Source organism: Lottia gigantea (genome assembly GCF_000327385.1).
Source record: "Lottia gigantea unplaced genomic scaffold LOTGIsca_33, whole genome shotgun sequence".
In the NCBI taxonomy this organism is placed as follows: domain Eukaryota; kingdom Metazoa; phylum Mollusca; class Gastropoda; family Lottiidae; genus Lottia; species Lottia gigantea.
In genome coordinates, this window is record NW_008709110.1 from 2,288,224 (window position 1) to 2,432,402 (window position 144,179).

The 144,179-nt window shown below is 31.0% G+C and overlaps 14 protein-coding genes across 14 annotated transcripts in view; 6 read left to right on the forward strand and 8 right to left on the reverse strand.

Annotated features, from left to right (window-relative positions):
- The window catches only part of LOTGIDRAFT_232956 (hypothetical protein), a gene marked incomplete at both ends in the record, with an annotated part of 17,614 nt that extends 2,849 nt beyond the window's left edge, over positions 1-14,765 (reverse strand). Inside the window, 20 exons of the mRNA XM_009058315.1 lie at positions 1-175; positions 760-909; positions 1,248-2,550; positions 2,608-4,823; positions 5,033-5,227; positions 5,548-5,748; positions 5,870-5,943; positions 6,286-6,481; positions 6,765-6,862; positions 6,973-7,087; positions 7,327-7,412; positions 7,713-7,855; positions 8,254-8,429; positions 9,165-9,295; positions 9,767-9,908; positions 10,047-10,114; positions 10,415-10,657; positions 10,811-11,059; positions 11,286-14,028; positions 14,223-14,765. The exon at positions 1-175 is cut by the window's left edge and continues 17 nt beyond it. Of these exons, the coding sequence (XP_009056563.1) occupies positions 1-175; positions 760-909; positions 1,248-2,550; positions 2,608-4,823; positions 5,033-5,227; positions 5,548-5,748; positions 5,870-5,943; positions 6,286-6,481; positions 6,765-6,862; positions 6,973-7,087; positions 7,327-7,412; positions 7,713-7,855; positions 8,254-8,429; positions 9,165-9,295; positions 9,767-9,908; positions 10,047-10,114; positions 10,415-10,657; positions 10,811-11,059; positions 11,286-14,028; positions 14,223-14,765 (9,247 nt within the window). The remainder of the gene's footprint in view (positions 176-759; positions 910-1,247; positions 2,551-2,607; positions 4,824-5,032; positions 5,228-5,547; positions 5,749-5,869; positions 5,944-6,285; positions 6,482-6,764; positions 6,863-6,972; positions 7,088-7,326; positions 7,413-7,712; positions 7,856-8,253; positions 8,430-9,164; positions 9,296-9,766; positions 9,909-10,046; positions 10,115-10,414; positions 10,658-10,810; positions 11,060-11,285; positions 14,029-14,222) is intronic.
- Positions 14,766-15,993: 1,228 nt separating this feature from the next.
- LOTGIDRAFT_162356 (hypothetical protein) lies at positions 15,994-20,681 on the forward strand (the record flags this gene model as incomplete). Its single annotated transcript, XM_009058316.1, has 5 exons — positions 15,994-16,011; positions 19,234-19,303; positions 19,525-19,723; positions 20,031-20,146; positions 20,530-20,681. The coding sequence occupies 5 exons, from the start codon at positions 15,994-15,996 to the stop codon at positions 20,679-20,681; spliced, it is 555 nt and encodes a 184-aa protein (XP_009056564.1).
- A 7,287-nt stretch (positions 20,682-27,968) lies between these two features.
- On the forward strand, positions 27,969-30,482 carry LOTGIDRAFT_162357 (hypothetical protein; the record flags this gene model as incomplete). Its single annotated transcript, XM_009058317.1, has 5 exons — positions 27,969-28,080; positions 28,472-28,533; positions 28,678-28,816; positions 28,962-29,123; positions 30,244-30,482. The coding sequence occupies 5 exons, from the start codon at positions 27,969-27,971 to the stop codon at positions 30,480-30,482; spliced, it is 714 nt and encodes a 237-aa protein (XP_009056565.1).
- Positions 30,483-40,502: 10,020 nt separating this feature from the next.
- On the forward strand, positions 40,503-55,429 carry LOTGIDRAFT_120179 (hypothetical protein; the record flags this gene model as incomplete). Its single annotated transcript, XM_009058318.1, has 3 exons — positions 40,503-40,737; positions 54,063-54,250; positions 55,100-55,429. The coding sequence occupies 3 exons, from the start codon at positions 40,503-40,505 to the stop codon at positions 55,427-55,429; spliced, it is 753 nt and encodes a 250-aa protein (XP_009056566.1).
- A 4,178-nt stretch (positions 55,430-59,607) lies between these two features.
- On the reverse strand, positions 59,608-61,831 carry LOTGIDRAFT_232957 (hypothetical protein; the record flags this gene model as incomplete). Its single annotated transcript, XM_009058319.1, has 3 exons — positions 59,608-60,404; positions 60,555-60,740; positions 61,753-61,831. 3 exons carry the CDS (start codon positions 61,826-61,828, stop codon positions 60,172-60,174), a joined length of 495 nt encoding a protein of 164 aa, XP_009056567.1. The 3' UTR covers positions 59,608-60,171.
- Positions 61,832-64,924: 3,093 nt separating this feature from the next.
- LOTGIDRAFT_232958 (hypothetical protein) lies at positions 64,925-71,396 on the reverse strand (the record flags this gene model as incomplete). Its single annotated transcript, XM_009058320.1, has 16 exons — positions 64,925-65,014; positions 65,146-65,670; positions 65,935-66,141; positions 66,912-66,967; positions 67,158-67,305; positions 67,628-67,766; positions 68,061-68,168; positions 68,391-68,485; positions 68,645-68,732; positions 69,123-69,249; positions 69,560-69,764; positions 69,952-70,023; positions 70,140-70,289; positions 70,520-70,625; positions 70,759-70,823; positions 71,271-71,396. 16 exons carry the CDS (start codon positions 71,394-71,396, stop codon positions 64,925-64,927), a joined length of 2,307 nt encoding a protein of 768 aa, XP_009056568.1.
- Positions 71,397-72,968: 1,572 nt separating this feature from the next.
- On the forward strand, positions 72,969-75,843 carry LOTGIDRAFT_120154 (hypothetical protein; the record flags this gene model as incomplete). Its single annotated transcript, XM_009058321.1, has 9 exons — positions 72,969-73,199; positions 73,393-73,481; positions 73,599-73,689; positions 73,884-74,016; positions 74,244-74,336; positions 74,635-74,753; positions 74,978-75,081; positions 75,369-75,500; positions 75,693-75,843. The coding sequence occupies 9 exons, from the start codon at positions 72,969-72,971 to the stop codon at positions 75,841-75,843; spliced, it is 1,143 nt and encodes a 380-aa protein (XP_009056569.1).
- Positions 75,844-76,686: 843 nt separating this feature from the next.
- Positions 76,687-79,988, forward strand: LOTGIDRAFT_216532 (hypothetical protein). The gene is made up of 4 exons (XM_009058322.1): positions 76,687-76,825; positions 77,502-77,554; positions 77,743-77,846; positions 78,072-79,988. Exons 1-4 carry the CDS (start codon positions 76,750-76,752, stop codon positions 78,163-78,165), a joined length of 327 nt encoding a protein of 108 aa, XP_009056570.1. The 5' UTR covers positions 76,687-76,749; the 3' UTR covers positions 78,166-79,988.
- Positions 79,989-81,153: 1,165 nt separating this feature from the next.
- Positions 81,154-93,083, reverse strand: LOTGIDRAFT_162365 (hypothetical protein; the record flags this gene model as incomplete). Its single annotated transcript, XM_009058323.1, has 9 exons — positions 81,154-81,333; positions 81,537-81,632; positions 83,683-83,743; positions 84,127-84,251; positions 91,128-91,226; positions 91,579-91,664; positions 91,899-91,993; positions 92,227-92,374; positions 93,017-93,083. 9 exons carry the CDS (start codon positions 93,081-93,083, stop codon positions 81,154-81,156), a joined length of 957 nt encoding a protein of 318 aa, XP_009056571.1.
- A 4,607-nt stretch (positions 93,084-97,690) lies between these two features.
- On the reverse strand, positions 97,691-98,933 carry LOTGIDRAFT_232962 (hypothetical protein; the record flags this gene model as incomplete). Its single annotated transcript, XM_009058324.1, has 2 exons — positions 97,691-98,548; positions 98,866-98,933. The coding sequence occupies 2 exons, from the start codon at positions 98,931-98,933 to the stop codon at positions 98,035-98,037; spliced, it is 582 nt and encodes a 193-aa protein (XP_009056572.1). The 3' UTR covers positions 97,691-98,034.
- Positions 98,934-100,531: 1,598 nt separating this feature from the next.
- Positions 100,532-102,454, reverse strand: LOTGIDRAFT_232963 (hypothetical protein). Its single transcript, XM_009058325.1, has 3 exons — positions 102,300-102,454; positions 101,638-101,797; positions 100,532-101,185 (listed from the first exon to the last, which is right to left on the reverse strand). The coding sequence occupies exons 2-3, from the start codon at positions 101,769-101,771 to the stop codon at positions 100,675-100,677; spliced, it is 645 nt and encodes a 214-aa protein (XP_009056573.1). The 5' UTR covers positions 101,772-101,797; positions 102,300-102,454; the 3' UTR covers positions 100,532-100,674.
- Positions 102,455-104,561: 2,107 nt separating this feature from the next.
- Positions 104,562-105,877, reverse strand: LOTGIDRAFT_120388 (hypothetical protein; the record flags this gene model as incomplete). The annotated part of the gene is made up of 3 exons (XM_009058326.1): positions 104,562-104,662; positions 105,302-105,389; positions 105,650-105,877. Coding segments are annotated over 3 exons (417 nt in total), but the record flags the coding sequence as incomplete, so codon positions are not given.
- Positions 105,878-106,669: 792 nt separating this feature from the next.
- On the forward strand, positions 106,670-107,775 carry LOTGIDRAFT_162368 (hypothetical protein; the record flags this gene model as incomplete). Its single annotated transcript, XM_009058327.1, has 3 exons — positions 106,670-106,754; positions 107,212-107,352; positions 107,591-107,775. The coding sequence occupies 3 exons, from the start codon at positions 106,670-106,672 to the stop codon at positions 107,773-107,775; spliced, it is 411 nt and encodes a 136-aa protein (XP_009056575.1).
- Positions 107,776-116,601: 8,826 nt separating this feature from the next.
- Positions 116,602-116,808, reverse strand: LOTGIDRAFT_120337 (hypothetical protein; the record flags this gene model as incomplete). Its single annotated transcript, XM_009058328.1, has 1 exon — positions 116,602-116,808. A coding segment is annotated over one exon (207 nt), but the record flags the coding sequence as incomplete, so codon positions are not given.
- Positions 116,809-144,179: the final 27,371 nt, after the last annotated feature.

Sequence of the window (144,179 nt, forward strand, 5' to 3'; positions counted from 1 at the left end):
GACGATGTTGTTTTTCAAGTCTATGTTTTACCAACCATAGTTTAACAGCTTTTTGTAAAACAATAGCAGAATTATGACGTTGATGTAACCAATAACGTATGTTATTCTGCAAGTTACAAACTAAGCTACGTAATGTTAAAAATTGTCTTCTCTCTTTTCTTGCTCTGAACTTTCGCTATAATTAGAATGATTTAAATATTTGCAACATAAATGCCAAAAGTAAGTAGCCTACAAAGGGTGATTTTCAAATTGGTTTCAGTGTTGGAGAACTCTACACACCATGTAAGGTGTACTCACACTGTTGTCAACACTAGGTGTCTATGAACAGTGTTTATAGCCCAAAACACCAGCTGAGTCAGCACTAGATATCAACACCAACACCGCCAGACATCAATAGATGTTATTACAAACTTTGAAATCACTCAAAGCCAATGTATGAAGTTTAGTTGTCATTGTTTTTGATCAGACCCTGGATATTATTGTTAAATTTACATTCATCTACTATTTCATTCTCAACTGAATTGGAAGATCAAAACATTTCTTTAAGCCAATTCAAGTTTCATTATCTTGTACAAAAACTGTAATCGCTACATCATCCTCGTGTGCTAAACTAGAAATATTCAGGCTACTGGTAAATCAAGGACAATAACTCAACCAACCCTAATGAAAAAAACCTTATTCACAGCATTACCAATTTCACCAAAATCAAGCAAATAAGATCAGGTTTCTATACAGTATAGATATGAAGTATTGTTTTACCTGTATATAGATAATAGAAGGTAGATATTGTTGTGCTCGTTTTAATATTATATGTTTAAGATATAATCTCTGTATAACTATAGCTGATAGATGATATTTAACATTAACACTAAACTTCACCACAAAATCTCTTCTTTTCTCTACTTCAGCCTATAAATATAACCAAATCATTGAGGTAACAAATAATCTAATAAAAGGTAGAAGCTTACAATCGAAATAGAATAGTATTGAAAAATAATATAAAGCCTTGAAGCATATTTGGGCTCTATAATGAAAACACCAAAATGATACAATTGCGTCTCTTGGTGAAAGTTTTTCTGGCTTGTTGGGACATGAAACATCAACCCCTATGAGAATGGCAGACATGTTAGAAGGCATAAAAAGAATGATCTACATTACAAAACAACTGAAAGTTTCAAGAACTGGAATTGTCATCATGGAATTTGTATTATTTGGTAGATTTACTTGAAAAAATTTTAAAAAGTTACCTTCTCTTTAAGATGTATGATATGATTTCTATATGCTGACTGTATGGTACAAGCTGCTCTGTGTTGAACTAATAAATTATGGTATTGTTTCCTAATTAAATATGTTCTTATTCTTGCTTGTATAACAGTAACACAATTTATAGTCTCTTTATAAACTTTTCTTTGATGATATGATCGCACAACACTTTGAATTTTAATTGCAGCTTCATGCTTTCTTTCAGTCTTTAACCGAACACATTTTCTGAATGTATTTTGAATGAGGAGAGCAGACTTGTGTCTCTTCTGAATAGCACATCTGAGTCTTTTTACCAATAAATATGTTCTGACATTTCTTTGGATTGTAACAATAGCACTAAGAATTTGATGGGAATGTTTCTGAGATAAATATCTTCTAACACATGATTGCACACAAATAATTTTTCGTCTGTTTTCACAATATGTCTGTCTCTGTCTCACACATCGATACCAAGATTGAATTTTAATGGCAGCAGATAACTGTTGTATTGTTTGTATTAATCGACACGAACGATACCATTTCTGAATTTGGAGGACAGCTAGTTTCTTTTGAAGATATTCAGCTCTAGTTTGCATAGTCAATCTATTTGACCTATAAATGTTTTGCAAAACAATGGCTGCCGCTTTCAATTTCAGGAAATGAAGTCTGGCAAGGTATCCTCTTACATTTGACTGTATCAGAATACATTTCAGGTTTTCATCTTTGATTTTCTTACGTGTTAAAAAACCTCTAACCATAGCCTGAATAGTAATTATAGCACCATAAGTCATTAAATATCTTTTGCGTGCTTTCTTAGCTTTTAATGCAGCTCTCCATCTATTCTGAATAATCACAACAGAGTAATAGATATTTTGATAAAGTTTTCTAGTTTTGTATGCTCTGTATACACTTTGGATACAAATGGCAGATGCTTGTTTTTTTCTGTACTGTTTCTGTAACAAATAAGTTCTAACACTAGCTTGAATCTTGACAGCAGCCATGTTTTGTTTCTTCATCTTGTTGTCATGGTATTGTCTCCAAAATTGTTGTATTAACGAAGCAGATTTCTCTTTCTTAGACTGTATTTCCACTGCAAGTTTTTTCTCCCTATAATTTCTATAATACATCTGAATTGTTGAAGCAGCTTTTCGTTGTGTCTTGAACAGTTGAATAGCTAGTATGGTTCTCCACCAGGACTGTATAGTTATAGCAGAAGATCTTTGCTGTACATAACATTGTCTGATTATCTTTGCTTTATACACAGATTGTAAACATACTGCAGCCTTCCGTGTTTGAAGAAACTCACTTCTGCAATTTTTTGCCAGAGAATTATTTTTAAATGTTTTTTGACAAGCAATAGCTGACCTCTTTATTCTCCAGAATTGTTGATAGGCCATATACCCTCTCCATGCTGATTGTATTTTCACTGCTGCATTCATTTTGTGTGAATAAGATTTACGAGCTACATATCCTCTGTATACAGATTGAATCTTTAAAATGGCTGCTTTCTTACAAGCTAAATTGGACATTTCTTGTTTCATTTCTATGTTTCTTCTAATTAGTCTTTGGAGATTTACTATGGCCTTTTTGTCATGACAGTACTTTCTGTAAGAACTGATACATCTCCACCATGTTTGAATTCTTATGATTGTTATCAATGTTCTTTGGTAAATCATTCTTTGTTGGTAACCATGGTAGCAAGACTGGAGTCTAATGGCTGCTTTTTTCATACATACAAATGATAGTCGCTGACATTTAGCAATTCTGTTATTTCTATAAATTCTTTGAATCTGGCAAACAACTGATTTTAGTCGCTGATATTCATGTTGATTGGTCCATCTTCGAAAGACAGTTTGAATTGTGATTGCTGCTTTTCTTTGTTTTAAATATGATCTTCTTATAACATATCCTCTAAATACCGTCTGGATAACAAGAGTACAATGTTTCTGATGAAGATAATGATTTCTGGTGGTTTTTGTTATTTGACTGCTCTTATATAATCTTTGAAGGAAAATGACAGTAGAATGGACTTTCTGAAACGATTTCCGTGCCATGTATCCACGGAATGCTGACTGGATCATAGTTGCTGAACTTTTTCTCAGGTGTGTGCTTCTCTTCTCCATGTAAAGTCTAAAACATTTCTGTATCAGAATGGCTGAAGATTTCTGCTTCTGAAAATGACCTTGACATTGTTTGGTTATTCTACTGTTTCTATAGCAAGTCTGCAGAGTCCTGGTTGCCTGGCAAATTTTTTGAAATCTTTGCTTTGCTATATAAGTTCTGTATGTAGCCTGAATTTTAGTAGCAGAAGTATTCATCTTGTGAAGTTGTTTCCGTGTGATATGACCTCTATAATAAGACTGTAGTTTGACACAAGATGTTTTCTTTAATTGAAATTCTGATTGAACTTGTTTCATGAGTTGGAAGGCTCGGATTCTGACTTGAATGACCTCGATAGCTTTCTTCATTCTTACAAAGTCTTTTCTACATCTCACCATTTTAACATAGCTTTGAATCTTTACAGCTGACAGTTTTTGTTTTCGGAAAGTTTTTACTGCCATATAGGTTTTAAAAGCTGTCTGTATTGAAATGACTGCAGTGTTATATGTTTCATATTCTTTCACTCTCGACATCTTCACAGCACGGTACCTTCGCTGGATAAGTACTGCTGCTTGTCGTTTAGTTTGAAAGGTGTTAACTGCTATGTGTCGTCTGATCAAACTTTGAATCTTTACTACAGCACATTTCATGCTGTTGAAATTTCTTTGTTGTGAAAAGAATCTCCACTGGCTTTGTATCTTAACTGCAGCATTTCTCTGAATTTTTACTTCTTCCTGTGTGCGTTTCTGTTGTAAATAGGATCTGAAATGATGGGACAAAACTATGGCGGCAGCTTTCTGTCGCAAAAACTTGTTGCTAGCTATTTTCATTTTTAATAAAGATTGTAATTTAATTGCTGCTTGGTTCTGTATATGTATATGTTTTCTACACAAGAAACCTCGTACAATAGCTTGTATTTTTGTAGCAGCATCATTCTGTTTCTGTAAAGTTAGTTTTTGCTGCTCAGAATACCAATGTTGTAATAAAATACAAGCCTCCTCTTCCTTTTGTTTTTCAGCTTTCATCAAACACTCATATTTATATTTTCGGTAATATCTTTGAATAAAGATGGCTGCATATTTCATTGCAAGGAATTTAGTTTGTTTTCTATGACGACGATAGTTGGCTTGTATTTTAATGATGTATTGAAGTTGACGGTGATAGACAAGTCTTTGAAGAAAACCTCGGACATATTTCTGAATAATAACAGCTGACCTGACTGTTACTCCTTCCTTCTCTTTTAAAAAACATTTGATCTTTCTTTGGATAGTGATACACGATGATTTTATGGACAGAAATCTCTGCCTATATTCAAGAGTTTGTTTATAACCATGGTAAAATGACTGAATAGTTTTGACTGCTTTCTGTTGTCTCTGTATCTGTTTACGAACCATATAACCTCTAAATAAAGATTGTACTTTAACAGCAGCTGTCTTCATACGCAGATATCTTTTACGTTGAACATTACTCTGAAGAGCTCTCTGGAAAAATAAGAAAAATATTCATGAACATTTCATTTGCTGTAATCATTGATGATAGATGAAACAGACATGAAAATCAAAATTATGAATTTATGAAGTCGTCGGCCAATTTCTTGTCTTATCTTGTGAAGCATTGTTGCAACTGACTCTCCTGAATATCCCTATTTGAAAATATGTAGCCACAATCTACAATATTATCTAGAACTAACCTGTATGGTATGTGCTGCCTTTGACATCTTATAATTCAATTTCAACTTTCTTAATATAGCTGTTCTTTTCCTTGCTTTATACCCTCTCCATAATGCTTGTAACTTAATAGCCGTACATGTCTGTATCTCCTCAAGTCTTCTATTTCTATATTCTCTATAAGCAATCTGGATCACTCTAGCTGCATTATTCAATTTCTTAAAAAAGAACATCAGAGAATCGTGACTAAGGAGCAAAAAGTTGTCATTTTTCTTACATGAAAGAGTTGTTGTTACAGTCTGTTGAAATCTCCCACCCATCCATAAACAAAAGCTCAAGACACCTAAGAGATTCATCACAACTTGAAAACAAGATCACCCCTGTTTTGTTCACTTTTGGCAACATTAATAACAGGTAAGGCATAAATCTGTCATCTTTTAGTCTAAATGACATTGAAAAAATATAAATGATTTAATAATTCAGGGCACAGCTTAAGATGGAATGGCAGACCTGTTGAAAATTCCACTTGTTCGATTACCTGTTGATGTTGAACAGCATGTCGTAGCCAGTATTTTCTCCACGCTATCTGTATAACTCTAGCAGCTCTTGACTCAGCACGTATATCTAATAATCTACCACATAAATGTGAAACATAAGTCATCACAATCTTCTCATCTGGTATGGTATTAGACATATCAGCTGCTTTTAACATGAGAGGTATACCACCTAATCCAGATACCTAGTAATAGATAAACACATAATATTCACGAAATAACCTTGACCTTCTGGAACACCTAATGTTCCCCAACGCTGATCATTTTCTGATTTGAAAGTTTGTGATGTTTTATTTACAAACCTACCTTTTCATATAATAATTTGAAATTTTCTCTTTCACTAATCAGCAACTGTTCAAACATTTCTGGATTTTCCAAATCTGTAATACAATTTTGAAAAATTCATAATTTCAATGGGTATATCATTTATATATATTTAAAATCATTCAGGGATGCTGGTCAGTCTTGTTGTCCCATGACAATATAGTTTATTGATGAATCACATTAAAGTTGTGAGTTCTGACAGTCTGGTGACATTCAATTGGGGAGCACTGAAAATCAAAGATCAGGGGGCACAAATTATCTTTGGGACCATTTTCTCAATAAATCATAAGATTCTTTTATTCTTTTGAATTTTAAGAAAAAATTATCCCTGAAATGAATTTTTGTTGTAAATCCAGATGCCCCAAACGACTTGTCTATAAATATAACGAGAATATTACCAGATTGAGGTGTTTGACTCCAATCAAAACTAGCATCCTCATCAAATTCTTCCTCTTCTTTTTTCTCCATTGCTTCCATATAAGAAGCAGTAGTTTGGGTGTTAATAAGATTAGCTGGTAATAAGGCAGGATAATAATGATGTATTAAATAACATAACGCTCTACCATCAGAGAATGATACAGTAAAATTCTCAACCTACAATAATACAATGACAGCCAATTCATCAGATATTAAATAGCTTTAACAATAGGCCTTTATTTTGTAGCACATAAACATTCTGCAACTAATAATTACATGTATCTATGACAACTCAATAAAAGATGTACAGGTTTTTTAAACTCAGTTGCAGAATGACATAAGGTTTTGTTTAAAGTGATTTCATTGTGTCTTTAATGTCTTTTGAACTCAACCCTAGTTAAAATTAAATTTCTTGAACTTAAAAGATTCTTGATTTTAAGAACTGCCTGTCAAATCTTACCTTTATACCATAATGTAAACAAACTAATCTACACCATTTTAATAATAATGTTAGTCTTTCATTCTTTAATACATCAGTTTCACCTGAATCTCTTCTAGCTACAAAATATATTTTATGAATGGATTAAAAAATACAATAGGCAATACTACAATCTCAAATACAATTTCAAGGGGGCAAAATGCGTCCTAATACAATTCAGAAAGATCACCTTGATTATCAGCTGATGATTTGAGTAATTTCTGCATGCTAACTTTAACACGTAATGTTTTTTCTAAAATAACTATTTCAGCTTTCAGTTGCTCAATATCAATTAAAACATCCACCTACAAAAAAAAAGTAATTCTAATTCAGCTTATGTCAAATAAAAAATTTCACCCAATAGAGCTTTGGTTTCCAACATTTAGTATTAGTTACCCTTTAAGAATATATGTCAACACCTCAAACGATTCTGTGAAGCTCATATTAGACAATTTGTTATATGTATTGTTGTAGGAGTAATTGAAACTCCAGGGTGTTGGTATCAGACAGGCCAAACACATTAACACTAAATTAGTATACCTACCTGAAAATGGAATATAATGTGCCACAATAAATTCAATGTTTTTTCTCTATGACCATCTACAATATCTCTGGCATTTAATTTCATATCTGAAACAATTCATAGAAGATAATTACTATTACAATTCAGCATTATCAGAGATGGAATAAAAAAAAAATCCAGTTTATTAGGCAAAAATGAGAGTGGAGTTTTACATCCTACTTTTCTAAAACTGATCAAGCTAATGAAGAATGGCAATGTCATGCAGTGTGCATTGAGGGAAATTTTCCCAGGACAGTGGCATAAGCCTAATCTTTTTTGAAAATTTGACTATTGGACAGTTTTTTAACATGTAGTCTGTTGCACTCAAGGTCTTGGTCGTCATGGGCCTTTTATTTAATCCACGTTACCTAGTTGAGAAACGTCTAATCCTCTTTCAGCTAGAACTTTAAACACCACTTCTACATTATGTATTTTCTGTAATCTACTGATGGCTGGTGATCGTAATGATGACATTAATGTCCAGTTATTAGTTAAATATTCCATTACACGCCTAGAATAGAACATTATTATCTCCTTTTGTTATAAACTTCGTCTTGAAATAAGTTCTGTATACTATCTTATGTACATGTTTCTTTTCGACTAGATTTCATTTTGTAATTTTTTGTTTAGTGATTACAAAGACAGGGCGTGCATGGTTTACAATGAAAGAGATTTTCCCAGATTTATTGGATTTAGTATTTTATATTCAGAATTAAACAGTAGTTTATTACAGTACTTCAAAAAGCATCATTTACTTGAGAGAAAAAATTGTAAAATAGACAATTTGAAAAAAGACAAAAGTATAGATTGAACTTCTGAAATAGGATAAAAACATGAAAAAAATGACATATGCATCTTGCCAAATTTGAGATAAACTGTTATACACTCTGATTGAAATTTTCAACCTACGTTAATCTCAAGCCGTCGCGTAAATCTACACCTAAAGCTGATACTGCATAATCAAACTCATCTAATGGTGTTTGTATATGACTAACTATATAGCCTAGATAGCCTAAATGTTTAGTTATATCTCCTTCTCCGGACAGGAAATCTCTAGAAAACTGTACCAATAGATTCTTACTAGCCTGTAAACATACAAAATAATTACATACCAGTAAAAAATACACAATTTTCCCATTATAAATCTTGAAAACATTTACTCAGTATCAGAATTAGCTGCTTTGCACATCTATTTGCTTAGCATCTATCTTTTTTTTTTACTCACACAGTAATCTATTGTTGGTTTCTGCACATTATCTTAATATAAAGTTAAATAGTCATCTTTAAGCACAAATTTCTGACATCTCTCATCACTTTATACAGATTCCACAGATTAATACAAACCTTTATATCAGCATTCTTACAGATTAATACAAACCTTTATATCAGCATTCTTACAGATTTATACAAACCTTTATATCAGCATTCTTACAGATTAATACAAACCTTTATATCAGCATTCTTACAGATTAATACAAACCTTTATATCAGCATTCTTACAGAATAATACAAACCTTTATATCAGCATTCTTACAGATTAATACAAACCTTTATATCAGCATTCTTACAGAATAATACAAACCTTTATATCAGCATTCTTACAGATTAATACAAACCTTTATATCAGCATTCTTACAGAATAATACAAACCTTTATATCAGCATTCTTACAGACTAATACAAACCTTTATATCAGCATTCTTACAGACTAATACAAACCTTTATATCAGCATTCTTACAGACTAATACAAACCTTTATATCAGCATTCTTACAGAATAATACAAACCTTTATATCAGCATTCTTACAGAATAATACAAACCTTTATATCAGCATTCTTACAGAATAAACAAGGATCATGATCTATAAGACGAGATTGTTTAGCTTTATCTAAGAAATATACCAGTAATAAAAACTTCTTTAGTGTATGAGATGAGGAAGCTTCAGCATAACCTGAAATAGAAACAACCATAATTAATATTATTAGGAGTTGAGGGATAAATTTATCTACATATTTGCTTATCATTTTTACCAACAATGTCATTTAATAATTAGACGCTGATCTCAATTGTCTTCTTGGTGTGTAGACGCAATTGATCATGTGATAAACTGAGTACAATGACAAAGTCATTCAGGCGTGATTAATTGTGTTTACACACCAATAATGCTATCAACTCTTAACTTTACATTTAGATACTTCTATTAATACAATTTCAACTACAGTTTATTTAAAAATAAACGCCACTTTACGTAACTGGTTCATTGAAGTCATAAAAAAATTTAAATATATAGTAATAACACTGTACATCTAATTTCTATTCTGAAAAGCTTATAAATAAATATTTTACAGTTCATGTCCTATTATTGAACATTAAACACACACAATGCATTATTTTATCTGTATATTGTACAGTAATCACCTACCATCTCTGTATAAATGAGGAACTGAAGCATGTGCATATTCTGCTGCTATATCAGGATTACTGAGTAAACGATACAATATAAATCTTGATAAACCAATCACATCATTATTAGATTGTAATAATATCATTTCACCAAAAATTGTCTACAATAAAAACATAATAATACTTTACAGTTCTATACATTATTTTTCCTATAGATTATGGATCATGGATCTACCTTCAACCAAATTCTTTAACACAATTTTGTGTTTAATAATTTTAAAAGATCTTACAAAACCTACCTCCAGACCAATTCTTAACCACAGTGGATTATAACATAGTAACATATCTAATATACTCTGTTTAATTCCTGAAAAACAATTCAAATTATTTCAAATGACTTAGTTGTTGATTGATAGTTTCTGAACTAAGTTGATTAGGTCGTGATTCTTTTATTGGTTGGCAGGTAAAATCTGGAGAATGAGTCTTCTTTCCTAATTATTAGTCCAGTCAACTCAGCTGTAAATGGGTATGGATAATTCGGAAAGACCAATGCAAAGACTTAAAAAGTTTGGCAAAGGCCCAGCTGGTTGAAAGGCTCCTCGTGAACCTTAGTTGTTACCCTCATAATAAATAGTTGTTTATTACTTTCAATAAAAAAATAACTTACCTAGATCAGCATGTAGCATTCTATCTTTTCTAACAGCAAGTCTTCTACTTTCTACCTCTATTTCAACTTTTCGTATAACATGTATGACTGATTCCGATTGGTACAACTGACATGAAGCTCGCCTCAATCTATTCATTCTACGTCTAGCAGTATACGCTCTAATTGATAAAACTTCTTTAGTTGGTGCTAACCTGGTATTACCACTTCCCTTCATACCATCAACAAATATAGACCCAGCATCAACTAGAGAAAGTGGAGAAAATATGTCTTATGTACATCAAACAAACAGATAAAAATAAGAGTTATTACCTCAAATATCAAAGATTGTATTATACCATAGAAATAGGCTCATAGTTCATTATTAGCATTATCTTTATATCATTTATGAAAGGTTACCTTTTGTCTTTTCCACATTATTATTATATTCTTCAGGTGGTGTCAATATAAAATTTAACCAATGTGAAAATCCACGTTCTTGTTTTTCAAGCCATCTTTCATCATAGTACATATTTCTAGCAGCAAAGGGCATGGGATGTTTGGGTACTGCTGTTTTGGGTTTCTTAATCAACATTAACTTAGTCTGAGACAATCCTTTCACTGGTCCTCTTGGCTTTTTAGTACTTGAAGGTACACTAGTAGAGAGGGCTGAAATAAATCAAGGTTTAAATGATTATCCTTGGACTTAATACAGAAAGTCCTTATCCATATCACTTCAATTTGGAGACACATCTGATGAGATCCTCAAGACAAGGACTCAAACAGCCCATTGTCCTAAAGGGTTGAACATTCATTTTCAATATATCATTTTCCAATGCATTGGATGCATGTTGACACAGTTTCAACCAAAGGCAAAATCAATTATTTTACTCACATTTTTTGATAACTGGTGCTGTAGATGTCTTTGGTTGTTTGGTTGTTGATTTATCTAAATTGGTTGATGATTTTAAATTCTCTCTAGGCGTGTTTCTATTATTGGTAGATCTTGTTAAACTGGCTACTGGTTCAAATTTCTTCTCAGCTGACATTTTAGAAACAACAGGGTTGACAGAACGTCGACGATCAGTGGTAGCTTTACTAACAGTGTCTAATCTTTCTCTAGAAGTTGAAGGAGCTAAAGATTGACGTCGTGATGGAGGTGGTTTACTCACAGTACCTGAGTTGAAGGGTTTAGTCTTTTTTACTGATGTAGGAACTGGAGGTTTAGTTTTAGTTTTACTACTAGTTGGTGATAATGTGACACTAAAAACATCAGGTGTTATAGACCTATTACCAGTACTGTTGTTTATATTGAACTCTTTTTTACCTCCACTACTGCTTCCTGATGGCTTGCGTTCTCTTACTGACTGTCTACTGCTTCCACTCCTTGAAGGCTTTTTGGGAGAAACAACTTTTTGAGAAGACTTCTGTCTTTCTGATGATTTCAATGATCGAACACTTGTTTCACTCTCTATTGAAATATCTGAAATATCTTTGGATAGATCCTCTAAACTCTTTAAGGACATTGTGGATTCATTTGGGATTGACAACTGGTCAACAACTGGTGGAATGTTTTCTTGATTTTCAATCTTTTCATTTATGCTATCTGGTTTTTCTTTTTCCTCAGAGACTGGCTCCAACACATCATCTAAAGGTGGGAAGAGTCGTTTTGGACTAACTGAAGAGAGATCAACAAATTTTGGAGATGCAACTAAATGAGTTGATCTTCTGGACATATCAGGATTAGGAGATGTTGGTAGTTTACTTGGAGAACCAAGAAGAACTGGAGAAACTGGTGCTTGGGTGAATAATGATTTGGTAGGATCCTCAACTTTCAGCAGACTAGGACTTTTCTTCATTTCTATCACCATACATGTATCATTGTTCTCTCCATTCGACTCTCTACCAGTTGGTGTACATTCAAATACATTATTATCAAGAACTCTCTGAGTTGCATGAAGAAGGGCATCAGAGGGCCGTTGTTTGGTAACTGTTAATGTTGTTCTTCTAGTGGATATTTCACTAGGACTGGAAGGAAGAACTGATGGGGAACCAAATTCGTCAATAAAAGGTGATGTTCTCTGAGGAGTAATTGTACTCTCTCTATCCTCAAATAGGTTTTTACCGATCACTTTCCCATGAACTTGAGATGGTTTGTCTTTAGTAACAGTTCTTGCTAATGGTGAGGTATCTTTTTTAGGGGAATTTGAGTCAAAAAGACGCTTGCCATGAGTTCTCTTTGTATCCTGCAAGTTTGGAGAAGGTTTATCTTTAGTAACAGTACCAGTAAATATCTGATATACTTGCTGTGTTTCAGTTTGTATTGTTACTTCTTCTACAACTTCTTTAGTTCTGGTCATAGCTACAGAGTCAAAAGTGATCACTTCTTCTTTTTCTTCTCTAGATTTACCCTGTTTAGATACAGGGGTCTGACCAACTTTATTCGACCCTAACAATTTTCTTCTCTTTGGTTTATCCTCTTTATTAATACTTTCTGTTTTTTTACAACTTTTCGTCAATTCTTCCTTCTTGACAGAGGCTCTGTTCTTCTTTAAAGATACCAAGAAAGTTGTTCTCCTTGGACTTTGATAATCAACCTGTTTTTTAACTATTTTCTCTGTTTTCTTCACTTGCTTCTGTTTTAGAAATGTTGTCCTTCTGTCTTCTGCACCTTTACCAACTGTAGGATTGGACAAGTTGACCACTGGTGCTTTACTGGATGAAATTTTCTGAATACATTTCTTTTGGGTATGTGACAGTAACTTGTCAAAAGATTGTTCATGGAGACTTGTTTGGACATTCTTCAGTTGTTCAACAATCAAGTTGTGAGGAATGGCATCTTGTAAAACTTTAGATGGACTGGGGACTTCACCTTTCAAGCTACTGTCTCCATGAGAATTGTTCATATCTTCTAGAAAGGAGTTTGGACTAACCGTCTGATTTTCATGGATACAGGCAAACACTGGATGCTGCTTAATAGGCACCTTGACACTATCTGGATTCAGAGAATCGTTTAAAAATGTCTCTGGTGACAGGAATTTTTTCTCTGTGCTTTTAATTATTTCTGGTGCTGATTTTGTTTTTGGACACTTCAGAGGGGAATTTTCCTTATTTTCATTCTCTGTACTTTTATTTCTTGATGAATTTCTGGAGTTTTGACCCTTTCTATTTTTAGGTGTATCTATTAATGTATCTTTATCAGAGAGTCTGCTGCTCTTATCCTCTAATTCTGCGATTCTTTTACTGATTACACTGGTATCATCTACATCTCTTAAAGCTGAGAACTGAGTATCAGAATAACATGAATCAGCAACTACACAAGATCCATCAACCTCAGATGTTTTCAATATTGGACTGAATGTTGGTGAACAGCCTAGTTCTGGTACTCTATCACCATTATTAGTATAACCAATAGATGATACTGATATAGCAGTAGATTCTAATGGAGGTGGGGTATTTTCACCAGAATGTTTATCAAGTAATTCATATTTCTCACCAACTACTGGGTGTTGTTTAACATTACTCAGCCTTGGTTTCTCGGCATCCAGTGGACTATAATTATCTCTAATACAAGCCAGGCCTGGGGTACTTATTATAGAAAATGGCTTCTTTACTTTAATACCCAACAATCCTTTCTTCTGAAAGAAAAAGTGCAAATTATCAGAATCATTTTTTTCTTTACACAAATTTCGAAAAGCTACCATATAAAATTGCATTAAGCTTGAAATTAGAAATGGGTTTTGATCTTGTAAAAGATATCATAGCATGCTTTAAAGATTAAAGAATTACAATCTAACAGTTCATGTAAGCTTATATACCAACTAATACCTACACCACGTTTTGTTACTTTTTTCTGTTTAATTTCTTCTGCATTACCAAATACATAGGCTTGAAGTCTGTAGACACCATCTACTTTAAATAATACCATTTCTCTACAGCTGCTAGCTTCATCAGGTGCCCAGGTTATCGATAGTGTCTTATAATCATCAGGGTCCACAGTAAATTTGGTTGAATCAATGGAGAAATTCTTCTTATAGGGAAATCTTTCAACTATCACTTCTTGTTCATATTCATGTGGATTACGCACAATCAATATTCTAGACTTAGCTTTACCCACTTTTATATTACCAAATCCTATTCTAGGAGCACTGGTAAAGTGGGTCAATATCAAGGTTTCAACTTCTTCATCACTTTTACGTCTGGCAGCACCAGATGAACGTCTTTTCTTTTTTTCAAGAGCAATTTCTAATTTGGTAGGTGGAGGGGTTTCAAACCATGATCTTCTCATCTTTTTCTTTTGTGATGGTGTTCCCATCCCATCACCATTTAGTATTGATGTTGACAGGGAATCATTTAATTCTTCATTGGTTGTCATCTTCAAAATCTATGATCTTTCTACATAACAATCTGAAACAAGCAACATAATTGTTAGAAAGGCCTTAAAAAAGCGGCTAATATGTGATTTATGATCTTGTATCCTCCAACTTAATTCCTCTTAAAAAAAATCATCTCTATCTTATAAATGAATGAGCACAAAGTCTTCAGGGAACTACACCTAGGTTATCTATTTAATATGCTACTTGTTATATAACATTGGCAAATACTTAAACTACAGGTATATATAGTGAGATGAAATTTACCCATGCAGTCGAGTACTACATAACTTTCACCAAGGCCGTTTGTGTCAGTAATTTGTCAGCACTTAGTACAAGATTTATAGTCAAGTAAAACTTTACTCAATCTATAAAGAGATCAGACAGTGATTGTTACTATAGGACAGGCTTTCGCACTCATTCGGCAGAGATTCACTGGTGTTCAAGGTTTGAAATAATTAGAAATACTACCTTGCCTAGACAGTCACAGAGAGTAACAGTGGGTAACATGGCAAGGATAGAAGTAAAAGTCAAGTATAGATGTAAACTGTAGGTGTAGAGTATTTGACTATTTTTTTGTCTAAACATTGACCTCAGTCAAAACAAATTTCGATTTCAAAGCGATGAGTACTCCTGTTAACAAGAAATAGACTAGATTCTATCATTATTAGTGATCAGTAAATATTGAAGATGATAATATTATATTCTTAATCTTATCCTCTTACATGCAGTCATAGGCTACACATAAAAAATTTACTTTACATTTTACATGCGAGACATTAGATCTAAATCTCACATATATCATCAAAAAAATATATATATTACCTAAGAAATAACTAGTCAATCTAGCTAAATAAGCAGCGATATTTCATATGCAATAGATCATCATATTTGTGCAAATATTACCAAAAACGCCACAAAGCTCGAGGTAGACTTCCAATCTTCACGCAGTGGCATCCATCTTTTCGAATTTCGTACTTCTCCAAAAATTGACCAATAAAGATAAAGCTTACAATTAAATGAACCAATCAAAAGCAATTTCTTTAAATGGATTATTTTGTCACATGACACTTATCACATGATCGGGAAAATGGCTGATGCGAAAGTAATATTATGGTAACAAAACAAGATATGAAACAATTGAATAAATCTAGCCTTGAGGCTTTTGATTAAATTGATATGATTCCATTTTAATATATTGGTATTTGGAAATAAGGCTAAGAGATAAAGATGATGAACATGATGCCGGTAAGTGTACAAAGATAAAATATTTCAACTTAAACAAAAAATGGCACAACCAAAGGAAAGCCCGAAAGGCAAAAAAACAAAAGAGAAGAGAAAGTTATTAACTTATTTATAAGCCAATCAAGGGCCTAATCCACGTAATGCAAGATAAATACACCACTCTCCCAGCCACTACAGTAAGGCCTAATTGTAGGTAGCAGCAGTAAAGTAAGCAATATATTTAGAATTAGGCTTTGCAGGAGGATCCCATTAACTTTTTCAGTATTATACAGTAACCTATTTTCATGCATATAAAGATTCAACACCGACGTTCTTCAAAGTTAAAAAGATCTTTTTTTTTACGTCTTAGATGTTTCTTCAGATATTCTATTATATAATTAGAATTGGTTTGTTTCGATTGTCTTTATGAATCCCTCACTTTGACCCATATTTCATTAGTAACCAACTCAACAACTGCGGCAAAATGCGTCACCTATTTTCGTGTACAGTGTTTGATCTATAAATAAGTCTAGAAAAACATGTTGTATGGATACCCTTCTTCTCTTATTATTTATTTTTAATATCAATTCATTATAATTAATGACAATTCCTTCAAGGAGCCGTGATTTAAAAATAAATAGTGACTGACAAAATAAGATACGTAGCGTGATTTATTGCTATAAGTCATTGAAACAACATAAGAATATGGCTCACATTGTGTTCTATAGAATTTTTCTGCTGACAAAGATTCCGCTAGTTGATCACGTGACTTCATTCGTGGGACTACATTCTAGGAGACAACACTTGGAATTTCAATTACAGCTAAGGATTATAAGGAAATTCGTCTGATAAAAAATTGTGACGTTCGGTAATAACTGAAATCTGCCATTTTGTATTTGTCAAAGTAAACATTAATACATTTCCGGGGGTGCACGTAATTAGGTTACTTGACTGTACTAGCTATTTAGCCAGTAAAAGGGTTCCAGGTAGCCTCATTTACCTAATATTCCTCTTGTTATCACACATGTAATAAAACTTGTGTCATCAATGGTGCCTCAGGCTTTTAAAGTTTTTTAAACTGGATTTAGCTTAGTCAGATTTCCTTTCATCAGATGACAAAGTAAAGTAGCTCTAGTAAGTTGAGTTAACCTTTGTCATTACTGTTGATAGGTCAACTCTTTTTCAGCAGTAGTAAAGTAAAGTGGTAGATTAAATGTTATATTGTTATATGAAAAACCCCAAATTAAAATTTTTTATTCAAGAAATACCTCCAAAAATACCGTTTCTTTATCTGTAAGTGAATATGTCAAGAGCAGAATTTCACAAATAGGTATAAATGAAATTCCTTTGTGCAAAAATCTTAAACATTGCAATCAATCTAGATTTTGGCCATGGTATGACATTTTTCCATAAGCTGATATAGATTTTAAAGTGGAAAACCATAAATCTACAATAACTTTACTGTTTTCTTTATCGACTCAAAAGAGATCTAAATTTATATTAGCCAGATATTAAATCAAGCAAATACTAATCATGAAAATTTGTGTTCAATTTTATTTATTTTTCATTTAAAAGAATGCTCAGAAAAGAAATAAACAAAATGTTTGCCACTAAATTATAATCAAGTTGAACTTTTAGCAACTCAAATGTGATATAGATAAGTATTTCTGGTCATATTTCTTTAGATTATGTTGGCAAGAAAACCATGTTTGTTTAATAGATGACTGAAAAATTAAATTTGATTGTGAACAATTGTATTTCCTAACAACAGTCTATTGATAGACTTTTAGTGAAATTATTAAGTGAAAAAATCAAACTTTTTTTTGCAAAAAAACTAACTTCATACATCTTACAGTATTTTATAAACATCTAATTATATCACATTGTTAATGACTAAGATATAATACAGGTACAGGATGGACACCAATGATTTTATTGTTTATTTTTATAGTTTAAAAGTGTAAAAATTGTAAGTAAAGTTAAGTATAGGATAAAAAATAAATGTCAAGTAAACAATTAATATAAGATAAATACTTATCAACTTCCCTAAACATTTGAAGAATTAAAGATGAGATACCCTTAGTTTGTGAACATCTGGAGATCTATCCTGTCAAAAACTGTCAGATTATATGATGTTTAAATTATTGTTCAATACCTTCTTTGAATATGTGATATCACATGTAAACGTGATAGTAATCTTATATATTCTCATGGTGTTTATATATTATCATTTGTCCATCAAATATCAATCAAACATAAGTCAACTGCAATTGAGGCATCCAACATAACTTCATCTGTTACTGAATTTAGGAAACCAAAAAAATATCAGTTAATTCTGCTCAAAACCTCACATACTGATATAATAATTCAAATAATGTAACTTAGGTTATCCAGTCACTAAAAGAACCTAGCAGGATAGGTTTTAATTTGCTTTGATGTCAAAATGATTTTATATTTTTCAGAACAGTATTTAACCTTGAGAACCTTAAGGCAACATTTCTTGAAAGTTACAATATTTTTCCTTGTGATATTTAAATGTGGTGTCTCATTTCTTCACTTTTTCTACATTTTATAAAATAACAATGTATTTTTTTTCAAACTTATATTGTGTCAGTATATGTTTATAAATGTTTCAAGCCTGTTCAACATGTTCACACTGAAGTGTTTTATTTGTCTTGGGTTATCAATCTGTTGATGGTGTATGAACAAGGCTGTGAACAAATACACAGAGAAGGTGAATCAAGTAAAACTCATTCCTTAAAGTGATTATCCCTGATAGATTTTATGTCAATAATTTTAGTTTTCACATACCGGTATAGGGATATTAATATTCTAAAAAGAGCGAACAAATTTTTTTTTATTATGTCAGCTCCAAAAATTGCCTCCAAAACAGATATCGACTGAGCGTTAATTGAAAATAACACTTTACACTTTAAGGGCATTAAGAAGACATTTTCTAAGTGATAATTGTGTATAACAGACATCTAATTAGTGACTTTCATTGAAATCTGGTATGTCACCTTTAAAACTAAACTTGCTAAGTATTATAGTCTGTTTAATATTTTAGTATTTTATAGTTATGTAATGCGTGAACATATGGACATATATTTGACAGAGTTGTATAAATTAGAAAGTTAAAACATAATCTGTGAAAGGTGAGAAATATTTGAATAATTGCCAACTTTTTAGACTTGTTTATGGTGACACTCATTTTTTATTAATTAATTTTTTTAAATTTTTTTTTAGATGTTCTTTGTGCTGAAAACAAAGTTAAAAAATTTTCTGTTTGAAAATTTGAATATACAAGATATACAGGGTAAATTTCTCTCTTGTATTATTATTACAAATTTGGTTTGTTAATACATTCCTGATAATTTCAGGCTGTCTTGGAATTATTTTACATATATTTCCCATAGTTTTGAAGCAATCAGAGAAAAAAGGCAAATCTGGATTTTTTTTCTGCAAGTGACTGCACTTGCCATCCATGATCAGACAAATTTGTCATGTTTCTCATGTTCTTTTCTTTTTGTTTTGCAGGTTTAATTATTGCTTGTTTGTGTGTATTTCTCGTGACAGCCCTATATGAGGCATTAAAACTCATTCAGTTGTATTTTCAACTTCGTGTGAGGCAAGATCCTTTAACTTATGCTAAAACAGACAATTCAACAAGTGATAGAAGTGTTTTGTTGACTCCTTTTCTGATACCAGTGAATATTCAACAGATTAGAAAACAAAGGTTAGTATTATGACTCATGGTAGCTAGAAAATGGTACCCAGATGTGTGTATGACAGTGGCTATGCAGTGTACCATCTCCTCTGTGCATTTTCAAAATAGGCTTTTTTGCATTAACGAAACTGATGTATGTTCATCAGGTATAAGGGAAATTTGCACACAAAAGAAAATGATTTATTTGATTCAAAGAGCTGAAAGATAGGGAATAGAACTGCATTGTCGTATCATATCATTTGCTTTGTAATTTTATTTGGGGATATGTTCAATTTAAAAAAACAACAATCCTGAACACAATTTTTGCATATTTCAGGTTAAAATTTCATTTCTATGGTTGTCTAAGTCACATGGTAAATTTATCTCTAGCTTATTTTATTATGTTAGCAGTTATGACCTATAATGTATGGTTAGGTTTATCTGTCTTAATAGGTAAATATTGTTCACGTTCTTTACTGTTCCATATTGAGTCATTGATAAGTGTTCAGGGCATCAAAAAATGCTTTAATCTGATAAAGATACTTTGTTTCACACTAAGTAGTATAAAATTTATATCTAACAAGGAATGAAATACTTCACATTTGGTATGTAAGAGACACCAGGAAATTAATGCTGTACTGGTATATTGTTATTCTGGGGCATTTAAACCACAGTCAAGTATACCCAAAATCTTAATGCTATTGTGGTGAGACTTGTTATTTGTTTAGCATTCCTTTATGATGCTTATAATTTCTCAAATATAAATAGATTATGTAAGGTCTTTATGTCTTCAAATATAGCATTTTTCATTGAAATTTCTTTTGTGAATGTTGTAGGTGCTGCAACAGGCTACCATGTATTTGGGGCTGTTGGTGTTCAAGTCACTAGTAAATTTACAAAGGTAGCAGCAATTAAAAGACTGAATAATGAGGATACAAACATTTCAACACAAGCTACTGATCCAGTGCCTGATAATTGCCATATATAAGTTTTGTGCTATGGAGAGTTTGATTTGCGCAGTCACAAAATACCTCTGACATCTCTTGAGTTATATGGAAACGACCTCTCTAGAGTTATTGGAACTAATCTTTCAGATTTTTTGATAATGATTCAGTGATTCGTTAAGTGACATTTTGTATTTATTTGATGATTCAGTTGTCGTGTTTTTGGCTATATTTTTAATGTGATTTTATCATAATATACAGGTACTATGGAATACCATAATTATTTGATTTTATATAGACTTGATTTTATTCCCACAACAATGCTTTGAATTGTGCTTTTTAGAATTGTTGATAGTATGATTTATTGTAATTGTTACGGTATTTAGGGTAAACAACTGTCTAGTCTGTTGAATATTGTTGATATTTATGTCTGTTTATGTATTTAGTTCATATCATTTATTTACAGATTTCTTAAGCATATGCAAAGGAAAATTTATTAAATTTAAGAAAACATTATGAAGTAATATTGCTTATGTTGTGTTTGCAATAGTAATCTCATCAAGTCCTTATTATAGGAACCACAGACGTTGGTGAATGTTGATGATGATTCAATCATTATTTAAGTAAATGTAAGTAATTGATGATGATTCAATTATGATTATTAAAGTGCATATAAGTCAATAATGATGAATCAATTATGATTATTAAAGTACATGTAAGTGAATGATTATGATTCAATGATTATAAAAGTGCATGTAATTTAATGATGATGATTCAATGATTATAAAAGTGCATGTTATTGGATGAATATGATTCAATGATTATTAAAGTACATGTAAGTCAATGGTGATGGTTCAATGATTATTAAATTGAATAATGATGATTCACGTGCTGAGTATGTGTAATTGATTCAAAGATGATTATTGAATTTCATGTAGTTGAATGATGATGATTCTATGATGATTGAATACTATTCATTATTGTTGTTGATCCATCAAGATTGCCCAAAATCAGTCTATATATCCCTTAACACATTAACAGAAGCTGATGCTACGATGCTACAACCAATGTAAATGTTACAAGGGCTCGATTGACATTGCATGTCCTTGATGGACTCAGTTTATAGTTTTGGTTTGTTAAAGGTCTTTTCTAAAAAATTTTAAGGAATATTATTGTTGTTATTTATGTTATGTTATATGGATTAAGGGCTGCTATATATTTGTATAAAATGTATTTGAATAAATACTGTAAATATAACATCTTTATTAGATTTCTCTAAAACATTATCTTATATGATATAAGATACTTTAAAATATTCCTGTCAAACAATATGGAATTAATCAGTATACATTTCTGTCAGGACTAGAGCTTTACATTTTATTTTTTATCTAATATTCATCCATCTTAAAAACATATGCAAAAATCTGGAAACTTTTCAAATCAAGGATCGAATGATAAAATTTCTTCATATTTACATGAGAACAATATTACATAAATTAAATGATATACTACAGATAATCATGGTAACAATATATAAACTAAATGATATACTACAGGTAATCATGGTAACAATATATAAACTAAATGATATACTACAGATAATCATGGTAACAATATATAAACTAAATGATATACTACAGGTAATCACGGTAACAATATATAAACTAAATGATATACTACAGGTAATCATGGTAACAATATATAAACTAAATGATATACTACAGGTAATCATGGTAACAATATATAAACTAAATGCTATATTACAGACAACATGGTAACAATGTATAAACTGAATGACTTACTACAGACATCATGGTAACATGGTAACAATATATAAACTAAATGATTTACTACAGACATCATAGTAGCAATATATAAACTAAATGCTATATTACAGACAACATGGTAACAATGTATAAACTGAATGACTTACTACAGACATCATGGTAACATGGTAACAATATATAAACTAAATGACATACTACAGACATTATGGTAACAACATATAAACTAAATGATATACTACAGACATCATGGTAAAATGGTAACAATATATAAACCAAAATGACATACTACAGACATCATGGTAACAACATATATACTAAATGATTTACTACAGACATCATAGTAACAACATATATACTAAATGATATACTACAGACATCATAGTAACAATATATAAACTAAATGATATACTACAGACATCATGGTAACAATATATAAACTAAATGATATACAACAGACATCATGGTAACAATATATAAACTAAATGATATACTACAGACATCATGGTAACAACATATAAACTAAATGATATACTACAGACATAATGGTAAAATGGTAACAATATATAAACTAAATGATTTACTATAGACATCATGGTTACATGGTAACAATATGTAAACTAAATTACTTACTATAGACATCATGGTTACATAGTAACAATAATAGAAACTAAATTACTTACTACAGACATCATGGTAACAATATATAAACTAAATGATATACTACAGACATCATGGTAACAATATATAAACTAAATGATATACTACAGGTAATCATGGTAACAATATATAAACTAAATGATATGCTACAGACATCATAGTAGCAATATATAAACTAAATGCTATATTACAGACAACATGGTAACAATGTATAAACTGAATGGCTTACTACAGACATCATGGTAACATGGTAACAATATATAAACTAAATGACATACTACAGACATCATGGTAACAACATATAAACTAAATGACATACTACAGACATCATGGTAAAATGGTAACAATATATAAACTAAATGACATACTACAGACATCATGGTAACAACATATAAACTAAATGATTTACTACAGACAACATGGTAACAATATATAAACTAAATGATATACAACAGACATCATGGTAACAATATATAAACTAAATGATATACTACAGACATCATGGTAACAACATATAAACTAAATGATATACTGCAGACATAATGGTAAAATGGTAACAATATATAAACTAAATGATTTACTATAGACATCATGGTTACATGGTAACAATATATAAACTAAATTACTTACTATAGACATCATGGATACATAGTAACAATAATATAAACTAAATTACTTACTACAGACATCATGGTAACAATATATAAACTAAATGATATACTACCGACATCATGGTAACAATATATAAACTAAATGATTTACTACAGACATCATGGTAACAATATATAAACTAAATGATATACTACAGACATCATGGTAACAATATATAAACTAAATGATATACTACCGACATCATAGTAACACGGTAACAATATATAAACTAAATGATTTACTACAGACAACATGTTTACATAGTAACAATATATAAACTAAATGATATACTACAGACATCATGGTAACAATGTATAAACTAAATGATATACTACAGACATCATGGTAACAATATATAAACTAAATGACTTACTACAGACATCATGTTTACATGGTAAAATTTATAAACTAAATGACTTACTACAGACATCATGGTAACATGGTAACAATATATAAACTAAATGATATACTACAGACAACATGTTGATATGGTAACAATATATAAACTAAATGAATTACTACAGACATCATGTTTACATAGTAACAATATATAAAGTAAATGAATTACTACAGATATCATGTTTACATAGTAACAGTATGTAAACTAAATGATTTACTACAGATATAATGTTTACATGGTTACAATGTATAAACTAAATAATTCACTACAGACACATGTTTACATAGTAACTATAGATAAACTAAAGAATTGACCACAGACACAATCATGTTTACATAGTAACTATAAATAAACTAAAGAATTTACCACAGACAAATGTTTATATGGTAACAATATATAAACTAAATGATATACTACAGACATCATGTTGACATTTAAACCCATTGATTTACTTATTGTTTTTAAGGCATCAATTTTTAACTAAAAGATTTACTACATATATCAAGTTTTAAAAAATAATTCACTGGAAAGCAGAATTGAAACATCTTTCAGTCCTGTTAGGAATTGATCCGGTGGAATATCATATCTCATGCAAGGGACAATAGAAACTTAGTCGAACTTATAAGAAATTGTAATTATCATTCCGGCAATTTCGCTTATCAGTCCGTGTGAAACCAGTAATTTTACAAGTGACTCCAGAATGCATAATCAGATATAATAGTCTAGCTCATTGGTCGTCGATTGAATTTACCACTCTTGTAGATACGAGTTGCATTCCTTTGCCAGAAAACTTCTCTTCCTCGAGAATGTTTTGGATTTATAAATATTTAATAATAATGAATAATATAATAGAGTTTACGTTGTTTAACTCAACACTATCAGATGCAAGTTATTTCCGAGCGATGTGTTTTGTCCTACATTTTGTTCAGACCTAGCCAGTTTATAAACATCATAATTTCCAGTATTATTTATATTTTTTCAATAAAAAAAACCAAAAAAACCAACAGCAAATGAGTCCTTGTGGGTTTATAAGTCAGGTAAAATATTTTCCTTTGAGTTTTTATGGTATTTAGAACCCTTTCCCTCGGAAAATTCCTTTAGATGCGGGATTTTAAGTATCACTAAAACCCTCAGCCATGTTTTATCCTAAAGATAAAAACCCGAGTGTTTTATCCTCTAAATCAACTCAATGATTAATTTTACATCTAAACAGTACCTCGAAATTACACTCTTTAACTGCAGCATGTGGCCTTGGTTTCAATTATTCAGAAGCAGTCTAAGAGATAAAGATAAACAATTGAAACCAGAAACTCTACAAATATTATTGTGATCTATGACGTCATAATTCAACTATTGTTTCCCCAACTTCAACAGATGGTTGAGTATTATTGAGCCTACCCTACTAACGTAAGTTCTTTTATTTTTAAGGTTGGAAGGGCGAACGTGAAGGAGATCACTATAATTAACGGTGCGTATTGATTTTATTAACTCCTTTAACCATTAAATATTAACGCTTGATTTATTGATTGTATTTCTAGATCGAGTGTTAAGAATTCTTCTGTTGTATTTCACAATTTAAAGTTTGGTATCATTGGATTTGTCCAGAAACCTTAAATATGGCTCAAAGATTGAGAACATTAATACAAGAACGTAAGTTAATGATATTAATATTAAGACTACAATAATTAATCAATGATATTTAGGATATATCATAGGTCTTATCATATCATCTTCATATGGAAATGTTGACGTATATTACCGTTGCTCCTGTACGTCCGTCCGTCCACATTTATTGTAGACACGACAGACACTTTGTATGCATGTATATATGGATGAGATCTGGAGTGCTCTTAACCTAGTCAAATTTGTCCTGCAGACACCATTGGCAAGGGCAACAGTCTTTAACAAATATTGATGAAACTTTGTATGCCCCATGTATGTTATATGTATTTCAGTAAATAAAGACATTGGTATCATTTCTGGCAGCTACCAGTGGGCGTATGTTATCTTGCTTGGCAAGCTAATATTTAAGAGGAGTGGATCATATTAATACATTATTCCTAGGAAGATGTGTTAATTTCAAATGCCAAGTCATCAATCCATAATTTTCTATACATCTGACAACATTCTTTTGCAGTGAATTAGAAATTTTAAATTGAATATTTAGAAAATTTACAAATCACAGTAGTCGAATAGAGGACACATTTTCACTTTCACTCATTCCAGGTGAAAATCAATCATCCGGCGGATTATTGGGATATTTGGCAAAGAGAAGAGGGCGAAAAGCTTTAAAACGTCAAGTCGATCAAGGTATATATTATATTTTAGGTGATTGTGCATTTTTCAATGTATGAAATTACATAGAAAATATTAAGCCTATATGAAAACGATTGGATGTGATATACAATAAAAGACACAAATAACAACGGCACGCAGAATTCTTTGCATTCATTCTGCACTAAACTTAAGATTCAAGACGTTCGTGACGTAATATTTCAGAAATGGTCAACAGACTTTGTGAAACAGAAACTATGTTAGATGAACTCCAAGCTGAATTAAAATATATCCGTGAACATCGTCAAGAACAAGAAGGTGAGATTTTTCATACCGAAGTTTTCTAAAACATGAAATTCAGAATAATTACAAGAGAAAGAACTTTCAGAAACAAACTTTCATGAAATCGCACAAGCTGTGTGTGTCTGTGTCAATCCGGGACCATCTGTAACACATACCATCATCTAGATAACACATGTATGCATCAGATAGTCATGTTGACAACCCATGAATGCCTCCACATAATACCATGAAAGATCCTGTCTATTAGCTCTATTATAAAATGAAATGAATGGAATTTTACGTCCTTTAATTTGCACCATGTGGGCTAATGATGACATGTTCTATTATAGCTTCAACATCAAAACTAAAGAATGAAATTGAAAGTCTCTATTCGAAAAGAATAAGAGTAGAAGATGACTTGGAATTACTTCAAGGTTAGAATATATTTTAATTTTGTTATTATGCTATGATCATCATTATTATGCTAATAAATATAGCTATTCATACCTATTTGCTAATATTTAAGGTTGACATTTTCAAATGGTTATCTGGATTGGATTCCTGAATAGTAACTATAACGGATTTTCCAAAAACGTCCTCGTCTAACAAAAAAATCTTAAATGAATCTATGATCTTATATTTTGGCTTCTTTTTAAAGATTCTTTAAAGTTATCTAATGAAGAAAACCTTGATCTAAAAGAAGGCGAGAGGAGGAGTAATAATAAAATTGAAGAAATGTATAACCAATTAAAACTGAGTCAGGAGAGTCTAGAATTTATGACCGGATCTTTAAAAACATCCGACGGTTGGTATAATTTCATATGCATAGAGGGTTACATCAATATCAAATTCAAAATAGAATCCACTATATTTGAGTTTACATAAACTGTGATGGGATCAGGTCGACTAGCGCAACAAATCATCGCAATCGACTTGAGCAAAACAATAACAACTGCCCTCATCTGGATGTTCAGAAAATAGAGTAAAACATGACCAACAAAAAGGTTGCCACTATTGGTGACAACTGAGATATATGTGCGCTAATGCCAGTGATTGATCCGGTTCTACCAGATTACGCAAGTTACCGACACTGCTGAAAATCTAAACAGTGCAGGTTGATCTGGGACCCTCCGAACCCCCCGTCGTCCTTTCTCCGAATAGACTTCCAGTGAGTGTGTGCCCGCGCACATAAAACATTAATAGATGCATTATCTTTGATGTTTTCGTAACTAGAGCGTGTAGAAAATCTTGAATCAAAGCTAAAGAAATATGAGGAAAAGATGAACCATCTGCAAGGGGTGAAAGAGTATCTTGCTAAAAATAGTGCAGAGAAGGAGCATAAAATGGAACGGATGAAAGAATTATACAAAAAGGATAGAGATGCTTTTGAAAGTAAGTGGAACGATAAAAAAACGAAACGCATGCAGGTAAGAGCTTATACGGACTATACCTTATTGAAAATGGAATAGAAGTAGAAACAGCACTTTCAATGATCATAATGAAACTTTGTGTTCAATAAAATGCCAACCATTAAATCTTATGGCCGCAACCATTGAACACAAAGATTAGTTTGTGATTCTCTTATATCTGTATATCCCCCAAAAATTATACATATATTGAACATGTCTGGATACTTTACAGCATATCAAAGATTGGTGGCTCAGTGGTGTCGTGTCGTGTCACAATCTATAAGCTATAGTTGTACGCCCCCGAGCGGGAACATCTTTAAACTGTTACAGAGCATTTTTTTTATATCAGTTTTTTTTTCAATGCCTTATTTCAGAAGTACATGAGTTTAATTTACAAAAATTCGATCAGCTACAGAAGAAATATGAAAACGTTTTAGTAAGTTGATGAATTTTGATCTCAGTCTAGTTTCAGAGCTGAAGGAGCTCATTTGTCGCCACCCAAAACCCAATGTTTTGTTCGTTGACAATTTAATTTAAATTATTGTATTTTGATCATATAAAAATCAGTTGTCAATTACAGCGTCACCTATGGGAAAAGTGTCATAAATGTAGAAGTTGTGGAACCAATATCCCATATACCAATGTTAATGAATTCTCTAAACCAGAGGAAATTTCACTCAAAATGTTAAAATTACGCCAAGATAATAAATTTTCAACGGGTATGTATATAGAAAAGATATATTAGTTCTTACAGTTTTATCCATCTAAAACTATATATTTATATTCTACATCTAAAAAGTTTGAACTACACAAAATATTTACTTTTAAAAATCAAATTTAAACAAAACGCTTCTGTCATTGTAGATGGAATATCAATCACTAATGAACCAAAAATAACCGTATTAAATACAACATTTACAATGATAGAAAATGAACTGTATAGATATAAAATAATGAATGATCTATTAGAAGATAAAATAACAGAATATGAACCCGAATATTCAAGATCCACAGATACAGTGAAAGGTAAGGAAAGTGATCATGGAAGTTGTGAAATTTGAGGTATTTTAAGTAAATATCCCCGGGATTTTATATATAATATCTAAATTCTCCCGGATTTTATATAACATATCCCTGGAATATAAAATCCCACTAGAATAGGGAGAGTAATATAAAATCCCTCTAGAACAGGGAGAGTGATATAAAATCCCACTAGAACATGGGGGGTATACCACTAGATGTTTAAAAGGACACACTCCGGTAATTCATTTGCCATCTGTTTGCATGTTAAAATAATGTCAAAATTCAACCTTCTATAACTTTTTTCAGAAATCTCGTTGAAAACTTTCCAATATGTCACATGAAAGCCTGACCAATGCTTCGTTTCTGGACAAAAATTCAATATATCATGACCATCTTGAACTAGCCAAGCTGAAAGTAGACCACTATTTCATCAACATCCGCTTGACTGTCAATGCACACAAAACGACTATTTTTAGAATTATTCTTCCGCATGATTATCTCTCATCATCTCACAAAATCTGAAAGAAAATGCAATTTTCAGACGTCAAATATCAAATCTAGACAAAAGGTAGTGGACCACAGCCATATACACCCACCACGGCATGCGGAAGGTAAATATTCAAGATTTTGGGGCAAGGGCAATAACTCTGCTTCTAACGATCGAAAATAGCTCAAATTCGAACTTGATCTTCGTTTTATGAATATGTATACACATAACGAATTTCATTTGATTCTATCAAAAAATCTAGCTTTTCGAACGTTTACAAGCAAATGTTGACGGACGGACGGACAGGGGTGCCGACAATATACGTCCACATAGAGAGATGTGGGCGTATAACAATTAGTCAAAAATAGGCATGCAAAACCCCCAAGAGGGAGAGAGAAAGAGGATTTCTAAACATAGCACGGGCTACTTAGCATAAAATTGATTACTGATGAACGAATGTCAGCTTTTTTTCCAGAAAAGTTATCTTCCTCTTTTAATAAAAATTTCTCGCCAGATAAGTTGAAGTACCAACTGAAACTGATCATTAGCGTATTTAATTAAATCTACACAACTGAAGCTCTTTCTGTCTTCATGCCCTGGTTCTGCAGGTACACATTTTGTTTTGTTTCATTTCAGTGGAATCGGATTATTCAAGTTTTTCTGATGAATCCTTTCAAGAAGAGACCCCGAACATGAACATAATATCAGATGATTCTATTGGACAACCCACAACCCTGAATAGTTCTCTAGATGTTTATCAAAGAGTTTCTAGTATATATGAAGAAACATCTGAAAGCTCTGATATTAGTTATGGAGAACTTTTAGATGGTGCTATCAATGATCTCAGTAAAATATTCCAACGTACAGCTCAATAAATAATGTCAACATTGATCCAAATTTCATAGTAAAATATATTCTCATTTTACTTTTTTTGCTAAATTATACATTTACTTCTAACTGCGTTTGTATATTTAAAATAGTAGGTAACTTTGGTCTTTTTCTTTTCAACAATACAACAGTTGCTTCCCTTGTAAAACCAGAACCAATAACAGTAATTTGGTCAAATGTTCTGTATCTGATGATATTGAAGCGCACTTATAAAAGGTTGATGTACATAGCTAATAATGTTTGGTAGGTATAGTCGTGGAAGGGATGACATAAAATAAGATTACAACCTCTTTACCACATTTTTCTCATCCTCCAATTAAATAGATTCTATAAAAGCACATGCTCAGATTACTAGGACTGTAATGATTTTTCAGAAAAGAACTTTTCCACTTCAGTGTATCATCCATTGATGTCCGTAATATCTACCTTAACTAGCAAATGCAAAATACAGATGTAATTATCAACAGAATAGATATGAAGCGGTCAGAATGTCAAAAGACTCTCTGTGCTGTCCAAACGTAACTTGTTGTCTAAACGGTGTGAAAATCCGCAAAATATTCACCACCGAAACCAAAGCGTAAAACGACTCCCAAGACAAGAAGAAAGGAACAGGAAGTCATTAAAATAATTGATAAAAGGGTAAATAACCGGACGACATGGTCCAGAAACAACACTATCTCATAAACAATGAATTAGAAACGGGATAGGGGACATATTGGCTAATAAACTACATAGTGTGATGCAGCATGAAGTCAAGATAAGAGATAGATCCACAACCCGTGAGGTATACACAGTTAATGGACAGGAACTAGATAATGTTCGACATGCTTCTTTAAGCCAACGATAAAATCACACCACTTTTTATACATTAAACACAAAAAACCTTCATTATAAAAGCATTCCAGAAGGCCTATTCTTGTCCATTTAGACGTCTTCATATTTCCTTTGGCTTTGATTGATGGCCTCAGTTTCACTTTTAGCACTGCTCTTCATTAAAAGAGACAAGAAACGGTGCTCGCATCCGGCTATGTTTATCTTTGGTGGTTTTTATAAAGCAAACCAGATTACTCGAGACGTTTTGTTTGTGTAGAGATGTTATCTTTACGTTTATCACTAAAATTATAGGCATGAAGTATTAGCAATAGACATAACGATAAACGTAGTAGGAAATTAAAACTAAAACAAGAATGAAATATTGGCCCTTCGCCGACTCCTGTATTTTTATGCTCTATGGCACTATCTCATTGTCCCCAATGGCGTATAATGTTTTCTGTCTACCTCTAAATTAATACTATGATATTAAGCATAAAGTGTTGAGTACTTGGTATAGATGCACTTCTTTCTAAAGATCAATAGAGTCAACTGGGAAGGTCTTTACAGAGTGGCAGAAACTCAACCTTCCAAAAATGAACAGCCACTTTAATCAAACGCCCAATAGAATGAAGAACCAGCCAATGGTCATCGAAGGACATGCATGTTATTGTTGGTCCACATAGATTAGCGAATTGAATTGATTTTAAATGACAATTTTTCCAATATTTATGAAGGAAAACTTTAATCGGGAACATTTTATTCACGAATATTGCGGAGAAGCCGACATTTCCGTTTTCCAACAACTATGAGCATTAATATCATAAATGTTAAAAATGTTTTATTTTCATTTCCTTCATATTTCAAATAAATATTTCTTTTCGCCTGAACAACCATCATACAAAAATGTTTTTAATAGAAATCAGATGTTTTAGACATCTAATAAATATTGTTTCTTTAGTTCTCTTAGTGGGCTTTACATAGATCAACAAGTTCCTTACAAAACTTTACCATTCCACAATTGAATTAAAAATAACGGAAAAAGAAAATTCTTATTTTGACATATACAAATAATAAAAACGTTTCGAATTCTTGCGCAAAGGAAGCAAGCGCTTAGGTCATTCTCAATTCAAATTCTCTAATCCCTTTAATGAGTTAAATTTGGACGAAGTACGAAGTTTTGTGTCAATTTTTAATGTTTTAATTCAGTAGACGCGTGTTACAGGTGCTAAAATAAATGAAAACAGATTTGAATTAAAGTTATACAAGTACACTATTTAGTTTATATTTAGCTGTTGACTTATTAGTTATAATAATTACTGATTTCTTATTTGAACCCTGTAGAAATACAACAAATTATCAGGAATAATATTCGCTTCTAACACTGACAAATTTCCGCTACCTATAAGGTGTTGGTTCTGATATGAGTGTTATTACTCTGTATTAATTAACAGAGTGAAACATTATAATAATATTATTATTAAATATTATGATATTATATATTTTTTTTAAGAACCACTTTTATTATAAAGACTATTTGTGAAATATTCTAAAAATCATTGTGATATTGACTCGCTATGATCTATAACAGAATAATAAACACCACTAAAAGATTATCATAATCATTCTCTATGTATTTTATAATAAAGATTCGTTGTTTAAATAACCATTAAAAGACACATTTTTATAATACAATATAACAAACTTAAGTTATTGTTATAGAGACTTTCTATAAAATAATATAACATTTATCACACTCAATGACATTGTGTAAGTGTAATTCATTATTCATTATATTGTTATGCCAAACATATTGATAATATTATTATTCAGGCTCATAATAATAACTGTTACATCATTGTCATAAAGACTCTTATAAAACATCTTAAAACATAATATTATTTAAAATGTTATATGCTAATTGTGTATTGTATTGTATATTATGTAACATAATCATATTAAAAAAAAAACATTATCATAGCTTTTGTTTTAACCTGATAAAACATGATTATAACACCAAACTTGATAACTAAACAAAACATATAAACAAAATATTATTATAATATTGCGATAACATTAATCAAACACCATTATTAATATCATAGCTTATTTATTTTTTAACATGATAAAACATGATTATAACATCAAATTTAATAACAAAACATAAAACATATAACATAACAAAATATTATTATAATATTGCGATAACATTTGCATGGTTATTTAACGTAATGAAATATGATATTTTCAAAACTGTAAAAAAAGAAACGTCATTAAACATGATTTGGGGTGTATTATTTAACGTAATCAAACACCATTAAAATATTATTATCATAGCTTATTTATTTTTTAACATGATAAAGCATGATTATAACATCAACTTTAATAACAAAACATATAACATAACAAAATATATAACATAACAAAATATTATTATAATATTGTGATAACATTTGTATGGTTATCTAACGTAATGAAATATGATATTTTCAAAACTGTAAAAAAAAGGAACGTCATTAAACATGTTTATAATATCATTTTTTAGATTTGTGGTGTACAATGTAACATAATCAAACACCATTATTATTATCATAGCTTATTTATTTTTTAACATGATTATAACATCAACTTTAATAACAAAACATACAACATAACAAAATATTATTATAATATTGCGATAACATTTGTATGGTTATCTAACGTAATGAAATATGATATTTTCAAAACTGTAAAAAAAGGAACGTCATTAAACATGTTTATAATATCATTTTTTAGATTTGTGGTGTACAATGTAACATAATCAAACACCATTATTATTATCATAGCTTATTTATTTTTTAACATGATTATAACATCAACTTTAATAACAAAACATACAACATAACAAAATATTATTATAATATTGCGATAACATTTGTATGGTTATCTAACGTAATGAAATATGATATTTTCAAAACTGTAAAAAAGGAACGTCATTAAGCATCATTATAACATAAAACTTAAAATATAAGCTCATGGCTCATTATTTTTTCCAGATTTTGATCAAAATTTTCAAGTCACACCTTCAATGAGAAAAAGTGGTCTGTAAATGAAATGTATATCTTGAAACGTGTTTTAATAGAAAAATAAAGTCCAAGTTAGATCAAAGAAATATTTAATTGTAAATTTTGAAAATCTCTTAAAATAAAACATTATTATGTTTTTGTACTCAGGGGGCGGTGCCATAGTTTCTGCCAGACGTAAATATTATTTGAAGTTTCTGTACATGGAAGAATTCCAGCAGAGTTTCTGATGAGTTTTTGGGAAATACCCCTCATGGTTATTTGAAAACGTGGATGTGGTATGAATTTCGAATGGTGAAAATGACAAATAAACTGTCAGTAAGAAGTAAAACTGATCGTGAATCAATGCTAATCTCAATTAACTTTAATATTCATCAAAAATACCCATGGTATTGCCAACTATTTATTACCGTTCTGGTTTCTACCTATCAACTTCCTTCTCGCCCATCTATCTAACCTGCCACGCACATGCGTAACGTGCCACATACATTTTTACACCTCTCGGTTTCAAAACTGGAACGACATATCACAATCAATCTGAATTTAACGAACCTGAAAATAGACTTTTACATCATTCAGCTAGAGAGTTTTAGTGTCATTTTAGCTACTGACTTTAACAATAACCTCCTATCATCGCCAATAAATACTTCTTAAATCAGAAACATCTTGGTGCCATAATCTTAAACTTTCTGGCGAAGATCTTGTTCTTTCCTGCATTCACTAAGACTATTCCTAACATAACGCTAGCTATTGAGAACTATCAATGCCTAAGCTGGTTGTTAAATATAAAAAAAAGTTACAAATAATTGGTACATGAAAATATAAATCCAGGTGAAATCAGAAAATAGTATTGTGCTGTTTCTTTGGAATGGCTACTGCAATTTTAAGGCTTCAGATAAAAGACTTGCATCTTAGGCAATGGATTTCACCTTGACTATTCATTTTTATATCTGATATTTAATTTTCTGATATCTAAATCAAGGTGCAATGTATGTACTTAATTATTTGATTCGTCTTTGACGTGTGACCAATAATATAGTAAATACATTGAACCCTGCTTCTGATAGAAAGTAAATTATAAAGGTAATTAAGTAATTATATACGATCAGGTATCGATCTGAATAGATACATTTCAATTGAGCATGTGAAAATAGACTTAAGACGTATTTTAGATAACTTTGATAGATCGAAAATTATTTTTCTCCACGAAATATATTTAAATAAATAGGCCTAACTGTATACGAACTAAGAAATAATTTTGACAATTGCTCATATCTCCTGACATCTAAACGTTCAACCAAAACCGTATCTGTCGATATGAGTGCTCATATCCAAAAATTGATCAACTTCTGCAGTCAACTGTCAGATGGTCGCAGATTATGACTTTCAGATTCAATTTTTAATAGATTTTATGTCCTCAAAAGTTCAAAACCTTTTCTCTTATGGATACCCCAGACTGAGGACATCAACTTCACCACATTCCAGCATGTTGGATAATTTCTATATACCCTTATTCTCGAACACATAATATGTTAATGCATAATAATATTCAGAATTTTGAATTTTTTTTTTAAAATGCTTTTTTTAACTTACAGAAACACATATTCATTAACTTTGTGTAGCTATATATTTTTTAACACATAGAGAAAACCATTAAGTACTTTACTTGACGAGAGAGCCCGCACGTGGTGAGGTCTTCATATTACACATTTTGATGAATTATATGTGTGCGGTACGTCATTATATCATATGTGTTAAATAAAGTTGTGAATGACAACGAAATGGATGGAAATTCATATATTACATTTTACATGTACCAAACATGAGCTAAATTTCTTCATTTACAAGGAGACCATTTCTAAATAGTGAAAATAGTATTGTAAGTGCTATAAGGAGCAGAATTCGAAAGCTTATTTGTAACTCAGTATGGTACTATTAAACTTCACTGCTTGAGTTTCAGATATAAAACACCCTGCATTATAAACCTTATTTTAGTATCCAATATACAATTAGGTCATTTGATGTATCAGGTTTTTATCAACATCCTATAGATAAATAAACAACTAACATCAACAATAACGTTTAGTAATAAAAATAAAGAAAGAAACCTAGTCTTTATACCACAGCAATTTCTCACATGCTTTCGCCGAAAATCATTTGATGTGGCTTTTGTAAACCCATTTTAAAGATAAGGATCGCCCTCTTGGAACCCTGCTGAGAAGATATGATGTTTCTAATGACCGATGGCCTACTCAAAGAGCTATCAGTTCCAATTAAAGACTTGTGGGACTCTCAGTGGGCAGTTATTTACCGATTACAGCATCGTCTTACTCTGATAAAGACGTTTCAATATTGTCTGTGCTACTGATCGACGTTGACCAGATCTACTAAAAGTGATATCTTAACTTTCTGACCAGAGCTGCGAAAATCGTTAATCATTTCAAATTAGAATAACACTACATATACTATATAATTAGTCATCGTTGTTGATTGGTGAACTCCATTAAATGAATAAGTTATTCCTTGGAAGACAGCTGACCTGTATATTCTGATATTATTGTTTGCCCTTGACCACAATTTGTAATGTATCGTTTAGTCACATCAAACATTTTTTGTATTGATACCATACTAATATATCATACATAAGGTATCATCTTGTATAATTGTATCATCCTAAGCATAACTAGTGCAATGTTTGTTTGCCATGTTTTGGTATGATATTATAACAAGGTTTTATGCTTTGGTATGATACCGTACCAAAATGCCATATCAAATCATACATTGTTCTCATCTTATACCATCACACATTCATGCATTGTTCTTTTTTATACTTTAATACAACACTTTTGTTACATTATACCATGATATACTTCCATGATTTCCTATCTTAAAACATGATAATATGCTTTTTTTTATAATATATGTATATCATAGTATCATACTGTATTATCATACCATTTTTACTTTCTTATACCAATATATCACCCTTTTGTTTTTATCGTATTCCGTGTTCATATTTTGTTAACCTTTTTTACCATCATAGTATAATACTTTATTATCATACCATTATTGTCATCTCACACCATGGCATCATACTTTGTTACTATCTCATACCGTTATATCACACCTTGTTATTGTCTTATACATGATATCATATACTTTGTTACTATCTCATATTATTATACTTTGTAATTATTTTAAACCGTGATATCATACTTTTGTATTATCTATAAACATATCATACTTTGTTATATACCATGATGCCTTACTTTGTTTTTATTTTATAAAATATATCATCATCTGTTATTAATTTATATCATGATACCATACTTTGTCATTATTTTAAAAATGATATCATTCTTTGTTATTATCTTATACCATGATATCATACTCTGTTATTATCTTATAGTATGATAAATCATACTTTGTTATTATTCTTATTGTGAAATGATACTTTATTATTATCGTCTACCATGATATGATACTTTATTCTTATCTATGTCATCATATGATACTTTGTTACTATCTTATACCATGAAATCATATATTTTTTACTGTCTTATACCATGATATTATACTTTTTTATATTCTATTAGATTTATAATAACTTGCACAGAAAGAAATATTCTATTAAATAGAGGTGTGGTCCAATTGTCTGGCCTTTCTGCTTTATTTACAACCTTGCAATTATCATTTTACTCCTTTTATTTTCTCCACTCCATTATGTCTACTGACGATCTTTAAATCTTTGTCTTAGAGCCAAAATCTCCTCTAGTTTCATTAAGAAGTCAAGTCTTTAATGAGTTGAAGAAGAGACTGTGTGTTTATACTCTCAATATTATAAATATATTCATAATGACTGCAACCTAAGTAGATAACATCATTAAAAAATTGTAGGTTTATAGGTGCCTTCTGAAAACACTTCAAACAATCAATATAAACATTTTGGTTCATTCAGAGTCCTGTTTGCTGGAATTTATCACTCAAACCCAAAAGACCTATTAACATAAAAGACTAATCCTGGTGCTGTCAAGATTTTTATGATATTTTAAGCACTATGAAACATAATTTGGAGGTAATGACGTAACCAACTATTGATACAAAAAATTACATTTGGAAAGCCAAAATGAACGAACGAACGAATGAATGAAATGAACTGATTTCTTTAGAAAAGTAATAAGAGGATTTTTTTAGATTTTCGCTCACAAGGAGTGTATAACCGGAAACGAAATTGTGACGACAAAATTTTCGGTAATGTCGTTATTTCAAGCTTGAGATTAAAATCTTTTAAAAACAACTGTTTTAAATATTTTTACTAAGTATTTTCTTAGAAATTTGCTAGATCAAATTTCTCAATCTTTCTTGTCGCTAATAAGCGGGTGAGTTGAATTTTGTCGGATCTGGTAGTCTATGTGGAGCCAGGCACACATGTAAAGCCGAAGTAAGAGTAGACTGGTTTCCTCGCTAATTAACTCTCTGGCAGAAAACGCCACTTGTTATCTCTAAAATTTGGACGTGGATCATAACTCATGTAAAGTTATGTGTCCGCTATAATAGTCTATTATCAGGACGTGCCTTGTCTTCACTGTTAAATTTCTTTCAATTCCTGCTCTAAACAGAACTATTACATACAGTTTGACACACTACTAGTCTGGCAGTTTTAAAGGGTAACGAAGGAGTATGGAGACACAAGTTCGTCAGTCAGTTTTAATGGGACACGTTAGTCAAAAGGATAATACATAAAATTTTAAAGGGTTACAAGTTAACCAACAATTAAAAAAAACACATATAATATTTAATATTGATGTAATTTCATCATGTGGTGGTAGAGGGTATAATATATAATCTATAATGCCAGAAGATCTATGAAATTTTCAGAATATCTCATTCTAGTACCCCATATCATTCTTGTTGCCAATATTCATGTAATACAGTTTGTTGGTTGAAAGATGTAGCCTACTTCTTCAAAAACTTATGAAATACAATATATTTCTGAGCAGAGAGATTGTAGGTATAAAGTAAAAGGCGTAGCCTAATGTATGTTTAGTCCTGAAAACGACTTTCAAAATAACTTTCTAAGATTAGAGTATTAGGTTATATCTATGATATGTGCAATTTTGGCATTTTAAAAACTTATTAACACTGACCACACTCGAAAATTGCAATAACGTAGAGGACCAGCTATTTAAACTTATGAAATAAAACTAATTCTAGAAGCAGTTTGGAGAAACATGTACGTTCTCACAGTTTACGAAATACAATTTCGTATCTAATAAGAAACTGATATACATTTACAGGAATAAGAAAAAAAACGTCTAATCCCCTTATGGCATTTGATAAAGTTGGCTGGGTACAAATAGAAATCCCTAAATCCCCTGACAAAACTTTCTGGCACTCATCTCCACCCATTTCTGTTTTTCCATTGGTTAGAATCTATAATTCTGCAATTCTATTGGTGGATTCCATGTTGGCGCCTGTCAGTCAAGATCTGTTCGGCATGCCATGAGAAAAAAGAGAGTAAGTTTGGGTATCATATTGCCGTGTATTATCAAGTGTTTGTGTATGTGATGAACTATAATGAATTTTGGAATGGATTGTGTAGGTTAGAGGACATACAAAGTGTGAACAATTATCAGTACGTTTTGGTTGATTTTGGAAAAGACAGACTACAGTGACCATTGTCCGAGATCGTATATTTTGTTATACTAACGAGGGCTTTATGAATTGTTTATTGGTTGTTTGTGTTATTATCTATATTATATACTGTTAGGTTGAAGGTAGAAATAGTACCACCATTCTCCTATTCCAGTACAGGTAATCCTAACAAACACCAGACATAATTGACTTTGACTCGTACGAAAAATGATGAAGTTTTCGACAAGTATCGGGTCAGCCATAATTGTCTTAATTAAGTTGAAGAAGTAGACTTTAAACGTTTTTGATTCAATTTACAAAGATTGTAATGAATACGATAGTTTGCGATAAGCTGAGATAAAGAAGATTTTTTGTCGCGAATTTCAAATTATTTACATGTTAATGATATGATATGTTACAAATTTAAATCTAGCTTTTGATTATAATTACGAAATCGATTTAAGTGTACATTTGTGATATTGGACAGAAACCTTTGCCATGATGAGTAGCTATGCTATTGGAGCTGAGCACCAATTTGCCAGCAATTATGACAAAGTTCATGCATACCATGCTGCTTTACAGCATAACAAATCGAACTTTACTGTGAACCACTTATTGGACTTGGAAGAAATGCCAAATGAAAACTGTGCTATGTTTGCTAATACTGATCCAAGACATGCTCTGGAACATTCACCAACATGTTCTCCACCTCTACATGTAGATAAATATTCTCCTAGTACTGGATCTGGTGATGATCTTCATGATAGACATAATAACAGTAAGTTTTATTATTTTATAATTTTTAATATAGGTCTCTTTTAACGCTTTCAACTCAAAGGAGAATATCGCACCTGGTTTTTATTTTCTAAAAAAATGATTGAAACTACATATTGATCCTAATGCGAGTCATTGGATAGCCAAATAAAGCTCTGGTTTAAAGATTTATATGTATACAAAACCATTTGAACAAATATCCTGATAGGCTATCATCCGAATTATCATTATTTAAGTTTATTTCCCATTGAGAATAATGAATATCAAGAGAGCGACGATGAACTTCGAAAGTGCAATCAACACGATCTTGTTCTTTGTATTTCATTTATTTTATCATAAGAAACAACAAACTCATTTAAGAACATACAAATAAAATGAGATAGGGTTTTATTTTCTAATAAATGAATAGAAAAGCACCTTAACGTGCAATGGGCAAAAGAAATGGGTTTTTTAAGGGTCTTTTTTTTCTGAAGTTTTATCTGTAAAAAATCCCTTTTTTAAGTTCGATAGCTAACATATGTTATGCATTTTTAGAAAAGCAAATTGAATAGGATTCATATACATCGTAATATACAATCGATTCAAATCAAATTGAATGATTTCAAATCATGAAACCAATATTTTTTTTAGAGCCTGGATTTCAATTCAAATGTGAATAAAATGACAAAATGTGACTTGAAACCTAACATTTATAATCGCCTTTTTTGCTATTAAATTAATATTATTCTTCGACCCCTCTAAGTTCCTACATTGATAAATCTCAATAATTTATTTAGTCTTCTTGACATTTAAAGTCTTGCTTTTTTAATCAGCTTCATTAACCTTACTAGAAACTTTTTACTTTCATCTAAAATACCCGTTCACTCACATGGAAATAGTTTTTAAAATCAAGTGTTAAGCAAAAGTAATAAAAACAGTATATAGTTTAAGATATGGTTCCTCTTGGATGATTCAACAACTATTTGCCTAAATTAATTATCCACTTAATTCATGCCTGTTTGATTTTTAATTACTCTAAACATTTCTAATCAGTTTTCACTCAACTTTAAAATTTTACATTTGAGTAAAGAACATACATAATATATTAGTATAAATATTTGTTAAATTGATATGAACGTTAGTAAATTGAAATTTGTTATAATTTCTTATCAAATAAAGATCGGTATCACGTAACACAATTACAGTATTTGAGAATATGATTTGGAATCAGATTTCACACTATGAACTTGATTTACCAGCATAATATTGATGCAAATGCCAAATTAAGGCAATATCGAGCCCATTTGTTCACTTTTGCTGATATTCGATCGTCAAAAAGTAGGCCTCTAAACAAAATATTTGTCCTTGAGTTCCCTAGTATATGATACAGATTTGGTCAATAACCACAAAGAAAGGTTTTTAACCTTTGATTATGAGCTTTGTGGAGTCAATCGTCCAGATTTCTGATGAAAGTTATGATTTCAGTGGAAAGAACATCCCTAAATTGTTCCAGCATAATGCTTTGCGAAAAAGTAGAAGTAGGCTATGCTTTATGTTATAGAAAAATAAAAATTAATTTGACGAAAAATGAAATTTTTAATTCCATATTGATTGTATCCAGTGTAAACAGGGAAGGTTAAGTTTGTAACAAAAGTTATAAGTTTACAAACATAATGAAGATATAAACTATTAAATAGTTCAACATGTGTTCGTGTTATTTATTTAAATGGTTGAAATTATACTTGTTAAAGTAGGTAAACATTGACGAATGGAGTTTACAAGAGCTTTGCTATTAATACACGTGGTCTCATTAAAACAGTCTTCTCGACGCTACGTATAATTATAGAATATTCTTTCGTTATTAATAATGAATTTCAGAATAACACAGTAGCCAATCTCTATACTGAATATCAAAAAAACAAAGCATACTAATACTGAAAATAGATAATAACTATAAGTATATGAATATAATACACTTTATAAGACAGTCTAATTCAATAATGAATCTGAATAATGTATATTATATGATAATAATAAAAGAAAATTCTCACTGTTGAAATAGTGCTCAATATATCAATTTCAGATCGATATAGAAATATTAAAACAGAACCTAAAGAAACATGTTAAGGAACGACATAGGTTCTGTTTTAATATTTCAAGTATATATATATGATAAAGTTGAATATATTAATTGAATAACAATGATGATGATAATGAATTAAATAGAACAAACTTCTTGATGATGGAATAATAATAACAAAAAATAAACATAATGAATCTGAAAATAACAACTTTACCTTAATAATAAATTTAAATATAATTAGCATATAATATCATTAATAATGAATGAATAATGATTAATGTAAAAGAGTATGCGAATATTATACATAAACAAATACATTAAAATCTATAAAAAATGATCATATGAATGTAAGTGAATAATAAATATGAACAAAGAAAAGTCATATTACTTAAGTATCTATTACCACAAATGAATATAATAAAGAATATTGATGAAGCATTTGTGTATAAGCAAAGTAACTTATTAATAAAGAATTTAAATATAACCAACAGCTTGATAAATAATTTGTATATAACAGCACTTCGTATAAAAAATTTGAATATGATTTGAATATAACAAAATATATTGATAAAGGATTTGAGTAAAACAAAGAATGTTAAGAAAGAATTTGAATATAACAAAATATGTTAATAGGTAATTTGAATATAACAAGGTACGTTAGTGATGAATTCGAATATAACAAAGTATGTTTATAATGAATTTGAATACAACAAAGTATCTAAAATAAAACAAACAAAAACATAACAAAATACATTTAAAACGATTTTAATAAAGAATTTGAATATAACAAAGTTTATGGGTAACTTTTATTTTAGAAAAAAAACAAAACAAAAAGAACGCAAAAACTAGATAATAAAAATACTTCAAATTATTAAAATATATTTTTCTTTTGTTTTGCAATGCCACCACGTTTTTGTGTTCATTACTAATTTAAAAATGCAGAACGAAAATTACTTTGAACGTCGTAACAAATTTCTAATTTTCTACTAAATTCCATTAAATAAAAATTATCAGTTATAGTAAGAATTCCATTCTAAACCACTTAAAATCATGTATACAAGTTAAAGAATAAAATTGTTTTTATGAAAGGAACACTTTATGGAGTGTATCTAGAAACGAAATGTTCTATGCTCCTCAAGGCCAATAATGATAAGAGCTTTAGATAAGTAATTTGATAGCGTTGAAGTGTTGATAATGAAAAAGTTAATTAAAACTACAATCGTTCATCTAAATATCTCTTTCTATTATCACTATGAACGAAGAATTATCAAAGACATATTAGTCGTCTTTGAAAAAGTTGTAGACTTTGAAAATAATGGCGCGACAGTTCTAGTTTTGAAGATCTTTTGGGATAAAGCTGGAATAAAGAATTATTCATAGTTCTGTCGACGGTTACTCAGTGTGTATACTTTTCTAGATTTTCGACTTGAGACAGTTTGGCTAATTTTGATAATAATTTATGATACAATTATTAACCCTCCTGCTTATTTGCTCTAAAAACTTCAAAAGATTTATATTATGACTTCAAAAATTTATGATAAAATTCGAACCTGCTATTTTTAAGGAACTAATTGACTGGAGCTTAACTAGAGCTAACTAACTTTTACTTTTCACCATAGCAGTCTTCTGTAGTAAAAATGAGATAATTTTGGTCACAGGACATCCAAACAGAAAAATCTTGAAATGTATCCGATGATGGGAAGCACTTTCCCACCAATAACAGACAACTGCCAAACGATATTTTGCTAGCCTTCATCATGGTTATGTAATCTATTATTTTTCCACTACAGATGGGACTGACGACGAAATCAAAATTCAAAACAAAATCACACAAATTTTATCATTTACAAAGTCCTTTACATAGATTTAACTCTATAATTCTTTGTGTTAGCTCCAGGAGGCCAAATTTTAGAAGGTTTTCATGAAGATAAGATTTTTCTTTCGTTCGAACGCAGTTCAAATGTGAATGGTTTATATCCGCGATTAATGAGTCTGTAGGGAGAAAAAATCTTATCTAAAATCTGTTTAATCGCTCATTAACTACCCACTGGTTGTCAAGGACTACACACTGAGGGGAGAAATTTTAAATATACCAGATTATACAAGTTCTCACGGAACATCTTGCTTATTTTCAAAAGAAGATTTATATAAACATATTTCTATTACTGATATAAAAAAAATCTTGTAAAAACTTGAAGAATAAGCAAGTAATTGATAATTGTTGGAGAAGCATTACAGCAGGCTGCTGTGTTTATTATCAAAGAAAGCACAAAGTATTATGCTTTTTCCCATTACCTAAATACTGACATCACTTAAGTTATTCAGGATGGACCATGGATCTAAACCGCTCGAAAGGAACTAAAACCATCGAATGCTGTATTTGACGGCACAAGGCAACTGCAGTATATTTCAAAATATTCTTGTAGTAAACATCGGTCTTTATTCTAAACAAAATATTAAGAATTAATATGGTCACAATATGGAGTTTCTACATGTTTCAAAGGAATTAAATAGATTTAATTTGAAATGTTTATATAAGATTACGGAAATAGAGATTAAAATTGGTCTCTCTGAATCCTCCTTAATCCCCAAAACCCATGTTGTGAAATAAATTTCCGGAAAAAAATGTTAAAACCGAACATAATTGAAGACATAATTATATTCCCCAAAAAAGAGAATTGAAGCTAAATATACCATCGAGAATACAAAATTAACCCGGCATATTTCCAAATGTTGTCTGCTTTATTACTTATTTAAACCTATAAATTAAAGAGAATTTCTGTAATATCCAGGTTTATAACATTTTCCTTTCTTTCAGGCCCCATTATATAGTCTCGGTTTCCAGGTCAGTAGATAGTATCTTTCTCAAAAACATCTGATACGATCAATGTTAGTCCAAAGCATATCGTAAAATGTTTTCAGGGGATCTGAAGTTTCAAGGATGGTCCAAAAAATACTTTTACTAAGTAAAAAAAGGGATGCATAGAAAAAAAAAATCTCAAACTTAATGATGTACATGTTATAGTAAACAGCTCATACACTCGCTTCTTTCGTTTTTTATACAAAAGTCAAGCATGGCTTGATTGGAACACATAAATGTATTTTGTTGGAGAGTTGCCTGTTTTTGTTCTACCTGTTTCATTGTCTAAAACTACTTAATATTCCAATAAATTTTTCAGCAATAGCAAAATACACCAGATCTTTCTCTTATTCAAAACTACACCGTAAGCAAAAATACAGATTTTCAAATATTCAGCATAGAATTTCTAATCTATTAACAAAAAACGTGCCGCTATTTGATAGTAAGCTATAAAGATGTCAAAAATATGTAATAAAACAGAATAAAATAAATGAAGAGGAAATGGTATTCGAGATATATCAGCGTCGAAAGTTCGGCAGAAAACATTTAATTGAAAAAAATTATATGGCTATGGTGACTCGATTCTGTTAGATCTAAAACAATGAGTCTGTATCTATAGCAATGTTGACTATATATATTATATCTATATAGTTACGGCGACTCGATTCTGTTAGATCTAAATCTATCTTGAGTATCTATAGCTATGTTGACTATATTCTGTTTTCTATACAGCTATTTTGACTTGGTTCTGTTATATATATAGCTGTGTTGACTATATTCTGCTATATCTATAGCTATGCTGACCGTATTCTTTTTTCTATACAGCTATTTTGACTTGGTTCTGTTATATCTATAGCTATGTTGACTCTATTCTGTTATATCTATAGCTATATTGACTTGAGTCTGTAATATCTATAGCTATGTTGACTAAATTATGTTATATCCATAGCAATGTTGACTGTATTCTGTTATATCTATTATAGCTATAGCTCTGTCGACTATATTCTGTTATATCTATAGCTATATTGACTTGAGTCTGTTATATCTATAGTTATGTTGACTCTGTTCTGTTATATCTATAGTTATGTTGACTGGATTCTGTCATATCTATAGCTATGCTGACTCTATTCTGTTATATCCATAGCTATATTGACTTGAGTCTGATATATCTATAGCTATGTTGACTTGAGTCTGTTATATCTATAGCTATGTTGACACCATTCTGTTATATCTGTAGTTATGTTGACTAGATTCTGTCATATCTATGGCTATGTTGAATCTATTGCGTTATATCTATAGTCATGTTGACTTGATTCTGTTATATCTATAGCTATGTTGACTCGATTCTGTTATGTCTAACTATATAACTATGTTGACTATATTCTATTATATCTGTAGCTATGTTAACTCGAGTCTGTTATATCTATAGCTGTTGTGACTCTATTCTGTTATATCTATAGCTGTTGTGACTCTATTTTGTTATATCTATAGCCATGTGCACTCTATTCTATTATATCTGTAGCTATGTTAACTTATATTCTGTTATATCTATAGCTATAGTGACTCGATTCTGTTAGATCTATAGCTATGTTAACTGTATTCTGTTATATCTATAGCTATCTTAACTGTATTCTGTTATATCTATAGATATGTTGACTCGATTCTGTGATATCTACTGCTAAGTTGACTCGAGACTGTTATATCTATAGCTATGTTGACTATATTCTGTTATAGCTATAGCTATGTTGACTATATTCTGTTATATCTATAGCGATGTTGACTAGATTCTGTTATATCTATAGCTATGTTAATTGTATTATGTTATATCTATAGCTATGTTAACTGTATTCTGTTATATCTATAGCCACGTTGACTCTGATGTTGATTCTGTTACATCTATAGCTAAGTTTACTTGAGACTGTTATACCTATAGCTATGTTGACTATATTCAGTTATATCTATGACTATGTCGACTCGATTCTGTTATATCTGTAGCTATGTTGACTGGATTATGTTATATCTATAGCTGTGGTGACTCTATTCTGTTATATCTATAGCTTTATTGACTTGAGTCTGTTATATCTATAGTTATGTTGTCTTGATTCTGTTATATCTATGACTATGTCGACTCGATTCTGTTATATCTATAGCTATGTTGACTTGATTCTGTTTTATCTATAACTATGTTGACTTGATTCCGTTATATCTATAGCTATGTTGACTTGAGACTGTTATCACTATAGCTATGTTGACTAAATTCGGTTATATATATAACTTAGTTGACTATATTCGGTTATATCTATAGCTATGTTGACTCGATTCTGTTATTTCTATAGCTATATTGACGTGAGTCTGTTATATCTATAGTTATGTTGTCTTGATTCTGTTATATCTATGACTATGTCGACTCGATTCTGTTATATCTATAGCTATGTTGACTTGATTCTGTTATATCTATAGCTATGTTGACTTGATTCCGTTATATCTATAGCTATGTTGACTTGATACTGTTATCACTATACCTATGTTGACTATATTCGGTTATATATATAACTATGTTGACTATATTCGGTTATATCTATAGCTATGTTGACTGGATTCTGTTATTTCTATAGCTATATTGACTTGAGTCTGTTATATCTATAGTTATGTTGTCTTGATTCTAATATATATTATATAGCTAGGTTGACCCAATCTGTTATATCTATAGCTATGTTGACTGTATTCTGTTATATCTATAACTATGTTGACTATATTCTGTTACATCTATAGCTATATTGACTTGAGTCTGATATATCTATAGTTATGTTGACTGTATTCTGTTATATTTATAGTAATTTTGACTCTATTCTGTTATATCTATAGCTATATTGACTTGAGTCTGTTATATTTATAGCTATTTTGACTATATTCTGGTATATCTATAGCAATGTTGACTATATTTTGTAATGTCTATAGCTATGTTGACTCTATTTTGTTATATATCTATAGCTATGTTGACTCTATTTTGTTATATCTATAGCAATGTTGTCTTGATTCTGTTATATCTATATCTATGTTGACTTGATTCTTTTATATCTATAGCAATGATTTTACATTGGTCATAACGTTTCTATGGCCATTGTTATATAAAGCTACAAAATTTCATCCTACAACTGATGTTAGTTTAAACGATTAGAATGGAGGAACAAAAGTAGACAGCTCTCAGTAATGTCAATGTTATATTATCTAACAAAATGTTAACAATTCTCAAATATACATTGGCAGGCATGACAAAGTGCCCCGTCAACGAAACCTTCAACGAATGTCGACCAAACAAGACTAGAAGATACACTTGAGAGATAATGTCTTTCAACAGGAGTCCTATAATACTAAATAGTGGAAAAGAAATTCGTTAAACCATCGAATATCTTCCCTATTTCTTAGTTAATGTATGTCAAGAAATGTTTCTACGATGCCATCACTTCATCTTAATGTATTCATTAATGGCAAATGTCTTCTGAAATGGTTCGTATGAATTTCACTCTCAGTGTTGAGTTTTTCCGTCTAGACTAATACGATCTCAAATTGTTCTGTTCTATGATTGTTTGTTTTTGCAAAGGCAAGATTGGCAAAGACTTCGTCAAACATGGGGTTCCAATACCCAATTTCCCCCTAACTTGATGGGTCATGACTTCATACATATTAAGTTTCTTTTAAATAATATTGATCTCTAATAGTTGACCCTTATCCACTCCCACAAAAGCCTTAAAAGGGCCGATAATGAGCCATTATGCCTTGCTGAAGCCTACTTATGGTCGGTAACAACAGAATAGTGAGAAAGTCGGTTATTTAAGAAGCTTACAGGAAGAGTAACATTAGTTTCAAACTATTAAAGACAATATTAATGTTACCCCATCGGGCGATTACCTAATCAACATTATATATACTCATTATTTTACTTTCTATATCACATGCCAAGGTTAAAGGTCAATACTTTTCGACATATTCCTGTCATGTCGACGCCTTCTAGTCTCGTGCGTTCCTCATCATGAAAGTTGGCGGTTGATGTTGTGAGTTTCGTCTGCTATTGCCATGACGAGGCTAATCGTCTGATTTTCTGTTGCACGTTCCAACTTTCAGTCTGGTTTTCTGTTTCTTCAAGCTGTCAGTTGATTTTACATCTTATCTTGTCAAACTGCAACAGAAGCGCAACTTTCTATCAAAAGAAGTTAAATTCTCGCCATTCCCTGTAGAATAAGCCGGTTCAATTTGTAAGTGATGCGTTACAAAATAAACTTTCAGACTTGTAACAATGTAATTCAACCCTACAAACTAGAGTGTTCTTAGAATTATTGGGTACACTTTGTTTTCAGTAGGTCGTAAATGAAATGAAAATTAAATGAATGGAATAATACGTCTTTCTTTTCTGCACCATGTGGGCTATAAATGAAGACGGACAACGCCATGTAGGGTGCAATGAGGGAAATATTGCCAGGACAGTGGCATTAGCTTGCTCTTTTTCGATTTTCAACTGTCGGGGGATCTTTAACGTGCCTCGGTTTATTTTCCCATCCGAGCGACTAGACGTTTTTTTCCATGCCAGCCCCTCTTACCTATAACACTGACGGGGAAACCGGGTTGAAAAATCTGAAGGTATTATCTCTACCTATGCCGGGATTGAACCCTGGACCTTCAGGTTAGCGATTTCAGTAGGTCGTAATGTTAAAAATCCAAGTTTAAGTTCAAACTCATCTAAAACAGTTGTAGCTGAACTTAAAAAATCTATTCAAATTAAATTACAGTATTAAGTATCAAGCAACCAAATGGGATGGTTGCCCTAAGGGTTCTTCTTATATTGAACAAATATATTTCAATCCAGCACCATTCCACAGTTGTCATCTTTTTTGGTAAACATGACGACGTGACTGATATTCATTTTTTAGCAAAATGAATGTAAAAACAATTTGTAGTTTAATTTTTATAGGGGGCTTTGGAATATAACACCATGCCTAATCAAACTGAGAAATTCTTCTAATCTTTCAGATTTATGTTTGCTTATTTGACAGAAATAGCATTTATTATCAATTTGATTATGATACTTTTGTATTCAAATTTCAAGGCAATAATACTTTAATCTTTATACACTCTGCTTCATATAGTTTTCGGCGGAAATTCGTGTGGTTATTATGTCATTAATCTTCAGCCAAAAGAATGGCAAAAACTGCACTTTTCCGAATGAAAATAAATAGACAGAGTGATAATCGTAATCTTTATTGTAGTCATTCTGCTGTCTACATAATGTCTTATCAAGACATAGTTTACAAATTTAATATATTATGTCTGTTTTAACAACAAGACTCGCTTATCTCAAATATATTTCCACCAGGTCATTTTTTACCGGGGCCAAATTGATACAGAATTTTAAATGTTCCGGGGTATATTAAGTGCAAAATAACTGACAGTTTGAGTTTGTTGTCTCGTCTGTTGATACTGGTATGTATCTTTGACAGATGAGGTGCCTTTATGTTTACCCTTACTAGTCATGCGCAAGTTCTACAAGAACTCCATAATAGTGCGTGTCTTTCAAGTTTCAAGCCGAAATTACAACTTGTTACACATGTTGGGATAATAATTTGAACCATTTCTCAAATACACCGAAGAGAGAGATTAGGACTTTTGAGACGTTTCGGTCAGCATTCGGCAGCAAAGTAATCACCAAGGCATTATCTCATTCACTCTTTTTTGATGTACACAGGAATAGCAATCACCGATTGTTGTCCTACAAATAACAATGATTGTTCTTGAACTTGCACCGGAAGTAACCAGACGTGTGCTTGTTTTTAAGAAGCTGATGAAAAGGGTACGATGACGTGCTATCGATAAGAGCCCTCAGGTAGTTACAGCTCATTAATAATAACATTTTATGTGGGTATGGTCAAGTGAAGTACCTTCTACTATCCTTCATATAGTCTCAATGGTCTGGAATGGTTTTTCTACAGTTTTCAACATCCGTAGCCTTCTTATCGGCAGTCGTAAATTATGACTTATATCGCATGTATTTATCAGTTGGTATTGCCTCTTCAACAGTTTACCTGATAAAGTCAAATTTCGGCATGATTTACTGCGAAAATATAACCAAAAGAACGGAAAACGCTTAGTAGGAAATTATCGTCATAAATATATATATATATTTAATTGATACTATGATTTCTCTATTGTACAAATATAAATCCAATCGCAAGTATAAATTGTGGATTTCCATGTCCATCTTCGCGTACCCAAACTCCTGGTGCCCATACATTGCTCGCTGTCAATATTTCAGCACGTGAATCCATTGGTCAGTAATTAATCTTGAACCTTATTTGACATTTGGAGTGAACGATGAAAGAAATCTATCAATAATGTTGAATAGTGGACGTTGATGATTCAAATGGTCACCATGTACACGATACTTTTTGTGAATTTTTTTTCTTTTTTTGTATGAGCCAATCTTGGTTGTATTGTTTTAGTTGGAAATGTTTATAATTCTTTTTTGGTTACTAGTTTATATACAAATTGCACCCTTGAATGAAATTTAAATGTGTGCATTTGAAAGCTATAGAAATTTTTCAACATCGTGCGAGGCTATGTTCATCCCTTAAGAAAGTTGTATTTTAAAGAACGGAAATATCATAAAGGTTATCTCTTTATTATAAACATCAACTTCAGAAATCCATTTACTGAAAAGATTAGATCATAGAGTTTAATATCAGTTGTTAGATCAAAGAACTGATTTTTACCATTATCTTCTAGTTTATAAACACTCAATTTTTAAATAATATTCACAATATCTGGACTCACTTTTTAATATCACAGAATAGTAGAACGTACTTTTCCAGCCAATTAACTTAAAACAGAATTAAAGTGCTTTTTAGTAAGTCAAACAATTGTATACACTGTAAATCGTATTTGTTCAATAATATCTAATTTTTATATGAACAGGATATGGATTTTTTACACAAGAATTTAAGAAAATCTAAAAATAATACAAATTGCTGTGTGGATGTGTTGCTGCCGAATTTTAGACTTCCAATAATCATTTGGAAAAAACACAATGCCATGAAAAACATTAAATTTATGCATGATAAATCACCACGATATACAAAAATTCCAATCCTATGTAGATTTTTCGTTTAATATCTTCTATAAAAATATTTTAATTGTGTATTGTACAAACTGTCTCGGTGGATTTTTATATATCAGGAAAGCGACAAAATTTACCGTTATACATTTATAATTTGATAACAATTTATGGTTTAATGATAGAATAAAACGTTAAGCTCAATTTATTTCTAACATACTGGAGTTAAAGCCATAAGAAAGAGTAGATATTTATTTGTATTGCAGTTGATCGTATCTTAATATGTTATTTTTGTAAACAGCTGAACATCACCTTCTAGCCTTACTTGTAATAAATTTATAATACCTGTACATTCACTAGACGACGTTACAATTTATTGCCTCCTTTTTTACGTTTATTTATATTCTAAAAGAGAAATATGTTTCAAGTCGCGCTTTAATTATACCTTTACACCGCTTTATAGTGCTTACTTTAAGCAATATCGTTGGCCATTGATTCTTTACTCCTGTTATGCGACTTATTTTAATTAATCAATTTAAATAATCACAGAAAACGACTGCTTTGTGAGTATTTTTGTTAAACACGTAGAACTCAGGGCAATGTTTTGCACAAACTGAAAAAATAATAATACTTTATGACTGAAATTGTGACAACAGATACAGATAAAGTCTTCATTCAGATCCTTAACAAATACTTATCACTCAAACATCATCATAAAGATAAGTAAACATCTAGCAGGGCGATGAAAAACTAATGGTCTTTCGTTTGCATTAACAGACACAAGATTCCCGAAATTGACGGCAACCAATTCTACAGTAAAATACCGTCATTCATCACATTGACGTCTATGTTTAAAAGTATATCATGGCCAATTATATTCACCAAATGTCAAACATAATGATAGACGTAGAAATATACTGATACGTTGTTAACCTCATCATCAAACTGAACATTTCAACAACAAACAATTTAAGACGCCATTCTGTTATGGCTGCTTACATCTTCAGGTCTCGCCAAATTGCCGCCCAAATTACTCGGTTCAGTGATGTAGTTAAGTCTGAACCTAACATAGCTACCATTGAGTATATAGATTTGGATCAAAATATTGATTAGAAGTATTTAATACTTAAGACTGTAATAGTCATATTTTAGCAGCTACTATAAGAAATTGTGTTTATTAGGTCTACTAAGTCTTTGAAACATGTCCTTTGGTCTACATTGTTATATTTCATGCTATAATATTCTGTACTTTGACTGTTGTAGGTGATGATGACGATAGAAAAGATGATCCAGATGGGAAAAGACGACGAAAGCAGAGACGTAATAGAACAACTTTCAACAGCACCCAGTTGGCAGCTCTAGAAAGAGTTTTCGAAAGAACACATTATCCTGATGCATTTGTTCGAGAAGAATTGGCCAGACGCGTTAGTTTAAGTGAAGCTAGAGTTCAGGTAAGCATCAGGTAGTTTAATTCAATGCCCATAGAGCAATACATGGTACAGTAGAATAATCTTCAACATGGAATTCATACATAAACCATATTATGTTACCCATCCTTCCCTGCAATTAGGATTGGCTGTTGGTTTGTAGTGTATCCTATATAACCGGAAAGACCAAACAAAGAGTCACTCCTGTCCATATACAGATTAATAAATCAGTATGGAATAAAATATATCTTTCATCATTGAGATAGAAGTAAATAACAAATCAGATGTTCGTTTAGAAAAGGTGCAGACTAACAACCTGATACAAGCAAAGTGTTTCTATAGACAACCGAAATTAAAAATATATTTATTAAGGGAGGTAATATTGGTCAACATATAAGTATTTAAATTAAACACAATTCAAGGGAAGCAAACCCCAATCACATTTTGAATGACATACAAAAGAAAGAAAGAGAGTTCAGTAAGGTGGTGCGATCGAAGACTGCAACAGTAAACTGTTATAATAGTGTTTTAGTATGATCAGAGAACAATTTAAACATGCAAAGAGTGGAATACACCCACGTGAAAGCTTATTACAAATAACTTCTGGAAGTCCTAGCAAAAGATAAATACGGCATCGTTTGTAATAATTATCATCGCCCTTAACTTGATACAAACATATATTATGTCAAGAACTGTAGCCTGAAGAATGGGCACAAGCTTGGGTCTCAAATATTCAGCCCAGACTCTAAATACCAAGTGAAATGCTGTCAATCAGTGAAATAAATCTTTTTTGTTAGCCTGTTGAAACTGTGCAAAATGGTCGATTATGGATTATAATATGTGGTTAACAGTAATATTTATTCTACTTTGCAGGTTTGGTTTCAGAATAGAAGAGCAAAGTTTAGACGAAATGAACGCAATATGATGTCACAGAGACAAAATGTATATGGTAGAAGTCCGGAAGCGACACCTATTGAACAACCTATGACACCACGTCATGCACCAATGAATACAGATTATCTGGCCTGGTCAGCGCCCCCTTCATACAACACGTCTGCTCCCCCTTCTAGTTGTTCATTGGCTAATCAGTCATACACGCCTCCACCAAACGTCGGTTCTAGTATAGCCTGTTTGCGCCTTAAGGCCCATGAATATAATTCGGTAATGCATCATCCTTATGCACCCCCTCAAATTCCTCAATGACAGTCATAGAATGTTTTAGAAAAACAAAATATAGATACATGTATATAAATATGAACACTTATAAATGTATGAATCACTATATAAAGAAAATAACGTATAAGAACGTCATATATAAGAAGAAAATACGGATTGGGACGGAATCTTCTTCTAAAATGGCATAAATGTCTGCTCTGTACCTATAATTGAAGAATTTTCCACACCAGAAAAAATGGACGAATAAGTATTTATCAAATATTTAAAAAACATTAAAGACTTATTTGTCGAAAGATATTCTAAGGACCAACTAAATGTGTGGAAGATCACTAAGAATGTTCATCAATGTTTATGGTAATCTATATCAATTGTGTTAAGGAGTGTGGGAACCATCAATATAATGAAAGGAACATGAATGCCATCAATAAACGCCTGCTTTATACAGTGTTAAAGGCAACCCTGTGATATCCAAAGTGATATTTCTCTGACGGGCTCATTCGCAGATGTTTCTCAGAATATGCCTAGACTTTTCATGCAAATCGTTAAACTGAAAATGTCCATGTTACTGAGGACAGTTGTTTATAAATTTCTACTCTAAAGAAACCAGTTATTCTGGAAAAAGCATTGTTGGATTTTTCAGATTAGCACGATCAATTTAAAACGTCAAGTAACGCGACAATAAGACAAACTGGACATGTAATTTGCCTACAGTGTTTTATTCACAACATATCTGAAGTCTGAATTCTAGGATTATTAGCTCAGAAAATGTTAATTCAAACTTTATACTTAATCAAAAATATTCTTTACTACAGGATCATTTTGTAGGGCTTAGTTAAATATGAGTTTCATGTTTTAGTTGAGTCTTTTAGATAAACTTTTCAAGCTCATGGATTTAAAGTGCCTTTTTCAAACTGTTATATGATGTGCCATTTGATGTTCAGTATTTCTTTATGTTCTGGTAACTATTATGTAGATATTTGTAGAAATAATAAATTAATTTTAGATTCAAGTTTTATCTCTTGAGCGTAATCACTCCCTCCGATACTTCTATTTCCTTTGTTCCTTGGCAAGAAAAGCGGAATAAAGATCTGACATTGTTCGATGAGGGGTTTGCAGAAACCAAGGGGTGCAGTCCATAAAGATGTCTGAAAGACTTACATACAGCAGTCCTTTCGAAATTGTGATCTCTGATATTCTCTACGAGTAGCCCATATTTTGAAATTGGTAACACAGGTTGGTAACAAGGAATTTATGATATTATAACAAACACTACCTCACACTGCTACTGATATTTAGTTTAAAATGTTTTATTTTATGATCCACAAAAGGAACAAATCTTTAAACTTACCAACGATTGTGGTTAAATGGATTGATCTTCAAATAAATGCAATATTGACTGATAGTTGAGCCAATCGTCAGTGTATGTTTTCTTTAACCTTTTTTTTTAGAACAGATGTGGTCTAGTTGTCAACAACCCCACTGTACCTACAATGTACCGGGTTTTACTTCAACCTCTATGTTGCTAATATTATCAATGGATACGTGTCTTTGATTTGAAATTGGTTCCTTGAAATGTTGACTATTCTGTTTATCGAAATATGAATGCAACGCTTCATTGTCCAAACCAAATATTTTACTTCAAGTCCTTTTGATGCTCAAAGATTTTCTTCGTATTTTCAGCCAATAAAACAATAAAATTAACAAAAGAAATATTATTATATCATATTCTGTAACAAGATTCCTACAGAATATCTTTTTCAAATTTCTAATCCATAATATAGACTTAATATTCAAAATCAAATTTGCTTTGAAAGGATGGATGACTCTAGTTATTGGTTTCTAGTCTTGAATATCAAGAAAATGTAGGCATTTTTATCTACATTTAATAGGTTTGTAATCAGATGGCTGAAGAATAATTGGTTTTTCCCTGTCCATATGGTAGATGCATGCATGTCAGCTGCATGAGCTTTAAGCTTCGCCCGTGAACTGGATTTTCTGATGTCCCCTGTTCTGTTCCTGAAGACAGTAAGTATAGACGATCAGCTTCATGAGTCGAACTTTAAAAGGCCTTGCTGAATTGGTTTTTCATGGGTCAACTAAGTGACCGATTGGTTGAGCAATCCTGTAGTTACTTATTGGCTCGTGATAGGCGTCCATGGTGCGTGTATTGAGTAAATCCCTTGGTGGTCGGTCTATACATGTCAAACATGGCTATGAATTGGTATTAGGGTGTGAGAGCCGGCTCCGAGGTGGACTCTCGCAAAGACTGGCACACGCATCCGAATTTTTCTTACCTTGAGTAGGAATCGAACCCACGGCACCTAATCGCCCAGCAGTTGACAATCAAACTCGCTATCGACTGGGATATTCCACTATAGGTCATTCATCATCTGACAATTATGCTTGTTCTGATGTAGCTATCCTTTGCACTTCCTGTTTGATTTAGATTTGTGTAAAGTTTCCTTTAGAGTTTAGGATTAATATTCATAATAGGTTTGCGGAAATTATTTCCTTTGGTTTCTGAGTACGGATTGTATTGAAACTTGGTATGGCTAGGGCTAACTTTATAATCGTTCGAGATTCGAGTTAAAGAGGGTATAAGTAATACCTACATCGTTGATGTATGAATAATTATCAGACGATGCCTTACCGAACACTAATTAATAGCTACGACTACCACCTTGTCTAACATTTATTGACCCAACACTCGGGCATTTACTCAATCCTGGCACAACGAACTGTTCGTGTTGACTCAACACCTAACACGCATCAACAGGACATTCCATACTTAAATTACATGTCTGTTCGGATCAGCCTTGGTTCGGTATTCTTTGACGTGTGTCTAGACGTGTGTGACTTTAGATACATGGAAAGCTTGTAAGACTGAGATGATAATATGTGGTATTGCTGTATTTGTGTGTGCTTAAGTTTTCCTTTGACTGTTGCAGTCACGATACGTGGACTAGAGCTCTCAAGACTTGATGGGTTTTTGCTGATGCTTCACTACTAATGATGTGTTTATGTATAAGGTACTCGTTTCAGGTATACTCTCACGGAGCACAGAAAATTGATAGAGTCACAATCGCACATTGTGCTTTAGTCAAGGGAAGCTGTTTAGAGCTCTCATGACTTAATGTGTTTCCAATGATTACAATATGCATCAACCCTTTCCAATGATTGTAATATATGGATCAACCCTGTCCAATGATTGCAATATGGATCAGCCCTTTCCAATGATTGCAATATGGATCAACCCTTTCCCATGATTGCAATATGGATCAACCCTGTCCAATGATTGCAATATGAATCAGCCCTTTCCAATGATTGCAATATGGATCAACCCTTTCCCATGATTGCAATATGGATCAACCCTTTCTAATGATTGCAATATGGATCAACCCTTTCTAATGATTGCAATATGGATCAACCCTTTCTAATGATTGCAATATGGATCAACCCTTTCCCATGGTTGCAATATGGATCAACCCTTTCCCATGGTTGCAATATGGATCAACCCTTTCTAATGATTGCAATATGGATCAACCCTTTCTAATGATTGCAATATGGATCAACCCTTTCTAATGATTGCAATATGGATCAACCCTTTCTAATGATTGCAATATGGATCAACCCTTTCTAATGATTGCAATATGGATCAACCCTTTCTAATGATTGCAATATGGATCAACCCTTTCCCATGGTTGCAATATGGATCAACCCTTTCTAATGATTGCAATATGGATCAACCCTTTCCCATGATTGCAATATGGATCAACCCTTTCCCATGGTTGCAATATGGATCAACCCTTTCTAATGATTGCAATATGGATCAACCCTTTCCAATGATTGCAATACATGTCTGGTGTAATTGGTTATTATAAATACTATAATACCCCACTTTTATCATCTTGAAAGGCACACAGCAATTGAAGGCATTTTAGATTATGCTGTGTTACTCCATACATTGCACAGGCTTTGACAACCATGAGGTAGTCGGGCGGCAAATTGCAACTCTTTAATCTAGTCCAAATGATAGGCCCTTTTTTGGTTATCTTGCAAGAAACATGTACTAAGAGTCATGTTTTATCTAGGTCAGTTTGGGAAGTCGCCCAAATCTTTAATGCCCGATCATTCCGCAATTGGTACCAAGTACGTTTGACCAAACTGCCTTTGCCTCTCGGTCTATACTAAACATTAGTCTACTGTTTTGAGTAAATATTTTTTAAAAAGCTATAAATAATAAAACAAGCCATTACACAGATAAATCTAAAATGAATGAAATCAGTTGTTTAGCATGGTCATAAACAGTTAAAGAATTTGTAAATTTTTATATAAAATAGCATCCTTCCATTAGACCAAATGTTGTTTGAACATCCAATTATTTTTCATGTCTAACTGCTCATGACCACCTATAAATGCTTGTATTACTATATTATTCAACACTGCGAACAGAAACCTATTACTTCAAGACCAGAATCTTCAAAAGTGGGATGGATTACAATGTTTCAAATTTGTAATTTTGGTTATTTCAACACATTAGGGGGAAATTATAGGGTAGAATGTCAAATGAAACTGAATCTATGCATATTAGAAAAGAAAAAAGTTAGTTGTATAAATATAAAAGTAATGAACTGAGCCCCATGCGAACACTAAATTATGACAAAACACGTTAATATAAACAAAAAAGAAAACAAATAACAGCGGACAAAACAACAAGTCTAATGCATGATGCGTGAGATATTAGAGGGACAAAATTAAAGGCATGGACCTTAATGCAAATTTTCATAAGGGAGGAGTGGTTTGTTACACATATCTTGTCCACCTACGATACAAGTGCCGTTAATCTCGCTGAATATTTGACCTTGGTTACAGTTTCTTGTACCTCTATAGTTACCATGATCACAGACGAAATACATGTTGCAGAACTGAGGATGAGAGACAAAGTAAGCAAACTCTTCAAATCCTGGTGGAATCTGTGTACAAGCCTGGTCTCCTTCAAACTCTAAATGGATAAAAAAAACATAAAATAATATGAAGGTTAAGAATGGTCAATGGATACGCCAACTAAGCAGAAAAGTCCATTTTCAGTTAGAAAGAGTAAGCAAACAGCCCTAAAAAAACTTCACAACTGTTTATATAATATAATACTTACTTGGTTGAACTTCACAATTCACTGCGGTAGCCCAGTCACATGCACCCGTGTTGGGATTAAATTTCAACTGTCCATTTTCACTGCCACAAGTAAAAGTACCAAAAACATAACCCTCAAAACAACTGACAAATGAAGTACAGTTAATTCCAAAATTTCCAGTTGGTCCTGCACATCGTGGATCCTGAGCTAGAATTAAAGAGAAAAAATGTTAGATCAACAACTCGGCCCTACCGAGACTTGATATACAGATGTGATATCGGGACTTGGTATAGGCCATCGGTGGTAACTATTGATATTATTAATATATAATGGTGTAAAACTGTTGATAATATAAAATGGTGTTAACTATTGATATAATACAATAGAATTAAGTTCTTGATTTGATATTATAAAATTGTGTTAAACTTTTGCTTTTATCATGATGGTGATCAGTTGATGTTATATGGTGTGATTCTCTTAATGTTATATAATGGTGTTGATAATCTCTTGATATAATACAATAATGTTCAACATAATATCATGATGGTAAACTGTTGATATATAATGGTATTAAGCTCTTGATATTATTAAATTGTGTTAAACTCTTGCTTTTATCATGATGGTAGTAAACTGTTGATGTTATATGGTGTGAAACTCGTGATGTTATATAATGGTATTAAGCTTTTGATATTACATGATGGTGTTAATCTCTTGATATTATAAAATGGTTTTAATCTCGTGCTATTATATCATGATGGTAAACTTTTGATGTTATATGGTGTGAATCTCGTGATGTTATATAATGGTATTAAGCTTTTGATATTACATGTATATAATGGTGTTGAATTGTTGATACCATAAAATGGAGTTAAACTCTTGATATTATAAAATACTGTTAATCCCTTGCTATTATATCATGCTGGTAAACTGTTTATATTATAATGTTGTAAAGCTTTTGATATTATATAATGTTGTTAAGCTTTTGATATTATATAATGTTGTTAAGCTTTTGATATCATATAATGGTGTTAAGCTTTTGATATCATATAATGGTGTTAATCTCTTGATATTATAAGATGGTTTTAATCTCGTTTAATATTATATCATGATGGTAAACTTTTAATGTTATATGGTGTGAATCTCGTGATGTTATATAATGGTGATAAGCTTTTGATATTATATAATGGGGATAAACTTTAATGTTAAAATAATACCATACCTTGTCTTCGTTCTCTTGGCGCTGACAGCACAGCCACTATAATACCAAGTACTACACCATAAAATAAACCAGACATTTTAACTGCCTACAACATAAAATCAAACTGAAACAGTAAAGCCCAAAAAGTTGACTTTGAGTAAAATCTCTTTCTAGACTACAAGGATTGGCCTCAAATGCATTACCGACTTTCCACAGCTTTACTACCAGGCCGAGAATGTTTACTTTTACTTCTGAAAAATCATCTGGCAATGTCATTTATAGAGGCAATATGACACGTATTGACTTGCTTCCAACCCCTCCTTAAATGGTTTGTATCCCTTATTGTATCCCCAATTCATTTTTATACGCCCACAATATATTTTGGGTGTATACTATAATCCCCCTAGCCGTCCGTCGGAAGATGATCCATATTGATTTTCTTGATAATCTGATAACTTTTCACCAAAATATCGTGTCCGACTTCACTCTATTATTTATATGAGCAACTCGTGCTCACTCTACAGGCAACAATTCATTATGGATTCTTTCGATTTTTATTTTGTGGGTCAATGTCATTAGGAGGATGATTCCTATAGATTTTCGTGATGATCTGATAATTTTTCACCGAAATATCGTGTCCGACTTAACGTTTTCACTCTATTAGCTTTATAGTGCAACTCGTGCTCACTCTACAGGCTACAATTTTTTACAGATTCTTTCGATTTTTATTTTATGGGTCATTATGAAGATAATCCCTATAGATTTTTTCACCAAAATGTCGTTTTCAACATAGTGTATTCGCACTTTTAGCCATATAGTGCAACTTTTGCTCACTCTTCAAGCAACAATTCTTTATGGATTCTTAGGATTTTATATATGCCCACGCGTAGTATGGAAGCCTATTGTCATCCGTCTGTTCATAATTGGCTCATGTTCACTGTACAGGCTACAACTGATTTGTACTCAAAGCTGCTGGTGGGCGTATGCCACTTGCTTCGCGAGGCTATCTTTATAAATTTAAAGATAATACTAATACATTATTATGAAGATATGCATTAGAGTGAACCAATTGTATTTTCAAAGATTTTCTTGAGGGAGAACCCCTCAGCCACTGATTTCTAGCAAATAATTACTCATGTAGACAAACTGATTTTCATGGAGGGTATTCCAGAATTATCAGTGGTAAGAACTAGGGTTTAAAATTTTAATTTTTTCACTTAAAATTCTGTTCGAGCAGACTGATAAAAAAAGTTGTTATTATTATTCTTTCTGTCAAAATGTATATTTCTGGCTCTCGCAATAATATTTGCTGACAATAAATATATTCCATGGATGTGATATAAATACATAAATAAATACAATGTTTACATGTAGAAAGACAAGAACACATTACCTGTCAAAGTATGTTCAATATCCAAATATACTATGATGAACAATTTCAAAAATTACCTTTTATATCGCCTTGTCATACCAGCTACTACCATGACCGTGGTGATCACACTAAATATTCAGAATATCTTCACGCAGTTTTGGATCGACGTAAAAACGTTTATAAATACCATTTGCAAGGTTTCATAAAGGTTATGTTAAAAGTCACATAGAGACATTTGGAAGTTAAAACCATAACAGTAGCATCCTAATACCCTTCATATCATGTTAATCCCTTTCAACTTTTTTTCCCCACTCCTTTATAACTTTAATTAAGCTTTTCCCAGGGCATTTTCACACCGACAAAATAATATAATATGTACCCCAGAACATTGTATTATCATAGGAATCATTAATATAGATCACGATATTAAGATCACGAACAATCCAATGCTCCAGACATTTTCACATCAACTTTGTTTTTGGTATGGTTTTTGATGTTAAAAATTAAAGGCGTATATTATCCGTAGGACTATCCGTCAATTCATCCGTTTGTACACAATTATCTCGTGCTTACCCTAAAGGCAACACATTTTGTGTGTTTGTGCAAGAATGTTGCATATCGATTTTTGTGATGATTAGACAATTTATCACCGATTTTCAGATTTGCACTCATTCATATTGGATAGGTGCCATTTCGCGCTCATATAACATACAGTTATTGTTGGATTGTTTTAATGTTTGATTTTATTTTCACTTGAATGCAGGAATGGTGCCTATTGAATATTTCCAATATTGATGAGTAGTATTTATCAAAGTAATGGGGGAGTCTCACTGATTAAATCCCGATATAGGTCGAGATACTATATTCGATTTTCAACCCAGTTTACCCCCGTCAGTGATGCAGGTTGGAGGGGATGGAATGGAAAGAGCGTCTAGTCGTTCGGATGGGACAATAAACCGAGACCCCGTATGCTACGAGCTGTGCACGTTAAAGATAAAGATCCCTCGCATCTGGAAATCGAAAGAGTAGACTAATTTCCATTTTACTCATTGCACGGTGGTGTTGCCCGTCCATTTCATTTTTCATTTCATCAAAGTTTCAGTGGTAATTAAGAATTACCAGCATTGGAATTTGCGCAAAAACAGTTCAAATGTCAGAGGCTATGGTATGTTTACACTAAAAGTTTTTCATACTTTGCGTGTCTATCCTAGTTACTATATGTGCCTGCAGGACTAATTTCAGAGAGAATTTATAGATGGTTGGGAATTCAATAGCTATATATTTTCTTGAAAATACCTTCTGCTAATTTAACAGTTCAATTAAAAACTCCAAAACTATCATTGTGCAACCTGTCTGCTAGTTTGTTAACACAATAATTCCGTATGGTTCAGCTCAGCGAACAGTAGCCCAATACATGTGGCCTTAACCGTTCCTCAGACGTGATATACGGAGGGAATATCGGCGCGTTTATATATTATAGCCAGACATAAAATATCCTACTTAATGGAGTTGCTCCAGTCCCCTTTAAGAATTTTCACCATTTAATATCCAAATTTTGTATAGATTTTGGTATCTATGAAACATTAATGAGTCCATTAAAGACCAGTGAGGGACATAGGGACATTGTAGAATATCGGGCAATATATTGATTGACTCATTAATGGTTCAGTTTTGTATTAATTAATAAAAGCACTGCTTTTTTGGTCCTAAACATAGTCTTAATGGTTTGGCAGTTTTATTTAGTGAAGTATTATGGATTACCGAGGACAGTAAGATGGCAACTAGTAATAATAAATCACAAAAGAAAATTGTATATTTATTTTATTCTTTTTCATCTGGGTCAGCATCAACAAAACACATCACCATATCATCTACATCTTTACTCTTAAAGTAGACAAGACAAAATATTCCCTGTAATCATTGACGTTCAAAAACAGTTTATGGGTACTATCAATACTTGATACTTTATTTTCAATACCCACTAGTGCTCTGATGCTCTAACAGTTACTATTAATATTTGATCAAATAATAAACTGACTAACCTGTTGAGAAGTTGATATTGTTGCTGACTTTAATGAATCTTTTTTCTCTTCTGAGGACTGAGTTTTAACTGTTGTCTCAGTTTCAATAACTACAGTAGATGAGTTCAATTGAATCTCTGTAGGTAGTGACAAACTGGACTTCATATCATCAGCTGGATCTACCTCTAGTTCTTCCAAATCTTCTTCATCATCATCATCATTATTGTCATCATTATCAGACTCTAAATTCCCTTCTATAATTGATTCCTTCACTACAGTTTCCATCATAACAACTTGTTCTTCTACTGGCCCTAATGATGTGCGTTCTATTTGAGAACGAGAGAGAGATAAACGTTTGACAGATTGCTGTTTGTCCACCTTGATGAATGGTGTAACATCTGTTGATGATGAATCCTCAGTGTTCTGCTGAACTTGTCTATCAAAGTTAAGTGTTGATGTAGCTATATTTGGTCCCATGATACAAGGAGCTCTTGGATGATATAAACATTCACATATAGCTGAACATTCTTTACAAAATGTGGAAACCTGAAATACATTACACATATATATATTAGTTTAAATTGAAATGTGAAAACTTAGGATTCTCTTCAGACCTCCACAAAGTGTGTATTCATAATAAATTCGAAATTGACGAAATTCAAAATTGAAATCTGGAGTTTTCAGGTTAAGTTTAATATCAACAAGGTCACAAAATGAATATGATAACAAGATAATAGCATTCACTACTTCATTCAAAACACTTCCCATTTAAGTGATCTGAAAAACAAGCAAACAAACAATTTTTTTTACCTTTATACTCATATCTCTCTGTCCAACAGCAAATATTTTAACAGCACATTGTAATAAGGATGGTGTATTAGAATGTGGTGACATAATACAAGATTTTAATACACCATATAATCTTTTACGACACAATACATCATGATAAGGTATTGGTAAATTATCATGAGAACACTGTATATCTAGTATAATACTTATAACTGTTTCACCAATATCCTACAAATAACAATATTTTATACTTGTATTATGTATAGAATACCTTCCTTTTTCTTGCTATTTTCTAAATTATTGCTCAGCAAAGATTGTTATGCAAGTCTATCAACCATTCTGACCATTATTTCAGAAGGAGATGGAGGGGAGGACACAGGTTGAAATAGGTTAGTTGCCTTCATATTGTATTTTTTGACATGTTATTTTGTTTGGGGCAGTACTTAAACAATTTTTATTCCATGAATTTCATATTTTCAGAGTTGGACAACGACATCTTGAAGTCTATCTGTGAGAATTTTGAAAGAGATCAGTCTACCAACAGTCTTCCAACAAAGATACTACCTGTTTAACTTTAGATGTTTTTTTGGAGACACCTGATACAAGCTACTACTTAGTGAACAGCTCATAATTATGTTTTAAATAGACCCAAAATGTGCCCTAAAATTGCTTTTTGCCCAACTATACTCTACAGGACATTAAGCAAGTAAACAAAATATAATTTCATATTAAATCAATTTCACCATGGAAGAATCGAGATTTATGTACATCAAAGGATGATTCATTTTTATCTTTTGGGCTTAATAAGCTTACATTGCCTTATATATAAAAACAATAAAACTGCTCTTGTCTACATTCAGAAATACCATAACATATCTAGATTTACATAAATATCTTTGTTCCACTATTATACAATCAACGAAAATAAAAATATGACAAGCATTGACAATCCAAGATATCTGAAGTCTTTTCTCATAGTAAGATGTCTAATATCTTACCTTATATGATTTAGATTTTAAAGATGAACCAAAGTAAAATACAAACAACTGTAAGGCTGAAAAAAATGTCAAGATTACCTAGAAATTGATCCCTATGTTTATAGATAAAAAAAAAATGTAAAAGATTTAAATTTAAAAATATTAGAACTGATTCCTACAAGCTGTTTTCAAAACCTTTTGAGCGATATGCAAAGTACCACTGGAAAATAAATATGATTGTATCAATCAAAATATTTCTGAACCTACCTTTCAAACAAGTTGATGTCAGATCAGAATTAGCAGAGGTGTCTATTTTCCTATAAGATGACATGCTCTGTGTTAAATCTTGATATCCCATATTTTTTTTCTTCTTTTTAGGAGGTTCAAAACCATTATGTACACCAGTAGAAGATAGCTAAAATACAAATGAAACAAATACCTGATTATCCTTAAAAGATTTATCAATAGAAAATAATGTAAGTAGTTTTACATTCTACTGCTCCGAACCCTTATAAATTGAGTAAAACATACATTAATGAAAATTTTTCAATGCAATATTCATAAATTAAGAACTCATTTCTAATTAAGACATCTTAGATGCTGTTGTTTTTAATTTCTGAAGATTAGATAAATTCTGATGCCTGTGCATGTGCTTCAGCGATGACCTAGTGTTGGCTTTAACCTTTAATCAACTAATGCTCAAAGAAGATAAAGGTATCAAACATAAGTGATAATACCTTTATAACATCTATAGGTGGTGTTATATCATGAATCAACTCTCGAATTAAATCTTTCTCTTCTTCTACAATATTACAGGCTGCACCTAGTTTCTTTAACCATATACACATAGTTTGATATACTTCATTTCTTAATGTACTACAAATAATACCAATCAAAGTTTATTTTACTGACAGATTTTCATTAATCTGTGAAGTTACAAAATGTAAGTTTAGACTAAGAGTGTAGCTAAATTCATTATAGTGTTGTATTGTGATGTTCTTTAGCTGGTCGAAATATGATGATTTGAATAAGTTATCTTTCCTGATTATACAAATCAACCCAGCTGTACAACAGCTACATATAATCTAAATAAGATTCTACAAGAGCCAACATAATGCCATCATCTTCAAAATGCAATGGATATTGAGATTATTGAAAAATAATGTATACCTGTAACGTTTCTGTTGACCATATTGTGTTTTATTATTAGTCCAAACTAAACTTTCTATCAGTAATTTATTTATAGTTGATGAAAATGGTATCAAAATATTTCCACAACTAAAAATAAATAAATAATATTCAAGATCTGTATAATTTGAGTTCAGCAGAAAACTTTTTCATGTTGACCTCTAGTGTGTTATAATATATAATTTTTGTCACTTCTACCAAAGTCTCAACTCAATGTAAAAGTAAAACATAGTAGTTCTTTCTGTATAACATGAACTCATGTGCAATGATTGTATTTTACTATGATTTCATTTAAATATCAGAAGGACTTACCTGACAATTAAGTTATGTAACAAAGTTAAACTGGTTCTATGTATTGTTGGTAAAATAGATAATAATACTAAATTATCTGTAGTCGGTCTTCTTAACTGAAATTAACAAAAAAAATTGTATGTGTTTACAGAATTTCCAAATTTATTTGAAGAAAGTCATCATTTTCTCTTTACAAGTTTAACTGGATATATATGAAACTAAAGTATCACATGCACTGATTGTGGGATTTTTTGTGAAAAAAAATTCATTCATACCAAAATATTGCCTTTAACTTCTAAACATTGACAAATAAATCTTAAGATATCTTCTACAGGTACTTTAGCTACTGCTGTCATATCTTCTCTATAAGTAATCAGACATAGGATTTATATTACACAACATAATATTTAGCCTATTTATAGAAAATATACTTGGATGCAGAAATATTAACTATCATGTGCTATTAATTGTAAATGCAAAATTTTATAATAAAATTTGAAAGAAGCGGCATCATCAATTCACCATTTCAATTTATTTCTTTACATGAACAGCTTATAGTACACACATGAGTCTTTGGTTTAACAGACTGACTGAAATTATTACAGACCCTTAAAACTACATTATTGACAACTGCAAAAAAAAATCTGCTTTATCCGCCATAGTTCAAATCCAACCCTAGACTTCCAGTTTAACTAGAAGACTCCCTTGACCTAGGTCTTTTAAAAAGAGGTAGCAGAAGAAGGAAATACGTACGTTAATAATGAAGATAAAACCTGTGTAAATATTGATAACCTATGTAATAATATATGGTTTCTCTCAGATAATGTTTCTGGTAATATATTCAGTTGAAAACCATCATTACTTTCCTTGTATTGTTCATCTGTAAAACAATTATTTTACAAATCACTTAAACACCAAATCATACAGAAAAAAATTGTCCCTATTTTAATCTATTACTTAGAGATGGGCAGTAGTACTGATCTTGGTCAAATTAAAATTTGTTTTATCTAATGAATAAGTCATGTACTCTTGAGTTTGTGGGAATCCAATTATTGCACATTCCATCTTTAAAATCACCGTGATCGGGATGGTGAAGTCAAGAGTTCACATAGCTATTAAATTTAGGATTGTATTTTCAAACTTGATATAAGAACAATGAATGTAAGCATGAAGGTTAAAATATATCCTACCAGTATTAAGCGGCTGATATAACATTGATATGGTATTATTCAAAGTGGAATATATTTTAGTAAACTGTATAGACCATCCTTCTGTATGTTTAATTCTATTTTTACCCCCACCCCCACAGATACCTAGTATAGCTAGACATGATGGGGAATCAGTTTTAGGAACTTCACTTTGTAGATCGATTAATAATATTTTCTCTATTTTACTCTGAAATATTAACAAATGTTGAGAATGATATTGTGATACATTTAATACCAAATATAACAGCATTAAAATGAGCTATTGTCAATTTAATCATATTTAAGAAATTTCCTGCAGTTTGTTTTTCTGTAATAAGTTTGCTTGCTTTGCTCATATCTGCATAAATGTCAATGTTATTGCAGCATTTACTCACCCTGAAACTACCAGTTGGACCTGGATAAGATTCAGCACAAACTTTAATACAACTTATAGCTTCCTCTCTAAACTGAAATATTCATGGATAAAATTTGAGAGTAACCATTTGAAACTGAAAGTCTTCAAAACCTGTTTAATCAATAATTTTGTTAACTTGAACAATGCATTTTCAATCATAATACATACCAATGGTTGAGAATATAAGAGAACTGGTAATAACTGGGGTATAATATTAGTTGATATTTCTCGACTTATTTCACTAAATGATGTTGATGATTTAATTATCATTGATAATATTTTACAGGACTGTTGGTGGAAAGTGGTTTCTCCTGGAGACTGAAACACAAAAAATTTAAATTGAATTCCTGAACTTCTTTAAATGTTCTCTTCACTGAGCGTAGTAGAATCTAATTTTTTCTCTCATTTCTCCATTCAAATAAAATTTTCAACTGCATGCTGAAAACCTAATAATTTTCTTTTTCATCACCACATTTTAAGTCTTCAAGATTGCTGTCCCCAAAAAATAATTTAATCAAGCAAAGAAATCTATATTTAGCAATAATTACCTTTAATATTTGTAGTAAAAGTTTAATCCAGGTGTAGATATTATCTGTAAACACTAATGTTGATGACTGTTTTACTAACGTCTCTAGTAGCAATAACCCTTCCAATCTACAAATAGTTAGTGATGATTTTAACAAAATGTCCAACTTAAAATAATATTAGTGAAGAAACATTTTAAATGTCATTATCAACCTCTTTACATAGTTGTTCTAACAAGATGTAAAATAAATAAGACTCTCACCTTTTATTAGAAGAATTCAAACAATTATGAACATGACTAATAACTGGATGAAGAGAGCTAGTTTTCTAAAGAGAAAAACAAATTTAAATAGTATTTAACAAAGTAGAAATATGTTACATGTTTAAATCTGAATCTTCTTTAATAGAAGTAATTGGCGACTATGACAGTAAATAAAATTTTACCATCTAATCTTTTTCAAATTTATGACTGTATGGTGATAAAATTTAGACATGGGCATGGGCAATTTCCATTTAAAAATTTAGATATTTTGGTTTAGTTGAAAATTCTTAGAGTTTGTATTACATTAAAAACCTCCCAAGTTTTATATTTTCATTCATTGTCTTGGGGTTGTGGATTCAAATATGTTTAAAATTTGACCCTACTTCAGTCGATAACTATCAAGTATCACTATCAGAGGCTGGAGTTAAGGCAGATGTTTCGGAATACGTGATATTGAATCTTGAGTAATATAATGTGCTAAAATTTCTGATGAACATGAATATTACACAAACCTGCAAAGAAAATAACTGGTGATCATCTGTAAACCCGATAATGTTTGGAACATGTTCAAGAGAGCTAGAATCTTCAAAATAAATTGGAATCAAAGCAGACAACACGTTCTCCATGGGCACCGCCATCTTTGTTTACATCGATGAATTTTGGCTAAAGTTAAGAAATGAAACTTAAATATTTTTCAAATCTACTCAATATAGATAAATTCACAACAATATTTTTATTGTTTTTTTGTTTTTAGCACCTAAATTTGTACTACGGTAGTTGTTCTGAAATTTTGGACCATATAAAGATCATCGAAACTGTTATTCGTTTGCATTGAGTTTTATGATCCAAAACTTTAGGCTACCAACAATAACTGTTTGTAGCATTTTTTGAGGAAATCACATATTTATATGTTTTCATTTTTATATTTAATGCAAAAGGTCATTAATTAACTGTATCGTATTCTGCCCTTCTAAATATACAATATTATATGTAAATGTTCGTAATCTTTATGGAGAAATACGGTGTCTGTTTTTTACAAACCTATAATTCCATTCGTCAACTAACTATTTACTTTTAGAAGTCTCAGTTGCAGCTGACAAAATGGATGAAAGTAATAATGATCCAATTGGAGATAGGAGTATCATTGATACACAATGTTTATTGGGTAATATAGATACATGTTTAGCTGATTTACAACCTCAGGGAGCTAGCAATGAATCTCCAGAAGTGCCAGAACCACATAGGCCTACCAAACCAACTTTTGTCACTGTTTGTGTTATTGAGACTGCCAATAAAACCATAGATTGTGACAAAACTGATGAAACAGTTAACCAGCATGTAGAATTGGAAAATATTTCCAATAGTTTAAATAATTGTCAAGAGGATATAATAATTCCAGATGGAAAATCTTCTCATCCTCTTAAGTCCTCAGAAACCTTAAGCTCGTCTGTTGATTCATCAGCTATTGATAGGGTAGAGACATCTAATGCACCACAAGAAACTACTCATATTGACTTCATTCCCAAAATTTCACAGGATAGTTCTTTTATAGACCATTCTGGAAAAGTGATTACTCAAGAATCACACATTTCATCTCAATCATTACAAACCACTTCCCAAATGTTAGATGAAAATTCTCAGGAATTGAAAATTGTTGAAATTAAAACTTCTAAAAGGAAATTAAGTTCTGAATCTGTTGATGAAGATACGTCGAAAAGAAGTAAAGTATCAAACAGTGAAGACCAAGTTGTAGAAGAGATTCCTAAAGAAGAAAACAATGTTAAAAATGATGATATAGAGGCAGAAAATGATAATAGGTAATAGGTTGGTAAATAGATCATCTAAATTGTTACTGATTGAGATTAAAACGAGAATACTGTTGATGATTTAATACTGGTCAGATTAGAATACTGATTCTGAATATGACATAATATTTAGCTCGAGTGGAGTCATCATTAAGAACAAGCTGTAGTTTGACCATGGTTTGACATCCTATCCAGGTACACCATAATCATGCAAAGAAAATGAATCAATGGACACTGAATCCTGTTTCAAAGAGCACCATGCAAATGATGTGATCATTTCAATGTTTTTGTTCAGTTCATTAATTCAATCAAATCTCAAAACATTTCAACTGCACATTTTTTTTTGTCTAGATAGTGTTCTCAACTTTGATATAATAATTGCGTATCTCTGTATAAATTCAGCTTATGCCAATTTTCATTTTCAGTTATCAAATCAGCTATAATTTGGAAAAAGAACCTGGTCAGATTACAGGAGCCTGGGAAGATTTTAAAAATAAAGAAAATAATTTTATTAAAGGATGTAAATGGTCACCAGATGGAAGTTGTTTATTAACTAATAGTGATGATAATATACTAAGATTATTCAATACACCACCACAGATATATGATGGTTCTTTATTAGATGTTCCTGAAATGGTACAAACTTTATTCTTTTTGAATAGATTTTGGTACTTTGACACAAAATGTGTATTGAGGGACTTTGTTGTATAGTTTTATAAACAAAATTTAAACTGTTCCTATTATGAGAATGTGTAATTTAAAGAACAAGAGACAACTCTTTTACAAATGAAAAAAGTAATGTTGATTATTTTCAAATTATTTATTGTAGAAAAATGTTTTGAAGATGAAAGTTGGAGAAACTATATATGATTATTCTTGGTATCCATTAATGAACTCCTCAGACCCAGAATCATGCTGGTGAGTGTATTATTATTTTGATAATACTAGAAGATAATGTGTTGCTAGTTCTTGAAAGTGAAAGGTTCTTACAATGTAGATTTTGATGTTGCCATCTTTTTATCTTTGTTTTTGCAGTTTGATCAGTACTAGTAGATGTATGCCAGTTCATATGTGGGATGCTTTTACTGGAGATTTAATATGTAGTTATAAATCTTATGACCAGGCTGTAAGTTTTTATATATATATTCTCTTATTTTTATATAACCCAACTCGAAGACTGTGGCTACTTAGAGGTTCAGGCTGTGCATTCTGTAGACAACTGACCTATTTCAGCCTGTGTCTCTATTGAGGTTTGACAATAAGGGACTTGTTCTCATATCTATATTTCGATGCAAGTCTCCTTTCTCTTTGTAATTATAGGATGAAATGGTAGCTGCTCACAGTGTAGCGTTTAATAATGAAGGTAACAAGATATATTGTGGTTTTACTAAAACTATCAGAGTGTTTGATGTCAGCAGACCAGGAAGAAATTTTGAAAACAGAAAAACATTTGGTATGATACTTGTGTTACTTTAGAAAAATCTTACCCTCCCATTAGTTTTCATTCAATAGAATACCATAGCATAGAGGTATGTAACAGTAGTTTTAGTATTTTGTGTCTTTAATTACAACCCAAAACTTTACTCCTTTAGTGGTTAACAATATTTTTGGTCGAGCCTTTTATTGATATACTTTAAGACCTCTGATCTTCAATACATTACATTGATGTTTTTGTTTCAGTGAAATCTGTTGGTCAACCAGGAATAATATCATGTATAAAGTTTTGTCCAGTAGATAGTAGTTTATATGCTGCTGGCTCTTATTCTAGAACAAGTAAGTTGTTTAAATTTTATCAGTGGTGATGCAAGTCTCCTCGAACTGGGGTTACTAATAGGGGGTAGACTGACTTCCAAGGAGGATCTGTGGGGGTTTTCTTGCCTAAATTTTGAAAATATAGTTAATTGGATGCATTCTGAAACATATTTTTGTGTAAAAATGTATAGAAATCATTTCTCAGTAATGGGAGTGGGGGTACAGTTGAGGGAGCAGATGCGCAAAATTTTTCATCATTAACTTCAGTCAATTGAAATTTTGATTTTTTTTTAACAAAGAATGAAATTTCTGATTTCAGTTGCTTTATATTATGAACCTCAAGGAGAACTAGCCTGTAGTTTTACTGGACATCAAGGTGGTGTTACTCATATATTATGGTCACCAGATGGTACTAAATTATACAGTGGTGCCAGAAAGGTATATTTCAAACTTGTCTTTGCTATAATTTCTACTATCTTTTTCTAGATAACCTCTTTTCATACATTAAAATACAAATATGTAGGTAGTAGCCTAAAGGATGGTAAGGATTCAAATGTTTCTCTTTTGAAATGACAATCAAACTTAAGAACTGTGTATAAATGCTGTTCTGTTGTCAATTTCAGTTAAATAACAAAAGTAAGCTGGTATTGTATTATTTTCAGGATGGTGAAATAATTTGTTGGGATTTACGGAATCCCAGTAAAATTTTATTTACAGTAAATAGACAAGTTGAAACTAATCAAAGAATATATTTTGATCTCGACAGGTTAGTCTTTATTAATTATAGTCTGAAACAAATAAGGCTATGTGAAGCTGAAATTAATTTTCTTGAATGTTCATGAAAGTTCACTAATTTCAAAATCAGTTTTATGTTTGTTCTGTTCACTCCTTTTGGATTAGATAATCATATTGTCTTTCTTTGAACCTGTACAGAAAGGGAGTGTATGCAAAAGCTTAACAAAATATTCAATTATGAATCTGCTGACTGCTATAGAGTTTTTAAAATATATCAAGATAATCAATGCAGGCTCCCACTTCTATTTGAATTTCTAGTTCTGGAAGATATTTAATATCTGGTAATCATGATGGTACAATCAGTGTATGGGATGTTTTACAATTAGAAGATACACGACCTAAAGCAATATTATCTTACAAAGGCCATTATGATACAGTTAATGGTGTTAGGTTTGTATTTTGTATCACATTGGATTCACAGTCCATTCTAGATATTGTAAAATTTCTTGCCTTGTGTCATGGAAAGAGTGAGTGCCATCATTTCTGAACAGTAGCTTTAAGCATGAGGTTTTATCATTCGTAAGTGAGTATTTCAAATGACCTTTTCTCTAAATTATCTTTATCAAAAAATTTTTTTTTTAGTTTGCACCCCTATTTACCTGTAGTAGCTACATCATCAGGACAGAGACATTATCCAGTGTTAGGTGATAGTGATGATAGTGATACAGAAGACTTGTCTCAGACCACAGATCTAGTGGATAATAGCATTGGATTATGGTGGCTTGCCTCTTAGTTTTAATAAATATTTTTATCATCTGAATAGCTTTTTGTTCTTCAATAAATATTAAAAGCCCACTTTATCAGTCATTTCATAATTTCCAAAAATCTGCATTGTAAACCATAGCTCTTCTGTACTTTCATGTCTACTTGACAGCTTATTTTGAACAACTTGTTATCATGAATTCTTGTTCTTTTCTTTGAGTGTAAATGAAATAAAATATCATATACCGTGAACTCCGGGTAATGTAACTTAAAGCGTATTACCTTGTCACATGGTAACGGATACTGTGGTATATATTGCCTTATTCAATTAAGGTTGAAGGGTTAAAGCAAATTATTAATGACCTGCAGAACTATCTGACTGTATGAAATTATGTATCTAACTTGGTGATAAGATAATATTGAGAGTGAGGAAGTTCATAGATACTCCTATGTAAAGCACTGGCCGGGTCACAAATAAAGTGATCTGGGTAGAGTTATTATCTTGCCCTCATGGTACAATAACTGTTATTTATAAATCTCTATTAGAGAGGAACGCAATAAGGTTAATCACTGTCTCCCAAGTAAGGGCTTGTCTAATGTAAACGGTTGTTTTTAGACAAAACAGCGAAAACGAGTCTTGTGGCTTGTGAGTTTGTAAATCATGGTCCCCAGTTGCTTAATTGCTTTGAATGTCGTAAAATTTCCGGTCAACCTAAATTGTTATTTAATAATAGAAGAAACAGAAATAAGTTCCGTTTAATTGCAGGGATCTTTATGGGGGTAAAATCATCATTCCAATCAACTGAGATTATTACTCCATGCTTAATGATAAATTTGAATGGATTGTTGAATGTCGTCATCAAATTCCCACTAACGATATTAATGGCCGCAAAAATATCGTCATCTGGCCAAGTGATATAAATTATTAGAAAATAACATGGGGTTCGTTCCAAAATTATGCGTCAGTATTGGTCTGATCGCCTTAGCTCATGCTGCATACTCAGCAACTCAACGTAAGATTGAAAGTCAATTATTTCTTTATATTTTATGATTGGATCGAGGGCATGGTAGGCTACCATAAAATTATTGATTTGCGATAAAAAATACACGAAAGTATTTTTTATTGTCTACCATTAAATGCAATTCTCTTTATGTAAGGGAATTAAGTGAGCAAAGGGTATGCTTATGGAATAAGATTAATTATATTCTTGTATACATGATTAGTCCTACTGTCTCTGAATTGAATTTTTTCTCTCTTCGAAATAAAATTTTCAATTGTATGCCATTTCTCTTAGAATGTCTTTGGATCCATAGAAATATGAGACACAGTGACTTTATATTTGAAATAGACACAATTTCCTCCCAGAAAATTCATGTGAAAAGGATCCACTTTCGGATTGAAAATTCCCACTGTAAAATAATATTTCTTTCAGTGGTTAACAGTTTCATCAACCCAAAGACTCTCACTAGTATTTTGTGGTTGGTATTTCAAGGATAATGATTGTCAAAATTCAATTCAGAAAATTGTGCAGTCAGAGAGTAGGGGCTCACTGATATAGACTGCCTGTATCACATGACCATGATTTAATTGAATAGGCTTAAGGCCTACTGTGAATTGCTTATACCAAATAGTTTGAGTATTTCACTGTTTTAATGTAATTTTTTGAGGGTTTTATTTTCAAATTTCAGATCATGCATATTTGAGATTAACTGAAAAAGAATTTACGTGGCTACCTCTTGATGTAAGTTGTGAATTTTTTTTGTGTATTTTTTGTCATTCATTGAATAAAGGAATGAATCTTCAGAAGAATTATTAGTTGATTATTATTTATTTCATCAAGAAATATTGCATTTAGTTGTTTAAATTGATGCAGGACTACAATGGGCTTTATTAAGAAAGTACCCTTTTATAACTTTGTATTTATTCCAGATAATGATTCAATGCCTTATTGGATTATCAATAACATTTTACGGAATCATTAATATTGCTGGTCAATTTAAAAGTATAAAAGCAAGTGCTGAAATGGAAAATAAGTAAGTTCAGTTTAGTTGTAATGCTAAATTCTTCATTCACAGGGCAACTAAGAAAGATAAAGGACAAGTATGGTCTATTGTTGACACTATTCTGTGAATTCTTCGTAAGGCAAATTGACATTCTTCTATTTATTTGTTGTAAACTTAATCATTATCATTAACGACTTTATTACACTAAACTCATCTCTGACAGACAATTTACTGTTTTTATAATTTTTGTTTCAGAACCTGGGATATGATTGGAAATCGACAATCCTTTTATACATTTAACCATAGAGGTAAAGCACTATTTAATGAGGAAAGAGAAGAGCTGGAATAAATGAATGAATAAATAGACTTTAATATTTATGAAAGTGAAGAGAGAATGAAAATGATGAAGTGTGATGTTATTTTACCAATCTGAATGTTTTGTTATTTGTGTATAATGAACGTGCAACCTCAAATATTTTGAAAAATGACTTGCACCATTGAAGCAGATGTGCTTGTATTTATCATGTGTAATATTTCTTAGCATGTAACTCATAACATTTTCATCATACATTTGTTTGGTAATTGTCATTATTTGTTTGTATATGTACCAAACAATGTATGTTAGTGCTCTCTTGTCTCTTTGAAAAGATGTTTAATGGACCTTAGAAAATGATATTTTTAAATGCAGTGTGATGGAAAAGACATTGCAACTCCATAAATACCATGGAAGTCACAAAAGCCAGAATCATATAGGGACACAGATGAGTAGATATGGTGTTATACAGTTTACTATCTTCATCTGTTTTATAACACCTCTTTGAATATCATTTAAATTATATTAAGATAGCTCCTGTCTTGCTTGCTGTTGTTAAAAATGATGTTAAAAAGAGCTACAGCATTTGAATTTTTTTTACTACTTGTCATGTCTGTATGTCTTCTATCTCACAAGTATATATTATACTTAAGGTGCGGGCACACAAGCAGTATGAGATTTTTGTTGCCGACTTGAATCTTGAGTAAAATCTTGCATGTGCCCGTGCTTCCACGACAAGATTATCGCTTTTCTGACAGGATTTATAATATCAAACAAATTTGATAATTGTCTCTGATAGTTTTATCGTCTGCAAGACAGATCGTCATCATCCAATCAGATTCATTTTCCTTTCAATGGCATGCTCCGCGTATGATTATCAGCAAGGTGGAAAACAGATTTTTTGTCCCCTCATGTGCCGGTGCCAGTCGTTGATATTCAAGACAAAACTTTAATCGTTAACTAAAGTATCGGACGGCTCATGTGCCGGCAATAATTCAATGTACTAGTAAGAAACTTTTCTTCAGCCAGTATAAAAGGTTAATTACCTCTTGAATTAAAACAAGCCTAAGAAATTCAATATTTATTTATCACCTTCACAAAAATTAAATCATAAATTAACATTGATTAATCACAATTTATTTTTATCTGATTCCATAAATCAATGAGTATAAACTCTATATAAGATCTAGTATATGGCACTTTGTAAAACAATTATTATCTACTATAAAAAAAAAATAAGTGTTCAACAGAAATGTTCAAGATCATGGGTACCATTTACTGACTCACTGTCTTCTAAATTGCCCTGTAACTAGCACACTATGAGATTTAATGGAGGCTGACGATATATTGTACATTCTCACGAGCCGATGTTTAAATCTGATAAACTTGCTTACCAAATTTAATCCAGATCTGAACGCTATATTATATTTTGTATGAAACAAAATTCAAAAATACAAAATTCTAATAAAATATTAAAACAATTGTTTGAATGTGTTTTGTCTATTTATAAATACTGGGTGGGGGTACATAATATCAGATCAAAATATCAAACACAACATCTGTATGTTAACCCCCCAAAAATTTTTAAATTACTAAATAAAATAAAATTTCCTTTGATCAGTGGTAACAAATATGAGATATATACTTCTAAATATTATAACTACATAATGGAGTATTTTATTTACGTTCAGAGAGAGAACTAACTATGTAAAAATTCATTGAGCAAGTTAGACACATTTAAAGTTTAAAAAAAAGAAAGACATTTTGTTTCAATGTCAATTGTCATACTTGTTTTCAGCTTTTCAAAACTACGAATTGCATACTACAAATATTTCATGATCATATAGATCAAAAATTCCATTCATGTACTTTTTGTTTTTGAGAGCTGAAGCAGGCCTAACTTGCCTATACACATTCAGCTGAAGAAAAAACACAAGAAAGACATGATTTATTTGAAAGAGGAATATTCTTTTTTCATTACATAATTTGAGCCACTAATTTCAGTCAAAGATAAATGTACACGTTTGAAGTTAAAGACATGAGCATTCATTACTTTTGGAGTAAAAATAAACTGAACACTAATCATACTTGTCTTTTTACCAGAAAATGACAAAATACAGGCTTAGGCATCTTGGTAGTGTCTTTGAATATTTAGTATTTTAACTTGATTTAGGCTTTCTGGCACCATAAGAATTATATAGCATATTGCACTAAATACAGTTTGACACTTCAACTTCGAACTTTCAATTTACAACACATATAATTTACAACTGGACAATGTTGAAATATTCTTACATATTGGACAGAAAAGAAATATCAAGATAACTTATGCATGTCCATCTTCTAAGATTACAAAATAAGTAAATATATTTGATCAAGTACATGAAGAGCAAACTTGTCTTTACTTACATCATTTAAAGATGCATTATTACGTAACAGGTAATACATCTTTGTAACAAAGAACTCCAATTAGATAAATACTGACATATTATGACAAGCAAACAGCAGTGCAGGCTAAACACAACTTGCATGAGAGCAATTTAAGGAGGCAATGTTGGTGAAGCAAGATTAAAAAAGAATTGAAATTCTAATCCAGAAATCACTTAAACTTTTTTTTTTAACTTTCCTTAAGACCAACTATTTTTCAATCAGATAATGATATTTGCCAAGTTTTCAGGTATTATGTATGGGTAGGATTTCAGTTATTACATGAATTAATATCACCGGAATTAAAGGTTTATAAAAAAAAGCCTCTCTGGCAATCCTCAACTGTACCAAATTTCTTTCTTCATGAGATTTACTCTTACTTAGATGTTTGTCTTCTTCTTTAGTTGTTCAAAAGTCATAAAAAACTAGTATTGGTTAAGGTTTAATAAGGAACATATTCTTAATATAAATGTATATCAATTTCACTTGTTTCTCTCCAGTGCTGCACAATTTAATGTCTATTTTAAAACAACATGAACCCTTATCAAACAGTGTTCTTTTCTAAAGGGACACCAGGTTTCTCATAACTAGCACTAATTATGCTAAATAAATCAAATATTCTGAAAGCACAAAAGATGTGAAGCAACTATTTTTTCTTCTTTTGAACTTTTTGGATTTATTTTTATTCAAGGATACAATAATATTCCATGGACCAAGTCGAACCCATGTTGGTATAAATCCTTTATATAGAGCTAAAAATCCTTCAGTTTTAATGGTCTGAAACAATAATTTAAATGGATTAAATAACTATATTTTCCAGGAAGCAGGTATAGCTTTCTACTCAAGAGATCACATTATCCTTTTATATCATAATAAAAAAATAAAATCATTTTATATGATCCAGCTATTTTCACTTTCAAATTCAAGTATTAGACTTTTATATAAGTACTTTAATACTAATAAAATACTAAAATCCTCACCTTAACGAAACAGTCGAAAGATGATGTATATATTTTAGGTATATTACCAGTAGCTGTATCAGTAACTTTTAATTTCTGTTGATTCATTAGACGAGTCTGTAGAAAAATAAAAGAGTTGAACTTGAAAATTAGGAACCAAGAATTTAATTCAGATTTAATACTTTGGTCAAGGTTTAATATGACTTATATTTTAAGAAGGTAAATTCAGAAAGAAGTCAAAGATAAAACGATTTACCAAGGAATAGAAAGCGATTGTATTTTACAACTTGAAATTTTTAATGAATCATATTAAATTAATACATTTCAATTTTGAACATAAAATAATTTTCAAACAAAGAATACTGCTAGGAAATATTCAAAACAAATATATTTATATCAAAAACTAAATGTAAGATCCTTCAATACATATGAACCTAATCTAATTCCTGAATTTACCTTCTGAGTGATATTGAAACACTAATTTTCTTTTTCAGCGAAAGTTTGCTTTGAAATTAAAAAATCCATTTTGTAAATTGCTTTATGTGTAAGAAACAGTTGATAATTTTCTAGACGATTATGAAATACAAAATCTGAGAATATCTAATTTTTACTTGACTGTTTTCTAATATTTTCTCAATTTTTAAAAAAACAATATAGCACAAGGAGAAAATTAATATTAATCGAGGTCATGTCAGAATTCAACAATAAGAAATTTGCATACAAATTTATAACCCTTGTCTATGAACAAAATTCTTCAGTAGTCAGCCCATTTTCAGAAAACTTCTGTAGGTATAATGATCAGATATAAAGTTGATTTTGAAATTCAAAACAAAATAACTCTCACAACTTTTATGGTAAATTTAAATTTTCATAAAACTGGGTAAATAAAATCTGATAGAGGAGTTCATGTTAATGTTTGAGCATTTACAAAATAGGGTGGTTTGAAAAGGTTTGTCATTCATTTTTAACAAATTTTCATTAAAACTACCATCAATGGTGATACATAACTATCATTAAACAAATTAATACATAATATTTCTTACACATTGTCAATTAAGTCTAATCACACAAAATATTGAATGATAGCATGAAAGAAAGAATGGCAATAGTTTAATCTTGAAAAAATCATACATAACTAAGGGAATATTCATTGATGAAAATTGTCTTCGCTGATTACTAAGGACCAGTGAACCTTGAATTATAGTTTATAGCCATGAACATTACGTCTTGTATTGGACCTGTTTTTATCTGTACATTAACTATGATTGTTTCAAGATAAAGAAACAGATTTGCCATTCTAAAGGAAACTAACACTATAAATTTACAGCATATAAGATAGCTGGCTACCAATTTAGAAAGGGAGACAACTTAACTACACCCACTCAAGAGGCACGGTGCGGGCACAATCAACGTGCCTGCTTCCTTTCCCTTGTTTTAATGTGGGCTTCGTTCTAGTCGGCTTTCTCCACATCTTCTCCGTTGGACAGAATCTAAACCTTAAAAATCAATTAACCAATCATAGTAAAATAAGTGGTCAGATGACCACAACAAAATTTATAATTAATTTTCATTACATGATATATGAATTTGAAATGAATTGGATAAAGGTTGAAGAAACTTTCATAAAAAAGATTTGTACTGACATATGAAATGCATACGTATTAGTTGTTTTAAATGATATCAAAGTGATTTCAGATCAATATTAAGAAAGGCAAAAGGAGGGATATTGAGGTTATTTCTGCTACTATTGGCAACTGAAGATTATGAAAATTTCTCCAACATACACAATGATCAAATCTATAATCATGCACATTTTCTTCTGGAAGATTTGCAGTAGAATAAGAACAGGGTACTGTATCATGAAGTCCTGTTTCTATGGTAACTATCAAAGAGCAGTAAATATAATAGTAGTAGGCCATGATTTCAAAAACATTTTGCATAAGATCTTAATCATGTGGATATTTATATTGATGCTACTGCTGTATTGCAAGATTGTTTGTTTGTAACTTTGCATGTTAGCATGTTGTGCTATATATATTCAAATCAGTTTAATCACATTTCTTTTAGGTCAATATTGAAATTACTTCTTATGTTAATGCCAATAACTGGAAAAGCAGTTTTGAGGAGAAATTGTCAAATTATCTAAATATATAGTGTACTTGTTTACCTTGACAACATCTATAGGATTTGATGCTACAGTTCCAACAAAACCAGCAAAGAAGGCAGCTCTATCAAAACAGAAAGAGACATGAATATTTTTAATTATTTACAAAAACATAAATGATGTAATCCTACTTATCTGAATCAAACCAACTCAAGGTCATGCTATTTGCAATGAAAAATATTGCAAAAAAAGACAAAAGACAAAGGTACACACACACTTTCATCCCATTTGTTTCTAACCAGCTTGTGTGCAGCAAACAACTTTGGTTTTTCATACCTGGATACATACATACTGAATAAATGATGAATATAGGTTTGTTTTGATTTTAAGAATTAAACTACACTGAGGGGCGGGATGAAGAATTTTGGTTGGCTTGTGCTTTTCTTCTGGTTATTTTCAAATCAATAAAAGGATAATTTTTTAAGAACCATTCTAATGTATACTTACAGAAAATGTGTTTCTATAGAATCACCTAAATAACCCGATCTTATTATATGTTTTTTACAGACATCGTATGCTGGTAACTCTACGCCTGCAACAACAGCTGCTCTCTGAGCATTAGGACCAACTCCCTAAAAATATGATCATTTGTCTTTTATTACTGTATCATCAACATATATCAAATAACAAAAAAAAGTGCTAAAAAGACATAAGTTTTTGGCCAAGTTATTTCAGGATTAAAATATAGTGTAGCTACCAGTTTAGGCCTGGTGTTAGGCTAGTTTTTGATTACGTTTTTGTATGTAATTGACCTGATTACGTCGCTAATTTTGTGCGTACGTTTTACTTTTTTGGAAAAGAAACGGCATGGATGTCGGAATTTTATTTTTTGATGTAAATTTGGACTTTGCTTGGACGTGTTTGTGTCAGGTTTGGTACCAAACACTTGGAAACCTACTATTACTACTACTATTACTACTATACTATATTACTACTACTATACTACTACTATTACTAATATTACTACTTATTGGAACTGTTTGGAACTATTATTAGAATTTGTCTATGTGATGGCTGTCACGACAAAATAGATTCATGCTGTATGGTGTATTTTGAATATTATTATGGATGAAAATTATTTGTTCTAATCTACTGACTCTTTATTCCCGAATCCTGTTCGGCTGATTGATGGCCCCTCAAAAGTACTGTACAATCTGTACATGGAGTTTCCAAGTTATTTACCCTGCCGACGCTACACGTGATTGTTGACATTTTTTGTGAGTTAATTACAGTGGGTGCAATATACAACTTTACAAATTATACAATTTAATGATGGACGAGCTGTTTATTAGCTGTGACGACCTATAAAGGGTGTTTTCTGGACATTTCTCTACATGTTTGAAGTTTTGAAACTTATTTATGTGGTTTTGATTATAACCAGCATTATGTCTGATGATCTATTTAGTAATTTACGTTCAGACACCAGTAGTGTAGCTGCTAAGAAAAGAGAAAAGTTAGCCCTTGCCAAGTTAAAAGTGAAGCAGCTGAAACAAAGTCATGAACTAACCAAGAAGTTTAATGAGTTGAACCAAGAAAAGGAATTGATGGAAGCAATGAATGAGGCAGAGCAAGCTGAAATTAGTTTACAGGTTTTTCAAGAAGAAGAAACCAATAAGAGACTTTCAGAGTTTGATGAATTTAAAGACATTGATACATTTGTTAATGAAACTGTTAATGTAAATTTAGGGAATATGCATTCTGTTCCTACCTGTAGGCCAAATTATGTGCATGTAAGAAATCCAGTGTCTACTTGTAGCACCTATATGCATTTGCCAGGACCCGTTTCTAATTCTATGCCAGTAGTATCTAGTTATACTGCCCCTGTGAGTACTTTCACGCCTATAAATGTTAGAAATCCTTTGCCAAGTTATGTACCTCTTAATATGAATCCTATGGTAAATCAATATGTACCTATGAATAATTTTGTTCCTGTTGGGAATTATGTTCCAACTTATGGTAATAATCCTCTTTCTGTTAATAATAGTCCTGATCATATTTCATTGAATAATAATCCTGTTCCTTTTGGTAGTTATGCAAATGATAATAATGCCGTTGCTTCGAGTCATTATGAAAATTCATATAATGATCCTGTTGCTATGAGTAATAATTATGTATCTGTATCGTAATCCTATTCCAATTCAAGAGCATTTACCTGTTGTAAATCATGTACCTTGTTATGATAGTGATTTGATTAATTTTGATAATAATGTTGATGTTGATAGAAATGTAAATATGCATGGTAATTCTGTTGTAAAAAGTGAACAAATTAAGCCTAGTACCGAGGATGTAATGCTTAAATTGTGCGAGGCAGTATTGACGCCTAAATTAGAATATTTATGATTTGACGGTAATCCATTAAACTATGCTTCGTTTATACACAACTTTGAAACGTGCCTTGAGAAACAAACTTCTGACGATTCTAAAAGACTACAATTGCTTATCCAACATTGCGGTGGTAAAGCTAGAGACGCCATAGAATGTTGTGTTAATTTATCGCCGGATGAAGGTTATATAAGTGCTAAAGAAACTTTGTTTGAAAACTTTGGACAACCCCACATTGTGGCTAGGGAGAATCTAAAAAGGCTTAAAGATTTACCAGACATTAAAACTGCGGATGGTGCACATCTACTTGAATTTTCGAGACATCTTGAAATAACATATCGAACTTTAATGGGCATGGGACAAGATTATATTGCTGACTTGGATCACATAAACAATTTGTTAGTTTTAAGCAGAAAATTACCTATGTTTTTGAGAGCGAAATGGGTAGAAAACGTCGGACGTATAACTAAAAATGATAAGAAGCCAAAATATTTAGATTTTATGAAATTTATTAAATCTAGAGCTGAATTGGTAAACAATGAATTCGGAGAAGATATGACTTTTTCTAAACGTGCAGACAATAACAAGTTTGTTAAGAAATCAGGCTATACAATGTCTAGACCAGTTTCAACAATGGTAACCTCTGAATCCAAACCAACAAACCACAAGCAAAGTGAGGTTAAAAACTGTTCGTATTGTAATAATGGACACGATGTTTGGAGATGCGAAAAGTTTACTAATTTAAAACCACAGGATAGAGCAAAATTTACAATTGAACATTCTTTGTGTTTAAAATGCTTAAACATTGGACACTTTTCAAATTCTTGTGATAAAAAGGACTTTAAATGTAGAATTGATAATTGTGGTAGAAATCATAATTCATTATTGCATGGTGCAGACTTTTCTGTGTTTAAGAAAGACAAATCAAACAATGTTAAACCTAAGAAACCTGATGGATGTGGATCATTGACTGCAGCAACTGGGGCTGGTGTGAGTCGTGTATGTTTAGGTGCCATTCCATGTAAAATTAAGATTAACAATAGTGAATTCTTTAAGACATATATTTTACAGGACAATTGTAGTGAACTTAGTCTGTGTTCTCAGAAGAAAGTTGACTTTTTAGGTGAAGGCAGTAATTCTAAAGAAACTTTAAAACTTACTGGTATTACTGGAACTGCGGACATGATTAGTCAAAATGTGGACATAACTGTGATGTCATTGGATGGAAATGTTTCATATAATTTGAAGAACGTGAAAACAGTGGAAGATTTGCCTATATCCAATAGTTGTATAGCAATGAAGTCTGATATTAAAAACTATTCTCACCTGAAAGACATCGTATTAGAAGATCTGGATGAACCTGAAATATCCTTGTTGATTGGTTTAAAACAAAACCCTAGTTTATTTATACCTTTAGAATCTAGATATGGTGAGCAACATGAACCCATTGCTGTGCGATATAGCTTGGGATGGACTATTTTAGGACCTGTTGGTGGACGTAAGATGAGTGATTCTCATTCAGTTAATTTTGTCAAACTTGACACTCATGTGGACAATTCGGACCCTGATTTAAAAAGACAATTAGATCGTTTGTGGAAAACAGACTTCGGTGATTTAGAAGTTGACAATAAAGTTGGAATGTCCTTTGAGGATAAACGAGCTTTAGACATTATTCAGAATAGTGTAAAGTTGGTTGATGGACACTATCAAGTGGCACTTCCATGGAAAAGTGAACATTCGGTACTTCCCGATAATAAATCTTCGGCCGAATTTAGACTTAAAACATTAAAGAGACGATTTCTTAAGAATCCAGACTTATTTGATAAATATAAAACTGCAATTCAAGATTATTTGGACAAAGGTCATGCGGAATTGGTTTTAGCAAAAGAGCTTCAATCAGAGGATCGGATTTGGTATTTACCTCACCACCCGGTAACACACCCACTTAAGCCAGGAAAGGTGCGCATCGTGTTTGATTGTGCTGCCAAATTTGGTAATACTTCCCTGAACAAGAACTTATTACAGGGACCGGACTTAGCTAATTTGTTGGTTGGAATATTATTGCGGTTTAGACAGGAGTTGATTGGAATCACTGCTGATATTGAAGCTATGTTCCACCAAGTGGCAGTTGATCCTAAAGATTGCGATGCATTTAGATTCTTGTGGTGGAAGAATCATGACTTGTCTAACTCTGTAGAAGAATTTAGGATGGTGAAACATTTTTGGTGCGACATCATCACCATGTGTTGCAAATTATTGCGTAAAACTTTGTGCTAGATCTCACAAGAATGACTTTGACTCTGAAACTATTTTAACTGTTCTACGTAATATGTACGTCGATGATTTGATGAAATCTGTTGATACTGTTGATAAAGCTATTAACCTGTATACTAACTTGACTGAACTTTTAGCTAAAGGTGGTTTTCATATCACTAAATGTTGCGGTAACAATCGTGAATTTTTGACTCATGTTCCAGTAAATGAAAAAACAAAATCAATTGTTAACCTGGACTTGGAAAAATTACCAACTAAAAGTGCTCTTGGCATTAAATGGAACACGGACAATGATTGTTTTATTTGGAAGAATATGAGCGAACTCTACGTTGACGCATTTAACAAACCCATGACGAAAAGGGGAATTCTTTCTATTGTTTATTCACTATTTGACCCTTTAGGCTTCATAGCACCGTTCGTTATGAAGGCGAAATTAATTCTACAAATGCTAAGTAGAAAACAATTAGGATGGGACGATGCAATATCGGACGAGGACAAATCACAGTGGACAAGATGGTTGACTGATTCCCAAAGACTTTGTGAAATCCAAGTTCCAAGGAGTTTTAAGTCGAAAGATTTGACTGGCATTGTTGATACTCAACTTCATTTATTTTCGGATGCTTCGCGTGTTGGGTATTCGTCTGTAGCTTATTTGAGATTTGTGGACAATATGGGTAACATTCATTGTGCTTTCGTGATGGGAAAGGCTAGACTTGCGCCTCTTCGCGAAATTTCTATTCCTCGATTGGAACTATCGGCTGCAGTCATCTCAGTAAAACTTTGTAAATTAATTCAAGAAGAATTAGACTATAATATTAATTGCTGTGTGTATTGGACAGACTCTATGTCAGTTTTGAAATGTATTAATAATGAGACATAACGTTTTCACACATTTGAGTCAAATCGCTTGACTATTATTCATTCTGTAGCTGAAGCATCTCAGTTCAGATACGTTGATCGAAATTTGAATCCTGCTGACGATGGATCAAAAGGATTGAAATTAAAGACTTTTATTCAAAATGATCGTTGGCTAACCGGACCTGAATTTTTGTACCAGGAAGAACACTTATGGCCTAAAATGATTGATATTCCAGTTATGTTAGATACAGACCCTGAAATTCGCAAAGAAGCTCAAATTTATGCTGTTGAAACTGACAATAAGAATCCTATAAGTGAATTTTTCAAAAGATATTCGTCTTTTCTAAAGTTGAAGAGAGCCGTTGCTTGGATATTGAGGCTTAAAAGGATTTTACGCGATCGAATTTTATCTCGCAAGAATGGAACTGTATTTAAATCATCACCTGATGTGTTAAAGTGGACGAATTGAAGAATGCCGAAATTGAAATGGTTAAGCATGTGCAAGCTGAATCTTTTCCTGAGACTTTGAAAATTTTAGAATCAAAAACCAAGAAAACTTTGAGGAAATGTGGTTCCGCATTGGTTAAGTTAAATCCTAGACTAGATAATGGTTTATTGTGTGTAGGAGGACAATTAGAAAATGTTGCATTGATTGACTATGTAAAACATCCCTTAATTTTACCAAAAAGGCATCATGTGATTGACTTATTAATTAGAGATGCTCATAGTTATGTTGGACATATGGGTCAAGAATCTGTCTTAGCTTACCTCAGACAGAAATATTGGATTATTAATGGGAGAGCAGCTGTGAAACGCGTTTTATTGAAGTGTATCATTTGTCAAAGACGTTCCAAGAAATTAGAGGTTCAATATATGGCTGATTTACCGCAACAGAGACTTCAAGTTGATAAACCCCCTTTTTCGTGTACTTTCTAACTTTTGTGTATCGAAAGGTATCTCATGGAACTTTAACCCCCCAACAGCTAGTCATATGGGAGGGATATGGGAACGGATGATCCGCTCTGTGAAACAAATTTTAAAATCTGTTCTTAAAGAACAAATTGTAAGCGATGAAGTTCTTTTGACTGTTGTAGCTGAAGCTATTCTTATTTTGAATAGTCGACCATTGACTAGGAACAGTGACAGTGTATTAGATGATGAACCACTTACTCCAAACCATCTATTACATTTACGTTTTACTTCTAGTGTACCTCCAGGAACATTTGACAAGAAAGATCTTTATTTAAAGCGAAGATGGAGGCAGGCTCAATATATTAGTGATTTGTTCTGGCGTAGATGGATAAACCAGTATTTGCCTACGTTGACAGAAAGATCCAAATGGTATACTGTTAAACGGAATATTGCTGTTGGAGACTTAGTTCTGGTGGCTGATGATAATTTTTCACGTGGACAATGGCCTTTGGCTAGAGTTGTCGAAGCATTTAGATCAAAGGATGGTTTAGTTAGAACTGTTAATTTTAAAACGTGTTCGACTGTTGCAACTTGCGCAAAACGACATAATAAATCAGATGTTAATCGAGGTTCTGTGATTTTAACATGACCGATTCATAAAATTTGCTTACTTGAATTAGATGTGCCTAATCCGGATAATTAGGTTACAGTTGTGGCTTAATCTTAATTACTAATATTACTACTTATTGGAACTGTTCGGAACTATTATTAGAATTTGTCTATGTGATGGCTGTCACGACAAAATAGATTCATGCTGTATGGTGTATTTTGAATATTATTATGGATGAAAATTATTTGTTCTAATCTACTGACTCTTTATTCCCGAATCCTGTTCGGCTGATTGATGGACCCCTCAAAAGTACTGTACAATCTGTACATATAGTGTGATGAGCTAGTCATAATGACTCATATTCTTAACTGCTGCAGAATTAGGACATACATTTTTTTGTGAAATTGGACTTTTATCTCTTATGATACCAATTGTGTCTTGAGTACAGCCACTAAAAACAATCTTTACTTACCCTCCATAAACCAGGAATTCCTTCTGATTGATAAATTTTCATAAATGATCTAAACATTGAATCTGAAGATCTAGATGAACCCTGAGCTTGTAATCTAACCTAGAACATCCAAATTATTATTCAAGAACTATTCTCTCGTAAATCATATAATGCGAGCAAATAAACCTGTCATCCACAATTAAAAGTTAAACATCTGTCTTAAAATACTGGCAAATATTTGAAACTTGAGCAATATTTCCCATTTAAGAAAGTACTTACAAACTTTCACGTAGCCAACCATCACAAATATAAAAGCTTATTAAAAAGTAATAAATTAAAAGTGTAGGTTATTGTTCAACTTTATCTGAATACAGATCTGGATACTTAATTTTTGTGCTCTTGCAGAGAAATTATGGGATATACAACTTTTGATTAAAGAGTTCAAATAAAAATTTATTTGATATTATCTTACCTTTAATACATCTGTAGGGTTAGCCATAAAACTGGAGATAACTCCAGCTACAATACCACAAAAAACATTAATACTGAGTTTTTCATCTGAAAAATATTAATGATATAATCTAATCTTGAATCATATTGTTGTTCATCTAAACACACAAATCACATGACCATGTTTCCAAGAAGCAAATTATATTTCATTTCATAAGCCTCAATCCTAAAATATGTATCAGACTTCTTATACATGTATTATTTTGGTGAAGAAAAGTCCTATATTATAAGTAATAACAGTATCTATAAATAAAGTTCTTAAGTTGTTAGATTGTCACTTACTTTTAGGATCTGAAGAAAATAAGCGTTTGAGATTCTGATATCCTCCTATTTTAATAGTACCATACGTAGCTTGTCTTAATAAGGCTGGTGCAATTCTAAAATATACAAGTGAATGTCAACAAGTAATTGAATCTTGTTTTTACAATAAAATAGTCTGCAATGGCATTATATAATATTGTAATTCTGAACAATTGCAGGAAACATTATAAGTAATGATTGTGTAGACAATTGACATGGAAAGTACGGTATCCAAATTCATATGAAATTAGATATCATTTCCCAAAGGAATCAAAGTTATAAAACAAAACAGAAAACTAGAATTTCTTACCCTGAATATAAAGAATAAAATCCTTCTTCTTTAAATATTCTAAATAAAGCATGGGTCATGCCACGATATTTTAATTCTGTTAATCTAGTATCTATAACTTGACCTTGAATTTGTAATCGGGTTTTAGTTGTATCAATTGGAAATGTACCTAATTCATAAAAATAAGATGAATTACTGAGCATGTAGTCACTAAATCCTGAGATCCAAAATAACAACCATGACCATGATCATGATAATGTAAGATAATCCATAAAATCTGTATACTTTATCAATTATGGGAAAAAAATGAAATGAATGGAGTTTTCTACACCATGTGGGCTAATGAAGACAGACAACGCCATGCAGGGTGCAATGTAGGAATTTTGCCAGGCCAGCCTGCTCTTTTTCGATTTCCAACTGTTGAGGGATCTTTAATGTGCACAGAATGTAGTACACAAGGCCTCAGTTTATATTATCCAAATGACTAGATTATCCTTGTCAATCTGTCAATCACTGACAGGGGAAACCTATTTGAAAAATCATAAGGTATTATCTTGACCTATGCCGGGATTGAAGTTCATCATTGAACCCTGGACCTTCAATTATGGGAAGGGCAAAGGCCACAAGTGGACATGTGGCTGAGAAGCATTGCTGATGTTAATATAATGCTCCACAGATAAAAATGATACAATCTATTTTTACTATCACGCTATGCTATTTTACTAAAACACTTTCATTCCTCAAATAAGTTCTAAAGTGTTTATATATTATATTTATATTGCAAAACAATATTTTAAAACTTTGAACGTACCACTTTCAGCAGTCATAGATGCCAACCCACCAAATATAAAAGGTCTCCAATCTACAGGAGATACCATATTGGCAGTTTCACCTTTGGAATGTCTTTGAATGGATTTTTCTTCTAAGTCCTCCGTGGTTAGTTAGTTGAGAAGTCTAAAACTTGGAAACCAAGAATAGACCTGGATCTGTTATTTTTGAGGATACTTAATTCTGAAATCAATAAAAACTTATAATGAGAATCAACTCAACTGAGATTTCTTTTCTGTCTATCAAGGTGTCTTCAAATCCAAAACCTTTCTTTTCATTAAATTTTCACGGATAAATATGATTTCTGAAATAACCTGCTAACTAAAACAGCTGTACAGCAAGAAGACTTTATAGTATACTAAAAAAAAATAGAGTGATTAAAAACAAGCTATAAATCTAATTGATTTAATGGTAGGAATATAATTGTAGTAACTAATACATATTTCAATCTGTCACCCCTTTGAAAACAATCGCGGTCATTTAGGTCAAATTTATCTCTTTCTTAAAGCACTGCTGGTATTTAAGAAATATACTTTTTTTTAGCTTTTAGGATTCCATTCAAGCAGTCTGTATTACTTTTCAAAATAGAAATCTGATATGACAACTAAGTCAAAATAATTGTATTTATTACACTTTGTATTTGTGTATCAAAATGTTTTTCATAATCAACAAACCTCACTTCTAGACCTTTTCCTTCTTTTACAAATGTGCAAGCTGTTCAATTCAGAACAGATCAAGCCACTGTAGTTGAATCAGTTGAGAATAAACTGTCTCAAATTTTACATTTCATAGGTGGATGGTTCTTTCAAGTCGAAAGCTTATCATTAAAGATAGGTTCCCTTATTTTCATTTATGAAAATGAAAATGCTAATTCTTAATGAATAGAAAGTAGAGGTGCTCTAATGACTTGGAAAGATACCATTTTGTCTCACCTGTCAATAATTAATTCATAATTATTTAGCTTAATTAGAAGAGAATTACCATAATTCCAATGAGAGACCAATCAAGAAAGATCAAAAAGTCTGATTGGTTAAAACTTTTAATCATATGCAATAAGAACATAATGATAATTCATTAGAAACACCAATTAATCAATAATTTGCTTAATTTCACACCAAAAAATAAGGAAACCTTTCTTTAATATATGAACTGTACTAGTTGTCCGCAATACATAATATAAATGTATGGACAAGTACTGTATCTTTTATCTACAGTTTATAGGTATTGAATGTCATTCATGCTTGTCTTGATCTACAGTAACCCTTTAGAGCATAGGGTCACAACAAACTTTTATCACTAACCTATATACATCAGCTTATACAAATTTGACCTAATTTGGTGAGCTATTTTTTTTTTGGACCTAATAAAATACATTAAAGTGACAGGTAGGCCATTTTTTTCACCAATCATACTTTAGTCTCAGAAGCTAGAATTTTTTCAGCTAAATCAATCAGTTATAGGCTAGTGTTCAAAGCTTACCGTTGAAATTTGAGCCTTCAAATCCATATGTGTCCAGAATTATCTGAATGTTAAAATGACGACTCGTCAACTTAAGATACTCTGTGATTTATAGAAAAGACATAAATAGAGATGGTGGGTATAATTCCTAGTTTGAAGTATTTTTACAGGAATGGCACATCAATATTGTGGGGGATTAATAGGCCTAATGGTAGGCCTATGACTTAACTACACAAATACCTTGTCTTCGATCTGTATTAAGCACGAAAGATTTCTAGATCACCTAGGTATTCTATATTGTTACATGAAATTTAAGGAACTAGGGTTTGATAGGTTGATTTCATTTACTGTATTATGGGAATGTTGGATATTACATTGTCAAACTATGTTCAAGTTATATTTAAACTAATCTTTAAATGACATTTAGAAGTAGGTAGAACATTCAGCAAGGACAACTATTATGGATATACTACTCCTTTAATTTAATTTTGCAACGTTTCAATTCACATACAGAAATCTTTATCAAGCATAACAATTAATAATGGAAATACAGAATAACTAAATATATATATATAGTAAACACTGACACCTATAACTCCCTCAGATTGGTGATAATTAGACAACAATAATAAAAGATCAAAGATAACATACTCAGCATAAATAACATAAAAGGATGAAGCACTACAAAGTAATTAAAAACCAATCGTAATAGGTGGGGGGGATTAGTGATTAGGAATACAGATAACCTAGATATTATGATTGACAGAACTACTGGCACTATCCGCACCAATATATACAGAAAACCAATTCATACAGATCAGTACATTAATTACCAATTTAACCACCCAACCAAAATCAAACCAGGAATTATTTCTACCCTGACCCAGAGAGTGCACAACATATGTGAAAAAGACCTACTTAACGCTGAACTTGACCACCTACGTAATGCCTTTATTACCTATAATAATTACCCACCTAAATTAGTTAAAGATACAATAAACAGAACAATCAACCACCAAAACCAACCTACCCAGAAGAATAATGCACCCACAAAAATGGTTATCCCCTATATTGGAACTATCAGCCATCAGATTAAACGAATTATTACCAAGAACCTGAATATCGATATATCCTTTAAAAGTCAACCAACCTTACAGAACCACCTGCAAGCTGATGGAAGAATTGATAAACCAACCGTAGACCCCAAAGCTGTTATATACAAACTGGAGTGCAGTTGTAAACAGACATATATTGGTGAGACATCCAGACCTATATCTGTCCGACTAAAAGAACACAAATCAGTCTGTAACAAGTTAGAAATTGAAAAATCAGCTATAGCAGAACACATTCAGAATCATCCGAACCACAACATTAAATGGGAACCCAATATTCTAGCGTGCAACCTACCAAACTGGAAAGACAGAGTTCTGTTCTATATATATATGTTTTGTTATTCTGTATTTCCATTATTAATTGTTATGCTTGATAAAGATTCCTGTATGTGAATTGAAACGTTGCAAAATTAAATTAACAGAGTAGTATATCCATAATAGTTGTCCTTGCTGAATATATTTAAACTGATTTAAAGTTTCAGACAGAAAGTTCCTGTTGTTCACAACTTTGGAAGAGAAAAAATGTCAAGTCTGGAGTTTCCCTTTTCAATTCAATTTATGACAGTGGCCTCTTTGACTTTGCTCTGTCTTCAGTTTCACAAATCTTGATTTTGGCTTTGGGTAATTTCTTAGTTTGGATGAGTATCCAAAGTAAAGAAAATTGTTCCTCACATCTTTTCCAAATTTCGGAAAGAAAAAATCCAATAGACAGGTTCAAGATTTAAGAAACAGATGTCAGAGGCGGATGATTCGGACTTCTATGACTAGTAGTAGGCTAGCCTTGTGACGTTGTGTCCTGTGTCAATGGCAGTTTTGCAAGATTGTATAACAGAATTGGTTCAGTCTACGCTTCTTCAAATACCAGATTGAAATGATGAGCTGAAGATTGGTCAACTTACATAGAAGACTACATATCATTGGTTTTTCAAATAAAAGAAATCATTAAAAATTTGACAGAGAGCAACGTGTTCCGTCGTTTGAGATTGAACTTGGTAATCAACTTTGCCGAAAAACTGGAACAAGTTATGACCAGACCGGCGATATAGCCGATCGATATTAAACAACTCGGTCATAAAACTAAATACACAGAATTTTGTTGTTATCAAATCAAAATCTTCATAAAGAGTTTGATGAAAATATATTCCGAAAGTCTCGAGTCTAGAATGTAATGCTAGTAAAATTTGAATGACTGGTGAATGCATCACATGTCTACGGAAACATGCCTACTTATCCAAATCATGTCCTTGATTCCCTTGAATACTTCGGCTACTCAGCCAATGTCAGTTTTTTTCTACTCATGACATTGGTATAATGTATTTCAGTAATATCAGGATGTCATTGAAAGTGTAATATTAAGAAGTTCTGTCAGTTTACCTACAAATATTGTGAACTGTATTCCAATCTACTCGAGGGTTTGACTAAACAGCGAAAAAGAATAAAATCGATAAGAACATTTTGTAGTTTGAAATTGAAACGGTATAGAGAAGTCTACACATTTGAAAAATATCTATCATACATAACAGAGAATAATGGGAGAAATCAGCTGAGCCGTAATATGGTTACAATAGAACACAGGCATGACTTTAGTAGGACAATCCACTCTTTTAACTCGTGAAGTTGTGCATCATGTGATACGTAAACCACCTCTATGGCTATGGGTGACTACAATTGGAGCCCCGGGTTAGACTCAAGTCACAACCAAACTGTAATATTTGAGACTCATGTGACATAATATTTTACCCAGTTAGAAGTTCCTGTCTGATATTCACTATTTGGAGAGTTAACATTGTAGCATTGAATGTCTATATATGGTCAAAAGTCCCGCCATATTGCCTCCTATCAAATTCGATTGCGACCCTCACTCGCATGTGCACTGAAGATAATTACGTCATTTCTACATCAACTCTAGCCGACCAAAGAGGTTCAATCCAAGTAACCCCAAGACCCTCAGGCTGATCTCCTATTTCATTCCAGCAGATTCTCTGGTCCCTAAAACTTTTGGGTGCTTACACACTGACTAGCGCATATCATGAATGCATAAAAATCCCCCAAAGCATAAAATAACCTTAGAACATAAGACCATTAGTATTTGGCACAAAATAATTATTTCGATTACACAGAATTTATTAATACATTGCATAGCATTTCATTCTCATGCCATGTTAACAAAATATTTAAATTTATAGAATTTAATAAAGAGCATTGTGAAACTTTTTCTTTACTCTAAAACATATAAACAACATTACCATTATCTTCATACATTTGATACTTTGTGATCATAAACATTGGCATACAGTCACTTCACTTTAGGGTCTTTGAGTATTCACAAAATCAAAAAAACTCCTCCTCAGTTTTCAATAATCTTTACAGTTCCTAATTCCTATGAATGTTTTCATAATCCAAATATTGTTAAAACCAACTCAAAATTCTTTCAGTCTGTCTGATTTCCTTCTTCTTTCATCTGATCTAATAAAGACCTTAATTCCAACTGAGCAATTATAGCACCAATAACAAAATTAAACAGAAACAAAGACAGGGCTAATCTTTTAGGTAAGACCATATTAAATTGTGATAATTTTGAAGTGGTGTCAAACATTCCAATTTTCTGTAGATTACTTGGCTTGTGTTTTTTGGTTAAACCAGTGCAGCAAACAAACGCTGTTAATAGTGGATATATTCCACCAGCTATAAGTTGAACAAAACCAGATTTTAGTTCATAACAAACAGGACATTCCAATTTAAGTTTTTTCTTTAAAATAAGTTTGTTTACTTCAGCAGCATGAAGTATTCCTCCAAATAAAGGGCAAAACAGAGCAACAGGTATCAATGTTGTCATCCGAAAAGCTTTACCCATTCGACAGATTGTTCTGTAGTGATTATTGAAAATATTTCCAGTTATAACACCACTAGTTATCACAATAGCACTTCCATATCTCACAGGCCATCTGGAATAAAACCAAAGGTATTAGATCACAGGATAAGGTTGAATGTTTAATTGAAATTTGAACAATTTAGGACCTTCTACATTTTATCTTTTTATGACTACAGGGGTTACAATTCAAATATTGTTCCAAACTTCTTTATTTATCACTTGATCTTAATCTCTTTATCATAGGCCTCCCAAGTTTTATAACAAGCAGTCGAAAAAGAAGCTATGCTATTTTCACTATTCCCGATCACCAAATATGTTTAAAAGCTGAAGGAGTTTTCAATATGTGAGATCACATGGATTAATATTTGGAAAATCAATTAGAAAACTTACCCAGCTTCTTTAAATATTTTCTTAAACTGCTCATCACCGAGTACATCTGATGAATTGCCTTCTTTCATTATATATATGATTCAAAATCCCTTTTAACAACTGGCATTAATATTCTATGTAAAATGTTCTATACCTGAAAACCATTTAAATAGTTATTGGTATTTTAATATTATACTACTGTGTGAGGCTGTGCAATCTTCAGACAAGTAACCTATTTCAACCTTTGTCCCTACTGAAGTATGCCGAGTAGTTCTTAAAGAATGGTTCTCTTATTTTCATTTATAGAAATGAAATTGCTAATATTTATATGAATAGAAATTAGAGGTGTTCTGATGCCTTGGAAAAAGACCAGTTTATCTCACATGTCCATAATTAACTATTGGATTGTAGGCTACTGTGTATGCAAGTGCAAGTTTTATGTCTTTGCCATAGGAGCCAATTTCAGTGGTATCGCATCACAGTTTGCAAGTTAAAAAGACTACTTATACGATCCAATATTTCCTTTGATTAGCCACAATTAAAGTTGCAAATCCGCAAAATCTATAGGCAGCCCTGTTGTTAGGTTGGGGTTTGTGCCCCAGCAAGTGAGAATTAATCCCCAGCAAAACCTTCTTCAGTTCAGCACAGCACGATGGATTGCTAATAAGATATTTCAATCTAAATTGATCTATTGTCAGCCAAAATAATGGTCATCTTTGAATGTTAGTTCAACGCGTTCAATTGATTCAGTTGGTGTACACTTAAGTTTCAAGGCGCACCCAATCATCAATGATGATAGTTTCAACTGCCGATTCATCCTGGTGAAAGCCTTGCATATCATCGCTTTTTCATTCAATTGAAATTGAAATGACCTTAGATTGAAACTATAGATTGAAAATAAAGCCATCATAATACAATTCACACGAGCAATCATAGGTCAACGGCGGTAACGTATCGTACCCTTCAGACTATCATGCTGTGTATAGTTTTAGGATTTTGCAGTGTCAACAACATGTAACGAAAAAAAAACCCTAGTCAATTAGTATATAATATCGGATTCACGTTTAATAAATAAACTTGAAACTAGGATAGTTCAAAGCCATTATCGTAATAATATCTTATCCACTGCTCCTTTTTCCATAGATTTTTTTGCTTTTCTCCTAAAACTAACTCATATAAACAACTTAGGGCTAGTGCATGGCTAAAGCAGAACTAATTTTTTTCGAATACATTCTAGGGGAGGGTCAGGCTTATAGATATGATGCTTCCTAAATCATGCATCTGAATCAGGTTTTGGTACATAATAAAACAGCACTAAAAGTACTAAGACATCATGAATATATGGATAGCTTGCAAGGCAAGGTAAAATTTTAGGCAGTTTAGTTTCTAAGGTAACTATCACCAGTTTGAAATATTCAACATTCAGTCATACACTTCTTTTGTACTTTTTGGGGGCAATACAGAATAATGTTACCAAGTTTTGTCAAACTCTGGCAAGAATCGATTGCCTTTCTGTGATTACAGGCTTAAACTAAAAGCGTTTTCTACAACAAGGTCAATAACTCCTTTTACACATTTTCTGATTTTCAATAGGGTTCACGCAAGGGTGATAAACAATTTCACAAGAATAGTTTTTTCTAGCAAAAGCTAAAAATCTTGTTTCAAAAACAAAGGCAATAACTCATACTAAATATTTTTCAAATTTTACTCTACAATTACAGGATTTATTTGTATAAGGACTCAAAAACATGTAACATAAAAGTTGAGTCACAAAAAATTATATATATTTTACACACATCACTCAAAGAAATATTTCTCCCTTTATTTTTTTTAATCATAAGAGGTGGATTCCTTTTCTTCAGTGTTAGTCAAATGTTTATGCTGAAATAATGTTGCTTTTTCTAAACAGTTAATTTCTTGATCTGCTATAAAATACCCAGCACAAGATTGCAAGAATGTCACACCAAGACATATATAGAACAATTGTTTGATATTAACAGATTTAAAGATCTGAACATAGGTGCTTCCATCTATTCTACGCCTCAAGCTCAAGCAATATGACAAGCTTAACATTGATGAAATAAGTCCACAAGCTATACCATTACTTATTCCTGATCTCCATCTGATTGACTGGGAAGAATTACCAAGTATGATTTTATGTCTTGGTACACCATGCATTATTGCTGCCATAATAACAGAGCCTCCTACAACTGGTATCACAGTTGAGATAGATCCTTTAGTAAAAGGTACTTTAAATACATTGCGAAATATTGACACTACTCCTACTGTAGACAAGAATGATCCACAAGCAACAAGGTCATTTGCCTTTAAAATCATGTACCTGGAAAAACAAGAAATGAAATTAACTACAAGTAGTAGTTGGTACAAAAATACATTTTTGAATAAAGATATTTTTGGCTGAGTGCAAATAGAAATTAAATTAAGATCTAAAGGAGAGAAAAACCACTTTTGCAGGGCAAGGAGCAAAACAAATTACATGACACCTACAACTTCCAGTTTTCAACACTATTATGGTCTTTGTTTTTAATATGAAGAATGGTTTTCGTATTCATATCAGAAGCAGGAGTAATCACTGTTTTATAAACTTTATCTGGTTAAAAAAGAATATAAAACTAGTTTGATTTTCAAATTATTTATTGATATCAAAATTCAACAGTTTGTCAGACTTTTTCAAATAAATTCTAATGTGTCACAATAAAGAATTCTTTGCCAATAAATGCTATTTAAAAAACATTGTAATATTTCAATTTCATCTTGATAATTCAAACTTACATGTCAGATCTGGGTTTATAATTTATAACTTTTTGCATTTGGTAATTGTATACCTCATCTTTGGTCATGACCCGAGCTCCATCAGGAATTTCACCAGTGTCATCTACACGAAACGCTACATTTGGGAGCTTCATTTTAAGAATATAGCAGCATGTCCTTCCTATAACAGTAAGATAAATCACATTGAATAATATTACTGCTGTCTTCATACATTTGTACGTAAATGAAATTTTTGCTGAAAAAATAACCCTCTGTCAAATTTGAATGGGACGGTGTGTTTAGACATTTATAACAGTACCATTAAGAAGGAGTTTTTCCAACTCTTACAAAAATAATCAGTAAAATTAGACATCCCCACTCATAGGCAAAGACATTTCTTTTCAAAGACGATTGAACTTGGTATGTTAAATACATTTTTTTTTTGCGTTCATTTAAGATACTATTTTCAACTGAAAATAACTATAACTATTATTAACTGAAAATTATAATCTAATTGAAATCACTGTAGGCAAATAAAATTATGTCAAAATAGGCTTTATAATTAATTGGAATGAAATCTAAACTCAAATCAAACCATGACAAAGTCATTCCTCTTAATAATGTCCAAGGCCATGCACACCAGAACATTGTTAAACTGTTAAACTTTAATACGTCATATTTACAGAAAAAAACAGCGCTTCGTAGATGATTATGGTTGGAATGAAGAGCTAATGTTTTCTTTCTCAAAGGAGTTACATTAATCTTTCACTCAGGCATAGCTCAATAGCATCGTAATATCAGTGATGAGTTGATCATTTCTCCTCGACACACGAGTCCGGCTACCCTCAAATTTTTAACTCATGTTAAAAGGCAGTCTACTTGTCCTTGGAGTATTGACTGACAGTCATTACTCCAAGACTTGTCGGACCATGTATAGTTTTCAAAGGCTTGCAAATATGAAATTTTGGGTTGATTTTGAAAGAATAAAATGAAAAGTTTTCAAGGACATAATAACTATGCAAATCAATTGACACAAACCGAAACATCGATGTATGGAACGAAACCTGCTGTCTTGTCGGTCGCATTCTTCATTCACGAATCATGTGTTTGTTTGCTATTTTGACTTCTGTTGTCTCCCCAGTCTTGTCTTAAAGCCATTTACCGAAACTTATGTATTTCACGAGACATTTTATACTTCTCCATTTTACTTATAGGGGTTGGTAGAAACGAGTTTCGGATTACATATGGAAAATCCGAAATGTTCAAATATTTCTCACACGATTCGGACTACATCACTACATCTGAATAACAGAATATCTGAATATGTCTTCATTAGATTCTAATCTCTAGTGTCTAATATTTTTAACAATTATGGTTGTATTGGGAATTTTCTGAATTTCTAAAACCAAAGAGTTTTGGTTTTAACCAATGATTCTTGATGGACTTAACCAACCCAATCTAAAAAAACCTACACAAAATCACAGATCACTAATTTGACAAAAGAAAGGATTGTTTTAGGTAGAGTTATCTCAATTTCTATTAAGGTTCAGATTAAGAATATCAGGTTGCTGCAAACTGTCAATTGATTAAAAAGTCTTTTTTCAAAAGAAAGTGAGTCCATCATTACCATTTTCAAAACAGAAAATGAAATGATTGGGTGGTATATTGTATACCATTTCAGATACTGTTTTAGGAAAATATACCTCACTTTTCTAGTCTTGGCCTTCTGCATTGAAAAGTTGCAGTAAGTAGCTTCTAACCATCAGCAATCATTTGATATTTTTACAATCTCTTGATGGATATTTTGAGAAAGAAAGTCTGAAGAAGTGCATTTATTTCATGAAATTATGATAAAATATGACCAAGAAAATACACAGTGATTTAAAAGATAGATTATATTGAGCTGACAAAATTATATACATAGTTATCAACTAGTTTGATTGTTCATTACAATATCTTACACAAGTTTATATGAATAGCTATATAAACATTTTGATGGATTATCAGTATTTATACTGGTCAAACTTTGATAAACCTTTAATTAAAGAAAAAATGACAACACTTTACTAAGATCTGAGGATTCCTTTGATCAGCTTATTCCATGCAAAAAAATATATGACAAATATCTCTTTGTACCCATATACCAATGGATAAAATAATATCTTAAATATTCACTTTTTGACTTGGATAAGAACCCATATAACCTAGCAAGTGACAAGATTTTAAGCACTGTTAATAGTCAACAGAGCTACAAGAAAAACAGTTTCATTTAAATGCCTATTACAAAAGGGATTAATACATGATAAATGAGATAAATCATAAATATATACATCTTAAAGATTACGCATTCACAATACATGTACTGGTAAACAATTAACAAAAATTACAAAAAACAATTTGTATTTAAATAGAATAAGATTTCTACATGTATGTGTAGACAACCAATCATATTATAAGGAGATATTGATAAAGTTTTATTATATGATGGAAATTGATAAACTTCAGAATAAAACCGTCAGTTACACTGCTTTAGGTTTCATTCGTCATACGACCATTTCTCCAAAATATCATACCACTGAATATATTCTGTCATAATCTAAAAAATATGAGATGTTGAAATGATTTCATTGTTGTCTGAACAATTCATAAAAATGGAATAGAAATGGAAAAGAGTTTTACATCCTAGCTCATACATAACAATTCTAGACTGAACTTGTTAACTTTTTTTTTTATTTCCAATTATCACTCGATGATTGCACATACAGGACCTCTGTTTACTGTCCACATGACTTTACATCTTTTCCTGTATGCCCCTGCAACCCGCAACACTAACCAGGTTGAAAAATGTCCAGAATTATTTGAGACTTGACTTTCAAATCAAGAAGGAAAAATATCTATATATCAAATCAATATATACTAGTACCTGATTGGTTGTAATATAAAAACTAGGATTGATTATTTAGCCTCATATGATTATCAAGTATTTGAAACATTTCAGAAGGGGATGGAATTCTACCAGTTTCTAATTTGGACCAAATTGGTACATCTGAAAATGAAAATTAAAGTGTATATTTTGAACTAGTTCTTAAAATCTTGCATGTTTGAGTTTCATACACAGTTAATTCTGCTTATGCGATATAATGATGATGACGAATGATAAGCGAGCACCTTCATTAATAGACCATCAACATGTATTATGCAACCATAATAATTCTCTCTTACCTCCGTTGTAGAAACGTCACATAGTTTTACAGTTAAATTAATTCAATCGATAATTAATCATATCAGTCTAAAGATATAAAATGGCCATGCCAACAAAATAATTTTAGTGTTAATTCTGACCCAATTCTCTTTCTAAAAAACTACCTCCTTTTAGAGGCCTTTTTGGATTATTCCCTCGAGTGGTCTCTTAATACAGTTTATACTGTACTAACAAAATGTAAGAAAGTAAGATGGTATGTTAACACAATAATTTTGTTGAAAAAATATTTAAATCTCTCTATATGGCATTAAGATAATTCACATTTCCTCTTTAATGCTCAGGAATCGTAGTTTTAAACCCATGTTGATAAATAAAATTAAGGTAATTAAACCTCTTATATAGTGTGTTGTGTGCTATATCAAGTCTCTTTTTAGTATGTTTCAATTTAACCATTTTCGGGAATATTGAAATATATATCCTTACCATTAAATGATATTTCAAATGCACCAGTTGATATTAATTGACCTTCAATAGCATTACTTATAAAAAATACCATTAAACACGCATAAATCTGAAGAAAAAAAGTTAAAAGTTACTTAGAATTACTACATCTCTACTAAATTAAAGGCATAATCAATTCAACTATATTAAATTGTCCACTTTTACAGATTTTACAAATTCTACATTGCAATACAAAAGTCCTTCCATGTTCAGAAATCAAAATTTGCTTTCAATCTTTAATTCCAATATTTTGATGCATTGCTTTTGTGATTCCTGTTTTTAATGCTGAGAATCAACTTCCTTCAATCCTAGTAAGAATTTTACATGTACCTTATTCTGGGTTGCCCATTCATACACACTTGGAGTAGGGATATTTAAAAGGGTAAAGGGGTTATGACCGCTGACCACAAAGCCTATAATAACAAGCTTAGCTATGCTGAGAATCTGTGCAATCAAGGCTCTCATTGAAGGGGCTGGATATTGGCCACCCTCAATGGTTATACCAGGAAAGCGTTGATGAATGGCCTCAGCATATTGGTCAAAGGCCCTTTTATACCCTCAGGAAACACTGAAAAAAACATTGAAATACATTTCAAGTAGAATCAATCATCAAAATTCATTGATTTAATGGAGTGTAGCCTATCATTCAAACTGCTTTGTCTTTTAAAATCTTAGGAGCACCTTCCCTAGCTAAAAAAAAAATGGTTTCTTTTTAAGCCTGTCCAAAACAGCCATCAGAGGTTGGTTAGAGACTGCCAGTTATGGACTAGATGATTATGAATTTCATGTTCATTAATTTTAGTGAAACAATGGACTAGTTGACTATGACATTGTTAAATAATCCGTTAATGTTATTGAATTGATGATGATTGGTGGAGTGTTGTCTGCTTGTCACCCAACATTCCATTTCCATCCTCATATTCATGACAATACGTACCAGTACAGAAATTTCAACGTTGGCCCAGCAAATTGCACTAAGTTCGGGGCCTTAATGTCCTTTTGCCTATTAGGACTAATGGTTTCTTGGGATGATATTAAATCCCTCCATGTTAAAAATAATAAGCCAACAATCAAGCCCACCATCGACAGGTGGCTCATATCGGCCATCTTTACTGCAACTGACCTAATTAACAGCTGGGAACGTACAGATGCAGCATGAATTATTAAAAGAAACGAAATTTTCATATGGTTTGATTTCTATTTTTGATCGAAAAAATCCAGTAAACCCTCTTTTGCCACAAAATAATGTTTATAATCTTGAGATGCCTTTATAACTTAATAGAATTTTGAGAAAGTGTTTCACTGTTGAATCAAATCACCAGAGAACCAGCAGAGTGATTCGGACTCAACATGGCGGCGACTGGAGGACCTAGGGACAAAATAGTTTCACTAGATAGAATTGAATCTAGCATTTTTGCTGCCATTAATAGTGCAGGTATAGAACGGTTTTATTAAACGGTTAAAAAGCATTATTTGATATTCTCAGTTTCAGGTATTTAGTGTGCCTATCTGACCGGCTTTCCACTAGTCTCTGGCACTTTTGGTGCGGCCTATGACCGAAATGGAGCACGTTTAAACCCTTTGTACAAGTGCGTCACATAGGAGAGGCTATGGCCAGTGTTTACAAGAGTTGGATTTTAATCTTAATCGCCATCTGTGTTAAGTAAACCTATAACTTCAAATATAATAGAAATATCAATTTAATTTAGTTGTTAAAGTCAACCCGTCTTCAGAATCTTACTATTCATTGTTGATTAGGCCTATTATTTCTTCAACTGTAGAGTAGGTTTGATAACCTTATGGATAAATAAAACCATATAATTTGGGTTTTTTTGTCAGTTACAATACAAGTATAAGCTATTTTCTTAAAAAATGTTTGAATTTTCTTTTAGGTCATGCTATTCAAGAATTATCTAAAGACAAACCAGTGTCAAAACAAACAGAACAGCACACCACAGCCTTCTTAAAAACATTACAAGACATAGAAACTGGTCTTTCTCAACAAATAAATTATTTAACACAAGTCTCTACTGGTAGGTATATGGATGTGTATGGCAGTGAAAAGACTGGAACTTTAATGTTTGGTGTTTGCAAGTGTAGCTACAACATAATATTATACAATAATACAACTTTTATCAGTGTCTGTTTTTCATGGGAAATTAGTATGGCTATGCTTTTAATGGTCCAAGTCATGGCAGGGGGGGACTGTTTTTTTTTTATCTTTTCCATCCATTATGACTATTTATTGTTATAATTTTTATTCCCTTATAGGTCAGCCTCATGAAGGTTCGTGTTATGCTGCACAAAAAGATCTCCAAATGGCCTTTCATAGAATAGAACATGTGAAAAGTCGATTAACAGAATTAGATAAATTGAAAAATGAACATTTACATTTAAGACAAGCTCAGGCTCAGGGTATGATAAGAAGTTATTCATTGCCAGAACAACCTCATTGAATAGTGAATCTTAAGACCTCTGTAGAGTTAAAGTTATAACTTGGTCAGCCATTGAACTTAAGATTATTTCAAAGAAATAACCTAGAATGAAAGAAGCAGAGAATGTAAGAATCCTATTTTACAAGAATAAGATGACTATATTCTGAACTATTCTATAACTGAGTCAACTGGTATGAAGAGGAAAGATTTATGCAAAGACACCACACGTTTTATTAACACAAATGGTTTTAAAAATATATCAACTTGATTGCTGGTGTTTTAAGCCTTTTAAGTTGCTGGATAATGGATATGTATGACATCATTTTACATTTATATACATTATGCTTTGAAATGAAATATACAATGTAATGTGTGCATGTTTAAGAATATGAAACTTTTACCACCATTCTTAAAATTCTCTATGGTATATTAAGTTACTGACTGGATTTTGTTTTAATCAAAATATGTATGACACTAAGATTTCGAATTCTCATACTGGTTTTTCATTTCATCATGTGTACCAGTATGTATTGCATGGAATATTTGTGTGAACTGTAAAGAAAATGTTTTCATTATCAGACTGTTTTATATGATAATAAAATTTCAAGCAAATTTACCTTGTCCTTTATCCTGGCATTCTGGTTCAAATACGGGAGATACAGAAGAAATGATACGTGATGTGAATTAAAGCATTTTATTTCGTTAGTTTCCATTTTAAAACAAAACAGATGAAATATAAACTAGGTCTGATTATAACTATGGGAATGTTAACAAAAACAAAATATACAATGAAAACCTATATAACATATAAATATGCACATTATATTTCTCTCTTCATGTATGTTAAGTAAATCTACTTATATTGCAATGTACTAAAAATAGTATCTACTAAAACTTCAATCTCTAAAGGTAATAAAAAGGCTAATTCTTAATTTTGAACATTACTATTCTTAATAGGAATTTAACAATCTTAGTGCCATATGTTATTTTTGGTTAAAATTATATACATTAGTATAACTGTATTTTCTTATCACTTTCTAATAAATTTTAGAAAATGAACACATTTCTTCTGAACTAATATATTGTATACTACATAGAATTAAATATTCACATTCTAAATACAAGATGATATTCATCTATGGCTTCTATCATATCCATCAATAATACTATAACAAAGATAGTAGATTATGCCTAACACCGCCCAATTTTTTACCAAGTCTTTATTTAATCAGTTGAAAAAATACACATTGTAGAGTATTTCAGAGGAAATGTACATAGATGGACATGATTGCAGACAATATAAGTCAACATAGAGAGATGTGGTGACATATTAAAGCTTGTCAAACCATAATATTGAACTCATTTGATTGAAACTTAAAAAAGTTTTTCAGATCTTTACATATAATACTAAGTGTAAGGTAGTCCTTTGCCATAAAACAACAAAATACTGATGATAAAAACTAAAAGTCTGTTATCTTTGTAATTAGTTACAGAATATAGAAATTACTTACATAGAATACATGATTAACAAATAACAATGTTAAAACAGACAATACTAATTCTACACTATTTCGTTGGTTATATAAAAAAAAATCACAGTTATACAAATATTATCAAAAATATTTATTGTTTTTACTTTGATTGGTAAATAAAGTTTTTTTCATAGAAAAGCTGAGGCTATAGCAATTTCACAGCTAGCATTTCCCTTCAAATTTCAATTGAGATAAACTATTAACAAGTCTAAATTACGGTAGTTTGTCATGGATTATGCAGACCAAAACCACAGTCCAGAATGAGTGACCTTAAATACAGTCCATGGACAAAGCATTCTGATAATTTTAATTTTATTTGAATTAAAAACATATTCTGGGTATCCTTTTCACTGAATTAGTTCTCGCTAGATTTCATTTCATGTAAACTTTTCTGTATTCTATTCCAATGCTCAGTATTACGGATTCCTAGTTTTAACAAGTCAGACATATTCAAATCTAAAACTTGAGACATGGTATCTAATCTTCTTTTTTGGAAAGATTTAATATGTTCTTCAAGACCAAGTCCTGTCAACCATTCTGAAGTTGTTTTTGGTTTGATGAGTTCAGCATAAGCTGGTTTCTTTTCTAATTTATCAATCTACAAAATAGAAAATATTTATTAGAAAATATTAAGCATAGTTTTTGATGCTCTCATCAAGAGAAAAAAGTACAAAATCAAAATGGAATTTACGCATCTGGTATTTTTGTTTTGAAGCCTTTCAAATTTATGAAATTGATCAAAAGACTTACTATTGATGGTTTGGTTTTGCGTGGTAATGGGGGAGGTAACTCTTTACCAACATTAACATTAACATAGGATGGCGAAGACATTGGGGCCGAAGATAGAACACAAGGGAAATTATTTAACAACACTGGTGGTGAGTCTAGAGATTTCACTATCACTGGATTGGATGTAGACACAACAGGCATAACTTGTCTCTGAGATGCTTGTAGACTCGATTGTCCCATAATAGGTTTATTTCTACGAGCTGGAGCCACAGGACTACCAGATCCTGTCATTCCATTGGTTGTTTTATTCACAGTACTACTAGTCGTGGACCAATCACTATCACTTCCACTGTTCGAGACAATATTACCAATGAACACATCATCTGAAGTTAAAACACCCCTGGTTGTGGGTAATGGAGAAAATGAACGATTGGAATTAAACCCTCCATTAGATTCAGTTCGTTTATCAAAGAAAGGTGTATCTGGTAACCATTCTTCTGGATCATGATATTCTGTATCTAAAGCTACCAGTTCTAAAAATAGAAAATATCACAATTATTAACTTGTCTATAAGTTCAGACCAAATACAAGATCCAGGTTGTCTCAAGAATGCCATACTTCAGTGACTACAAAAACCTTCAGTGACAACAAACTCATAATAAAAGAAAACATTTATTTATTTGAAAACAAAATTCACGTAAAAATTGAGAATTTTAAATTCTAAAAGATAACATACCATACGTTTTTCTGGATTTGCTGGATTTATTCTGTGATGAACCCAGGATAAGTTTCATTTCACCTCTACAATATTATAAGATATTTTCAATATAGATAAGATACTTGCAGTATAAAACTATTCATGCAATATAAAAATAAACATACAACTATACTTGCAGTATAAAACTATACTTGCAGCATAAAAAACTATACTTGCAGTATAAAACTATACTTGCAGTATAAAACTATACTTACAGCATAAAAAACTATACTTGCAGTATAAAACTATACTTGCAGTATAAAACTATACTTGCAGTATAAAAAACTATACTTGCAGTATAAAAAACTATACTTGCAGTATAAAACTATACTTGCAGCATAAAAAACTATACTTGCAGCATAAAAAACTATACTTGCAGTATAAAACTATACTTGCAGTATAAAACTATACTTGCAGTATAAAACTATACTTGCAGCATAAAAAACTATACTTGCAGTATAAAACTATACTTGCAGTATAAAACTATACTTGCAGTATAAAACTATACTTGCAGTATAAAAAACTATACTTGCAGTATAAAACTATACTTGCAGTATAAAACTATACTTGCAGTATAAAAAACTATACTTGCAGTATAAAACTATACTTGCAGTATAAAACTATACTTGCAGCATAAAAAACTATACTTGCAGTATAAAACTATACTTGCAGTTTAAAACTATACTTGCAGTATAAAACTATACTTGCAGTATAAAACTATACTTGCAGTATAAAAAAACTATACTTGCAGTATAAAACTATACTTGCAGTATAAAAAACTATACTTGCAGTATAAAACTATACTTGCAGTATAAAACTATACTTGCAGTATAAAAAACTATACTTGCAGTATAAAACTATACTTGCAGTATAAAAAACTATACTTGCAGTATAAAACTATTCATGCACTATAAAAATATACTTGCAATATAATAAGATACTTATTGTAAAACTAAAACTAAAATGGAGAATTCAATGGTTTGAAATAATATAGATAAATATTCTTACTTGATTCGGCCTGTTTCTTCACCATTATGGGTTAAGACAGAATCAAAATGATGAGCATCATTATCAAACATATTCTTCAAAGATATAACACATTCACCTAGAATGTAGAAACTTAATTTTCATTCTAATTCAGTTTGATATCGTCTGAGTTTGAGAAAAGCTGACAGTTTATGCCTGTGTTCCTATTGTTTGTAATGAAATGGTGTTTTACATCCTAGCAGCATCTTATGCTAATGAAGACGGGCAATGCCATACATACCATATGATTCGTTATCAGCCCCCATACTCTTAACTGCTATAACAATATGTTGTTCTTCTAAATATTCTTGATCACCAAATAATGGACGTAACTAAAAGACATCAAACCAAATATTGGTAAATGTATAGTAAACTATAAATATGAACAACATGCATCTAATTTATCTCATATCACTCAAAAGATCTTCCTCTAATGCATTATGAATTAGTACATTTCAACCAGATACATGAACAACTTTTTTAGTTTAATGTGAGATTTATTCTACATGCTACTAACTAGCATATCAGTTCTATGATGTCTTTATTGTAGTTTCTGATACACATCATGACTACTAGATCCATATTCAGATTAACATAGTGTAAGAGATAAGATTATCCAGTTTCAATGTATATTTACCTCTGGTAGATTCTCTTTGCACCAAATTGGACATGAATAAAAACCAGTTTTATTTTCAGAAAAGGCCTTGTTCGATTCACAACAAATTATATCTGTAATAATATGAATCAGTCAAAAAATAGAAGAACATATAATTCAAATGATGTTGTGTTTAGTTTTATGATTTAATTTCTGAACAATTTTTTCGATATCCTTAAAAAACTGACACACATCATTTAATAGTCAATTAATTCCAAGATCATATTGCTCGTAATAAATATAAATTGAAAATGAAATACTAACCAGCAAGACATGCTGAATAAAACTCTAATATGAAAAATTGTCGACAGCATGTCTTCACCTGAAAAACAAAACAATTACATGTATATATCAATTCATAAATATTCAAATACCTAATTAGTATTTCTACTCTTGGTCACTAATAATAATATTTTACCACATTTCTATTATGTATAAATAATATAAATTTATTTGGACAATGCTAGTGCTTTGTCTACTGTAGTGAAAAGTCATTGTAAATGATATCAATACCTGAGCTTCTATTCTGTTAAATACAATTCTACAGGACACTTTCTCTGACAGTGATGTTCGACTCTGGACAAATTGAGAAGCCACACCCACATTAAATGAAGCAAACACTGGTCTATGATCACTGTTTAACATATTTTCTACACAACCTATATCAACAATACAATCACTTTAAATTTTTAATACAGATTATTTCAAAGGGTAAATGAAGGCAAAACCAGAAAAACACAAATTATTCAAATGCTTTGACTCTTAAGAGTCAAAAGTTCAAATTGAGTGCAAGTCTCATTTCATCTTTAGCTTTCAAAAATTACACAAAGAAAATCTTCTGAATAATTTATTATCAAATAATTTACCATATGCAGTATTTTCTATGAAAGTACCAGGGAAGGAATGCCATAAAATTCTATCACACCAAGAAGGGTTGTTGATCCTTTCCTGAAATAGAAGATATATATGAGTATTGGTATCTGTGATATACCAACTCTGACATTTAGAAATATCCATAATAAGGGATGCACATTATTTAAAGTTAAAAAGATTTTTTGTTGCTTACACAATATATTTGAAGTGGAATTGGCTTTACAATTTCTTCCCTGCTTCTTTAGGTTCAGATAAGTCCAATTCATGTAATATTTTAATTCCAAATCATTAAACAGATATCTTCAATTAATTTAATATGGTATTTGGTCATTTAAGTCCATTCTAATGTATGAAAGAATAAATTACTTACTCCAGTTTTCTTGATTTTCTTCCAATCATATTCATAGCCCTCCTTATATCTGACTAACTTATATGTTGGCATAAAACTTATTTCAGATTCATCTAGAAACAAGACATTGAATATGAATAATTACCATAACACATTTATTGAGTTTATTAAATGCCAATAATCATCTTATCATTATCATTTAAATCTCTTGAATTTGCTCTATTTATGAGTAAGGACTAGGGATAAAAGTATAATTTTGATGTAAATCTCTTGAATTTGCTCTATTTAAGAGTAAGGACTAGAGATAAAAGTATAATTTTGATATAAGATGAACATACTGAATGTATAGAAGGCTTTCTTATCAAACTGAACTTTACGTAGTTGATCTTTCTCTAATAAATAACTAATATCCCTTTCTTCTGCCTTCTTCAATACAACCTATATTATAGAAATATAATAATCAATATTAGGTTCATATCATAAATAACAATGAGTTCTATCAACATTTTTGTAGAATGAAGATGACCTTTACAGCAATAAAACAACATTACACTGCTCATATAAGATAATTATCATTAACCTTTATTAGAAAGACATGAGTTAAGTATACTATAGTGAAAGCATAAAGTAAAATTTAACATCAATCTATGCCTCTTTAGAATTTGTTCATTCATGAAGGTCAGCTATGAGTAAATTTTTAATGAAGGTTACTATCCAACACAGAAACCGCTATATCGGTTCTTTCTTATATGAATTTTACTAACAGTTAGTTCTGTTACTAAAAAACACCTTATGATAATCAAAAGTTATCTCTGTTTTGTGACCTAGGCCAGTGCTTTTATTGGAATTTTAAAATCTCAATCTCACTCTAACAGATCTTTTTCTAACTTTAATTCTTAATGCAGTAATTGACTTGAAAGTGATTTAATTCTTTTCCACAAATGCAAATTCAAACATTGACTGCCAAATCAGAAGAACATATTTTGCATGAATTAAACATCATAATAAAATAAAAAGAACAACTGAGATAGACTTACATCTACTTTATCAGAAACTCGATAATTTAAATCACCGAAAAAGAAAACATGGTGAAATTTATGAGTTATATCAAATGATTCCATATTTTTAGGGCCAAGATTTAAACCTTTTAATATATCACGAAAATTTTGGTTCCTCCTACAATAGAATAAGATGAAATATAGCAATCAATAATAGGAAGAATTAATAGGTAAAATTACTTAGAACAATTTGCAAGTTATGTCTGACCATAGCTAAAATATGTCTATTTTGACTGCCTTCAAATTATATATATAAATTATATCAAACTTACTTCGAATCAAAATATAGCATGTTATCAATTGGTGTTAAAAATTGTATGCCTTTTTTGCCACAATATTTCATTATGTCTTTTGAAAATGGACAATGGACATCAAAGTTCATACTAGTACAAACCTTGAACACCTTTCATCACCAGAAGTAAGATGAGCACATACAAAAGAAAATGGTGTACCATTAACTTGGAATGAAATACCTACAGCACCTTTGTTACCTGTATAATATAACAGAATAGATATTGAACCTGACTTTGTTTCATTGATTTTCATAGAGTCTACAGGCAAGTTTCATTAATGCAATAAAGAAGTAAAGTGACCTTTAAATAACAAGTAGTCTTCAACTTTCAAGATGCAAAATAGAAGATGAGTCAAAATGCATGTCTTCATCATTCATGGTCTCATTGCAGAGGAACTAGATATATCATTTTATTCTTCCATCTGCTTCAGGTGGCCAAAATAAGGTTTTGTCCTTTGAAAGTATCAATATTAAGATCATGCTTGTGGATCAGTAACATCAAAATCCATACAATAATGTATCAACATTCAGTTTCTTCTTTAGTTTGAATATACACAAGTTTAGAGTCTTACCAAGAGTATTAGCAATGCCGGTTTTGACTGTAGATTTTTGAACATGACTTATATTATTTTTATACAAGGGAGTTATCAATATCACCATTCTGATTCCCCATAATGTACATGTTTCCAGCTGAAATATAAAACATAATGAGATTTCTAGCTAACATTGTTGATTCAAATGATTGATACTAATTCAAGAACGTATCCCTTATCAGTCATTGATTTATAAACATTTCTCAGATATTTGGTGTAAAAAAAACTAATGAAGTTTAAAATATTATGTCAAGCTCAATGGACACTTTTTAAGACAAGTGATAAGATATTTCAGGTAGATTTTCTTACAAAGTCTTAAATAATGAAATATAGAGTGTCTTCCACTATTGTACGTCTCCAATACACCCCTTACCATTTGGCCCCTAAATTATTCCTATTTTCCCCTCATATCACCCCTTCCCTTCCCAATTCGCCCCAGGGTGGTATGAGAATAGACTGAAAAATATACTATGAATACTCACTACATCAACATCAATATTGAGGGTAGCCTTTAAAGAAGCCTTGATTGTATTAGTCCAATCTTTATCATTTAAAGCACTTTCTTGTGTACCAACAACATATATATCGTGAGGTATGTTAGATAAAACAGGACCTAATGTTTTACCAGCACCATTACATTTTAACCAATGTTTTAATGTCTGATCAGGTCCTGATTTGGCTGGAAATTATAAATAAACAGTAGGATAACAGATTGCAATTTCAGAAATTTCATTGATTTGTAGTCCTCTTCTTCCATAAATTTTTATATGTACAAAAAGATTAAAAGGAATAGCTTAATATTGATCTTATTTCATTGATGATTACTGACCAGAAGTTAGTATGAAAAATCTATTCTAAAGCTCTTTTCATCTAGTCTTCCATTTCCGTTAAAAGAATTACTGAAAATCAAGTGAATACAGCACAATAACAATATGTGTTCATACAAAACTAGATCTATTGTAAACAGAAATAGTTTTAATGTACTACTCACCCATATTCCAAGTACCAATAAAAACTGAAATCTGATCAACATCTTTCTCTGTGGAATGCATACTTTTCATCTGACGGATTTGTAAACAGAACATCTCTCTAGTATGAGCACTGTCAAACTGATATGTATATTTCTTTTTACCTTGTATAATAACATCTAGTTTACTACCATCTGATGTATTCTTAACTAACTGTAAAACTAAATTATTATAACAGGAAATTATTCAATTATTACAATAATATTTCCTTTTAATTCAATTATGTTAATAATATTACAATTGGTTCAAATAGTACTTTTGTTGCATAAGTGGTGCATTTCAATATTAGTCCACCATTTTTAAATACTTCCTTATTGAAATCAGCTTAGATCCCTTTGTCCTATCATGCTAGATATTTTGTAGAAATAAAACAAAGTTAATATATGTTGAAGAAGCAGTAGAGGTAATTTTTTGTGTATCTTAACCTTATAAGTAGGCTCATTAATAATCTGCTTCAAAGTCTAATGTAATTTGTGATGTCAAAGGAGTTCTACATGTTATTAGTTTATATTAATGGACAATCTGTAATTAAATCACAATGAGTAAAAACTCTGTTAACTTGAAAGCACATAATTTAAATAGATTGTTAACTTACTTTTATCATGAGTGAATGTGTTGCTGGAATCAAGGAAATCTTTCGATGGTTTAACAGCAAAGAATCGTCCAGCCTTGATATCCACTGTTAATGTAAGTTTAGCCGAGAATTTACCTGATTTACACATTTTCACCTGAAATATATTACAATTAAGTTCTTTATATGACAGAGAAACTGTTACAGGCAAAATGACACTGAAACACATAGATTTAAATTCACATATAATATACAGTTTTCCAAATTCTACAGCTCTTTAAATTTCAGTTCATATAAGAGTGCAGTTGAAATTGTTGAACTCTGCTATAGGCTAAGATATACATACACATATCCCAATTGTCCATTTTTTTTATTTGCATGCATGTAGTTGTTGTAGAAAATTAAAAAAACTCACCTCAAAAGTTGATAAAGGTATTAAACTGGTCCTTTTTATCTTTGGTGTAAGTGACAAGGTTCCATCAGGACTGTATTGATCTGGACTAGATCCATTGGCTTGAGCTGTAGGTAACTCTTGAACAACTTCACTTGCCTGGAAATCACAGACTACATTTAACCTTTTGACACCTAAATTCCTTTTTCTGCTTATAGGTCTCATTTCTACAATTCACTGGTTATTTCTAGCAGCTTTCACTATCAACACAACAGTAATGTGTAGAAAATATCACACAGACATGTATATCAGTACAATTATTTACAAATTTCATTGAAGTACAGTTAATTAAACTAGACCTAATTAATATAGCCTGCAGTAATTATAATTAATAATCAATCAATTTATATCTTGTGACCTCATAATTGATGTTAAATATTTACCATCATAATACTATCATATCCTGCTTACTGTCACTAAATTGGTTGATAGTTCTATATGTACAATTGGTAAATATAATTAAAAAAAAAAACTCTTTACCTTTTTCTCTAAGTTGAGAACCTCTGTAGTACAAAAAGATAACTTTTTAGATAAAAACTGAAAGATTGAGGTAGATTCCTGTAAATAAAGTATATAGAGATTTAATCTATACTATTCAGCATTCTATTTTTCATATATCAACAACTGACTTTGAGGACTAATACATAGTAGTTGATTGTAATGTAAACTGATCTCTCAAAATGCATTTTTTTAAACAACTCTTATACAAGTTTTTACATTTACCTATCTACAATACAATAAAAATATTTATATAATAAAATATCTTACATCATGGCCATTTATCATAGGTCTTGTTCCTTCTTCATCATTTGGTGTTAATAAATCTCTACATAATGATAACTTTAATAAAAATACATCTAATTCTCTAGAAAAAAAAAACAAATCAAATTTCAATATTCATAATACCATAGCTTTAACTTTTTGAAATAGTATATCTTATACAATACATGTCATAATAATAATAGAATATTATCATACAAATCAAAACAATATGTTCTCTATCAGAGTACTGTAAACAAAAATTAAGTCATAATTTTAGATTAAAATCTGTATTTAGATATGAAGTAACGTTCTAAGGTATTTGAAGCATGAGATATAGTGATAAAACAAACCGTTGAAGTCCTTTAGCTGCAGTTCGAATGAGGTGAGAAAATTCTGGCATTGAATTTAGAGTTCTTATATTGACAGCATCTTTTTCCATTCCACAATCAATATAATTCTTTAATACTTCTACAAATTCACCATCACAACTATTAAATAGAAATATCATCTTTTATAATATTAGTAGGAATACAATCTACAATCCTACAAATTGTAGACAAATGTGGTGCAAGTTGAGCTTTATCTTTTAACATCAAAGAGTGTCATGGAAGAAAATGACATTCCAGGATACTGATGACTTCAAATAAGTGTCATGAGTTTATATACATGAGCAATTTCACTTGCAGAGCATAATATGTGATATAAAAAACATTATACTAAGAAGATATAAGTACAGTAAAAATACTTCATACCATGATAAATCTAATCTAGCAAAATTACTTAAAAATCCATATTTAAATGATTTAGTATGAATTCTGTTAGCTATGGCTGCTTCACTGTCCAACGCAGCAAAATGTTCATCAAGGCTGGTATCAAGGTCAAATTCATTTTCTTCTTCTTCTGAAAATGAATTTTTGACATTTAGACAAAATTCTTGTTTAAATACTATTAGTTTTAGTTTAGACATCTTAAATTTAGATGTACTTACAAAGTACAAACCAAAGAAGATCAATCAACTATATAAAATCTTCAAACATTTATGGACCAGATACATGAGAACCTTAAGTACTTCCTCATTTCAACTGAGTTTGACAGTATTAATCGTTGAAACATAGAGGATATAAAAACTAAGGAGAAGAATAACATAATATTGTCTTTAGTTATCTAATGTAGTTACCTGAATCAATTTCAACACCTTCCAATCCTTCTGGTGGTACTGGTGTTTTAATAGCATACACCAATCCATTATTACCATCTCGTATTAGATACGCCTGTATTAATTCAGCTAAATTGTTAAACTTTAATGGTTTTACGTCACCCTCAGACTATAATAACAAGAAGAGCTTTCTGATTATTCTTTTCAATAATAACACTGCTCCTGCTTATTAAAACCTATACATTAGTTTAACAAATAATGTTTTAACATATATATCAATATTTTAATACATCATCTAAATAAACTACAAAAGACGCCTGAATATGGAGAGCAAATAGTGCAGCGCTAATAACGATTGACTAGCAGCACATTGTGGTAATTTTTAGTGTGCATTTGGTTACTCATGATTGTCTGGTAAATATCGCTCGACTTTTTTAGACAACAAACACACTGTGCATACATTATTGACATTTAAAGCCTGCATGAATATTTTTTACTTTAAATAAAACTACTAAAAAATGTCTGTATATACCTGTACTGATAATTTGCCTTCTTTATCAGGTAAGATACGATACTGGTGTACTCTAGATTGATATCTTAAATATAAAATAAATCACAGCTAAAAATATCTGACTGCTACCTTGAGAAGATCATCTTGGCATGGCATCATTTTGATTACCTCAGTTTCTTATAAACATATCAATACACTACAAGATACCATTTTAAAAAAATTTCAAGATTTAAAACATGTCAAGATTTATCAAACACAGTTTCAATTTATTTAAATATGTATATATATGATACAGAAATATTAAAACAAAACCTAAAAAAATATGTTATCATTACTCAGGGTTTCACGCTGTACAATCTTCAGACAAATGACCTATTTTCAGAAAGGTTGTTTAAAGAAGGGTGCCTAAGGGGATACATGTAGTAGAAGCCAGCTCCAAACTAGAAAGATGTTTAATCTGTCAAAAGAAGCAAGACGATAGCAAATAACAAATTCTGTAATGTAACTTGTTGAAATGAAGCAAAAGGATTTCCTTTTCAGACTTGGACAAAACATTTGTCACCGTACAAATCACAGATTTTTATTCCAACTTTAGAATGAACTGCTTAGCCAGTTTCAATTTCCAAAATACAGAGGAAACATAGTCAATATCATATATCAATAAAGCATCAGTCAACTTTTTAATTGATTCTGGATTTCAGAAATTCATAGATTTTCAGCTGTCATATATTCCTAAAAACACTCTCATATCTGCTAATTGCTTTTATGGCAGGTGTCTTGGTATAATTAAATTTGGCTTTCTTACGCATAATAAAAACATTTACATAATCATTTAAGATATACAGTCCTTTAAATATTTACTATGATAGATAGAGCTCCATACCAAACTAAACTAAATCTGAGCTTCTGTTGAACTGCAGAATTGCTGGACATTGGATTTTCATTATGAAAGGTGATACATACAGCAGAAATTGAGTTTTATAAGCTGAAAAGTCTGTGTAATAAAATTCCATTACTAAGAAGATGGATTATTGACAAGATAGTGGCCAGTTTGTCTAGCCTTGAACAACTTAATAAGTTTTACATGTCAATATACTCAGTACTGTCATCAATTAGTCATCAAGTTTTCCAGCAATATGGAGAGTTGGGAGAAGATGATTGGGATATCAGAAAGTTATTAGAAGATTAGTATAGTGGAAGAAGATATGATATTACAGTCTTGTACTACCATCTTTACTAATACTAGTATCACTTCTATAATTAACTTGATGCTATAATCTGAACATTACTGCCAAACTACAATACATATAAACTGATTTCAAGTGTATAATAGGAAATAGTTATAACAAGCACAAATCCTTCCTTAAACTTTAATTTCTACCATAAAGCTTCATTTTATTTCCTGCTTTTCTGCTCTAGCTTGGACTAATAATGATGGACAACACTATGCAATGTGAAACGAAGAAAGTTTGCTTAGACAGAAGCAATTATCAACAAACAGAGTCTGAAGCACCTGAAGCACTGAGCATTACATTTTTCATGTGAGGCCCGTTAAGGAGACCACATTTGAAAATCCACAACTATCATTTTTACCTACCCTGGGAATCCAGGACCAAGGGTCACAATATGGTTTTCTTGACCACTTCTGAAACCTGTTGATAGCAGCAGATTACTATTACTACTATGTCATTGGTGGTAGAACTCAAGTTTTATCATACATTAATAAGGTAACTGTTATTATGTCTGATATTAGTGTATTATGTTCAGGTCAACTAGAATACTGTCATATAATGTCAATTGATTTAATGTCATCAACAATTCATATAAAAGGTATAAATGTCAACAGGGAGATTTGAACATGTAAATTTCAGCAGATGTTATAATGATAAAGTCAATTATTATGGTGATTAAGAAAAAAAACTATAAATTTGATTTTTATGATATAAATTCAGCTTATAACTGACAATTATCTACTGTTATTATAATGACAGGACTTATATCTATGTATTTTGTGCCAGTAAAAACCTTCATGGCTATAAATATCAAACCAATGCACAAGATGTATGATAATTATATTCATTTAAAGCAGTAATGAGAATTTATCGAATCTCTACCCACCATTTCTGACAAATGGAATATAAGCTTGGAATTTTTATTTTTTATTTGGTATCATGGGAAAAATCAGCAAATAGTGGCCACATGTAATCTCAATATTCTAAAGGCAGTGTTTACACACTGTTATTTTATCTGTTTGAACACAGACAAATCAATCAGGCTGTCCAGATTCTTATGACACTAAAATAATTTACTAATTATTCTATTTAACTAATTACTTTAACATTATGTAAAATGTCATCATTTATAGTCACGCCCAACTTATTATGTTCCACTAAATTATCACATGCTTTGATATATTTATCACATATCCTTATAATATTTTAATGAATTTGGAAAACTGAATTTGCAGGTTGCACAATGCCTCATGCATTAAAATCATTATTAATTTCCTTTCTCTCTGAAATTCGACTCCATTACCTGTAGTTATTTATATTAGTTATACCCACAATTGTATCTTTTACTTGATTTCGGTGACACAAGGAATTGAAATTTTTAAAAGAGGGCTATGAATATTTCTATTAATATATTTACAGAAAAATGACCTGGTTTTTGACTGTATCTGTTAGTATTTTCAAAAACAGGATATGGTTGTTGACTATATCTGTAACTATTTAAATAAAAACAGAGCAAATAACTGTTGACTTTGTTAGTATTTACAGAAAACAGACAACATAAATGTTGATTATTTCTATTAATATCTAAAGAAAACAGAGGAAATAACTGTTGACTTTGTTAGTATTTGCTGAAAACAGAGGATATAATATTGTTGACTATATCTGTTAATATTTAAAGAAAACGGAGTAAATAACTGCTGACTTTATCTGTTAGTATTTCATAAAACAAAGGATATAACTGTTGACTGTATTTGTTAATAATTACTGAAAACAGAGGACATAACTGTTGTCTATATCTGTCAGTATTTACTGAAAACAGAGGCATAACTGTTGACTATATCTGTTAGTATTTACTGAAAACAGAGGACACAACTGTTAACTTTTTCTGTTAGTATTTACAGAAAACAGAGGACACAACTGTTAACTTTAACTGCCAGTATTTACATTAATCAGAGGACACAACTGTTGACTACATCTGTTACTATTAACAGAAAATAGAGAACAAAATTTTTGAATATATCTGTTACCATTCACAGAAAACAGAGGACATGTCTATTGACTTTCTGTCAGTATTGATAGTAATCATTCAGACTATCAGATCAATTAGTACTTACAGTAAGCAGAGGACATAAGCTCCTGGTAGTGATTCACTATCCCGCACCAAAAAACTGCCATCTTCTTTAGCTGCTAGTAACAACTCCTCTGTTTGTAGTCTAGATATACCTTTATGAAAGAACTGACTACACATCCTTATATGGACATCTCTTAATTTTAAGGAACCATTACTTCTGAAAGTACAAAAGTTAAAGACGTAGTAATTGAGTGTATAAATAATAGCATCTTCACAATATCAAGCTATTACGAATTGCATGTAATATCTTGTAATGACATCATTAGGCTTTTTTCTTGTATCACAAGAGATTGTAAATGCAGCAATTTGATTGGATTGCACATATAGCCATACAAACTTTTGTGATACAAAAAATTGCCCAATGATATCAAGGCGGATAAGACACAGTTTGAAATACCTTGACATTGGAAAGATTAAATAATAGTTGAAGTAGTTTGAACTTGCTGGGAAACCCACAGACACCCACTTACATACTGATTATTATGCAGTTAATCAGGATATATCCCTATCTTTCATGAGATAATTTATATTATGAGTAATCCTATAGCAATGGTAATAAATATATGTTTTGATCTACTGGGTTTCCAAATAAATGACTTTTATAATGAAAACTATTCCAAAATAAGTTTTAGAAATAGACATAAATGCCATAAAAAGGTATTTTGTATGAACACATTGTTTAATAGAGCCAGGAAGAATTTTGCATTGTCATTAGGATAGTAAAATAATAATGATGCACAATCAGGGTGCATTCTATGTACATTGCATCATTACAAATATAAATTTATCTCAGCTCAATTATGAGTACAGTTATATTCATAAAGATAGAAATGATGTTCAAAACAAACCAGAGCTTTGGTAAACATGCCGTGCAAATCATAAAATACCAGCACCTTAATCTATTCCATGTCTTGTCTAAGCCTTCCATGTTACAATTTACATAATAACCTTTAGAATTCCAACATGGTTCACTTCATTTTACAATATTTTCTCTACTGAAATTTTCTGCACATTTACAAAACAATTAAAGTTTCTCTATCAAAATAACGATCTTCCACAAAAAACAATCAAGTCACAACTAATTATAACACATAATATGATGCATGATGGTAATATTGTGTAAGTTATACTCTCAACAAAAGATTTCTACCTACATCAGATAATAAACAGACAACATTAATTTCCTTCTGATTTTATAAAAAACTGACAAGGTAAGACATTAATTGAGGTCTAAACCAATGATGGAGGGTAGTTTTTACCTCATCAAACTGAAAATCAAAGGTATCATGACTAATACTGGCTTGTTGAAATAAAGTTTTGCAATATATAAAGGTGGTGTATATTTTTACACCTGCTGCATTTTTTAAATTAACTTTTTCATGTTTCTTCTATAATTGAGGTCAAACTGGTTTTTGTTTACCCCGATTTCTTTTTTTCTACCAAATTCTAAATTCTATAGGTCTAATTAAAATTTCTGAAAATAAACGAAACTATGCAAATGCAACTATTTGTAGCTCCATATCTTGAGATTTACATTATTTTCTCTACACTATAAATATAGAAGTAATAAATCCATAGTGGAAATAATAAATAAATTCATATTATAAAATTGCACAATAGTCATTGCATGGCACCAATGTTTGATTGACCTTTGTACCTTTGAATTACACCTGAATATCTAATGTCATTGAACAAACGATGGCTAACATCCAGTAAAACCCTATTTAGATTTACAAACTTATCAAAAAGTGAAGACACCAGAAAATTACCACATGTCAAACTTCAGTAGAGACACAAGCTGAAGATTGCACAGAGTTAAACTCTTAGTAGCAATATGTTTCAGGTGCTGTTTCAATATTTCTATATATCACAGTGCAATATTTTAACAGTGATAAATATGTTCTTATTGTTGATGTATAAATATCCGGTATGAACTGAACTTGAACCTTGTAATGATAATCTTTACATCAATGCACTTTCAAAAAATGGTCCTAATGAATTGTCATATTTCATTATATTAAATTAAACGTGAACATTCTTGTTGTCAACTGTATATAAATGGAAGAAGATTCTTACCCTGATCTTCAATTCAACTTCCTGATGTGATGATATATGTCAAGTATATAGATAATATTTCTTACAATGTCAGTTATATTATCTTTTTAAAAATATAAAGAAAGCTAGGCAGACAAAACCCTCAGACCTAAAGACTTACTCTTATCTCATTAAATTCAAAGCTGTCAAAAATCACTTAAGAAGGCTTTAGCATCATTTATATTTTAAGATTTTACATTTTTTACATTTCATTAAGTCAAGTTTCTCCTCTGTCTGTACTTTTGTTATCCATTATATTGTTTTCACAACCACTTTCACCAAGTCAAAAGCAAAAACAAAATATCTTCAACCCGGTAAAATTATTTGATGCCATATTCCATCAAAATTGGATTGACTTTGCCAACATATATTGATTATATCATAATTATCTGATATTACAATGTCATCATCTGACATTTTTTTCATCAATAATCAAACAATTTCAAATTATAAACAATCTTGTTGTATCATCATTTATAGTAGACCTGTTAGCATGTAGTTGCAATCAACTTAGCTGAAACAGCAGTTAAGTCGGCTAAGCTGCTAGACTTAGATTGAAATAAAGGGGGGCAAACATTTTGTTTTGGGAATATTAGTTTCCTATAAAATATATTACTAAAATTATGATTAGTAAATAACATCAGATTTGTATGACACTCAGTAGAAGTTTCATGCATTTAAATCAATCACATAAATCAACTTCTGTCCAGCATTAATCTGCCCGTCCACCTCAGCACTTAGTTGAAACTAAACGAACTATGATGGCAGCATCCAAATGCCAACAGTGACTGATAAGCAGTGGACGCTTACAGGTTTAATTTATAGATGCATATATCTTGACAAGTTCAAGGTTTATCTGTTTGCTTGCATTCCAAGTAATTTCATGCTTGATCAGTTAAATTTGCATATTAATAAATGATAATTCAGCCAATCACCAATTAGTCATTATTCATAAGATAAAAGTAATCTGTAAAATGAAAATCAGAATCAAATTTTCATCAATAAATAAAACCTTTTAACAACCAAAATCTGAGCTGTTGGAACTATTTGACTGAAAATCATCAGTGTACCATTTGAGTATCTAGTTACCTTGACTCATTATATGATAAAATATTACACAAGTTTTCTCATCATTTTCATATGCACTAACTGCACCACAGTACACATGTGTGGCATCATTTATTCACATATTAACTTGTCATATTGGTAATTTAGTAGAAATAAGAAAGAACATCTGGCTGATTTGAGTTAAAGGTACTTTCTCTCTTCCAATTTATCTTTTTTAATAATTAGGCTAATAATTAATTATTCTTTAAATGAAATGTTCTCAATGAGGACACAAGGATACAGCCTGCTAAATATTTTAAGCTGGCAGAGTAAAATTCCAGCAGACTGTAGCTCTGTCTGGTCGAGGGTTGGAATCTTAATCTCATATTTACTCTATTATGTCTAGAAAATATACTGGTCAGTCAGCAGGCAAACATATGGTCATCTTGAATAATAAATAGTCTATTATTTCCTCATTATTCCAGTCCAATCCCGCTGTGAATCAGGATCAGCTCGGAAAGATCAATGCCAAGATGTTTGGCCTAGGTAAACAAGATTTTGAGTTTTATATTTTCCTCGTAAAGTTTGGTTGTTTCTTTCTTTCAATCCATAGAACTTCCCTACAATTCAATACAAACATTTAAAGATGTCAAGACCATTACTAACAATCTGCATGGCATTGCCTGTCTTTTGTTACCCAGTAACAGACAGTAAGATGTAAAACACCATTTCAGATCACCATTTCCAACTGGCATAGCCCCTTTAGTCAGAATACAAATATAACCTTTTGAGAGTTATAAATAAATCTCATTCAATACTAAACCATTTAACTTCTTTCTCAGAATTATAAAGGGGGAAATATAAGAATGTAAATCTCACTGATAATGTATTTGGTTAAAATCTAAAGAGAATTAAAAGAGGTGTCAAGGCATATGACTAGCAATTATCTTTATTTTGATTTAAAGCCTGTGTTTGTTTTTATTTCTACACCTTCTTCCCATGAGTATATACAATTTTCAATCTTTTTATATATTATAGATTATGAGCTATTCTCATATTTCAGTTGAAATTGTCTGGAAAGCTTCAATGGTTTGTAATCTCTTAACATTTACAACACTTCTTATAACATAACAATTAGCACCTCATGCAATATGATTTAGTACACCATGGGAGAAATTTTGAGTTAACCAACTTTATTTTCAATTTGTAACTGTAAGGGAAAATAGACACTACCATGGTTTAACATTTCAATGACCTGCAATATTAAGACAACCTAAAATCAAAAAAGGAAACTCTTTTTAGCTCTTAAACATATAACCATTCAATTACCAAAAGAATAATGCGTAATTTTGATATAAAAACATGAATTATGTATGAATTCCTAGTTGAATGTTTAATTTCCCAACAAAATTACTTTACCATTTTTAAATTTGACATAATGTTGAATTCATATTTTCCAAGACCATCTTGATTCTAATTATCACCTACATTAAGATGAAAGATTCAAGTATGTAAAGGTGGAATATATAATATGTTAGAAATCTCCACCCCAACATTCTTACACATTTTAATAATATTTCTACCAGTCTACCTATCTTTTATCTACAGGCTAGTATTTAGAAAACCTGATGAGTTCTTTCTTTAAATAAACAATATTTATTGATATTGGCAGATTGAGAAACAATTCCAGTCAAGTTCATATTGTTTATTCTATTGAGATATTAAAGGTGAAAATAGATTCTAATGTCATTTTGATGAAGTTTTCAAAAAAGAGTCATCAATTATCACATAAAAAATGTTTATTATTTATCAGTACTCTATTGAGATATATAAATGGTGAAAATGGATTTTGATGTCCTTTTGATGAAGTTTCAAGAAATAGTCATAAAATGTTTATCTTCTACTGTTGATTTACATAACAATCATCAAATATATCAATAGAAATTAATACTAAATCCTAATTGAACTTATTTGGATAGAAAAGTACTGGATATTTCAGATCTTCTTTTAGTTTAGTACTTGGACTTTATAAACTATTTATATCAAATTACTGAAACTTCAGAAAATATTAAGTCTATTTAGTACAGGCAATACAAAAATGTGATGTATCTAATGATCTATCTTCAATAGTATAATAGTTTATAATTGCTGATCATAGTGTAGTATTCACACCATATTTAAAAAAAAAAAAAAAAAACCTTTTGAAAAACAGTGACAAAATTGTCTCTGATCATATTGACAAATTCTGATTCAGCCTTTAGCTTTGATGTGGAAGTCTGAGTTTTGGCAAACCCTTTATAGGGTAAAAAACTGCACACACAATATGGTGGATTGAGATAATGGAGACCCAATGGCTGACATGAAGAAGAGGTCTGATTGTTTAGACCAAAAAAAAGGGGGTTTTTGGTTGTGCATGTCAAAGATCCCTTATCAAAAGTCAAAGATATACTAATTTCAATGTAATCAAAGTCAAATTACAAAACTGGTTTTCTTAATGATTGAACTTACTTAACCTTCTTTATAGTTTATATCACTATCTTCTTAGTTTATTTTTCGTTTATTCCTATTTATATTTTCTAGAGAGTTAAAAACAAGGTGGGATTGACAAAGTCAAAATAACCTCAGATAACATCAAACCTTCTAATATGATTAATGAACCATACCTATATATATTTTCACCTGCTCACGAAAATCATTTTAAACAATCTTATGAAGTTATGTAAATATGAACAATGAAAGTCAAAATTCGAAGCAGGAATGGGATATTTTTTTTATAATAAAATAGAGAACTTTCATCATAAGAATATGCCCAAGTCAATCATGTTGCTATGACAAGGGCAATAACTTACAAATCGTTCATTAAAATTAAAGTTTAATTAATAAGCATACCAAGTTTTGTCAAAACAAAGCTATTATGACATTCACAAAATAATTTTGTATAACAGTTCATTGAAAAATTGCAAATAATTGAACTCGTCCAAGATATCACCAATAGATATATATATACCAAGTTTCAGCTTTTCATGTGTTTCCACTGGGCAAATTTCCGAACTGTTGCCAAACTGTTACATTACAAATCAAAAACCTCTCGACAATTTATTGGGGGCCAAATGAAAGCTAGACATTTACTCAGTTGAAACACAAAAGCCAGCATTTTCTTGATCCGCAATAGGGGGGCCTACTGGTCAATGGCATTTATTACGGGTAGCTTAAATGTAGCTTTACTTTACAGTTCTGTAGAATCACAGTTTATGTTCCAGGAAGAAAACATAATATCCAAGTTAGTTACTACATTTTGATTGTTATAATATGTAATTGGTAAAATCTTGTTTTTCCATACTAAATTTTAACATCAACCAGCAGATCTGTTAATATTTCAGCCTCCCTGTTATCTATCATAATATCACTAGCATTCAGTACATTTAACATGTGTGTGCATTTGTCGTTAAAAATACATGACATGTGCATTTCATGGTAAATAAATCACAAAGTATGGTCAAAGAAAACATGAACCAGACAGGGGCTTTATAGGTGTTCACATTATAATAAACAATGTTTCAGAAAACACTTATCTAAATATGACCTTAAAATCAACTATGAACAAAAATTGTGAAGACTATTTTATTTCAACATCTTGCGTTATTAAAGATGTGCTCAGCAGGGTTAACTGGAATAACATTGAGAGATAACATATTCAAATTCATTAGACTCTTGTATACTAACCAAGTAACACATTGGTGATAATCTATAGAGATAATCTTCTAAACATAGTTAAACATGGATCTAAATAATTTAACAACAAAAGATGCTTGACAATTCCTGATGGCAAGTGGTGTCGGCTGCAGAAAAAACCACAGAAAAAATTACTCATTTGGATTTAAATCAGATTAAATTTTTTCCCCAAAAAAGCATATTGCAACTACTGAGGCACCACACACATGTAAATTCTGCAAGCAGATGCAAATAATTCTGCTGAAAGTGTGGCAGACTATCAGTATAATGGTTGCAACAGGTTTAAGTTAAACATTTTATTTAACCATATGTTATAAAGTAATAATAACAAGTATTTGAGATAATGCTAGTGTTAGTTTAAGATAGAAAAAGAATCTATGATTATTGTATGGGGAATTTAACTGGTAAAAATATACTTTCACGCTCTCTTCAAAATAGTAAACAAACCCTCTATTTTACAGTAGTTTCTAAACCAGACACAAACCACAGAAAATCTAGGTTTACTTTTATTACTTATCTTACCTGTTTTTTTCTAAAATAATAGAATAGACTCACATAGTTCCAATAACTTTAATTTGTCATAGTGCACAATTTTGATATATTTAATCATGTAAAAATGTTAAATGCAGTGCTGTCAAATCATTACTGTAGATATTTGCTCAACCAGAAGATAAATTGCCAATTTGAGCAAAACATAACCCTTTTCAGAATAAAAATTTGACACCTGGTAACCTTGCAATTGACCAAAAATCATGCCAGTTTACACTATTGTCAATTTAACATTAACTGCTTCTTGCATTTTGGCTGATTGGTTAGGCATGATCTGGTTGTATCTCATCATTTTGACCACTATAGCAGTGACAGGTGTTGCACACGAAGCAGATCAAGCCTACTCTTTTCGATACATCATATGGTACATCTCTTTGTAGCAGTCCACTACTACACAAATTAATTCACGATGTAGCCATTCTTTGGATGGACGAGATTTTTGATTAATAGATTAGTCTTGCTTGTATGGATTTTTATATTTATGATGTCACTGATAATACAAAAAAAATTCTTAAGATGGTGCATACAAAAACTTCAAGAAAGCACTGCGAGTCAAGACAGTTTCAATTGGCCCAGTAAGGTTTCTTTTTCAGTAGCAGGATATACTATAAATATGCATAGTTTGAGATTATATTTTTTCAATATATTAAAAAGCCTTCATTTGCATGTCAATATTTACATGGTCATGAGAACTTTGTATTAAGCATAAGTGCAACATTTTTTTGAAAGTTGAAGTTTTGTGATTGTGGAAGAGAATGTGTGGGGTATGTTAGACGTCAGAAGATAATTAGAGATTGGTTACTAATTGGTATATAATGAGAACACCTTACAATATAATACTAGTGATATTTATCATTGTTGATAGAGAAACCATCTTTATATCATTAATCTTCTTATTATCAACTACTTTACCATCTTTATAATATCATTTCTAGCAATTAACTCCTGCTTCAGTTTCTTTTTAATAATGATCAATGAGTGCTTTACTATAAAATTTCTCTGAATACGATTTTTTTTAAAGGTTCTCACATGCAGAAATTGATGCAACAATTAGCTTATATTTTGGTTGATCAGGTATTAATGTACTAGAAGCGTATGTGCAGCACAGCTTCAGGTCCCTTCCACAATTTGTCGTACATGTAGACTTTTGTTTTGAAGAATACCATACTTCAGATAAAATTGATTGTAAGAAAATTATTTTGTAGATAATATCAAATTTACCTAATATTTGATTTTTTTAAATAAAAATTTACATATCTGGTATTGAACACATTTTACCTCAAAAGAGAAAGAAAACTGCTTACAACTTTTCCATGCTTTATTATACAATATATAGTAGGTGATGAGTGCCTTTGAACCATCTCTTGAATCGTCTACCGCATCTTATTGTCTTGTTGTGTTAAAAACATGCAATAAAAATATATATATCTTACTGTGATCGTATACATCCACTTCTTCTATTACATTCTGAATGAAATCCATTTGGTGGTAGAGATCGAAACTTTATATTGTAATATTCTGCTTTCTGTTCACCCATTTTTAAATGTTTGATTTATAACTCAACAGAAAACATGATAAAAAAGTTGAAAGTTACATCCTCACAATCTTGTCAGGTCACATTTTGTACTTCTGTCTCTCAGTACACTAATATAAAACACCATATTGAAGATAATCAAAGAATCTGATTGCTTTCTCCTTGTCAAGAATCCATCAATTTGTAAATGAACATTGAGCATTGATACTCCACAATGATTCAGTACAGTACATTTATCTTTCTTTAATAACTTTCACCATCAACCTTTCAAGTTCAAATTCCAAGCTAGTATTTCAAAATAAAGCTCAAAATTAATTTTCTATGTTAATCTTTAAAAATAAAAATTCTATCTGACATTTAAAGTTCATATTCCAGCAAATTAATATTCAAGTCAAATCTGAAGTGGTAATCCAAATTCACATTATCTCAATTCATAAAGACAACTCACAAACTTAGCATACTGTGACATAAACATAGCAATTCTCATCATCAAAGCATAACGCCTTGTCCGATAGGTTCAAGAAAAAATAAATAAAATTATGATAAAACAGCTATATCTGGTAAAATTATCATCTCAGCAGGAGTTGTGTATATTAGATTGCTATTTATTTCATGTTTATCATCAAAAATATTAAACTGCACTGATATAAGTTCCACAGCATGCCAATAGATTACTATTCCTAACCCTAACTATATACATTCATATTTTCATCAAACCTCAATTCAATTCAAAATTCTAACTCACAATATCAAAATCATCATATGAAGGCAATGAAAATTCAACTTTTAACTGTCTGTTAGGAACTGCAATGCAGTACTGAAGTGTAGCTAATCTCAAACTAGTATTTATATTGTCAATAATGCCAAAATAATATTAGATCAATGTCTTAAGATCAATTCCTCTGAACAGATATATATTCAAAAACCTTGTATAATTTCCAGGAAGCAATTTGGTTAACCTCAAATTTAGCACCACTTTAACACAATGTTGGGAATAAAATGTATATAAAAAAATACTAACTGGAGGTTTCAATTTCATCAGATATAACTTTAGAGATAATAATCTTATAAACCATATACATCAGCCAAGGAATTAATTCAGTTATTCAAAATTACAATGTCTAAAACAGCTAGTAAACCACATTTAGCACCTAAATAGCACAATATGAGAATAAAATGTATAATATAAGAATAAATCTTATCTGTATCTGAGTCTAGAGCTTACATCATGCTTGTATCTCAATATTGTACAATAAATAATAGTACAGAGGAAGTTTAACTGACAGTATCAGTAGTCAAATCAACTTGTTTATTACACTTGTTTTATCCTTGTCACATTCTAAACTATCATAAACTATTGTTAAAGCATATTAAACATTGTCTAAGTGACATATAAACAGGAAAAATTTGAAAAAAATTCAGTCATAAAATTGTATGCAGTTTCTGGTGTATCTTTCATATGTAAGAAATGTTTGGCTTCTGGAATAGTAGAAACAAGTTACAGTAAAACACAACTCATCAAAGTTAGCTAAGCATCTCTACAGGCCAATAGGATTTCTCAATGAAATAACACAAACCTAAAATCACTATACAATACCTAACTGAACCACAAAAAACTAAAATCACTATACAATACCTAACTGAGCCACAGAAAACTAAAATCACTATACAATACCTAACTGAGCCACAGAAAACTAAAATCTCTATACAATACCTAACTGAGCCACAGAAAACTAAAATCACTATACAATACCTAACTGAACCACTGAAAACTAAAATCACTATACAATACCTAACTGAACTACACAGAACTAAAATCACTATACAATACCTAACTGAACTACACAGAACTAAAATTACTATACAATACCTAACTGAACCACAAAAAAATAAAATCACTATACAATACCTAACTGAACCACTGAAAACTAAAATCACTATACAATACCTAACTGAACCACAAAAAAATAAAATCACTATACAATACCTTACTGAGCTAAACAGAACTAAAATCAAGAGTAATTTTCACAAAAACATAGATTTTAAAAATCACGTTGGCAGAGATAAATTACTATAACGTTACTTAGAGACTGAACTAGCTCACCAGATACAACTTGGCCTACAGAATAAATCTGATTTCTAACATTTAATTTGACATATAATATGTAATTGTAGGTTGGTATTATTGACAAATATTCACCTTTAAACTTACTAATTTACATAATTGTTTCCTGTGTGGTGATAACAATGTAACTTTATGTAACCCTAGTCTAGGGAATTATCAACTGGTAGTCTGGTAGCTGTATGGATCATTTCCAAATATTCAAATACAGAAACCCACACAGGGATCCTGCTATAACAACTTGCTTCTTCTCATGGCAACTGTAAATCTTTATCAAAAATATTCAGTTTATGCATTTTTGAAGACTTGGAAAATACCAAATCCAATGGCATCTTACTCAAGGTATGGCTATGTACAGATCTGTTCTATCAAAGTCACAATATTTGCTTGATTTAAAGTCCAAGAAGTAACTAACTTGTAACTTTTGAGACAATAGTTTTCATTGGTCAAAATATCTTTACAATCTCTTAAATAATTCAATCAACATCGACTTCAACATTAATAATGTGTCCAATGCATCCACTGAAATTTTCACACTGAATGCTGAGTAAGATTAAACCCAAAACTAAAATGTTATAATGCATGCATATGACATCAAGTTTAGGTACATCTAAATTGCTGATTGTTAAAGGGATACTATTCATTGACATTTCAATACACATCTCTACATGAAACTCATATTCAACAACAAACAAGTTTAAAGGCAGTCAAGGTATACTATATGTATACACTAGTGTGGGTGATAATATAACGTATGATGATAAAATTTTTTAAGAAATAAGATAAGATTTCTATTAATATTAATAAGTAACAGAGTTCTATCTATTGATATTACCTAGAAACATCAAACGTTCTATGGTTTATCAAGAGATGCCAACTTTTCATCTACCTTTCATAGTTTTTCATATTTTTATTTTACATATGTTCAGCATAGTGGTTTCTAGAAATCATTAACTCTTGTTCTTTATATTATAAAAGATAGATCATAATGAATATTTATATAATGAACTCCTATTTTTCATGCATAAATTAAGATTTCCTTTACCAGCTGTTGTCATTTCCAGAATATTATGGATACAATGCAGAAATAACCACCATTATGACATCATGCTGATGAGAATGTTATTAATGTAAATTCCATATATCGTTTGGTTGAATAGTATGAGGATCAGAGCAACAGATATGTTTTACTGAAGATTACTTAAAGCATTGATATCACTTACAAATCTTTATAAGGCAGTCTATATCATAGGTCTCTCATAAAAACTCAAGTAGATATATTTTTTTTTACTCTGGGCTTATCATTCCTGAAAATCTCCAGAACAAGTTTAAGATAAAAGTATCATTCCAATATTGAAAGCAGACACAGAAACATAAAAGAAGCTACCGACAAGTTAAAGATATGTGTTGAAAACTTGTTGAAATAAACTATCCAGAATAGTTGATAGATATATACCACTTAAAACTATTCATCAACAAACCTCGATTCCTATATTATCAATTACTATATTCCCTACTGGTACTAAAACATCAGAAAACTGATAGAGGACACATAAGACTCAAGAAGTAAGCTGGATTATCCTACCAATTGTACCCATACATAGGACACTTTGTTCACATTGCTTACAGTTCAATAATAATGTCATAATGAAGAGATGTAACAACCCAACAGTTTAACTGACATTAGATAGAATAAACAGTTCCAAATGCCAATTGTAAAATGTCATAATTGTAAAAAGCAAAAGGGCAGAATGACATCTTGATTCCTGAATAAGACATTAACATAGCAGATTTCAAAATAATTCAGATATATTTTAAAAAAAAGTAAATTATGTGTTAAAATATAAACAATTTCTGTTATTGCCAGCAGAGTAAAATCTAACTTCTGTTAATATGTTGAAGAACATTTACCACACACATATTAAAATATATTCAAAACTATTCACAAAATAATACACCCAATTTTACACTTGTAATTATAACTCTGCATGAGAACTGAGATAATTTACCAGATTGTGTACAAACCTTTTGCCAATTTATTACGACTCAGATACCATGGTTAATTCATAAAACTTGCTCAATGGAAAAATTATAAAAGCTAACTGATTAGAAAGTGGTACCAAAATCAAGTCTTACAGAACATAAGTCACTGGTAATATAGGTAATCCAAACCATGGACATACAAACCATGGACATCCAAACTTACCATCAGTCCTATCAATAGACTCACTGATAATTTTTCCAGAAAACTGTTTATGCTTCGAAAATCCTTATAGTTCTGTACACACCAAACACTATTTCACAATAAAACAAAACATTTTACAACATCTCAAAACGTAATTCCTTCATGGCAACTCAATCTTAAAAGTTAAACTATTTCCTCAACATTGTAATAATTCCAATATAAATACTGTCAGAACTTGTAAACAAGCACCACATTTAACATGTAAAACATAATGAAAGAATTTACAGTCTACAGAGAAACAATAGTAGGAAATAAATCACAATACCATACACTACCATGTGATAAAACTTGTACTATGACACTAACCCAAAATCTCTGGTACTTCCCCTCTAAATTCAGAATGGTAAATATTAAATTCTGTTATAATACATACACAATAGCAATTTCCAAATTAGAAATACCAAACAACAACACATTAATCCTTATGGAAAACAGATTATATTTTGTCAAGCTTGTGGCATTAAATACAATATATACCCAGCATGTACAATGATAGTAATGGTAGAGTAATTGTGTAAGAGATCTCTGATTATACAGAACTTGACTCTAATATCAATCGACTTCTTGACTTACAAGAATTAATCGACTAATTTTCTACTCCCATTTCATGCCTTGTGGCAGTCAAACACACACAGTTCAAGTAGCCTTAACATCTGTAATATATCAGAGAATCTCTTTCCTATTTCTTACAGTCTGTCTGTCTTTTACTTTTACTGCTATCATTGCCTGTTTAATTATAAATAATACAAGTTCAAGACCAGTGGTCTGAGAAGGTCCATGACTTCTGAGATGTGTGTTTAAGAGATACACGAAATTTGCTTGATTCACAAATATTGTTATTCTGAGTACCACAAAAATGTTCAAAAGAACAATCAAAATGCACTAAAATTTCTTTCTATAGATAATTCTGAACCCTAAAAAATGTTTATCCATAGCCTTTTCCAGAGGTTTAACCAAGTTTTACCACCAACAGTCATCCTTTTCTCTGTAGCAAACTTGAATTCTTGTACCTTGTATTTAGTTCTTGTAAATATACTATTACAAGCTAAAATGGTCAACTAATGGACAATGTTTACCATCATTCTGTTTTACAGTATTAATTTTGTATATTAATGATAAAACTGGACTATTAATTAGTAAGTGAGTAAATTAATGGTACTTAAACCTACTAATACTAATATATCATTGTCTACTTTATTTGTCTTTAATAATCTAAAAGCATGAATTCATTCACTAATGTTTGAATTATATTCAGATCATTCTATGCCAGACATTTTTTTTTAACTGATTGGACAATTTCCAAGAGAGTATTATCTTTATATGGACATGGTGTTGGACAAAAATAAGTCAAATAGAATAGTATTTGACAGTTCACCAGAAGTTCTAGAACTTTTTATGTTTACTGAGCATATAAAGTCTATTACTCAAAATCAAAATGATGCAAAAAAACATATACATATCACTAAAGCAAATTTACTTTAAATGCATGATGTTGCCCATCTACATTCATTATATGAATCATTATGAGAAAAGAATGGCGTAGAACTTCGTACTTTTACGGCTGCATCTGTATGATCTCAAAGCTTCTAATTTTGTATAATAGGAACATTAGAAATTTAGAAATTGGCTTGTCATGGTGAATAAAAGGTCAGCAGATCAATCAATTTCTCTTACAATTGAAATACCATAAATCACACATTATTTAGTGAATAAATCAGGGAAGATTATTGAGTGTTTATTTTCTACTATTTATCAATTAGTTGTGTTTATATTCACTACTAATCAATCCTCATTATATACTTCACACAATATCAGGAGGCCAATAAGTCTACCATCAAGTCACAAATAGTAATCTGCTAATAAGGAAAATATTGAATGAGATATTTTGATGAAGCTGAAATCCAAATAAAAGCATTAAGTATAAGCTGCTCGTGCCAAACTCCTATCTTATAAATCTAGGACTATGTACCAACTTAGTTGCTGTATAGTGATCTACAAATTGTTCTGTTTCTATGAATTTTCGAGATATTTAAAAATATTTCAGGATATATCCCCAATATAATATATGGTGGAAACTTCTGTGTGCATATTATATAAAGATATCAGCACAGGAATTAAACTGTATTATCATTTAATAAACATGATATGTCATCTACTAAATAAGTTTATTGGTAATCTAAAAGCTATTATAAATACCATAAAACAATTTTAATATATTTTGAAGAGATAGTTAACCTGAATAAGCTAATAAAATACTGCTCAAAACAAGTCATGGTGAATTATAAACCAGACTATATTTGTTATTTATTACATACTTGTGATTTACTCTCTAATTAAAATCACATGTAAACTACTATTTTACCCTTTTACACACAACCTTATAGAATAGTGTTCTTTGTCTACTCCTACACACAAACTTGATTAACCTTAATTATTTAATTAAGTTCTGCAGATATACAGATTTTATCAAAGTAACAGTTCTTTAGAACCAGCCTAAATATGTCCCAAGAAGATGCTAATATTTGTAAACTTTCACACCTATCTAGTCAATAGTACTGCATGAATCAAGTGTAAAAAATTATTTCAGCTATTGCTTACAAAATAATCTTCATTATATACCTAAATAAATACAGTATGCATATATTTAGGTATGTCAGACTCTAAACATTAACAAATAAGCTTAAACATTGTAATTTGAAAATATCAGTTTCAAGACGAAATAATGCAGAGATGCAATAATTTGTGAAAATCTCATTATAAAAACAAATTTTAACAAGATTAAACCACCAAAACATTATTTTAATCATAAAAACTTTCAGAGAAAACAATATTCTAATATGTCATCTGAACCAATAATAATTCCGGTGAAATACATTTCTTGATCTCAACAAATACTCATTGGAGACAAAGTGTTCTTTAAACAACACATCACACACTTTCTTTAACACATTACAGAGATTTGGTCATACAAGTTTTACTTTACCAGCTAACTGTGAAAGAATAATATTCATAAAATATTTCAGATGGAAAATCTGATGACTTCCCCACATAAACACAAAATCACAAAACATAGAACATCAATCAAATATTAATACACATTATTAATCATCAACAACAGCAATAGAAATGATCCTGATTATCAGACTAATTTTACCATTCTGAATTTTCTGTACTTGATCAATAATTAATAATCGTTCACCTTTTATCCCATAATATTACCAAGAAACATCATATATCATCAAATACTGTCAATACTTATTAATTCTTTAGATCATACTGGATCTGTTTTAGGCTTGCTACTACATTAGTAGTAAGATACAGATTAGGTTGAGAGTAATAAGACAAGATATGGAACAAAACCAGAATAGAATAATAAGTTCCAGATATAAAACCAGCTAATACCTACCATCAATAATCATGTAATATTGTAATATTAACTAAGATGAAGGCATTACATCTGAAATGATGCATGAATAATAATTTTTTCATTCTACATTTAGCATGGAATATGTTGGGAATAAATATGCAAAATTATCAATATCCAACACCATTGTGAATTGTAATTTTGTGTTCAGTAAGACCTTGATAAATATAATATAAAAAGGCTTAAGTTTATATCTGTAAAATCAAAATAACTGACTAAACCAGGTGGAAAAGCAGTTATCCCACTTATCTTAGTTGTCAACATAATCTGAATATCATCACAAAATGAGGCACCTGAAGAATTCATATTTCATTCTTTTGTCTAATTCATGTGAATATTCAAGGCATGTTATCAATATTTGATTGTAGTTGAATTTGATTTAAAAAAGAATATACTTGTCTAAGTTTAAGTTACAGATTGAAGGCAACTATGTCACTCATACCATAAATTTATCAAGTGAACCATCATAGTAATTTGTAAAGTTATTCAGTTTCCATTTCTATTTATTTCTGATATAAAAGATATCCGTGACTACATATCACAGAGCAATGATGAATTATTTAGTTGTTTCTTGAATACAACTGGATGCCACCAAAAAATCCTGTCTAAGCAATTTAACATATGAAGTGATAGCTTTCAAAACCTAAAACAAACTATACATAGACTTCAAATAAGGTGGACAGATAGCTTGCAACTGAGTCCATCACTAAAAACCCTTGAACAATTTTCAGCTTCTTGACCAAAACCAAAATTTTAGTGTACACAAATCTTGAATGTTAGGGTAAACTAGCTTTTGGAAATTAACAAGTCACTTCATTTCATCTATCAAATATTGCTATAACCTATATTATTTTTTATTTAGATCTTGATGAGATCAGCACTATGAATATTATTGATGTTACTCTATTCTCTATTAGTTATCAGATAATATTGTAAAATATGATAGAAAACATTATTGAGAGGTTCCATTAAGATATTTACTAAATTATAATCTACAGTAATAATGGCAGGAAAAGAGATAAAAGAAATTTCATATAATCTTCAATATAATTCAATATAAAATACATTTTCAGACAGCTTGGAATTCCTGGCAGATAGTGGTGGTTGCTACTGATTAAATATACCCTAAAGAATGCTTTAAAACATAACTGAAAGCATACTAAGAAGTATTCAGTACGAGTAATAATGACTATGTGTATCTCAAAAAGAAGCAAGATATTTCAGCCCAAGAAAAAGCAAGTGATTTAATGTGCAGTAACTTATTTATAGTTTTTGTTATCTTTAAAATGATTCTATAATGCTAACACAATTAGTAATTCTTTCCCACTTATTCAACTATTCAACATCGACAAATTTTTCAAACATTTAATGATTGAAATTAATTGTTTCAGTTGTACTACTATGAACATTAATTTTTAGTCTGATAGGTGTGGGGACAAAGTCAATCTGAGAACTAGCCATCATAAATCTAATTAAACTGGTTCATGTATACCCCTTACTTATTAAATATGCCCTGAGTTGTAATCTCTACCGTTCATACTTCTCAAATGTATTATGATGAAAAGAGCATAAATATCATAAAGAGATGTGGGTAAAAATAACAGAATCACAAAAATTCAAATCTTATGAATTCTAAACATTGAAACATTCATTGAATTTGCAAGAATCATCTTTACAAAATCACTTAAGAAAACTTCTATTTCCTTTCAAAGTGTCAGAATCATACTTGATGGCCTCTAAAACTGACAAGTACTCTTATCCATGATGCCTGTAGCGTTTTAGATGGAATCAAAAAAGTAAATATTTCATTAAGTAAACCAATAAGAAGCCTGAGTATTGAATATTAGGTTTATTAGAGGCTTTTATTAGATAAATTTACTTCAGCATCAATATTTGGTCAAGTTACTTAACTGAGTAAATATATTTAATGGTATTATAGAGTTATTAAAAGAACATTGATTGCAATAGACAGTAGGATCTATAGTATTAACAAACTGTTAACTTACATTATAGAAACTGGTATTACCTCATAATAATCTACATTGACACACATTTAAAGTCACAGTAAATGTTCTACCATAAATTTCTAACGTCTTAAACAATCTTTTACAAATGTTTGAAGTCTGCATTAAATGAATTTTGTGTAACTTGTTCAATATTTGTCCCGAGTAATATGCTTACTTGGTAGTATTGAAGTTTAGTTTTGAGTAACAATTTTGGGACTACTAAATATATTTGTAATACATTACATATAATTTAAAAATATTACTTTAGTTGAAATATCATCTAAAATATGATACCTGTTCAAATTACACCATAAAATGTATTGATAATATTTAAGTTCAACTACATTTCAAATGATCTTTAACAGTATTTTCTGAATGGGATCACATACTGTAAAGTAACATGAAATTCAATAAGATCTCAACATAGTAACACTGCATTGATTTTACCAACAACTATCAACAAGTTTGGAACAAGTCCAGTTTCATTTAACACCAAATAGATTGAAGGTCTTCCAATAATCAATTTGTTAGTCTTGTATCGTTGGTTAGTTGGTCCATTGACAAGTCTATTTCACACAGTATTGCATAACTAGCTAGAACTAGTTAGAACTTTGTTTAGAACTAACTTGTTATAGTCAAATCCATCAATTGTCTTGTCTTGTCTTGTAAATTTTATGATCTAAGTATGTTTTTGATGCTTGCTTTATTTGAGTGCTTCAAAACCTTATCTTGTAAGATGAGCTTACTGCAAATTTATGAAACATATAATATGTGCATATGATGTAACAATTCACAAGAAACTAGCAGATCTTGGAACATATAAAGTTCATTTCAAAAGCAATTTGATCATCAGTTCGACTAGGTTGCATTGAAGACCTTTTGAGTATTTTCAAATGTGTTCTTCCTTATATATTGTTGTTATATACATTTTATTTTGGTATATATTTTACCATACAGTATATGAGACCTATACCTTCGTACAGATTCCTATAGTCTGCTTTGGAATTATGTTTTTATAGTCAACATTGAGATAGTTAACCCTTAATAAAAGTAGATTCTACTTACCATTACTTTATTTGGCAGGTTTTCTTTACTGGGGAATCACTATGATTATTTTGTTGGACCAGTGATGTTATATCTGAAATTAGTATATAGTAAAATATGAAGATTGTGAATAAATTAATTCATCATTGAAAGTGACAAGTCGCTACTGCTGGAGGCTTTATTCATTACATGACTACAACCAATTTTCATGATCAAAATAAAAACACAAAATGTCAAGTTTAAAGCTTATTCATATAGTGAAATAATGCTTAGGCATCTCAACAGTGGTGAGCTTGACTTACTGAAATGTAGTAATCTAATCTCATTAACAAAATCACAAGAACTGATGGGACATTTTTATTCTTAAAAATAATAATAAGACAAAAGTCTACTTGAATTTTACAAGCTTATTTTGTTAAGCTTTCGCCACTTTCAAGAATCAAAGAGAGTTGATTCCACATAACTATAAATTTTGTTTGTAGGAAGTAAATATTTAAGGATTATGTCCCTTTAATTAATTTGGTTAGATAGTAACACACCAAATTCTACACCAAAACTTACACAAAAACTAGGAAATCAAGCAATCAGTAACTAACATAACAAAATCTTAGTTCATAGTATCTACTGTCATAGCAAACACTCTTTATAATGTCTTAATTCAAGATAAAAGTTAATAACTAACCAATTGCCTTAGAGGAAATCAATAGTTACAGTGAAAAAAACAATATTGACACTTTCTCAAGACATCTCTCACATCTTTCAGAAAAACTTCATGTCTCAGTATTGGAATTATGTCAAACTTTACCTTTGAAGATTGCATTGAAGTTACATTTGAAACTGCCTTCGACACAAAAACTGCTTGCTCAATCTAATAGATATGATATTACGTCATTATGTGAGATCAGTTCAACTCTATTCATAC

What these genes read in the sequence shown, in the direction of transcription:
- LOTGIDRAFT_232963 (XM_009058325.1), bottom strand. Translation starts at nt 101,771, where the DNA reads ATGAAGCTCCCAAATGTAGCGTTTCGTGTAGATGACACTGGTGAAATT. An exon ending in TATAAACCCAGATCTGACAT is followed by an intron (nt 101,186 to 101,637) that starts GTAAGTTTGAAT and finishes TTGTTTTTCCAG; the next exon opens with GTACATGATTTTAAAGGCAA.
- LOTGIDRAFT_216532 (XM_009058322.1), top strand. Translation starts at nt 76,750, where the DNA reads ATGGGGTTCGTTCCAAAATTATGCGTCAGTATTGGTCTGATCGCCTTA. An exon ending in TGCATACTCAGCAACTCAAC is followed by an intron (nt 76,826 to 77,501) that starts GTAAGATTGAAA and finishes TTCAAATTTCAG; the next exon opens with ATCATGCATATTTGAGATTA. An exon ending in TTACGTGGCTACCTCTTGAT is followed by an intron (nt 77,555 to 77,742) that starts GTAAGTTGTGAA and finishes TATTTATTCCAG; the next exon opens with ATAATGATTCAATGCCTTAT.